The 109,582-nt window shown below is 39.0% G+C and overlaps 7 protein-coding genes across 9 annotated transcripts; 3 read left to right on the top strand and 4 right to left on the bottom strand.

Moving 5' to 3' along the window:
- Positions 1–2,303: 2,303 nt before the first annotated feature.
- Positions 2,304–27,589, bottom strand: si:ch211-278j3.3 (E3 ubiquitin-protein ligase RNF19A). Of its 2 annotated transcripts, none has more exons than XM_058379729.1 (10): positions 27,465–27,589; positions 21,402–21,792; positions 18,385–18,836; positions 17,126–17,331; positions 16,648–16,795; positions 7,756–7,918; positions 7,022–7,136; positions 4,532–4,663; positions 4,011–4,269; positions 2,304–3,852 (listed from the first exon to the last, which is right to left on the bottom strand). In XM_058379729.1, exons 2-10 carry the CDS (start codon positions 21,558–21,560, stop codon positions 3,663–3,665), a joined length of 1,824 nt encoding a protein of 607 aa, XP_058235712.1. In that variant the 5' UTR covers positions 21,561–21,792; positions 27,465–27,589; the 3' UTR covers positions 2,304–3,662. The 2 variants fall into 2 exon arrangements, with proteins under 2 accessions (XP_058235712.1, XP_058235714.1); XM_058379731.1 differs by having other exon boundaries at positions 4,011–4,248.
- A 682-nt stretch (positions 27,590–28,271) lies between these two features.
- On the top strand, positions 28,272–41,817 carry znf513a (zinc finger protein 513a). Of its 2 annotated transcripts, XM_058378602.1 has the most exons (5): positions 28,272–28,566; positions 29,028–29,131; positions 30,816–30,947; positions 38,329–39,066; positions 39,652–41,813. In XM_058378602.1, exons 2-5 carry the CDS (start codon positions 29,092–29,094, stop codon positions 40,422–40,424), a joined length of 1,683 nt encoding a protein of 560 aa, XP_058234585.1. In that variant the 5' UTR covers positions 28,272–28,566; positions 29,028–29,091; the 3' UTR covers positions 40,425–41,813. The 2 variants fall into 2 exon arrangements, with proteins under 2 accessions (XP_058234585.1, XP_058234586.1); XM_058378603.1 differs by lacking the exons at positions 28,272–28,566; positions 29,028–29,131; positions 30,816–30,947 and adding an exon at positions 32,929–38,221 and having other exon boundaries at positions 39,652–41,817.
- Positions 41,818–42,588: 771 nt separating this feature from the next.
- snx17 (sorting nexin 17) lies at positions 42,589–67,645 on the bottom strand. Its single transcript, XM_058378604.1, has 16 exons — positions 67,528–67,645; positions 66,889–67,075; positions 60,517–60,591; positions 59,055–59,172; positions 57,801–57,865; positions 56,727–56,837; positions 54,905–54,995; positions 52,501–52,588; positions 51,146–51,215; positions 50,359–50,451; positions 50,022–50,225; positions 48,712–48,840; positions 45,654–45,731; positions 45,165–45,239; positions 45,040–45,081; positions 42,589–44,934 (listed from the first exon to the last, which is right to left on the bottom strand). Exons 2-16 carry the CDS (start codon positions 66,946–66,948, stop codon positions 44,815–44,817), a joined length of 1,419 nt encoding a protein of 472 aa, XP_058234587.1. The 5' UTR covers positions 66,949–67,075; positions 67,528–67,645; the 3' UTR covers positions 42,589–44,814.
- Positions 67,646–68,292: 647 nt separating this feature from the next.
- On the top strand, positions 68,293–71,845 carry atraid (all-trans retinoic acid-induced differentiation factor). Its single transcript, XM_058379481.1, has 7 exons — positions 68,293–68,428; positions 68,535–68,653; positions 68,735–68,803; positions 70,303–70,374; positions 70,455–70,576; positions 70,658–70,758; positions 70,889–71,845. The coding sequence occupies exons 1-7, from the start codon at positions 68,324–68,326 to the stop codon at positions 70,991–70,993; spliced, it is 693 nt and encodes a 230-aa protein (XP_058235464.1). The 5' UTR covers positions 68,293–68,323; the 3' UTR covers positions 70,994–71,845.
- A 625-nt stretch (positions 71,846–72,470) lies between these two features.
- Positions 72,471–78,581, bottom strand: eif2b4 (eukaryotic translation initiation factor 2B, subunit 4 delta). The gene is made up of 13 exons (XM_058379480.1): positions 78,462–78,581; positions 77,937–77,974; positions 77,663–77,837; positions 76,270–76,473; positions 76,016–76,098; positions 75,351–75,442; positions 74,428–74,542; positions 74,176–74,252; positions 73,940–74,042; positions 73,400–73,527; positions 73,120–73,300; positions 72,865–73,045; positions 72,471–72,770 (listed from the first exon to the last, which is right to left on the bottom strand). Exons 1-13 carry the CDS (start codon positions 78,481–78,483, stop codon positions 72,571–72,573), a joined length of 1,599 nt encoding a protein of 532 aa, XP_058235463.1. The 5' UTR covers positions 78,484–78,581; the 3' UTR covers positions 72,471–72,570.
- Positions 78,582–91,313: 12,732 nt separating this feature from the next.
- nme6 (NME/NM23 nucleoside diphosphate kinase 6) lies at positions 91,314–98,853 on the top strand. Its single transcript, XM_058379751.1, has 5 exons — positions 91,314–91,630; positions 93,293–93,395; positions 93,759–93,798; positions 96,121–96,281; positions 98,384–98,853. Exons 1-5 carry the CDS (start codon positions 91,538–91,540, stop codon positions 98,533–98,535), a joined length of 549 nt encoding a protein of 182 aa, XP_058235734.1. The 5' UTR covers positions 91,314–91,537; the 3' UTR covers positions 98,536–98,853.
- A 215-nt stretch (positions 98,854–99,068) lies between these two features.
- baalcb (BAALC binder of MAP3K1 and KLF4 b) lies at positions 99,069–102,936 on the bottom strand. The gene is made up of 4 exons (XM_058379752.1): positions 102,724–102,936; positions 101,328–101,744; positions 100,547–100,740; positions 99,069–100,012 (listed from the first exon to the last, which is right to left on the bottom strand). Exons 2-4 carry the CDS (start codon positions 101,509–101,511, stop codon positions 99,845–99,847), a joined length of 546 nt encoding a protein of 181 aa, XP_058235735.1. The 5' UTR covers positions 101,512–101,744; positions 102,724–102,936; the 3' UTR covers positions 99,069–99,844.
- Positions 102,937–109,582: the final 6,646 nt, after the last annotated feature.

Genomic DNA, 109,582 nt, shown 5'->3' with positions numbered 1-109,582 from the left:
CTCTATGTATTTAAAATGTGTCCATTAATTACACACCAGGTGGAGTCATCCTTGGAAATTGTGCTATTTTCTAAAATAGCTATATACACTATTGCTAATAGTTTTGGGACACCCCTCCAAATCATTGAATTCAGGTGTTGTTTTTCAGGGGTTGGGCTCGGCCCCTTAGTTCCAGTGAAAGGAACTCTTAATGCTTCAGCATACCAAGACATTTTGGATAATTTCATTCTCCCAACTTTATGGGAACAGTTTGGGGATGACCCCTTCCTGTTCCAACATGACTGCACACCAGTGCACAAAGCCAGGTCCATAAAGACATGGATGAGTGAGTTCAGTGTGGAGGAACTTGACTGACCTGCACAGAATCCTGAACTCAACCTGATAAAACACCTTTGGGATGAATTAGAGCGGAGACTGTGAGCCAGACCTTCTCGTCCAACATCAGTGCTTGACCTCACAAATGCGCTTATAGAGGAATGATAAAAAAAATTCCCCTAAACACACTTTTAACCCTTGTGGAAAGCCTTCCCAGAAGAGTTGAAGCGGTTATAGCTACAAAGGGCGGACCAACTCTATATTACATTCATGTGCATGTAAGAGCAGATGTCCCAAAACGTTTGGCAATACAGTGTCGTTGTGTGTATTTTGGTCATTTTCACAGAGCAAATACACATAAGCAAAATAGACAGGTTTTAATTCCTTCATGGTCTTAACAAAGCAGAAACAGCAGAAAGACTTTAGTTGTTTGACAGTCCAACAGGCTGTATTATCTATTATTTTTGTTTAACCTCTGGATTTAAACCCAACTGGTAGCAGGCAATTTGCACAAGCACTATGTTCTACTAAAAGACAACCAGTCAGGCTTCATGATCTACACACACTCTTCTACCTCTCCTTCTGCTCCTCCACCCCCTTCCTTTTTACACCAATTAATTCTACATGTCATAAGCATCTCTTAAGTTGATGAAGTAAAAATGAAGTAATGGCCAAGAAAACCTCAAGATGCCAGAACAGTCATCTGTAAGATCACCTTGCTCTTCTCAAATATAAAAGCCATATAATTCACATGTAAATTTCAAACATTTTGTCCACTTTGTGTACCTTGGTAATGTATGTTTTATTTGTTGTGATTTTCTCACATGATTTAGGAGATCCTCTGTAGAAATGTTTGGCTTTAAAGAGTTTACTCACTATAACACTATATTGCTCAATAGTGCTAATCAACAAGTTGATTGCAGGAGCAGTACACATGAGGGTAGTGGTGCTTATGTGACACGATGTGGGGTCAGCAATGTGGGAACATTAATCTCAGCACAAGTATTGCAGTGAGTTGGGAAATGACCTAAACTGGCCTTCTCCATAGCAGAGCTTAAAGACACAAAATGAACAATTGTTCTTTACTTAAAGGTAAACACATATCTCAAAATCAGATCTCTTTCTAAGCCTCCTCTTTATTTTTCTTGTCCTTAACCTTTCCCAGTATCTAAGAGCTTCCCTTATAACTTTAAGTTGTTTCACCTTAATTCCAAGTTACCTTTTTTTCATTTCCTATTTTCTCCTGAATGCCTTTTCTCATCCCTTAATGTTTTTTCTTTACTCCTGCACTCATTTGCTTTTCCTCAACATTCTTCACTCCTGAACACATTTTCCTCCATGTGCTCTGTTTACTTCTGAACCTCATTTTCTTCTTCCTCAATATGTTTTTTTTTTTTTTTTATTCCTGAGCTCATTTTCTTTCCTTTACTCAACATATAGTTTTCATTTTCTTTTTATTACGCAGATAACTGGCCAAGCAAAGTAGCATAATGCTGACCTCCAAACGGACACAGCTCTCTCTGATGGCTTATAAAGAGGCGTGGCCAAGTGCAGTAGGCTAATACCTGCACAAAAGCATTGCCTAGTGACCGGTGCCTGGTCTGTGATAAAAGCCCATACAGGTGGCTGCAGATTTGCTTGAGTCCCCTTGTATAGATACTCTAATTAAAAAAAGTGCATTTATCCATCATTGCCTCTCTGCTCAAAATAAGATTCTTTCATAAATATTCTCAAAGTATCCTAGCGAACAGTAACTTTTTAAATGAATCTAATAATCGGTGCCAAATTAGGAGGGACAAGTAAAGAGAAGAGTTTAAACAAGCATCAATACATGGCATGTCCTTTAGCTCCCTCTAGGAGTGTTTTGCTGTTATTACATAAAGAATTTTAATACAAGAAAGTCTCAAGCTTGGCAGCTCAGTAAATAGCCATGTAGTGCTAATAATAATGAAATAACATATAATCACCATGAACACAATAATTTCTTTCTTAGAATTTGTTTATTCATACACCATTTCAGTTTTCCAAATCTACATTGCACATACATTTACTTTGGAGCTGTGGGTATATTCACCCCCACAATGAAATCATCAAACATTTCACCCATCTGCTGTTTTCTTGGGTAAGAAGAGCCCTCAGATGACATGCTGATATGAGATTTTGCGTCGGTGCGCTTACTGCTGAATTGCAGAGAGCAAGTCTACAAGGAGTGGTTTCCGCAAGGAGGGTCATCGTGACTTCATGCCTCTATATGCAGTGGTTTGAGAGGCTGCTTTAACTAAGACTCTTGTTGCACTCATGGAATTCGGTCCAGCCATATTACCGAAGCTCACTTTCTGTAAACATAAACTGGACACGCATAACACACCACATTCCCTACTATCTCTAGTAACTCTAGTCCATAAAAGTGCTCATCCAATTGCATCATCTAAGCTGAATGCAGTTTATTGGCTCAATCATCAAAGAAATACAGTAGGACACGGTGGCCTATTAGAGCTTCTAGAAAAGAACTCAAGTCTGAATGAAGTCAGTAAGCAATCTGTGCTCTTACACACTGGATGCAATACAGTTATGGAGAATCATTTTGGCTAAGACGCCTTCCTTTCAACTGCATTAACAAGGTTTATATTCAGTTAGTTATTACATACAGGGAATGCTAGAGATTAGTATTTAAATGAGTAGGCTTGTAGGCTAAATCTAAATCAAAGGCCCATTATTTTCCATTGCAACTTGAATAGGACAGTACCTGGTATTGTGTTAAAACCTGTATAATTTCAGTGAATGAACATCATATGGGAATGACATGATACCCTGCTGCAAGGTTGCCAGTAGTATTGTGTTCTCCAGGCAAGGAAGCAATCGATTCCATAATAGTGTGTAAAAGCTGTATGTCAAACTAGGAAATTCACTGCTTCAGAGAAAATCATGCTGTGGTTCTTGAATTTATTGTTATATTTTAAGGGAATCAAACAGCCACTTTATACAAAAAAGTGTATTGCAGCTAGAAGAAGGGCTAAACAAAAATGAAATAAAATACCATCTGGATAGCCAATTTTTTTCATTGTACCACAGTAAAAAAGAGGCTAACAACCACAAAACTGGCTTGCAAACATGCGTTCGGTCATTTTAGTTCATACTATCATTAGTCATCAGAGTGGTATATTGGCAGCTGCTCTAGATGTTTGTCCCCATGCCCTCTCTCGTGATACTGAATTCTCTCTCTCTTGTTCTCTCCACATCTCGTCCTCTCTCGCTCCATTGGTCTCCATTTCTCTGTCTCTGTGTAAACGGACAGAGGCTAGAAGCAGCTGGTTGGAGGTACAGTGGATGATGAAAGCGGCTGACGATCAGACGATCTGTGTAATTGGTTGGGGGTCTTCGTTCACTGGCCTTTGAGAGGCACTGAGAGGATCGTGTGATTGATGGAGGGATTCGGCTGACAGGCTCCGACTAGAGAGGACGCTGCTGAGACTGGGCTGACGTCCGCCACGTGGCTGTGCCTCGATCTCCACCCGTACCTCGATATTGGTCCCCTCCCTGCAGTCACATGGCAGTAATTCCAGCCTCACATTGGTTAACTCATAATCTGTTTACTATTTGTACTGGATGCCCCATCATTAAGAAAACATGGTCCACTGTATAAATAAATTAACATACAGCTCAATTTTGCTTGCATTACACAAATTTGGACCCACCTCAAAGCAATGGTCCGAGTGCTGCTAAAGACACACTCCTCGACAGCATCCACATCATCTGATTTGTTGTCTTGTCTGGCGCTTACCACCTGTACATCATCAGATGGATTGGAGGATCCCTCAGGCTGTGAGAGGACAGCACTGGTACCAGGTAATGCTACTGCTTCGTCCACACTCACTTCCTGGAGCCCGGTTTCGTTCAGCGCTGGATTGGTCTGCCCAGTCCAGTGATCAGTGACTACATGAGAAGACAAAAGATCTTCAAGAGAAGTTGAAACAGAAGGTTGAATTATCAATTAAACAATATAATGGAGCTAGTACCACAGGCATGATTAGTATATATTTCATTAACATAAAAGTGGAACATTTTTTAGTGCTATTACTATAAAGAATTGAGACTCTTATGTAAACAGGAAACTAGAATTCATGTCTGAATTCTAACCTAAATAAGGTTCTGCATATATCTAGTCCTAAAAAAGCTACTCAAATTGCATAATAGTGTCTTGTAATGGCAGACTTACAATTGGCCAGGTCCTCTAACTGGATCTTCCGTGTTTCAGGGGCTTCAGCTTGAGGCCTGCACCAGCCGTTACGACACAGAGACATGGGGACGACGCCATAAACGTATGTCAGCATCAGAGGCACTCCAACCGCTGGAAATACAGGAGAGATGTATTGTTTTCAGAGTTTTGAGAACTTTTCCCAACCAACAAAAACAAACTTGCTGATGAATCCCATTTGCTCAGAAATTTTATTGCCTATTCCTTTCCATCAAATAAAATAGAACCTGACTACTCCGAACTGCTCAAACTGATTGAACTTGTCTGAGCACAGGACAGCAGTTCATGAGAGCAAAGCAAATTTTTAATCTCTATCCAATCATTTCCATTAACAATTATCTGTTATATATTAAATATAATACATACATATACACACACACACACACACATATACACATATAGCAAGGCAAGGGTGCCACATCAGAGCAAATGGCACTGGGTCAAATGGCATGAGACGAAACATTAATAGTGTGAAAGGAGGAAAGGTCAGGGCTTCAAGAGAGTCAGTTCTCTCTTTTTACCAGAGACTAAAAAATGGAATTTCCTCCTGTTTTGCGATGCCCATGTTCAGCATTAAATGTCTGTCATGTCACTCTCCAAAGGTTAATGGCTCAAAGGAAACGGACATATGGAATTGCAGTTTTTCATAAGTATTTCTGTTCTTGCCTATCCTACTAGGGGCAATATATTCATAGAAAAGTTCCTAAAAAACCCTCAAAACACAAATGAACAATTGAAAAACAAACCCCACAACACAAATGTTTCTATCCTCAAAGTAAATGGTAATATCAAACACATTTCGGCTCTCTGAGATGCCCCAAATGCATACTTAAAAGCATCTACAATTCAAAGACATTATCTTCAATCACTAAAATTCTGTGTAAGGTTATCCCAAAAGAGGTAAAAACTTCACACTGAAAGCCAACAATGTCCTGATTCATTTTATCTCAGACTTGAGGCGATAAAATAATTTGTTTATACTGACTGAAAATGTCCCATAAGTTAATTTTGCAATGGAACATACTGGGGAAAAAGGTTTATAGCTACTGGAGAATACAAAACACCTGCACAATTTATATTATGAAAAATATATAGCTCTTCTGGTGAGTTTGGACTAAATTTCAAAGTTTGTAAAATGTGTAAGGTTGATATGGCAGATAAGGGTAGCAGGTATGATATAAATGCACATTGCTTTGCAAGATGACTAGAGGAGGGATCTACTGTCTCCAGATATGACCTCAATTCTCAAGAAAGTATAATATAAACTTTACTGTATATTAAAATCACAATGTCTTAAAATATGGAGCAATAATACAACCAGTGGCACTATAAACATACAGGGAAATAATACATGCTACAGAGACTCATGTCACGGCTCATTGAGCCAGGGGACAAAAGGTCATCATTCTTCATAGTGTGGAGCAGAACAGAGTAGCATTGTTTACACCATTGTGTAACTGTCTTGTGCTCAGGGGACAGGGTCCCTCTGTGCAACTGTTAAAACTGGAGCTGATAATGCTATTCACATGCAGAGAGAGAGAGAGACAGAGAACGAGAGAGTGAGTGATAAAGGGAAAAGACAGAGCGAGAAAGAGGCAGGCAGAGAGAAAGAGAGGGAGAGAGAGAGGCAGGTGAAGAAAGAGAGAAGCAGGCAGACAGAGAGAGAGAGAGAGAGATAGTGTGAGAGAGAGAGAGAGAGAGAAGGACAGAGAACGAGACAGGGTAAGTGATAAAGGGAAAAGACAGAGCGAGAAAGAGGCAGGCAGAGAGAAAGAGAAAGAGAGAGACAGACAGATGAGAGAGAGAGAGAGACAGAATGAGACAGGGTGAGTGACAAAGGGAAGAGAGAGAGGCAGGCAGAGAGAAAGAGAGAGAGAAGGCAGGCATACACAAAGTGAATGGTCATGCCATGCAGATCGATGTGACACTTCAGTAGCAACAAGCTGCTGTAATTTTGCCACTAAAGCCCTCGCTATGGCCCTAATGCCGAGGACCGTATGACTCATCAAGGGGCTAGAGGAGTGAACATATGTGTGAGAAAACAAGACTCGAAGGCATCGCTGTGCATGAAAAGACCCGGAGCTAATCTCCCAATTGTTTCCATGGTGCTAGCAGTATGACAACATGAAGAAGGACACGATTAGGTGCAAGCGCATGCGTGTATATCACCATCCGCATGCACAGTGTTTTACCCCCAAGGAGGAGTCTTGCAGCAGGAGCTTTGTTGTGGGAGTGAACTGGGACGCTAAGCGCTTAGTCAGCACTTTCTCCCTACATAAGCCACCTACATGAGTAACAGCCTACTAACGATGGGAGATGTTCTCTGCCTCGCATGAGATCTCGCATCTCTCTCTTACGGCTAGGTTTATAGTTTATACGTTTGTCAGCCAAGAATGATCCTATAAATTACATTAATACTGTGACTGATGCACTCATAAAAAATAATCTTACCCACAGTGACGGCTGCTAAGACCGGAGAGACGAACACTGATGTCATGACCCCGCTGGCTACTGTCAAGTAATGTTTACTTCCTGAGATATTGTTTTTCTTACAGCGACCATGGACCTGAAAGAAATGCAAACAAGAACCATGAGAGAAATACATTTTTAATCTCAGATGTATGCCTTGTTCATACTTGGTATCAACACACTGTCACATGACTAGATAAGTGGAAGTACAGATACAGTCACACTAGGTTTGTAAAAAAGTGTAAATGGAAATCTCCTCTACAACATTAAATGGCCGCTTAGTCCCCAATGCGGTTATCACATGGACTCGGGCTACCTTTAGACCATTTGAATACATGATATCTATTCACTTTCTTTATTGAAACATCTATACCAGCTCCACTATGCTAAACTGCCTGTATACGAGTATAAAGCTACATATCTGTGGCTTTATCTGTGGTCAAGTTCATTAAAAGTTGTGTTTGTTAATCCTCAAACTCTGACAACATTTCCTTTGAATATATTGTCAACTCTATATTTTATCAAAGCAAAATATATCTATACACTGAGTTTTTGTTCAGTATGGGCTAGTATTTATGCGACATTGAGTTGCTATTACAGATTTGCTGCACAAGCGGAGATATATTCGAGACACATGCAAATACCATGGGGGAATGTAAGTCTGAGCAGCTGATATTTGCTATTAGTAGTTCTTATCAGATAGACCATATACGTACCCTGCGGCCCATGTATATCGGGATGCCCACGATAATGACTGGTATGGCGATGCCTGCAATCAGTGAGATCACCACTGGAGCCCCAAGCAGCATTCCCACCTGCCATAGCACCTTACGCGTCTGTGACCACGGCTTCTTTCCCCAAAAAGTGCAGCCTGATGGGCTGCGAAAAATACACAGCAAGGATGAGGAAAAGAATAATACACATAAGACAAGTTTCCGGATGGTACTTGCGCCATGAACATGTCTAGCAATATACAGTATAGGTTTACTGTTCACCAAATCTCAGGTGCAGGAGTGTCAAGCTAAGCAATATTGCAGCGAGGTTGAATTCTTGAATCTAATTAGTCGGAATGTGTGCGTTAATTCTGTACAACAGAACGGCTTGGATAGAGTTAACTATAAAATAAATGACAGACTTATATTAATGTGTGTAAGGACGCGCTCGAGGCAGGCGTAGTAGAATCCATATGCAGATCTTTATTCACAAAACGGCAGGCAAGTATCGGAATCGATATGGCTAAGTGAAAGGGTCAAAAACCGGAAAATCAAGAACTAGCGAACAGAAACCAAAACCGCAAAACCGAGACTCATAGAAAACAGTAACAGGCAAAGATCATACACATAGCAGGCAATCAGGAACAATAAACAAGGCTTGGTACGTAATCCACTAGAGAGACCAATACTTCGCAGTGAACAATATTCGGGTGATGGCTCCCTCTGGTGCTCTGGTTCTGCAAGCATCGTTACAGAACCCCCCCCCTCTAGGAACACCTCCAGGTGTTCGTCGACGCGGGCGCCCCCATGGACGAGGAGCAGGTCGATTCGGGAGGCTCAGATGGAATTCCTCAGTGAGCGAGGGGTCGAGAATGTCCTGTGCATTAACCCAACAACGCTCCTCTGGGCCGTAACCCTCCCAATCCACCAGATACTGAAGGCGGCCACCTCGACGACGGGAATTCAGGATGGTGCGCACCTGGTAGGCAAGGGAGCCATCAATGTCCAGTGGTGGGGGAGGTTCAGTGATAGCGGGGCCGGTGGTTTGAGGCTCGTGGAAGGGCTTGAGTAAAGACACATGGAAGGTAGGCGAGATACGATACGATGCTGGAAGCTCAAGGTGGAAAGAAACTGGATTAACTTGGTGTAGAATTTTAAACGGGCTAACAAACTTGGGGCTTAACTTATGACAAGGAAGTTTTAGTTTTATATTCCTAGTAGAAAGCCACACCTTCTGACCCACTTGGTAACCTGGGTGGGGATGCCGACGCCGGTTAGCTTGGAGCTCTTGTCGTCGGATCGCTCTCTGGAGACGAACATGGGCCCTTTCCCAGACCTCCTGACTACGTCTTGCCCAAGCTTCAACTGTAGGCACATCCGAGGGTTCCCCGGACCAAGGAAAGAGCAGAGGTTGATAGCCCAATACACATTGGAAGGGAGTTAAGCCAGTCGAGGAGTGGCGCAACGAGTTTTGGGCATACTCAGCCCAGGGGAGAAACTCACTCCAACGGTGTTGCTCACGGCTGCAGTATGTTCTTAGGAACCTCCCAATTTCTTGAATAAGCCGCTCCGCTTGGCCATTGGACTGGGGGTGATACCCAGAGCTGAGGCTGACATTGATCCCGAGTTGTTTGCAAAACTCCGACCACACACGAGATGTGAACTGTGGGCCGCGATCAGAAACAATGTCCTTGGGTAAACCATAGTGACGGAAGATGTTTTGGAAAATGGCTGTGGCTGTTTCCATGGCAGTAGGCAGACCTTTCATGGGGATTAACTTGCAGGACTTGGAAAAGCAGTCGATTACAACCATGACTGTGGTGAAACCTTGAGAGACAGGGAGGTCTGTGAGAAAGTCTACTGAGATGTGAGACCAGGGTCGGCGTGGAACTGGCAGTGGTTGAAGTAGACCTTCTGGTAGCTGACGGCTCGTTCGGGACTGGACCGAGCAGGAACGGATAAACTCCTCGACATCGTGGTTGAGCGATGGCCACCAGAATCTTTGTCGTACCAGCTGAATGGTTCTACAGGTGCCGGGGTGTCCTGAACTCAGGCTCTCATGGGTCCATCGTAACACTTGTTGGCGGAAACCTGTGGGTACATAAGCTTTGGTCGGTGGACATGTTGGGGGGGGGGGGGGGGGGGCTCTGTCGATTGAGCCCGTTCAATTTCACTCAGGTCCCACTGCACAGATAGGCTCTGGGCTGGATGGTGGCTCCAGGGTTTCATGGATTCGCGACAGGGCATCTGCTTTCCCATTCTTAGACCCGGGTGGTAGGAGACTGAAAACTTGAATCGTGTAAAGAATAGCGCCCACCTAGCTTGCCATGGGTTGAGACGCTTGGCTTCCCGAAGATAGGCCAGATTTCTGTGATCGGTAAGGACCAGGAACGGGTGGCGGGCCCCTTCGAGCCAGTGCCTCCATTCTTCCAGGGCAGCCTTTATCGATAGTAGTTCCCGGTTCCCTACGTCATAGTTCATTTCGGCCGGTGTGAGCTTTCGGGAGAAAAAGGCACAAGGATGCAGTTTTCCGGACTCTGGTTGACGTTGAGAAAGCACAGCCCCTATCCCACAGCTCGAAGCGTCCACCTCCACTACAAACGGCAGCTCAGGGTTAGGATGACGGAGTATCAGAGCAGAAGAAAAACTTTTCTTAAAGTTTCTGAAAAGCAGCTCTGGCATGATCAGTCCACTTTAATTTCTTGGGCTTGTCTTTCAGCAGTGAAGTCATTGGGCTAGCAATGGTACTGTAGTTCCTGATGAATCTCCTGTAAAAGTCCAAATCCAAGGAAGCGTTGCAAACCCTTGATGGAGGTAGGTTCGGGCCAGGATGTAATGGCGGACACTTTCGATTGATCCATTTCTACTCCTTCATGCGAGATTACATATCCTAGAAATGTTACTGTGGAACGGTGAAACTCACATTTCTCCAGTTTCACATAGAGATTGTGGTTGGTGAGGCGTTGGAGGACAGCACGAACATGAGAAACGTGTTGATCTAGGCTGGTGGAATATGAGGATGTCATCTATGTAAGCAATGACGAATTTGTTTAGCATATCCCTGAACACTTCATTGATAAGTGACTGGAAGACGGCGGGGGCGTTCGTGAGTCCATATGGCATGACCAGATACTTGTAATGTCCATGTGTTGTGTGAAACGCTGTCTTCCATTCGTCGCCCTCCTTTATCCAGATGAGATTGTAGGCGCTGCGCAGGTAAAGCTTGGTGAAGATTTTGGCTCCTTGTAACTGTTCGAGGGCTTCGGGAACCAGGGGAAGAGGGTAAGGATACGGGACTGTGATTGCGTTCAGGCCTCGGAAGTCAATGCAGGGTCGAAGGCCGCTGTCCTTCTTTTCTACGAAGAAGAACCCTGCTGCCGCTGGTGAGGTAGACGGGCGGATGTATCCAGCTGCAAGTGCTTCCTCAATATATTCCTCCATAGCAAGCTTTTCAGGAAGTGACAGGGGGTAAATACGATTCTTAGGTGGCATGGTGTTCGGAAGAAGGTCAATGGCACAGTCCCAGGGTTGATGTGTGGGTAATCTGGGGGCCTTTTCTTTACTGAAGACCTCTTGGAAATCTTGGTATTCTTTAGGGAGTGTGACTTGGAACGATGATTCGGGGCTTTTGATAGACGTGGAAAGGCATGGACGGGTTATCGGGTTGCAAAAACAGTTCTCTAGGCAGAAGGTAGACCACCTTTTTAATTCCCCCTCCTTCCATGAAATGTCCGGGTCATGAAGTTGAAGCCAGGGAAGGCCTAGGACGACAGGGTGTGATGGTGAGGAAATAACGAAAAATCTCAGTCTTTCTCTGTGAAATAATCCGATCTGAACCTCCATGAGAGGTGTGTGGTGAGTAAGAAGGCCCTCCCCAATGGGCTGATCATTTATGGCAGTGACTTAACAGCGGAGTGCATGGGATAGTTGATAGGCCGAGCTCACGGACCAGGTTGCTGTCTATCAGGTTCACTGCTGATCCGGAGTCAACCAGCGCTGTGACGAAAAAACGAGTGTCATTGTGAAGGACGAAGGCAGGAAGAGAAACCTTAGAAACCAGCTTCACGACTTCTCTCTGGGATGTGGCAGGCTTCTCTGGGCATTGGAAGACTCTGTGACCTGTTGTCCACAGTAGAAGCACAGCTGCATCTGCACACGGCGTTCGCGCTCAACCTCAGAAACACGAGACCTCCCCAGTTGCATAGGCTCGGTGACTTCCTCCTTCTTGCTGTGGTATTCCATAGTGCCACGTGGTGAGGAACGAGGTGTGGGGGTGCGAGTACGATGCTGGCGCCGCAGGTTGTCAAGGCGAATAGCAGTGGATATGTACTGGGAGAGAGTAACATCAGTGTCTCTGCACGCCATTTCCGCCTTCAGCTCTATAGTAAGTCCTTCCCGAAACACCGCTATTAATGCCGCCTCATTCCAGCCTGACTGAGCAGCGAGCGTGCGGAACGTAATAGCAAAATCAGCAGCTGTATCAGTTCCTTGGCGTAATTCCAGTAATAGGACAGAAATGTCTTTACCTCCTGCCGGATACTCAAACACTTCCCTGATCAGATTCGCGAAGTAATCAGCTGAGGTCTTGACCTAAGGATCCGAATCCCACACAGCCGAAGCCCAATCCAGCGCCTTGCCCGTCAGCAGAGATAAAAGGAATGCGCATCTGACGCTATCGCTGCAGTATACCTCCGTCTGTTGAGCGAAAAAGTTGTCACACTGGCGCAGGAAACCCCGGCATCGATCCGCGGCACCATCAAACTTTTCTGGCAGCGCGAAGCGTGGAATTTCACTGCGCGGAGGCGGAACTGGAGCTGCGGCGGGAGATTGTCGTTGTCGTAGCAGCGCGTTGGTGGCTTTTAACGCCTCCACCTGGTCCTGGTAGAACCGGATCATATGTCCTTGGCGAACTAAGGTTGCACGAGGATCCGCTGGATTCTCTGAAGGCGAAGTATTCTGTAAGGACGCACTCGAGGCAGGCGTAGTAGAATCCATATGCAGATCTTTATTCACAAAACGGCAGGCAAGAATCGGAATCGATATGGCTAAGCGAAAGGGTCAAAAACCGGAAAATCAAGAACTAGCGAACAGAAACCAAAACCGCGACTCGTAGAAAACAGTAACAGGCAAAGATCATACACGTAGCAGGCAATCAGGAACAATAAACAAGGCTTGGTACGTAATCCACTAGAGAGAACAGGCAGCGTGCTGCTTAAATACCCGAGTAAGACAGGAAGTGAGTTTGCAAATGTCAATATTCGGGTGATGGCTCCCTCTGGTGCTCTGGTCCTGCAAGCATCGTTACAATGTGCTAGATCTAATAAATTATTGTTTCTATAGTACTAGCTCATTCACAAGGACTGGTACAGTGGACACATCTAATAATCTAATAAACAGATTAGAAAACATGTTGAATACAGAAAAAATGTCTAATCATCTAAGTGTTTTCTTAGCAGCCAATTACTTAAAATTTATGAAATGGGTGTCTGGTGTGCTTTAAAGGGAAAGTCTTATTGATGGAGAGAGAGAGAGAGAGAGAGAGACAGACAGACATTAATATTTATCACAACATGTCTCTCAGATGTTCCACAACATTAAATCTAACTATAAAACATTAAAATGTGTGACATTTCATTCATTAATAAATAAAACTCTTGCTCTGGTCAACACTTTTAATCAATTCAGCTCCACGGTTTGGATTATTTTTTTAATAACCGCGCAGTGTGTTGTGTGCTATTCCTTACACAATCCTAATTAAAGCCTGTTTAATGTGTAATAATAAACTTAATCACCTTTTCTTTCATTGAGGAACACGGAAAAAATATCTGCAGCCTGTGTCCACAAATGACTGAGTTCTGACAACAAAACGTGATTGTGCTATGAAGCAAAATGTTTAGATTGAAATGAACGATGATCTCTATTTACCACCAAACAATAGCCGCATTGTTCAGGTTAAGCTGAAGGGCTATTATGTGTGGGTTTCACTGTATGGACAAACAGCTCTGGGATCTTAGCCTTAATTAATATGTGCCATGCTTTTGTGAATTATGATTGCTATAAGTACAACTCAGACAGCCCAAGAGTTGTGATCGCTTTAGGGCACTGTGACCAAAGTCCGTGAACATAATGTTCAAGTGAACAGCTTAACAGGGTTAAGGAGAAATGTGTTGTCAAAATGTCCTAGCAGCTGAAAAGGAAAAGGGTCATAAGGAGAGTTTTGTCCTCAGTGATATGAAAGAAGGGGCGATCTCAGACTGTCAGACTGGGAGAGATATACACACGTCAGCAGAGAGAATAGAGCCAGACATTCACTATTATAGCACGTAGGTATAGCACACACACACACACACACACACACACATGCAATCCATTGCCAAACCATTAGAATAAGCTAACAGGTCTACATTTGCTAGATGTCCATCAAGAATATTCATCATGTCAATGTCAACAATACAGGATCTCTTATGAGATATTACAACTACACTGGTCTTCTCGGCTTAAACAGCTAAGGGAAATATCGCCTTGAGATGCCTCCTAGCTTTCTCCTGTATTTGTATAATAGGCTCGAAATGAAACACTCATGGCACAGAGACACATTTTAGACTCTTGTGCTGGAAGAAATGCATTTCATCATTATTCCACTGTTATTGAACAGAATGCTTAGACAATAATTGAAAATCATATTTCAGTGCAGTCTATCTTCTTTTATAAACAGCTTTGTGATTTTTTTTGTACATAGAGGAGGATAAACAGAAAGCAGAAAGAAAACTGAAAAATACTCATGAGTCAATGCAACTGTATAGACATAAAACAAGACATACACCGAACAGGCATAACAATATGACCACCTGCCTAATATTGTGTTTGTACCCATTTTGCGGCCTAAACAACCCTGACCCATCGAGGCATAGAATCCACTAGATCCCTGAAGGTGTCCTGTGGTATCTGGCACCAAGATGTTAGCAGTAGATCCTTTAAGTCTTGTAAGTTGCAAGGTGGGGCCTCAATGGGCTCCCACTTAAAGGATACTTACAGGACTTAAAAGACTTACAGAATACTGTTAATAGATACTGACCACTGCAGACCGGGAACACCCCACAAGAGCTGCGGTTTTGGAGATGCTCTGATCCAGTCGTCTAGCCATCACAGTTTGGCCCTTTTCAAACTTGCTCAAATCTTTACGCTTGCCCATTTTTCCTGCTTCTAACACATCAACTTTGAGAACAAAATGTTCACTTGCTCCCTAATCTATCTATCTCTCTATCTAATATATTCCACCCACTAACAGGTGCCATGATGAGGAGATAATCAGTGCTATTCACTTCACCTCTCATAATGTTATGCCTGATCGGTGTGAAGGCTATGAAGCACATTGTGACACTGAGGAGGAATTACGGTCTGTCTGCATCAGGGGAATTGGTACCCTATATAATAAAATAATAATAATAATAATAATAATAATAATAATAACAACAATAATAATAATAATCACAACAACAACAACAATAATAATAATAATAATAATAATAATAATAATAATAATAATAATAAAAATACAAATTCTCTCATCAGGTTCATCGATATTTCACTGTATTGTATAAAGGACCAGCCTCTTCTGAATGGAACCTTTATCATTATCAGTATGCAATACTAATATTTATGCCATCGATACTCAGCTTACTCATTAATCAGTCTAAACTGAGGGCTAGGTCTGTAATGTTAAGCTATCCTAGCCATTTAGCTCTTTTAATATTTATGACCGTGAAAGTGACCTATTGCATGTCAGCTGGCAGATGATATACTGCAAGTATCTAAGCATTGCTGATGTCCTGTTGAGGAGTCAGTAAAATGACAAGACTATGCTCAACTAAACATATGGAACAATTGAGATAAATAGATATAATCTTTGAATAATGTATAGACTCGAGTCGACCAAAAACAGAACTCAACTTTCACAAAAGGAGAATACTCTAAAATATTAAGCTTATTTTTGTTCAGCACTTAAAAGTGAAGCTCATTTGCTTCTCACCCATTCTAGTAATCAATGGGATCTGGGTTGCATAGACAAGGAAATATGTAGAGAAATGATTAATTGATTAACATTAGTGCTGGCCTGTGCCCAAGAGTGGATTTAATCAGATCTTCTGCTTAATAATCATTCAGCAACAAATAGGGATCCTGAGATAGCAGACTTCCTGACCACTTCTGCTCTGTCTGGACCTGCCTGATCCATTCTGATGTCCTACTTCTGGTTGGAGTCTCATCACATGGAGGCTGCTCACTGCTACTGAGGATGGCCCCATGTGGACAGCCTGGAGATTCATGGTATTGCTGTGGATTGCTTTACCACTTAGAGACCATGGAGGTGGCTTTGGACTGCTATTGCCATGATCAGTTCAGTGCTCAAATCTCCATCATTGAATCATCATTATTATTATATGATCAACAGAAAAGACTTCATATTAAAACTAGAATCAATGAAATCATGATGGTGCTCGTACTTATAAGCTGCTCAAAAGCTCCTGTTACACAATTGCATGTGACACGCACACACACACACACACACACACACACACACACAGCCAATGCAGTTATTACCTTCAAACTAGAACCTAATCTATGTAACTCTACAACCTTAAAGCAATAACCCAGAACATGTTCTTTAGATAAATGTTAATATTTTATGTAGTACCACACAAAGGCACATGCATTCTGTAAAACAGCATCATTAATCTTCCGACCAATCAGAATCCAGAATTCAACAATGCAGTAATATAAAACATGAAGCTGGAGGTTATGCTTTAGATTGAAGTGTTGAAGTCTAGTGACAGCATTAGTGATGAACTCAGTCTACTGTGTCTCTGTCAGTGCTGTATATTTGACAGGGTTACACACCTGAGGTAGTGCACGTCTGTGATCTCCTGCATACACAGCCAGCAGAACTGACAGGCACAAACTGTGCAGTTCATCCGGTTGCAGCTGCCATCATTAGTCTTCATGATGTAGGCACCGCAGCGTGGGCAAGCTTTAATCTCCTCAGCATCTAAAACACACACACCACAGGCCAGGATTACCCAAAAGGGGAAAAATGGTTAAAGGTTGTATCACTGGGCAGGGTTGAGTCAGTGGTTTAGGCTGTTTGTGAGTTTGAATCCTGGCTGCCTATTGGATCCCTGAACCCTCATCTGCTCAACTTGATTTAGAGTTAGAGGTTAGTTAATTGTTTATACTGAGACTGACTGAGATGCAGATACTTGTGTTACTGGTATATACTTAAAAATGATAAGAGATATTTCACAATTCCTAATCAGTGAAAAGAAGCAGTGATTTGGTCAGACTATTCATTATATAACCCAAACATTTTGGGCTTTACCTCCTCCAGGTTCCTCACTGAAGACATAGAGTGCTGAGGCGTCGGTGCTGCCCAATGTGTGGCGGGCTCGTTGTCGTCTGGCTTGATCGCACGTCTGATCTGGGTGCCACAACTGACGGCAGTGGTAGCAGAACTCCGTGTCGCAGCCCTCACGGCCACAGCTCAGCTTAGGACACTCGGCACAGCCATACGCTATCACTGCGTAACTGATCACACAGTAACATGACACACATCAACACACTTTATTAACATTATCTGCAGCTGATTTTATCTACAAGTAGCCTAATGGTATGTTATAATCTGCACAATTGGAATGAAAGCATTGATATAGACATCGAAATCTGAATGAAGGGGCAACCAAGTGATGTTTCATAGTAAAATGACGCAGGACATGAATTCTTCTTTCTGCCATCTGTTAAATCTGTAAGAAAAACTGACATTTAAGTTAAAGCTATGATAACATGCTGAGTTTAGCTGTTCATTAAACTCTGACAAGATGCAGGATCTTCAAATTTGGTCAAACTTTTCAGAGGAGTCTGACCTTCAGTAATTATCCGAAACATACTGAGAATTGTTAAACAATATCGCTGCTATATATTGCAATCTTTATCTCTTTATTGTTCTGTGTAGCTTGGCAGGAACAAGCTGCTGAGGGTTCAATTTGTAAAGAGTGCTTGGATCCCACAGACTGTCATGGCTATTCTAGTTTGAAAGAGTTAGTGGTGCAGGGTTGGCAAGATGGTTGGAAATCAGGCCTCTTTCAGTAAACGTAGATTCTTTCAGTAATAAAAAGAACCAAAGTCTCTCAGCTAAAATATTTCTATGTGACACAGCTTTGCAATAATTCAGTGTAAGAAATTATGATATTAGACTATTTAGGGTATAATGAGGGCAGGAGACGTACAACATATAAAAATTAGCAGTACAGAGTCTCAGCTTCCCTTTATTAGGCCTCCTTGGTTGCTGAGAGGAAATCCAACCTTGGCCTCTAGAGCTATGCATTATGCAAAAGTGAGGAACAAACTATTACTGTGGCACTGTGTCCACTACTGCAGCTTTTAAAAGCGGAAAAATGGCAAAATTTCATCAGAAAAATGATAAAGAGGAATACCAAAATATGCCAAAAGGTTTCATGAATGCTCCTGTGTATAATAGTATTTACTGACAATCAGTACTGTCATTGTACGCTGGTTTGCCTCTGATCTGCCTTATTATCTCTTAAAATGTAAAAACAGCTTGTAATAGTAATTAGTGCCAACCTGCAGTCTGGAGCTGGGCACCAGCGTGTGTCGGGGTCGGAAGCCAGGAAACGGCGGAGCTGATACTCCTCAAAGCGTTCAAGCAATGCACTGTCGTCTAGGATTGCACGGACATCCGGTGGCGCTAGAGCTTCAGGACACTGCGGGCAGGCGATACCCACACGGCTCTCTGAGATCTCGATGCGCAGATACTGACGCAAGCAGTCGGTGCACGCACGGTGTGGGCACGAGGACAGACGGGGGAAGTGGGCACGAGGCTGGCTCAGCAGGCACAACGGACACTCTACCAGGTGCTCGAGGAGCTGCTCTTGGCTCGAGGAAGAAAGCGACACGACGCCTGTGGAGCCGCTGCTAACACACTCCACAGCCTGCTCAACCTCGGCTCCATTGGCTTTAACTGAGCCTGTTTCAGAAACCTCTCCTCCTCCATCTCTCTCAGTGTGAGGTGGCTCCTAAGGGGGAAAAATCCAGCAAATTAAAATGTACTGTTTGGGGGGGGAAATTTGTCATCTTAAATTGCACCAAATAATAGTTCTGCATTTGTTAGCCCGTCCCTTTCATTGATTCCTATGTATTGTTCACTTAGCTGTCTATAAGTATGTATCGTCTATTTCTCTGGTCAGCATGTTCCCACAAGAGCTCAGGAATCTGGCAATGGGGCAGAAAGAATCAGTAAATGCAGATAAATCGACCTCTACCCACATTATTAACCTACTTATTATTAAGTAACTGGAGGCATCACGGTGCAGTTTGTTCAGCTCTGTTTTTGGCAATGAAAATACTGTTCGTATGTCATAAGATATTTTTATCACATGCGTACAGAATATGTATTGTTGTATGCCCCTATTCTAATCAATCAACCACCATGAATCAAAGCCTAGAAAACATCACATTCTGCGGGATCACCTAAAACTTGTTCCTGCTCGTGCCCTTGCTTTCACTTTTGACTTCAAAACTTCCCTCTGGCATTTCTGCAATGCAGCAGAAGCATAGAGAATATCATCGCCTGCTTCCTGAAGAGACTAAAAAAATCAGATCGGGTGACATCAGAGCGTCAAGACTTTGCCTTGCGAGTTAATCTGCTTCAAAGTCGACTTAGAAAGGACTAAATTACTTGCAACTCTAGCGCAATGTAAGACTGAACTCTCAACCCTTTATAGCACATCATCTCCCTACACACAACCTCCAGGGTATCTGTGTACATAGTGTATGTGTAGTCGTGTGTGTGTGTGAGTGTATTCATGCGGAGGGGGTAAACTTTGCAGCTAAACCACTGTTTCCTGGCAACAACAAGGCGACCCTTACAATAACACTAATTAAATATCAGCGAGTGGGGAGGAAGATCAGACAGGAGTGACAAAATTAGCCGAAAAAGTCATACATCAATGTTTTTCCATAACTCTCTCGGGTCTCCAGAGATCTCTTAGAATAGGAAGGATGGTAGTATATGACATTAGTAACGTCAAGAGAAACCGTAATAATGTAATAACAATGAAATAAAGCAAGAAAACCTAATACACTAATGCTCTCTTGGTATAAATTACATTTTCTCTTTGTTTTGACCTAAGGGTGTAGCTATAAATGTGACTTTGCAAAAAAAAAAAAATATTTTCATGTTAATGTTGAAGGAAGGTCATTGAGGCTTTTCCCACAGTACACTGGTGGTGATGGAATGAGAATCGTCTTATCGGACATTTCAGCATAAACAAATGAATTATTTTCTTGCTGCAAAGCTGTTATAAGATTAGTCCGGACACTGTTGGGTTTCTGTGTGTAGAGTAACTCTGTGTACAGCTGCTGGAGAACAGGACAATGGGAAATGGGATGGGCCAACATTTCACACCTCTCAACAATAACATTGGTGCAGAGATAAAACAGACACGATAATATTATAACATTAAAAATGACTAATCTAGGTTTACATTACTTTTAAGAAAGTAAAACTAGATTCTTAAAGCCTTGAGTGTCACAAATCACAAAAAATGTCAATGCTGAACTTACGTTATGCAAGACTCAAGTCATGTGGGTCAAGTCCTAGAGATTTGGCTGCTTTCTTGCATTTGTAATAACATGCACATGTCTTCTGATCATGTGCCATCATGTGTGTATATAATCAAATAAAGTTTGTGTAATCCAGTGAGATTTTCACTCCTGTTCTTCAGCAGCAACTTCATGAAGTGAGAACACTCACTGCTGCAGTTATAACTGACTCTTGAGCCACACCTTTCATGTGAAGTGTTTATTATTACCATTTTGGGTTGCTGTTTTATACAACAGCAGTATGTAGATATTTTTAGCAGCTAGTTATTTCTATTCAGGCTAGAAGAAGCATCGTAAAATTATCCCATCTTAGGAAGTTGGGGTCAGAGCACAGGGTCAGCCATGATACAGCAGCCCTGGAGCAGAGAGCCTTGCTCAAGGGCACAACAGTGGCAGTTTGAACCCCTGACTTTCCGATGAATATCCCAGAGCCTTAACCACTTGAGCCACCACTGCACCAAAAGCTAATATTTCTATATAAGCTAACAGTCAGCAAAGATTATGCCGCATAATGTCTTATCACACATAAACAACCTAGCTAGCTGGCCAAGATTCAAATACTCAAATACTACTACGCCTGGAGAAAGACCTCCACCAGCACCAGTAAAGAAATTAACAAGGTGAAAAACGTGACTGTGACTGGAATATATAAAGATCTTACATTGCACCTGGTCTAAATATTTTACTAAAGTAATAAATAATTTAACTAAAAGTAAGGCTTTGTCAGCATTCATTCTATCATCCCTACAGGAATATTTTAAAATTCGTCCCTATTTCTACTATAGAATTTTAAAAAAAATTATTAGTTTAATTATAGTTGAATTACACCAGTAGACAGTATTACTGCTGTGTGTACCAGTTGCCTTGAGGTGCTTCAAAAACCTGTATTTGATTATCAGGGAAAGTTTTAAATGGATGATTTAAGCTTGCAAAAGTGCTGATGTAGTTAATTCAAGTAAATGATGACTCTTTCTTACATTCTGTACGTGTTCCTGCTCGTTGGGTGTCAGCGTAATCACCACTTCATCTCGATTCAAGGCAGCTGCGGGTTTCTCACTCTTGGGGTCTGTCTTGGGCTTGCGGCTAAAGAAATTGAGGAAGCTAAAGGCCTGGGACTGCTGCTTTGGCCTTTTCATGGTAGAAAATGTGACAGTCCAACCAAACCAACATGGGCGAATCAGATCTTTTCAGTATGTGAGAGGGTGTGTACAGGACAGTTAGGACTGGAAGCTGAGATGCACTAGAGCACACATTGGGAGAGAGTGAGACTGACATCTATAAGAGTGAATCCTATTACAAGTCATTATCCTGTAGAGTATCCAGTAGTGTAATCATCCAACTTCAGCCACAACAATCGTTGTTTTCAACCTGAAATAAAATAAAAGTGAAAGGTTTATTCATGTTACTCATTAACATCTTTATGAAGTAATACATCTTTATGAAGTCCTTTACTAGCTTTTTGTGTTGTCCTTCATAATGTTTTCTGGAAAAAAAAAGTCATTTAATTTCACATCTTGTCCTGGTTCATGCTGTTTGCCACATTGAGCTTCTTATAATACTGTGTTCCCGGGAACACAACAACTAATCAAGACACGTGTTAATAAATAGATTCCTTTTTTCCTGTCTTTGCATGTGCTTATAGAGCCACAGTCTCTGTAACAACACTGCATATATATCATAATAAAAATATAACACTTTACAAATCATTTAAACGGGAATTAGTGTGAAATAGTGACACTCTCCACTGTTCATGCATTTGAACAGTATCTGGTCAGCACTCAGGCATGAACCTATAATTACACTCAGTTTTTGACTGACATTTGTATTATGTATTGCCGGACAAAAGATTACTACATATACCACAGCGGCATTATTGAATTCTTGAATCCTCACAGACATATAATCTAATATTCAAGGTGAAATGAACATTTCAGGAAGGAGTTAGTTCTAGACACTCCCTGCTAACATAATGTGACATTAACTGATAATCTCACCATGGCAACAGGGTTTAAGATGATGTCAAGCATTTTGTATAATAGATATCTTGACATCTTGCTGGCCATGTTTGATCAGAATCTGATGAACCCTGTAAGAGGAGTTTTAAAGGTTTAGATTATGAGCTTCACTTCCTGCTACCAGCTGATGATATGATGAAACAGAATTTCTATTGCTGTATTATATGTGTGTATGTGCATACCAGTGCCCCAGTGCTATACAGAAATCTTTAGATTTCGAATCTCTTCTGTTCAGAAACAGAAAACTTTAGGCCACATTGAATGATCAGTAGAAATATGACACACTTCCAAATTTGTGAGCTGTAGGCCTAATATGTTATATGTCGCCATGGCAACACTGATGCTATCAAAAAATTCCTTCACAATTAAGGATCAAGAATATGTTGTCATCATGATGAACAAATTTCGGTTGTATTTGATGAATCGATTAAGGAGTAGTATTTAAAAGTTTGATAAATGGACTCCCAGAAGGGTGGAGTTAATGGATGTGTCTTAAATCTAAAATTGAACCATTGATACAATCAGCTGTAAATATTCCTATCTGTAAGATTTTCTGGTATGAATACTGGAGAAACCTCCTCAGAAGTGGATGCAAAATTATGCTATGGTGGACATTTGAATGGGGAGAAGGAGAGGTATAGGAGAGGTAACTGGTAGATTGGTGGTGTGCACTAGGTAATGGTATACCAAATAGCTACTTGGATTAGCTACTACTAATAAGCAAATCCCTCAATCTAATGGAATAAATGGATTACTCAAGTGACTGAAATAAACTGAATCAACAAATGAGGATTCATGTTAGTTACTGTTACAAAGTAAGATCCAGCCATGCCCAGCATGATGCATTTCTGCTGTCTGTTTTGTGCTAAATACAGGCAATGGATTCATTTAGCATCTTCTTGAGTGAGAAACCTAGATCCTCCACATTCAAGCTTGTTTTACAGTCGACTGGTTTGAAGCGCTGGCTGCTCACTCATAAATATCAGTTTTTGGCAGTGTTGAGAGCGCTTCAGTGTTTGTAAACAAAAAGACATTTTTAATCTGTTCAGACGGAGATGTGATAACCATAGCAAATGAGCTATTAATCAGAGGAAACGGATTAATGATGGATAAAAGGATATTCGTGTATTATTATGGATTAGCACTAAATGACAGAGAGTGCTATTCAGCTACAAATGTGTTCAAATATAGTAAGTATATATCTAGAAGACTCTTATGGCTTGGTGTTCTGTCAGTAGCTATAACTCAGGGGTTTCCAATCTTGTAGACATATACTATATTGCCAAAAGTTTTGAGACACCGCTCCAAATCACTGAATGCTGGTGTTGTTTTTCAGGGGTTGGGCTTGGCCCATTAGTTCCAGTGAAAGGAACTCTTAAAGCTTCAGTATACCAAAACATTTTGGACAATTTCATGCTCCCAACTTTGTGGGAACCCAGGGATGACCCCTTCCTGTTCCAACATGACTGCACACCAGTGCACAAAGCAAGGTCCATAAAGACATGGATGAGTGAGTTTGGTGTGAAGGAACTTGACTGGCCTTCACGGAGTCCTGATCTCAAGCTGACAGAACATCTTTGGGATGAATTAGAGCGGAGACTGTGAGCCAGACCTTCACAACCAACAATTAGTGCCTGACCTCACAAATGCACTTCTAGAGGAATGGTCAAAAATTCCCATAAACACACTCCTAAACCTTGTGGAAAGCCTTCCCAGAAGAGTTGAAGCTGTTATAGCTGCAAAGGATGGGCCAACGCCATATTCATGTGCATGTAAAGGCAGATGTCCCAAATTTTTGGCAATATAGTGTATATACACATCTCAGTAACTCAAAGCCTTTATACTGGTAAGAAATGTTTATTAATGTGAATTTCATGTTTATCACATGTTTGTGGGCAGTTTACATTATGATTTAGGATTAAAATAGTGGAGACATATTTCAGTTAAGCTAAAGTCTGAACAAGCAATGGCATATAAAAGTCTTAGTCAGCATGCCGATGTTACTGACAGTTCTCTCCTTAGCTGAGATTAAATGGGTGCTGCTGAATGACGTACTGGTGCACTGCATTCTGGGTATTTTATCATTCTGGTTAAACAGAAGAACAATATATAATGAATTCTGATAAAATGTGTACAGTAAAAGACGCAGTCTTTTGCAACAGAATAGTACATACCAAGAAAAAGGGGAATTTCCTTTTAAGAAGACCCAACATGCCTACTAAATTTGATGAATGTTGATAAAACTGCTTGCTCATAGCCCCAGGGTCATGCTGTGGAAAATGGAAATAGAGCCAGATGTTCCACTGGCCAGCATGATTTTTTTAATTCAATATTATCATTAATGAAGATTCTGACAGGGGCTATATTAAGACGCTTCGGCTGAGATACCAGTTTCCTTTCATTTTGTTAATGTCCTTCTTGAAAGGAAAGACTCATGGATGTGGGCTAGAGAGAGGAGTGGAGGCAGAAGCTACAGGGAGACACTGCATCATTTAACAGCCTAATGGTAAGCCAGGGAAAGGCATTCTGGGGATTTGTGGGAAATCATCTGGGAGATGTTTAAGTGCACAAACGGCAGCGCCAATATTTTCCCAGACCTTTTATCTGAACATTTAAACTCTCCACTGTCATTAGAAAAAGAGTTATGTGTTCAGGTTAACACATAACAATAAACAGCTGAATATTACAAATCCCATCCAATTGTGATTTGATTCATGGTTGAGTTTTTTCTCTTTCACTTATGTTCATTTGACACAAACATGATGTAAAGACTTGTTGCTAATAAAGGTTACACAAGTATAAAGAGCACCTATAAAAAAAAAAACACCTGAAAACATCAGCTAAACTCTACAAACGTATAAAGCTTGCATGCTTCCAGCATCCAGCAATCAGAGAAAAGAGCATACGTGTTTTTGTTGTTTTGTTATAGTGGTGGCAAAGGTTATTCTGTTTATTAAGGAGTTCTTATAGCTGGTATTCTGCTTGGCTGGTCAATTAAATGAAATTGAAATTGAATGATTAAAAGTTTAATCCAAACCTAATCAGCTCAATCAAGTCAGACAACAACATCAAATAACGCCAACTTGCGCCTAATGTGTTCTGAAATTTCCGGAATAAAAATCTATATGGATCCAATAATAAACAAGAAAATTACAAATGAATAATGAGCCAAATGTTTGAATAAGATAGATTATGATCATAAACTACGATGGTTTGAAAAATTATTTTTATAGTTAAAGAAATTCTTCACTGCTTTATATATAATACAAAAGCTTTTCATGAAGTCGGTACCAGTTGGTATAAAATCAATCAAAAGTCATGTATTTTCATGAAAATGTACTTGTTCAGGGATACAAATGAAGATGAGACAAAAAAATAAATGGCAGAAATATTGCAAGGTAATATTAATATGTCCAATCTTTGGTCTTCTGTAATCAGAATGCTATTTTATTAACAAGTTGCTTGGTTAAGAGAACAACAATCCCCAATCCTTCGGGACTTTTCCCTCTTAGCAACACATATTCCTTATAGTGCAAAAGCAGCAACAGGATTAGTTTTGGGATACCTCTCACAACACATTCTTCTTTTAAGCTATTTCTGAACATCCTAGGCTCTCAGACATACACAGGCTGGCACAGTACTTCCACACAGACACATACACACACAAAAATCCACACTTTCATTTATGAGCAAATGTTTTATTTCACCAGAAGCAAATGTTAGAGAAAATCCAATTCTGCTGGATTTCCTACTAAACTATTATCATAAGCATTAAAGGCTATTCAGCATGAGAAAGTCATTATTAAATCTTTTATAGGGTAATTGTCAGAGATATCACCACTATCAATAGTCTTTGTCTTAGAATAAATACCAACATCAGCCCACTCAAGCAGCATTACATAATCAGGCTCAGACCTATCGAACTACTCTGATTCAGTCTCTACCAAAAGCTGATTAAAAATAAATAAATAAATAAATTCCCAGGCTATAAAATGAGGTTTGGAAGCAGCTCTCTGACCATTAACGGGACTTGATGTATTTACATTCCAAAGTCTCATAATAAAAAGTGAGGCACACCGAAAGCACTTATTAACCACAAAAGAAAAGAGAAATACTATTAAATACGGTTCATGGAAAATATTATCCAACACAAAAGTCTGTACTAAAAGCACTGGATCTTATATTTCTTTTCAGACTGCATGAATGTAGGCTACAAAAAATTGTCATACTGAAGATGATGATGGTGATTATTATTATTATTATTATTATTATTATTATTATTATATTAACTAAAGTGAAAGTGAGTAGACTGATGAAAACAGCTTGTTGTACAGAGGTACTGTGGATGAAAGTAAAGGTAAAGTCTGCTGATTCAGTTTAAACCACGATTTTATGGCATGACAACAATTTCGAGTCAAAATAAGAAGGAAAAAGCTCAAACTTTCCTCGCGCAAAATCACTGTTTTAAAGACCGCTGACAACATGCATGGGCTGTATTGCTGTAGGGATGTTAGTACCGGGACCGACATCCGAGACATCAGAGTCATAGAGACATTATCTCATCACTGCAGGTTACGCGATAGAGCTTTATCAGCACACACCTGGCTGTGTGCACGCGCTGCTCGGTAAGGCGCATCAGTAACCGGAGCTGCTCTCATCATACAGTAACACTGACTTTCTCTTCTGCCACGAAACACTGACACACTCTCTATAGGACAAGGCTACATCGATGGACGGACATGACGGTGCTAAAATAGATTTAACCGTATCACAACATCGAAATTGCTGTCTTTAGATGAGCACCGAAGCGCGCATATTTCATAATTAATCAGAGGGTCTGGACCAGGCATCACAGCACTGCAGGGAGTGGCAAGGTTATTACTCTACGTACTCTGCAGCCTGGCATGGTCAAATGTGACCGTTTCATTGCCTTAAAGATCGCCTGTTGATCACGATAAAAAAAAAAAATAACGACGAGAATTAAACAATGCCTAAAAATTATAATAACAAAATCCTCTCCCTTACCTCTCTTTTTTTTCGCCGCGTTATCGTGTTGCTGCTCTGAACCGTCGCTTAGCTCCGCCCACTGAAAAGCCGAGAACAGCTCCGCCCACTGCTGTAGAACTCGGCCGGCCAGCGGGAGCGCGCGACACCGCGGTCAGAGACACGCTGCGTGACGTGGAAGAGGAGATTCCCGTTAACCTCGGAGAGATTTCCCTTTCACTTACTAGCGCCCATAAAACTGCCTGACCTTCTATCCGCATTACCGCAAAGCGGATCCTCTGCTTTACACACGCATATTGATCATTTCTACAATAGAATTTTTCTATTTCTATCTATCTATCTATCTATCTATCTATCTATCTATCTATCTATCTATCATTTTAGACTTACTATTTCTGACTCAGATCAACGAAGATCAACATGTAGTATTAATAATAATAATAATAATAATAATAATAATAATAATAATAATATTTTTTATTAAATAAAAACTTCATGAACATACAAAAATAACCAATTATTATTATTATTATTATGAATAATAATAATAATAATAATAATAATAATAATAATAATAATAATATTTTTTATTAAATAACGTTTTTTATTTAAAAAAGTACAAAAAAATAACCAATTATTATTATTATTATTATTATTAGAAAAAGAAGAAGAAGGAGGAGGAGCTGCCAAGCTATCAGCGTTTCATATTTTTAAACGAATTTACAAAAACAGCAGCCTCACAATAAATCAACTACCCTTGTAATAGCAAAACAATTGTATTGTTTAAACACTTATTTGTTTGTTTGCTTGCTTGCTTACTTACTCGCTTTTCTTGTCTTTGCACCCTCTGAGGCGAATTTCTCCGACATGACTACAAATCCCAGTGTCAAAAGAACTACGTTCTTGCGTCACTTCCGGTAGCGGATATACGTAAAATTCCGGAAGAAAATGTATACAATGGCAATCTAGAAATCAATTAAGTTATGAAAAAAAGACCATTAATTGCCTTTCTTCGTGGCTGACGTGATGTGGCATGGCGGACAGCTCGTGTTAACGTCCTCTGACACAACGCCATTTTACCCTCATGCGAAGCGTTATTTGATGGCTTAAGGAAAAGCACAAGGTATAATATTGATGAAATCATGTTAGCATGCCATAGCTAGCTGAATCTTCATTTATATTTTTTAGCTAGGCTGAGGTGCAGAAATGTGTCAGCTTTTGGGGGTTGGGGATGTTTGTGCTTTTTACTTCGCGTCGTAATAAGATCTTAAGGATTTTTTTAATGTGCAGTTTGGGAAAAAATAGTCAAATAGATCATTTTTGAAGAGTTCAGAATGAAAGTGCTAAAGTGCACCATGTAGATGAGGTGGGTTTGGTTATGTCCTATGTTGTGACATTATTAGCTTAGGAAGCTAACTGTTAGGCAGCGAGTGCAGTGGAGATTGGCTTCAGTGTTTTAATTGTGCTTCTGACAGAACAGACAGCTGGTGTATAGGTGTGTGTGTGTGTGTGTGTGTGTGTGTGTGTGTAACAGTTTCACTGCAGTGCTTAATGAAAATGCTGCACTGTTTGTCTGTCTCTTAGGAAGAATGAGCTGATTTAATAGGCTTGTGGTAGAAGCTACAAATCAAGAAAGGCTGGCTGGAAGATGCCAAGAAGAAAACAACAGAATCCACAACCTGTAAAGTGTAAGTTTTTTTTTAGACCCATATAAAAATATAATCTGTATACCCATAATAACCCCCTTTGTAAATAATATTATAAAATGTTATAATTATAGCTGTTATTCTCATCTAACACCACAAAGCCTGTTATCAGTATATCTAGTAGTAACCTGGATTTATTAAAACTATCATTTTTGATGTACCATGAAACTTGTCTATTCACTAGTCGTGAATAATTCAATGACTGAAGTAATGAGTAATTAGTAATATTTTATAATAAAATTATTTGTTCACAATCAGTGCCTCCACAAATCACATACTGCCACTCAGTGATACCTTTAAGTAAATATCTATCTCTCTTTCTCTTTTATTTATATATATATATATATATATATATATATATATATATATATATATATATATATATATATGTGCGTGTGTGTGTATGTGTGTGTATATATATATATATATATATATATATATATATATATATATATATATATATATATATATATATATATATATATATATATATATATACACACATACACACACACACACACACACACACACATAGACACACTATATTGCCAAAGGTTTTGGGACATCTGCCTTTACATGCACATGAAATTAATATGGAGTTGGCCCGCCCTTTCAACTCTTCTGGGAAGTCTTTCCACAAGGTTTGGGAGTGCGTTTATGGGAATTTTGACCTCTAAAAGCGCATTTGTGAGGTCAGGCACTGACTCACAGTCTCCACTCTAATTCATCCCAAAGCTGTTCTAGATAGATAGATAGATAGATAGATAGATAGATAGATAGATAGATAGATACTTTATTCATCCCAAAGGGAAATTCACAATTCTATCGGGTTGAAGTCAGGACTCTGTGCAAGCCAGTCAAGTTCCTCCACACCAAACTCACTCATCCATGTCTTTATGGACCTTGCTTTGTGCACTGGTGTGCAGTCATGTTGGAACAGGAAGGGGTAGTCACCAAATTGTCCAAAATATCTTGGTATGCTGAAGCATTAAGAGTTCCTTTCACTGGAACTAAGGGGCCGAGCGCAAACCCTAAAAAACAACACCACCTGAATTCAGTAATTTGGAGGGGTGTCCCAAAACTTTTGGCAATATAGTGTAGCTTTAGCAATATATATGCTTACACATCTAATATAAAACAAATAATATATAAATAAATATCACAATATGGATGATGATGATAAAGTTTAAACGATCAAATCAAAGAGGTCTAAACAATTTTTCACATTTCCTATTGTATATTAGTTTTGATTTTGTCCAAACTCCTTGTATTATTTCACAATCCAAACTTGTATCTGATTTATCAGATGCATATGGCATGATTTTCTTTACACGGTGCTCTAACTCCTGAAACCATGTCCAGCAGATGGCAGCAAAATGTTAGTTCTATAAAAAAAAAAAGAAAAGAAAAGAAAAAAAGAAAAAGATCCCTTAATGAAACTGTTGACCTTCTGGAGCTTGATTTTGTAATTACTTACGCTGTGCAGTTAGATCTAAACAGTTCTTCTATTTAGTGTGCAGACTTTTCCTGGAAGTGTATAACACATTATCCTGGATAAACATGCTTATGGGTATAATATCCTGGCTTGTGACATGATGTTACTGTACAGAATGACATTGACATTAAACATGTATGAGTTGATAAATTCTCCTATGCTGCTTTTTAGTGGATTCTGAAGATGGCATAAACATTAATCCTGCAACAACCCTTACTTTTGAGAGTGACTTTCTTCTGGGCCAAGACCTTGACTTCTCAGATGCTGATAACGGCAAAATTTTAGGTCTGGACAAGTTTTCAGGTGAGTAATGGGCTCAGCTCCAGCATTGCAAAGTCAATATGCAGTTTTGCACATGCTGCTTTATTTATTTAAGCCTGTTGCTAAATTTCCATTTGTCCATTTATTAAATTGGACATGTCTTGTTCTTATCTCTCCAGTGTGACGATGCTTGGTGGAAATAATAATATGAGTAAAACTGTTATTTGGGTTATTAGTTGTTCCCAAAAACGGCTATCTACTTTGCAGTGCTACATTACACTACATCTCAAGTTTGATGACTGATAGGATTTTTTTATATATTGTATTGACTAATGTCAGTTTCACATTTGTGATGATTTTAATTTTCTTATAACTGATACTGAAATGATTAAAGTTCATTATGAGCATTTTTTTTGCAGGTAGTTAAGCAAAATGTAAAGTCGCATACTGTTTGAGATAAATGCCAATGCATTTTGCTACTTTTGACACACCCAGTACATGTGAGACCCAGTTCTGGTGAAACACCATCATTTGAGCAAATAGTAAATTTGGATGCTGCTACAGTTGTGTGTTTTTATTTGACACCCATAGTTTTGTCCAGTTAGTTTATTACAGGCATCATATTTATTGTCCTTTAAATTTAAGGAGACATTTTTATATTTAGATTATCAGTGTATATTTAAAAAAATGTTCATACCTCAGCATTTAGGAATGAGAAAAGGTTTTTGCACTATAGTGCCACCATATGGCTGAGTTCAGACTTTTCACAGGGAGGGAGGAAGAAAGGAAGGAAGGTTTTCATTTACTGTTGTATGTTAAAGTTGTATTGAAAATTTGTATTTGAATTCTTTAAATGATTAGATTTTGTGCTTACAAAAGCTGTACAGAGAATTAAGGAAAAGTGCCTTGGTGATGTCTCTGCTCTTGTATTTATTTACTGAACTAACAAGCCAGGTCTATCTATGATCTATCTTATATCTGTATATCCTACAGTACTCAGTGTAAATGACTACAAAAGTAAAATTTTAAACAATATTTCACTGAACACAAAAACAATCTCCAAAATGTTCACAAGACTAAGTTTAATATAACATCTGTTTAACTTATAACATGAAAGTAAGGTTAATAATATAACTTAGATTACACATATTTCAATTTTACTCAAATTAGGGTGATGCAAAAATGAGTACACCCCACAACAAAAACTACTCCATCTAGTATTTTGTATGGCCTCCATGATTTTTTTTTTAATGACAGCACCAGGTCTTCTAGGCATGGAATGAACAAGTTGGTGACATTTTGCAACATCTATCTTTTTCCATTCTTCAATAATTACCTCTTTTAGAGATGGATGGAGAGTGATGCTCAACTTGTCTCTTCAGAATTCCCCATAGATGGGGTTCAGATCAGGAGACATGGCCACTGAATCACTTTCACCCTGTTCTTCTTCAGAAATCCAGAAACAGTGGCCTTAGATGTGTGTTTAGGATCATTGTCATGTTGGAAAAGTGCACGACGACCAAGGGCATGGAGTGATGGTAGCATCTTCTCTTTCGTTATAGAGTAGTACATCTGTGAATTCATGATGCCATCAATGAAATGCAGCTCCCCAACACTAGCAGCACTCATGCAGCCCCACATAAGAACACTGCCACCACCATGTTTCGCTATAGGCTCTATGAATTTTTCTTTGTATTCCTCATCTTTGTGATGCCATCAGTTCCAGACATTTATCTTGGTCTCATCACTCCAGAGTATAGAGTCCCAGTAGTCTTCATCTTTGTCAGCATGGGCCCTGGCAAACACTAGGTGGGCTTTTTTGTGCCTGGGCTTTAGGAGAGGCTTCTTTCGTGGGCGGCACCCATGCATGCCATTCCTCTGCAGTGTACGCCATATTGTGAAACACTCACCCCAGTTTGGCTTTTTACTTCTTTAGATAACTGCAGTGAACTTGCATGCCGATTTTTCTTCAACCCTTCTCATCAGAAGACGCTCTTGTCGAGGTGTTAACCTCCGTGGACGACCTGGACGTCTCTGTGAGATGGTTGCAGTTCCATCTATTTAAAATTTTTGTACCCCTTTTGCTACAGTATTCTGACTGATAAGTAAAGCTTTGCTGATCTTCTTGTAGCCTTCACCTTTCTGGTGTAAAGAAATTTTCTTTCTCCAGAGACTTTCAGTGAGGTGTATTCATTTTTGCATCACCCTAATTTTGTTCTCTAAGTTATATTATTAACCTTACTTTCATGTTATAAGTTAAACAGATGTTATATAAAACTTAGTCTTGTCAACATTTTGGAGATTGTTTTTGTGTTCATTGAGATACTGCATAGAATGTTACTTTTCAATGGGGGGGGTGTACTCATTTACGCTGAGCACTGTATATGCTAATATTAAATGTCTGCTTGGCAGTGAATGAATTCTATATTTGAATAACCTTATTGTTATGTAGCTGTTTCTATTCACATGCTACGTGAATGTGATTTGAATAGTTTAAAGGTTTCAGTGTACAGGATTCAGCTAATATGGTGAATGTCATTAATCACTTAAGGACATGTAATGTTCATGTGATCTTGCATCCGGAAGCATCTCCTGGACTTCTAAGAAGAAGAAGCCGTTATTTGTCACACATACATTTCAACACAGTACATCACACAGGAATCTGGGGTCAGAGCACAGGGTCAGCATGGTGCACCCCTGGGGCAGAGAGGGTCAAGGGTCTTCTTCAAGAACCCAGCAGTGGCAGCTTGGAAGTGCAGGGTCTTGAACCTCTGACCTTCTGATTAGTAACTCAGAGCATTAAGCATTTGAGCCACCACTGCCCCAATCACATTCCTGAACTGGTATTCATTGCCATGAATGGAAACAATCTGCCTGAGTCTTCCAAATCTCACCATCCATTTGAGGCAGCAAATCTGTTCAACCAAGGTTTCCTAACAACCATATAAGTAAAAGCAGTAATCCAGGTCTTACTGGCCATCTTGGAATCACAGTTAGAACTCTGTGGCCTAGTTGGTTAATCCTGGACAGACTCAGAATTTACTCAGGGTTTATGGCTTCATAACACTCTGAGCTACCAATGAGCCAATCCTAAAGCTCCTTTTGCAGAGTCTAAGATGTGGCATTTGGAGTCCATTTGTAGGCTGATAAACCACATCCAGAAACAGAGATCATTGATGTTGCTGCCTTCATTAGTCCATCTTCAACAGACAGCTGATGGCGCATATCTGTTATGATCATGACCATAATTTCTGCCACACTTTGAGATCGTGGAATGACTACCATTCTTAGTGAATCTAGCCTCAGGTCCGTGAGCTGTATGACCTGCTTTGAAACTCTTTCCTCTGTGTTCTCTGTGAGTCTAAACACCACATTGTGAGAGAGGAGAGTGGATATTTTCCAGATGGCCTGCTCCTTGGTGTATGCACCAGGAGCCAAGTGTCCAAATATGGCTGTATCCTGATGGCAATGTCCAGCAGAGGAGACAAATCCATTTGTTTGTTGTAAACATGTACAGTGTTACGGAAAGGGGCCATAGAGCAGGCCTTTGAATGAAAGCAAACTTTATGAAACGTCTGCATTCTCAGGCAACAGAAGCATAAACCAGGCAGAATTTATGGCAGAAATAAAGCTGCCCAGGTTGCGTCGCCAGAAGTGATTTGTCAATCAGCTCATTTATATTTAACATCTGCACACTGGAGTGAAAAAAGGCTAAAGTGTGTGTACATTTTCACTAAAGCGTGCAGTAGTGATGTCAGCATCAATGACGGGCATATGGTCAAATCTGACTTGCTCATTATTCATCACAATGGCCAAAGCACATGCCAAGGTGCCCAGGCACGGATGGGTTGGAACCTACCCAAATCCCCCATGTTAATAAAGACTTTGGAGCAGCAAACCCAGCCATCACAGCTACCATCAGAAATGTTCAGCAGTCTATTCTATTCATTGCACCGTTCATCTGCTAAGGGATGAATAGAATGACTGACCCCAGAGCTGTGAGGAGGGCATTGTTGAGAAACCTAAAGTTACACAGCATCAGCTCCTGGGTCATTGAATTCCCAGCCATGATGAGAGTTGGTTCATTGAGGTGATTCCTGCAGAGAGAAACTCTACTGCTTTTTCTCAGTCACCACTGAACCTGGGCATTTGTGATAGAGTGAGGGGGATTTGGGTAGGATTTGACTCTGGAACAGGATTGAAATCTACCAGCTGAGAGATTCGGTCTGACTTAGAAGAAATCCAGGCAGTCAGGGACTAGCTCAATGCAGTGCAGTTATACAGGAAAACTAACTCGAGCCTAAAGAGTGCTCCAGAGCCTTCCATAAACAATGCTTATAATATAGAAGAAAAACACAGACTTTCACAGGTAAAAAAAAAAAAAAAAAAAAAAGGAATGAGCGATGGCTTTCCCCAGCTCTGGAACGTGATTACAGCCAGCTGCTAAATGGATAGCAGCGTAAATGTGTTTGAATGTGTGTAAGATGTAAAAAGGAAATACCTGAGGTATGGTAGCAGTAAATATATCGCTATATACAGCATCATAACTTAAAAATGTAGCCTTGGCATGTGAGCACAATTTGGTAGCTAAGTTTGACACAGCACCCTTGATTAGAAGTGGTGAAATAATAGTTTCATAGAAATGCATCAGGTAATTCCATACAGGAAGAAGGGGATCCTGACCAGGATAAAGCTGAAATAACAAAAACAGTAATAATACCAGGACTAAGCACTGTATAATAAATCTGATGTGGCTGTTCTACAGTTTAATACACTGTGCCCTAATTAGTGGCAAAAAAAGGTAGGTGTATTACAGTAATCCCCCATTTATCCGCGGGGGTTACGTTCCAAACCCACCTGCAATAAACGAAAATATACACCCCCAAATGCTTTTTATTTAAGCCGTAAATTAGCCTCCAACACTCTTTAACCACACACAGAAAACATTTGCAAGCATACAGCGAGATGAATTTTGGGTAAATTCGTAGAAATATCCCATTTATAGTGAGTACTGTATGTATGTATGCTTCTTGCCAGAAGCCTTAGAAGGTGCAGAGTGTTTGGGCGACATAATAGGGCTTGCATAAAAAACGTAAAAATACAGCGTTCATAGAATAACACGAAACACTCGGGACAGTGACACGCGAAAAACTGGGATGCTGGAGAATTCTGCTTCCCTTTTTCCAACTGCACGCATAGCCAGCAGCCAATCACAACCGTGATTAAATGAATGGGGCATTCCGATTGGCCGGACTGTATTTTGATTTTTCAGCATCCCCGCACCACGCTTTCCTAAACAACGCTACGCTGTACAGTATTTGATATATTATTAACATTTTACTTAATTTTAATTAATGTTTATATTTTGTAATTAATAATTATATTTTTTATTAATAAATTACCTTATTTCAACATAAAAACAATTCACTATAAGGTTTGCGGATACCGCGATATCCCGGGAAAATCCGCAAAAGAAATTAGTTCCAAAATATCTAAAAAATTCCAAATATGTTCCAAATAAAAAATCTGCGATATACCGGGACCACGATATATGAACCGCGATATAGAGGGGGATTACTGTATAAAATAAATGATGCATATAAATCAAAAAATAAAAATAATAGTTATTTTTTTTTAAAGAATTTTCATTAGCACTGCTTTTTTTAAATAATATTTTAGACATCCATAAGGAATATTTTGAATGCAGTAAAATTGTAGTGTTCCATGTCGTGTTGCCTTTTAACCCTTCCCCGTTGCTCATACATACATACGAGGATGCACACAAGACTTCTGTAGATTTCTTTGGTTCTCCATTGCCATTGGAAAAAATATGAGAATATGAAATTAATCTATCTTTCTGCACAAAAGAGTCTGATCGTTGCTGACCTACATAAATCAAGTAATGGGTTAATAAAACAAGATTACAAAAGCATGTAAAAATACCAGTGAGCGCAATTGTGATGTATACACAGTGTATGTGAGCATACAGTCTTCTTACGATTTAGCTGAGTGTCATGGTTAATAATCAAATCAACACCGCTTTTGTTAAATAAATAAATAAATAATTAATTAATTTTTTTTTTTTTAAAAATGATGGATGTCCTACTTGAGAGCATCCTAAAATGCAGTGCATGAATTTCACATAAAATGAAAAGCTTTAGGTTATTAATGTTCCAATGCTGCCATGTGGTAGTATAATTCAGCTCAAACCTGGTTGCCTCTGCCAAAAGGTTCAAACATAGCCACAGACTGAGCTTTCACCATGATGATGAGCCATATTAATGAGTATAAATTTAAAATGTATACAAATCAGTGACTATGAATCAGTCTTGGGATACTGTGGTCTGAACTAAAGAAGAAAATCCACGTATACCTAAGTATAAAATATTCTACATGGAGGAGTGGAATAAGATTTCTCTATAATTGTCTTTAGCTGTGTTAGTACAGGAAGAGACCCAGTGCTCTTATTCTCTCTGGAGCCCAGAAGGGACAAAATTAACTCCATATATATATATTTTTATTATTATTATAAGCAAGAGGGAGCGAGTGATGCTGTTAATAGCATGATGATGATGATGATGATGATGATGATGATGATGTGACTTCTAGGGTTTAGACCTACACTTCAACCCAGTGGTCGATCAAATAATCACGCAAACCAAAAGCAAGTTATAGTAAGTATGGTGTGATGATGGGAAGGTCTGAATAGCTGATGTTTTCTTTTTCAGTTTTTTTTTTTTTTTGTTTTGTGTTCCCAATGAAAATATCAGAATGTAATGTTGGGGTTTAGATGGCAGAATACATTAAGGGGGGGAGAGACTTATTTTCATGCACAGCTGAAAGAGTGCAGCATTCTGTCAGAGCGTGCAGTCTGAAAATGGCAAATCAGAAAAGAAGCAGTGTGCTGCCATTATAAGGGTCATCAAGACAGCCATCATCATCAAGGACACCATTACAGGAAGGCATTTATACATCATCATCATCATCATCATCATCATCATCTCCTCTCTCTGCCTTTATCATCATCATCATCATCATCATCATCATCATCATCATCAACCCCTCATCATGATCAGCACAGCCATTATAGTCATCATCATTATCATTAGGCTGGGTAATCATCCACCGAGGGTTTCTTGCAAGCCCAATATAAAGGCCGACTCAGGATCTCGCACTCATTTCCTCCGTGTGTGTGTGAGGAGAGAGCTTCATGAGGGAGAGAGAGAGAGAGGGCCGTGTTGCAGGCAGCCAGCGTGTTCTGTGCTTGCCGTATTGTGTATTTGTTTCTTATAAGGATACTGCAACATCTTTTAACTGTGAGTACTGTTAAGACGGTGGATTTTGTGCATTTTTATTTTAGTATAAGGGAATACTTTTACGCAGTATTATTTATCTCATCACGTTTTGCTCCGATTCCATACAGCCAACAGTTTCCACCTGGGTGACGAAGAGAGCTCCTCGTTCAGCCACCTCAGCATGGAGAGTGACACCCACGACCTCCGCGCCGCTGAGAACGAGCGCGAGGGTGCGAGACCCGAGCCTGCGTTCCCTCACTACATCTCCTGCAGAGGCTGCAATCAGCTCCTTGATGAGGATGAGCACGCATGCCTGCGCTGCTCTAAATGCGATGGAACCAGCATAGGGGACAGGAGTGTCCACATAGGAGCACAGTCTTTGCACAAAGGGGCAGATGGAGAGGGATCAGGACCCGAGAACGGCCAGCAGAAGCTAAACTCCTGTCCGCTCTGCGGCTTCTCGTCGCGTTACACCAACCATGTAAAGAGGCACATGAAGACGCACAACGGCGAGAAGCCATACCGCTGCTCACTGTGCTCCTACGCCTCGGCGCAGCTGGTCAACCTTCAGCGCCATTTACGCATCCACACAGGAGAAAAACCCTACAAGTGTGAGCACTGCACGTTCGCCTGCAGCTCCCTAGGCAACCTAAAGAGGCACCAGCGCATGCACACAGTTGCAAATCCTGCTCACATTACACAACAGCGAATGCACACTGCCATAAATCCAGCCCAAAATGCACACCAGAGTATGCACGCGGTCGCAAATCCTGCACAGAATTCGCAGCGGATGATGAGCCATAGCCTCCGAGGTCCTGTCGGATGCCAGAGCCTAAAAGAGGACGCTCCACGTGCCTCGAGGGAAGGTACGCTTTTATTTGTCTTCACTAAAAAAAAAATCCTTTGGTCTGTCTGAAATGAAATTCTTTTTAGTTGAGTTAATGCTTAGGACATTTTGAAAGCAAGTGAAGTAAGATATTGAAATGAATTAGTAAATGAGGTTATAGGTTGGATGAGGTCAATGGAGGATTTACACGTCAGATGACCCTCATTTCTTTATTTTTATACTTTTGAACTCATACCTGTGCACATGTACACCTCTAATCAAGTGTGTGTATCCTGAGATTAATCATGAATAATAATTTTAAAATACCAAATATAATTCTACTGCTAAAAGAATCCAGGTGATTAGGAATTAAAAGTTTCTTCAAATGCTTCTCTTGTGTAGCTCATGTGCAATTACAATGGGAAAGAATTTGAACAGCTTTCCTTGCACTAGGCAAAAGCCTGTTTACACCTTATATTGCATCTGTTTATAACCTTAATTACACTGGGAGCAGCTATTGAATTCTGTTAATAAATATTTGATATTCAGTAATTTCCAGCTACTAGATGCAGGGCTTATTTATTGTCTGCTGCAAGCTACTAATTTGTGTTGGTGGAATTTTCAGTGCTGCAGTCTTCAGAAATGAAAGGGAGCTTGAGCATCGGCAGTGACAGCGGATATCTCAAGGCCTTTGCGAGGCTGAAGTCAGAGCAGCAGCCGTGCACCCGAGCCCCGCCTGGCATCCTGCCTCCTCTGCTCTTCCCTTTCACGTGCAGGCTGTGTGGCCTGGTGCTGGATGGTGAGGATGGGTCGTCGGCGCAGATCTGTGCCAAGTGCACCCTGGAAATGCTGACTAAAGACGCAGCAGGCAGCGCCAGCGAGCGAGGGCACCGAGGGGACAGGGTGTACACGTGTGCCGCCTGCCCGTTCCTCACACACTACCCCAACCACCTGGCACGGCACATGAAGACGCACAGCGGCGAGAAGCCCTACAAGTGCCCACAGTGCCCTTACGCCTCAGCCCACTTTGACAACCTGAAGCGGCACCATCGCGTACACACGGGCGAAAAGCCCTACAAGTGCCACCTGTGTGACTACGCCTGCGGCAATCTGGCAAACCTGAAGCGGCACCAGAGGGTTCACTCGGGTGCCAAACCTTTCCAGTGCAGCGTGTGCAGCTACAGCTGCAACCAGAGCATGAACCTGAAGAGGCACATGCTGCGTCACACAGGCGAGAAGCCACACAAGTGCCACGTGTGCGCGTACACCACAGGCCACTGGGACAACTACAAGCGTCATCAGAAGAAACACGGGGCAGGATCAGACGAGTGGGATAAAGTGCCGATGCCTGCCAATGAGGAAGAGGCAGAGATTGATGATGAGGAGGAGGAGGTGTAACCTAGCAACAGGAGGAACAACTGTATTATGAGCAGATATTTAAAATTGAGATGAAGTGTTACAGTTACCAGCATAAGCTTAGTTCTTGTTTTGTTTTTCTCAGATAGTTTCAAGCTGCTAAACAGACTTGTGCACAAGATTGGAAATAAAAAAACTGTTTCCATTTCCTTTGTGTAGGGTTGAATGGATAATTCAAGACTCTGGATACACAGAGTGCCCTTGCTTCGTCAGTGCCATACAGACATTTTGTAATGCTACCTAGATGAAATCCAATTTCTCCTTCATTGTATATCTTGCACGAACGTTCATCGATCTGCAGCACCCCAGAGCTGTACGTACTTCCTAACTGAACCCTCTGAGGCCTTTGCTGCGCAAAAATGGATCGGTGTTAAACCTTCACTACATCCCTTTACAGTGCCAAAACTTCCCAATCCCAACCACTGCAGCTGTTGCAACTCTTCAAAATGTCATGGTGTTGCTCCTCGGTTGTATGTCTTAACTGTGAAATTATGTCTGTTGTTAAACTAGTGAGTAGTAAGTGTTAGGATGTCATGATTTATGTAAAGCACTTATTTTTGTATGTGTTTGTTAAACAAAAAAAAAAAAAAAAAAAAAGAAGAATGTTTGGCATGCATTTGCCATCAGTGGCATTAACTTATAGAAAAGGGACCATGAATACCATATGCAGTTTATAACCTTCAGGTTGCCAAGAAACGATCGAGTGCTCTCTTGTAATTATGCAGTCGTTTCATAATTGCCTTAAATATCCTGGAATAAAAGTACTCTGTGGTGAGACTCGTCTATGATGTAGAATGAAATAATTTAATAGCTGAGCAAAGACATGGAAACGCTGAACCTGCTGCTTCATGGCCTCTTTTTAAGCAGAACATGATCATGAAAAGTTACTAGTTTTCTTGTCTTTTTTTTTTTTTTTTTCTATAGGCGTATGGGGTCAAAGGGGGAGGGTGGAGGTGTTGAAATGGCTCCCAGATTGAGGTTTGGAGCACAGATTGTGGTAGTAAACTAACCTTTGTGTGATCATTCAACATCATTAAAGTGTCTGGGGTTTTTGAACCAGCCTGCATGAATAATATACACTGCGGTTCTCCGATTTTGTTTTTTTTTCCCCTTCCCAGGAGCGTTTTTCTACATGCAATAACGTGAAGCTGTCAAGGCTTCATTGATTTCTCAGGTGCAGCTCATTGCAGAATGTCATTCTTCAGGATTTCCCAGGAATTAATCACAGAATCCTTTCCCTGCTCTAATCATTCACTTCCACACAGGAAGCACTGCTGATTGGGTGAAGAGGGTGTGAGAGCAGGGAAATGGTGCAGGAACACAAATCACACCCCCACACCATTCAACACTATACAGTCCACCCAACCCCCCCCCCCACACACACACACCCCCTACACACAGTCAACATAACACAATACAACCCCCCCACACGCATCAGTCAACATAACACAATACAACCCCCCCACACGCATCAGTCAACATAACACAATACACACACCACAATCCATACAACCCCTACACACACACACACACAACCCCCCCACACACCACAACACAATCCATACAACCCCTACACACACACACACACACACACACACACACAACCCACACAACCCCCCCCCCACACACCACAACACAATCCATACAACCCCTACACACCCCTCTCAACACCATACAATCCACTCAAACCCCACACACAGTCACAAACCACTTAACACAACCCACACACATACACAAAACCCACCACTCAACCCCTACACACACACACACACCCACACCATTCAACACAATACAACCCATACATACACACACACACACACACACACGCACCACACGACCCCTACACACATACACAAACCCCACACACACCACTCAACACAGCACAATCCACTCAAACCCCACCCCAAAAAAACAAAAGCTACACAGATACCACTCAACCCACACACACAATCCCACACACAAGATCACAAAAATTTCAACACAACCCACACACATGCACAAAAAACACCATTCAACACAATTCAATCCACCCCCCCCCCCTCACAAGATCACAATCCACTCAACACAACACCCCCCCATACACAAACACACCATGAAATATTAAAGTGCACAGGGGAAAAAAATAAGACACAGCACCACATGGAAATGCAGAGATTTGGCACCTACATTTTATTGAAATCCATGACATTGCTTTTGAAATGCTAGGCTCTGAGACATTAACGATATACACCATTAACCCCTTGTAGATATGCTGGTGAACAGACCGCAGTGGACACTCGCATATTATCAGAAGTCAGAAAAAAACACATTCACTCATTACAGCTGATCAAGATGAGACCATTACAACAAACCTCAATCATCTTCAGCTTCAAACTCTGATCGTTCTCGATCTCACTGTGGAGATTAAACACGACTCGCGTGATGGGGCGTGTCTCTGGTACGGAGCATCTCCTTTTTTTTTTTTTTTTTCCTCAGATTAACAATTTTGCCATGCAGAGACTGAAAAACAGCAGCCTGAAATGTGAAATGCAGCTCCTTTCCCACCACCTGGTCCGCTGAGATGATTGCTACGATGGAGTTTAATAAAAGACACAGAACGCTCGATGGTCCTCAGAACGACGGAATATGGGACGAGTAAAAAGACATTGGAATTCAGATGTGGAATTTGTAAACACTTCTTTAAATTCTACTCGATCGAATTCTCTACAGTTCTGTAAACAGCGGTATATGTCCTTTTTTTCTTAATTACACAGCTTAGATAGAGTTGATCTACTGCATTCGATTATAATATACTAATGATAATACATATTAGTAAAATGAATACTTCAGAATACTTTTTATTTGCATGTACATTTATAAAAAGTGACTACTATGATTTTTTTTTGTCCTTTTTTTTTTTAAATGGTTCTTTTGTGCAAAATGCTTTTAAGTAAACTAGAATTTTGGCATTTATGAGAAACCTTTCACGAAATATCGGTTGGAAAGACGAGGAGAGAGAAAATCGCCGACACCATGCGCGCGTACGGTTCAGAACGTTTTCCCGGGAGGAATCGCGCACATCTGTCTGTAGAATATTGTGCAAAGTCATGGGTTCAGCATGTGCAAGCGGTTCTGCCGAAACATCAACAGAACTCTCGAGAAATTCTGCAAGATCTCTCACCGGAGCTTACGTGGACGAGGAAAAAGAAGAAAAAGAAAAAGAAAAACTGACAAGCTTGAAATGTAAGGCGGTTGAATTATTCTAAGGCAAAAAGTCATCTGGGGGAGATGGGAGGGGGAGAAAAAAAAAAACAAAAAAAAACACGCACACAAACAGCACAAAGGCAGCACTATGGCTCTTTGTGTGATGCATGATCTAATCCGGCTGAGGTTTCCGTTCAGAACCCGTATACAACAATCTATTCACTATGTACGAAGCTGTGAAGTTTGGAAAGCACTGAAAAAAAAAACCCTTGTTAGATAAATCAGACAAATAAAAGAAAAAAATTGGCAAGAATTGGCACTCTGCGCACGAAAGGCCGCAATTCCTCGTGAAGTCTGTAACCGATGAGACGCAGACCTGCGACTAAACCTAAAAGGAGTTTTAGGCAGCTGACTTCAAGGTTGTATTTGTTCGGATCAGTGCTCTCGGATCTGCTTTCGCTGTAGCCGTCAGCTCGAGACGCCGTCTAATGCTTAATCATTGGTTACAGCATAGAGGATGAGAAAGCACAGCTTTGAGTCTCTAAAAAGGAAGTACTATTCAGTAGAGGTTAACATCAGAAGCAGCTATTTTTTTTCCCTTTTCTATTTTTTTGAGCTAATGAAAAGTCTTGAGACGCTGCTTTCATGGATGCAGGAAATAAAGCCGAAACTATGCGTCCCTGTGTTTGCTTAAAGGGTGGCACAGTATGAAATACTGGATTGAAATGTTGGAATGAACTCGGATTGGATTCGACGATTTTTCAGTCTTGTAAATGTGCACGATTTGCAAATTGTGATGGAGATATGACACGGATCCTGGTAACAGAAGCTAGCCGAGTCGCCTGGTTACTAAGATGATGTCGGAGAGGGATGACTATATAGGATCTGCGGATTTCTTTCTTTTTTTTTTTTTTAAATACAGTTTGTCAGTGCATCAATATTTTTGTTCAATCTGGAATCTTATTAGGTTGGGATCTGCACACAATGTACTGTGCTTGTGCTACACCTACCCAAGCTGACACCTCATTACATGCAAGACCCTCACCGATAACAATTTGCAGCTTGTACGGATGGTTTAGACTATTAGAGAAATGCAGCGTGTTAGCATCTTGCAGAATCGGACGCGTCCCCTCCACTGGAACCTGCTCGGCTTGGCTCAGCTGTCCTGTGCTTCGGTACAAGAGGAGCATCACAGGTCGTCGTCCCCGATGCCCTCGAAAGCGTAGTTTCCGTGAAAATCGCTGCCGCTGAGATCGTTAGCGGAGTTCGAGGCGCTGATCCCCCGCAGGGAGACGGAACTCAGCTTTGTCTAAAGCACAAAAGATTAAAGGAACACAAAACAGAATGCACTTCATTATCATGCCGTAAAACAAACACGGTAATTGAGCCATAAAAAATGGCTTGCTGAACTCACCGAGAGCTTGACTACTTGTTCCCGATTCGAATCAGGAGAATCCTAGAAATACCAAATAAAGAGTTAAATACGGTCCGGGGTTTTTGATACAATCAAAAACATGCTGTAGTTAATAACTTCCTCACCAGTAATGGAGGAGATTTCACAGCTTGCTGGCTGTTGGATCGATGGATGGATCCGTTAAAACGTTTCTTCTGCATCTGATGAACACATGACACATTAGTGCAAGCGTCTTAGAGACCGAGCTCGCTTGGAGTCTAAACTCCTACTGACGAGACAGCACTAGAGCACTGAAGTCCTTTAATGCACACTGAGGCCAAAAAGTGTGTGAGAAATCCCTGCTGTACTGAACAGAGCAGTTCCTAGGAGACCTGGAATTTCTGTTACCTGACAACTGCCTACTGCACTAGAGTGTGTGTGTATGTGAAAAAAATAAACAACAATGAATTAGACATGAGAGGCTGACGAAGCTCTTGAGTCCAAATAATAGCGTTTGTGAGAGTACACTTTTACACACAAACACCACATGCACTAAAGACAAAACAGAAGAATGTCATGAGCGACTCTGGCAGACAGATGAACGGTTAAATAAGAACATAAACAGAGAAACTGACTTTCTTAATGCTTCCCCCAGACTTCTTCACCATCAGCTCATCCACCATGGATTGGAGACAGATGCTCATCATGATTGCCTAAAAAACATGAACCGTGTGAGATTCACTCAAACAAACAAACAAACAAACAAAAAACACACACACACACACCCCTTAACCTTAGTTACACTTTGTACAGCCTGGCATAATAAAAGTCCTTCTATTGAACGGCACGGCACGGCACGTCAACAAAACCATACCCATGTTTGTTTAATTGCCAGCATGTGCACCCATACATAAGCGTGCCAATAAGATAGCTTTATCACCACATGATCTTGTTTAGAGGAAACCGATAGATGCAATCAAAGAGTAAGAGTATAAATAAGATAAAGGATGCAGAAAGACGGGTAGAAAGGTGAAAGGGGCTAAAATAAAAACAGAGGGTTTCTACCATCAGAGTCAATAGTGATTCATAGGAGTTTCTGGATAAGATATTGAAATAAATAAATCTTATCTACACAGGTGTAAGATAAATGTAATATAAGGCGTGTGTATGTAAAAGTAACGTGAGAGTAGTGTAAAATACTGTAGTGTGTAAGTGTATAAGGTATTGCACAGAAAGGTCTGAATTGTACTCAAGTAGGTAATTGTGGATTGCATGCATGTCCAGATTATCTGTAGTAGATGAGGAGTACAGTGGTGCACTTTAGGAGTTGCTTACAAGCTCCTGCTTACCAACTTTCTAACTCCAACTGACTGTAAATGACTGTAGAAAGGATATTTTTTATAAAATCACACTTTCTGGTGTTTATAATGATTTATAAATCATACTCTCTGGTGTTCATAATGATTTATAATCACACTCTCCGTTGTCACCCAAATGATGACTGGTTCCTCTCAAGGTTTCTTCTTCTTACCATCTAAGGAAGCTTTTCCTTGCCACAGTCACCTCAGGCTTGCTCAATAGGGATAAAAACCATTTAGAGAAATTTAAATACAAGGCTAACATTAATCCTGAACCTTTTGTCTAATATTAATTTTAAACTTTTTGCCTAATATTAATCTTGAACTTTTTGTCCAATATTAATTTTTAAACTTTGTCTAATATTAATTTTAAACTTTTTGCCAATATCAATTTTTAAACTTTTTGTCTAATATTAATTTTTAAACTTTGTCTAATATTAATTTTAAACTTTTTGCCAATATCAATTTTTAAACTTTTTGTCTAATATTAATTTTTAAACTTTGTCTAATATTAATTTTAAACTTTTTGTCTAATATTAATCTTGAACTTTTTGCCTAATATTAATTTTTAAACTTTTTGTCTAATATTAATCTTGAACTTTTTGCCTAATATTAATTTTTAAACTTTTTGTCTAATATTAATCTTGAACTTTTGCCTAATATTAATTTTAAACTTTTTGCCAATATCAATTTTTAAACTTTTTGTCTAATATTAATTTTAAACTTTTTGCCAATATCAATTTTTAAACTTTTTGTCTAATATTAATTTTTAATCTTTTTGCCTAATATTAATTTTTAAACTTTGTCTAATATTAATTTTAAACTTTTTGTCTAATATTAATCTTGAACTTTTTGCCTAATATTAATCCTGAACATTTTGTACTATATTTCCTATGTTCTGTAAAGCTGCTTTGAGACGATGTCCATTATACAAATAAAACTGAATTGCACTACAGAGTGATGTCTGTGTTCTAGAAAGGCAGATTAGACACTGAGTGCTGAGTAATACAACTGCTCTGGAATGACCCGGTTCCTCAGACTGGTTGTACGGGTTTGCAGGGTCCTGTAATGTTTTCCTGAAGGCAGACGGCGGGAGAATGCTGTAGCCAGTATGAGTCAGGGTTTTGGAAATGTTAGTGGGTTGACAAGTGCAGCGAATTTTTGCAGATTTCTTCCAGTGATGAAAGCTGGAGCGCTTTTCTTTTTTCCCCTCTGATTTTCCACAGAATGCGATTATGGACTCAATGATGGACTGGTGGACTTTCAGGTAGAGCTGATTTCAGAGCTGTGCTTCATTTAGATTTATTAGGAAATGGATCATCTGTTGACCCTTTTATTTTAATCTCGCTGTTGTGCTGAGGGCCATTACTGATCTGGACAGCACACAGAGTGCTGACTACCTCACAACCTTTTCACCTGCTGCTGCTGATGGGATGGTGAATGTTGTGTTTTATCCTCAGGAGTTCTCTGGCTTTCTTGGAATTTAGATCCAGAATATTATAATGACTCCACATCACTAGGCGCTTGACTTCTCTCTGCAGGCTGACTTGTTATTGTAAGAGTTCAGTTCTATGACGGTGCAAACTTAATGATGTTGGACTTGCGGATAGGTTTTGCAGTGGTGTGTGAAGAGAGAGCACAACAGAAGGCTCAGCACGCAGCCATGAAGTTTCCAGTGTTTAGAGTAATGGGGTGCTTTCTAGCGCTTTCCCACACTGCTTGTGGTCTGCTGGTTAAAAGGTTTGTATGACCTCAGTGAAAAATCAGAGATGTTTGAGTGCACACTAAAAATACAACAAACTACAAGGAACTTCTGTGGCTGTATGTTAAGTGTTAAACCTTCTCCTGCTCTGCATCCAGTGACTCTGGCATACGCTCTGGATTCCACAGTAATCCTCGGCAGGGTAAAGCTTTTACTGAAGCCAAATGAATGAATGAACGAACAGGAAGATATCAGGCATTTAATTTCAAGGTGGCTTAGTGGATCATATTGAAGAAATATAACATGAAGCTGAATATCAATTTCATCAAAAGGGAATCTGAAACATTAAACCAGTGTTTCAAACTGATTCAGCTCATCATTCCTCCAGAATAAAAGGAGATTTAAAGAGCGTTAGAAACTTCTGGAAGATCTCTACCACAAGATTTTGGTGCCAGTAGAAAAGTAACTGCCTTCAGGGACATTAACTTGATATAAAAATGACTATTTGAACAAGCAGTGGTTTGCAATAGAAAAGCTCCTTTCGGTTGTAGCATGATGCACTAAGCTGGAAGGGACCTACAACAATTAAATCTAAATTAAATATACTTTAGCTGACTGAGATAGCAGTCTGACCTGCGGACTCGTGATGGTGACCCACTGCAGACGGTCTTTGCTCATCAGATACTCGAAAGCCAGCTCCAGTTTGACCTCACACTTGCCAGAGGTGCAGGGGTTAGCTGTGCCATTGGCCACTGGGACTTGCTACAGAGGGGAAAGCAGAACAATCATCATCATCATCACTCTGCTTATTACCATTTAGCATCACCAGCCATTAGCACAGTCCTTCACGTCTTAATTTGCATCAAATCCTAATTTGTTCCTGATTAGCTGCATTATTAATCATCCTGAATCATCATCATCATCTCCACTAGGGGCTGCATTTTTTTAAAAAAAGTATGAGATTTCAGACAAAACAAAACTCTTAACACCTCTCTCTCTCTATATAAATGTATATATGTGTAATATTTTATATTATTATATATATATATATATATATATATATATATATATATATATATATATATATATATATATATATATATATATATATATATATATATATATATAGGCTCCCAATAGATTTTCTTTTTTAATTCAGGGCTCTTTGATAAGCAGAGGCCGCTTCATCTTCGACTTCCCTTCGGCTAATAGAATGCCTGAGCAGAAAATAAAATATACAAAGTGTTTCCACATCCGTTTCTGAAATCCCCCGAGTAATAAGGAGAGACAGGCTATCTGTGTAGGAGGCCACTGTCTGAATATGCTTCCTACAATAGATAAAACAAATAATGCCATGATTTCTGTCTAAAAATAAGGAGTTTGCATAAATGCTATCGTTCCCAAACTAAACTGAAATGTGCGAGAAACAATCTCTAATTTGTTTAGGTGGGAAAAACAAGACGTGGAAGAGGTAATATAATCCACAGTGAAGTGCCAATAAGCTGAAAGTGTATTGGAAAGCAGAGGCGTTGTGTTGAAAATATAACACAGCAGTGAGGCAGATGGATGATTGCCTAAATGCCAGGACTAAGATGGATGGCAGGCAGGCTCGTGTGGGTGTTATTCCTTAATGAGAACGACTGCTTTTGCCAATTACTGTTAGCCAGCACCTATTTTTGATGCAGACTCTCCTCTCAGCTTGGCAGAACAGAAATATTTACACCGCTGCCGCCTGAAGGGAGTCACGCTCTCGTTATGACTGCAGGAAAACATGATGGAAACTGGCGACTTTGCGTGTCTCACGTCGCTGTTTTTCAAATTTCACCATTATCTTGGCTTTCAGAACGTGATTAACTCTCCATTAATCAACGATAAGCTGACATCCGTTACAGAGCTGCATGATTAAGTACTGCTTACATGCCGCTGATAAATTTGGCACTTACGGATGAAGTGACTCGCCAGCACCTCATGCGCGTGACTTTAAAACTTCCTTCCTTCATCTGGTTGTTGGGCAGTTTGACATGAAAGTTGAGCTCGTTGTTGCCGGCGCTGACGATGACGTGGCAGCCTTTTTCAGGAAAATCCGTGACGCAGGGATCAAACTTGATGTAGCCGAAGTACTTCAGGGTCTGAGCCAATCTGATGAACTATGAAAGCAACGTGGATTAAGGTGAATGAGGTAAATCAGAGATAGACATCTTAGACAAGGGAATTCTAGACAGAGCAAAAAGTAAATGCCGGGGATCAGGAGATCAGTTGTGTCTGTGCGCTCGCTCTCACCTCTTTCTTTGAGCCTTTCTCCTGCAAGGATTTCAGCTGTCTGTGCTGGTCTTTGTTGGCTAGAATCCAGCCTCGCTCGATGTCAGACACCGTCTGAAGAGAGAAGACGAGATTTACTTCACGGTGTCAGAATATTAATGCTCAAGATTTTTTATTTTTCACGTATACAATTATACACAGAGTATAACAATGTGCAGTGAAATGAAAACCAGGCAACAACAACACACACACGCTTAATATAAATCTAACAAAAACAAAAGAAAAAGAATGAACAGAAAGAAGAAGCGGTAATATACGATGTGATGTGTAATACGTTACAGTTGACATGAAGTAGCATGTTATGCAATTGTCTTAAATCTAGTAACAGTCCAGATTGTGCAAAATATTACTAAATGGACAGTGATGTATTTAATAAGCATGTGAGTTACATATAGAGTAAGAGTAAAGTTTGAGTAAACGAGTCTTTATGATATCCTAAGGGAGTTGAGCGTGAATGAAGTGTGTGTATAAAATGCTGTGCGCTTACACACCGAGGACTACACATCACAATACAGCACAGATACAGCTGTGCAGTCAGGCCGAAACGATAATTTCTCCAAGAGCAATCAATCATTGTCATTTTTAGAAAGAGGAAAGTTTCCTTCCCCCCCCACCCCATATAAAAGCGTATTTAATCTGTCTGTAGCCACACCACCAAGATTCCTCGTTTTTAAGAGCATGCATGTCTAGATGGATAGATGTCTTTACATCCACTTTCATTTCAAAAGTGAAAAAAACCATACCGTACCTGAGCATATAACAAGTTGAGACCGACACTATCCTCCATTACATCACTGTCATAGGCTGAATCCCAATAACTGTGGAAGAAAAAAAAAAAAAGAAACCACTTTTAGACTTAAATCAACAATACACCATTATGAGATTTAACATCTCGTCTAGAAACGGTGCTTCTGTTCATATTCAACCAAAAATATTTCAACATCACGTGGAAATTGTACAAGTAAGAATAAAAGTCATTTTAATAGCAGAGCATCAAGAAGAACAAAATATGAAGCAGTGAAAACATGCAAGTACTGGAGAGCCTGATTTCTAAAATCAAGCCTGATGTCCTAAATTATTGTTTGTTTATATTTTAACAACAAAAAATATGGCAAATCTAGAATCCAGTGACCCCACGACTGGTGGTTGTAACAAAAACCAATCAATATGTTTATTCAGGTCAAACACAGTCTAGGAAAAAGCTTAATCAGAACAGACTGCTAGCAAAATCACTATAATGAGACGAGAACAAAGCCAGGATCTTTGCATATATGAAGGCTTACAAGCGTAATTCTCTTGAAATGCCGGGCTGGAATTGTGAAGAATTCATAAAAATGATGAAATTATGAAATGATCAAAACTCGCAGGTGTTTTATTGTCTGAACTAAAAACAGGAAAACAAAATGTCGGTGCCTTTTAGGAGCACCGGGATTCTTTGGGGGAAGGGACGCCCATGGAGGATTAGACAGTATTGTGAAAGGGTGAGAGGAAATGAGTCAAACTATTTCACAACACGGCTCAAGTCTGCCAGAGTGCAAAGTGTCACAGTATCAAGAACTAAGCTAATATAAATATTTATCGACTAGGATGACTTAGCGGTAGAAGACGAAGCAAAAACATGTTGAATTGAGCACGTTCCCTTGTCCTGATGCAGTTTTAAGTTTCAGAAAGAATGCCTAAGTCATGCTGTCTCGAACTCAAAACCCTGTTGGATAAGTGCTTTGAGAAGCAAGCTGGGATAACGGAGTTGGAAAGAAAAGCTATATATACTAAAAGTTTAAGAAGCTACAGGAAAGGATTACAAGAAAACCAAAACAGCGAAAACTAGTCATTCTTCTGAAGAAATGTCTCCGGAGTGTCTCGCTCTGGTTCCATTGTTCTGTTCTTTCAATTTGTGGCCACAATCTTCAATATGGAAATGAAACATGAACAAAAATAGAGGGATTTTTTTTTTTAAACTTCCTGAACCACAACTAAACTGTGTTGAGTGATGATTCAGCATGACCGTAATATAGGAAAACATCACCCTGGAAAAATTATTTGCTAAAGTGTGTCTGCGAGTAAAATAAACATGCTCCGTGGCATACTGATGTCATGATGTACCTTTTGCGGAGGACGATGTGGTAATCGGGATTGCGCAGGCTGGTGACCGAGACGTAGGGCAGCTCGAACTCCTGCAGCTTTCTCACGACTGGGAGAGAGAGAGAGGGCACAGGAATGAGAGACACAGACAGGAGAAAGTGTATGAGTAGCCTCAAGGACATTCTGATGCTAAAAACAAACGAAGAGATGAAGAGAAATCCATCTGGGCAAATGACAGCTTTATTAGTTGGCAAGCTGAGAGAGAGAGAGAGAGAGAGAGAGCGCAGACAAAACAGGTGTTTAAGGTTTTCTTTTTTCTGGAGATCAGAAGAAGAAGAACGCAACTGGGGGATGGAAACAGTCAAGGTGAACTTCTGAAATACAGACACTAACGTGATAAACAGCGGACCAACGACAACGTGTGGAGGAGGAATGAAGCGTACAGTCTAAAACTCCTACTAACAGCTATTTCATTTCCTGCACCATTTCAGTGCTAGCTTGTTTACTGCTCAATATGTCAGCACTATGTTCCTTTTATCATCGGTACAACAAATATTTTGCCCTTCACTTTCTTCACTTCACCCCGTATGCTGATAACTCTGCAGCTGCTTTGGGCTCCTACAGAGCATGTGTTTTCTCATATCTGACAGAATCTTGACCCTGCTCCCACAGACATGTTTGGCAAACAGATGAGCAGGAGAAAGACAGAGATAGGGATAAAGAGATAGGGATAGGGAGAGAGAGAGAGAGCGAGAGAGAGAGCGAGAATAGAAGAAATGTGTTCAACCCAGCTGGATAGACACAGCTTGAAAAAGTTAATCTCAAACTTGAAGAATGGAAAGGACTTTGTTACTGATATATAGAGAGCAGAAAGAAAGAACAAGTAAAAACTAGAAGATGGTATAAATATAAAATGGAGTAATCTGCTAAAAAGTATATGTAAATAATATCAACTGGATTGTCTACGGACACAACACTATCTACTGTTGCCTCAGATTCCTGCTCTTTGTTGGCAGAAATGGAAGCAGATGTGGTCTTGCTGCTGTTTGAGACGCTTTTCTGTTCAGCATGGTTGTCAAGAGTGGTTATTTGACCTAGAATAAAGCCTGAGCGCAATCTTTTTCTAAATCTGGAGGAAGTTGTATGTAAGCGAAAGGCATCTCAGGCAAGAGACAATAGATCTAATCAGTCAATAGACTTTGCTTTGCATATTGCTGAGACTGCAGCTTCAGTGGCCAACATAGATTTTATGTATTGAATGTTTTAAGGTAAACAAGCACAACAACAAATAAAACAGTCCAGCAACAGAAAATTGTAAAGTCTATAACCCAAGATCTGATAAAGCCTTTCTCAATGTGATTCTCATTTTGTTACAGGGAGGAAATCACAATCCATCATTTTTAAAGTTTAACTATAAATTATATCAACTGGAATCTAATGACAATTTTATAATAAGAAAAAAGGGGTAGAACGTTCAGATATTAAAAATACCTCTTGTGCTCCAATAAACAGAAACAATTATAATACACATTTAAATAATATTCCTAATTTTTTAAAGAATTTTTAGAAAGAAAAAAAAAAAAAAAAAAAAAAAAAGCTACTGTGGTAATGATTTGGGGGGTTGAAGTTGTTTAAGGTTAAAGTGCTTGGTTATTAAGGGCAAGTCCAGTATCTTGTTAAACGGTCAGTAATTAGGTGATGAGCCAGCAGCGAGGTTGTTAATGGCACACCAACACAAGCTGACTAAAACTGGCCCTCTGAAACCCTGTCTGTTTTCATCTGGGAATAAACAGCTTGGTTCAGACACCAGCCTCCCAACTCCTTATAAACATGGCAGGAGTTCAAAACCCAAGCCTATTAAGTGAACAGAAAATAATCTTTAAATGTGTGGGAAATTAATCAGCAGCAGAATTAGAAGCAAACGTGAATTATTATGAAGAAGAATGTTTTAATGCTTTATTTGCCCAGAATGTATTTACTATGCGGACACTGGATGAGAACAGTATCCCAACTGCCAACCCCAACAGATTGGGTGAAGGATTGGATGGGACTGGATGTGGATGGAAGGTATTAGATTGGATAGATGGATGAAATTAAATTGGATGGATGGGATTAGATTGGATAGATGGATAACACTGCAGAGTTAAAGTACAAGTTGAGTATGTGTATTAAATTAAAAAAATAAATAAAATAAAACATGGCTAAATGTCAGATAGTACACATTAAATTATACCAAGTTGGAAAAACAATAGTAGATTTATTAGTCCGAAACATATCTAAGAGTATCTGTGTATATATAAACACTGCATACAGAAGATTATCCAGCTTTTAGAAAAGAAAAGATCTGGTGCAGATACTATTAAAAACTACTATTAGAACTTCTATAAAAACACACCAAACCAGAACATGGAGGTTGTGTACTCACATGTGCAGCCTCGATTTACCCCATCCTGAACTAGGAAGAGGCTGAAATAGCCCACCAAATCATCAGGCAGCTCCAGTTTCGATGCAACTGCCTAGTTTGGGGGGGGGCACAAAAGAGAATTCATTAAACAATCAATGCTATACTTTTATCGTATTTGGCAACACCGCCACAGAAACAGCTTATGGTGTTTAGATATATACCAAACAAACCTGAATCACCACCATGGCAACATGGCAGTTAAGAATGTTCTGGATTTCCCAGAAAGGACTTGCATGATCATGATGTTGAACATTCAAAACGAAGGAGAATATTAGGAGTTCATATTACACTGAAAAAGGTGCGAACATATTTCTGGCAGCTCGAATACGATTAAGGTCGAGACATGTTCCATTACATAAAAGGCTAGGCAAAAACTAAAATAAATCTCAATGTCGAACCTGACAAATTGCTTCACAAGTAGAAATTACTGTTAGATATCAAACACTACAAAGAGAAACTCTCATGATAAAAAACAATCGTCAATATGTTTAAGCAGACAGTCACTTGGCTGATTCAATAAGGCGCTAAAACTCAACTTCCTTAATATCCGGTCACTTTAGCTTAGAATGCAAGCTTGCTATGCTCATTTACAGGGTCAAACATGCTTTAATAGAGGACTGTGAGGGACTGACACTCAATAACACAAGGCCACGTGGGCCACAGCGGAGACATGATGAGGACGGTGCTGCATAATAAAATTCTCTAGCAAGAGTCCATGCGAAAAGGTCAGTTCAAAGATTTTTCACTGCAGAGCGTTTGCGAAAACATCGGTTCATAGAGGGGAAAGTTTAAATCAGTGTCACAGCAGCCGGAAATGTTTCATATGACCTACATCCATTTTGAAAGCACTGTCTTTGCTACAACTTCACAACTGCAGTGGGTTTGCTGACTCAGCTTGGCAGCTCCACCAACTCAGATCTTCCCAACTCAGCTGTATAAAAAAGGAATACTTTGTTGCTGAAAGTGCATCTCTACTAGGGCTACACGCCAAATCTGTATCATTCAATCTCTCAAAAACCATTAAACAAGCACAAAATTAACACACAAGACACACATGGACAAATGTCAAATATCTAAAGATTAATGAAAAATGGTCTCTAAAAGAAAAGTATACAGGAAAGAGGCTGGACTCTAATGTTCGGTGATGGAAAGAGACACATTTAGCACCTGCAATGCAACTGAAATGGTGTTCCAGCAAATGGAGAAGTGTATTGTGTTTCCTCCAGAGAGCATTCTGCTAAGCTCTGCGCCTCCCATTTGGACATAAACTGAAGCAAAAATGAACAAGCTGCAATCTGAAAACATGAAGCTTCCAGAAATTAATCTTGTTTTTTTTCTGGATTGTGGGTTTGGCAAGAATCTTAGGCTCTTAGCAATAAGCCCTTTTGTGTGAACAACTAATTTGGAGCACATTTTCCATCCAAAACACTTTTTTTGTTGTTTTCTCCAAAAGGCATGCGGCAATGAAGTGAAACTGATGTCTGGTCGAATATTCCCAGCAGACTTTCAACATGCTATCGTGGTTATTTAGGTTAGGTTGGCACCATTACTGACGAGATTGTACATGCGCTATAAAAAAAAAAAAAGGTTCATAAACACAAATCAGTTAAAAAATCCCAGATGGAATAACACAAACCTAGGAAGCTGCCAGGATGCCACCAGATAAAGCAACTCTAGCAAGTTTAGCTAAAATTCAATTAGTAAAAGTACTTAAAAGGCATAATAAAGCAAACTAGACAAAAAAAAAAAAAAAAAAAATGGTTCAGCTGTACAGCGTCTTTACCTCAAGGACATCTTCAGTCTGGTCTGACGTCAAGATGTTGACTTTGACCTTCTGGCTGTTGGATAAGTGCACCTCCAGCTGGACTTCTTCGGTGGGGATCTGTTGTGTCTCCTGTGGTAAAGAGAAAATAGCAGGTGTCCGAACAGCGTGGCTTTAGAAAGCTGCAGATAAGACATTTATCTGCATCAGGAGTTTAACATTTAGAGGACAAATCAGATGTCTGATATAAAAAATTTATTTATTTATTTTTATATATATATATATATATATATATATATATATATATATATATATATATATATATATATATATATATATATATATATATATATATATATATATATATATATAATTATATAATTATATAATTATATATCTCTTCAGTCTGGTCTGACGTCAAGATGTTGACTTTGACCTTCTGGCTGTTGGATAAGTGCACCTCCAGCACTAGTTGGATAAGTCCACCTCCTATATATAATATTTTTATACATATAATATATATGTATTATATATATCTATCTAGACTCTAAAGTCCTTCAAATGAGGATAACATCTGAGTAGATCAGGTGACCTGAAACTAACATTCAGAGACGACTTTTAATTTAAAAATAATGAAAAATATAAATAAAAGAATTACATAAAAGGACACACTCTCCATATATCTGTCAATTTAATTTATTTATTTATTTTTTTTCTTCACTTTCCATCCACAGATCTGTCCCTGTTTTTTTTTTTTTTCCCTTGCTGGATATGACAGCTTATTGAAAGCATAAACAGTCATTCTGTTAATGTGGGAGGGTGTTAAAATAGCCGCTGTTCTCGGAGGACCAGATGAAACGACAAAGCAGGGCCCGACTAAGCTCTCATTCTGTTTCTCAAACAGACCTGCTAACAAACACAGGAAAACTGGTCCAAAACAACATCTAATGGAGCTGAAAAACCTACCCCTGACCTCATACATACATAGAGGAACTGAAGTAAAAGGAGGAAACAGAACTGTTTCACAAAATGCCTCTCATTCTCTCTCCCTCTCTCTCACACACAGCATTAGACACATTACAACACAATGTGTACCTGTTGAGCTTTTCTTAAAAAGCTGTTGAACAGTTCGCTGGCTCCCAGCAGAGGATCCTGACGCACTGCAAGAAAAAAAATGTGTCAAGTTCTGACAGGAACACAGTCATTAAAACTGTGTGGAAGCATGAAGTTTTAAATATGATTTTATTCACAGGTTCAACTTGTAGCAAAACACCTTTAGAATAAGTTTCAGAAAAATTTAATAATGTCTGACGAAATGTGTCAAGTCTGATCAATTTAGTGACCATTTCTAGGATGACCACATTTGACCGTATTGTTGATAAATTGATAAATTCATGGGATATTATGATTCATGGATTTAAGCATTACTGACCGTGAGGTTATTCTCTACAATGAGATATTTACTGAATGGAACTTGTGATCATATAAATACAGCCTTGTTTATCTAAAACTATTGGTGTCTGCATATTTTGAAGCAAATTAAATCGTTTCTTTCTAAATTTCTAAAACAGTAGTGATTTACATGCATACAAATTGGGTTAAATATTATACATCACTGTTTCTCTAAATGGACCCTTGTTTTCATCAGAATAAGATTTTTTTGGGGTTGAGTAAGAGGGGTTGAATGAGGGTGGGATGGAACCGAGCAGTGTATGAACCTAAATACTTCCTCATTTATAGCACTTTGGCCATCAGTTACCCTCGAAGCCAGGCACGGTACTTGTGTAAACAAACAAACGTGTGTGCTCTGAAAAGACTGTGTGTGTGTGGTGGTTCATTTTCCATAACCGCTTTAAACCATGATGTAACAGTGCAAGTGGCCAGCCAAGAACAGCCTGTGTGCTCTCAGACTATGAGCAAATACGCTCAACAAGGCTTAGCTTGTTTGGCTGCATGTGCCAGGACTGAAATGGATTAGAACAAACGGCTCATGGTGCTCCCATGCTCCAGTGATTTGCCTTTACATGCAGAGGACATCATCCGTATCTGACCTGAACTGAGGAGTGTGTCCAACCCTCCTCAGCTGTTTGAAAATGATGTCAAAATACAAGTATTCCTGTACAACGTAAAACCTAATGACCCTCTGAACCATGAGGGAACAGCACCAAGGTTTATTTACTCATGTGGCAATAACAAGCTCAAACATCATCCTGCTAGTATTGGTTAAACCCCAATCCTATAAATATACTGGATATTACAGGTATCCATGGAGCACTTAAAAAAACTGGCTCACTTGCAGTTGGACTGCAAGGAAAGATTAAGAAAAGCTCTTCATTATGTCAAACTCACCAGCTTGCATGTACTTCTCCAGCTGCTCTCTACGCTGCTCCACCTCTGCAGGCGTGAGGGTGAAGATCTTCTTTGGGGGGAAGGCAGGTACCACGTTGTTTCCATACTCTTTCTTGATCTGTCCCAAAAGTAAATAGAGTAAACCATAAACATTCACGATTGTACTGACCACAGAGAAAATGCAGGCATAATGCAGCAGCAGCCCTTTTATGTGTCACATATACATTACAGCACAGTGAAATTCTTCTTTAGCATATAGCAACTTGTTAGAATATAGGGATCAGTCATGATCCCCCCCCCCCGTCCTTCTGATTAAAGCCTTAAACGCTGAGCCAACACGCCCTTGTGCTGAAGAAATAATAAATGCACTAAAGACGCCAACATCTGAATGACAAACCTCTCCAAATCCTCACCATTTATGTGGTCCGTGACCTTCAAAAAGTCACTTGGAAGACATGCATACAAGACTTTAATACAGCTGCAAATCTTACTACAGCTAGCCAGGCAGTTTTTACAGAGCCTGAAGCTGTATCTGTCCATTGGGATTAAGAAAATTTGAGCATTTTGATGCAGTAACTACCTTCGAACTGAGAAACAGAAGGTTGTGCATGCAGTGTTGTGTGTGATAAAGGCACAGGTTTTCAATCTGGCTTACTGCAGACATGTTACACTTCATAGATTATAAACTATAATAGGACACAAACAATGTGGAAAAATAAAAGAGTCATAAACAAGATCACAGCTCCTAGTTATCAGGAACGCAGATTTAGTCTGACCTTGTTGCCTTCCTCATTGATTCCCAATTTTCTAGACAACTATGAGGCATTACCAGCATGGACAAAAAGTTGCATTTGTACACACAACTGCTATGTATTTGCACTGTATGTAGTCCTGTGTGCCACTGTATCATGGGTTGTAGTGTGATCCTGCTCCTATGTATGTAAACTAGATAAATGACAACAATAAGTTGACTTGACATGACTTGAATATGTGCAAATACAAAATGACGATGATATATTATATATGTATAGACACCATATCATCACTAGGTATTAGCAATGAAATGCAAAGGGGGGGGGGGCACTAACATATCTTCACACCTTTTCCAATTACATGGAAGTAATTAGATTTGGGGCCAATCAGAGGAAGTTGACTGCAGCCTTCCACCATGGCAACCTCCGTAACCAGGGCGCATTATCTGACCGCACATGCCCTGTTACCTAGCAACAGCTGCCAAAGCACCGAGTGTAGCTTTGCTGGATTAACCACTAAAGTTCTCTCCGTTCATCAACAAATCATAGCACATCCCCATGATGTTCTTTGCAATGAGTTTAATGAAAGGGGTCAAAGAGAAGCTCAACTTTTTTCCCCCTCACTGACATGTTTAGAAATCATATAAAAAATACTTTAAGGAATCAGATGCTATTCTCTTCACTGAGGTCTCCTAAGAGTTTGTTGTTACCTGTTCGTGCAGGCCTAGGAGCTGGCTGTAGCGCACTCGGCAGTGCAGGACCCCGTTGACGTGGATGTTGTAGGCCTGAGGAGAAGGAGAGAAGAAAACCATCAGACTCTGGAGAAATACGAGCACACAGCATAGAGGTAGGTTTCAAGGAAAGACCGACATGTCTGATCAGACATTAAATGATGGACACCACAGGAAGCTCTGGTGCACAGCTCCAAGGGCATCCTCTCAGCCACAGCTTTGCCCTTTTACTCCACAATCCATTGAACACGCCATGCATTATTAAAAAGCGCAATCCCGCTTCTATAGTGCTCTAACCCATCACTGAAAAAGGATGGGGCATATCAGCAGATTTCAGGGCTGCACGCTTGTGACCGTTCTTCTCTAAAAGCAGGAGTCTGAGCTCTTCCTGCTAATAATCTGCAATGCTGTGGTAAACTGTGTTTCCAAAAAAAATAAAGATTTAACTGAAGTAGAGCAAAAAACCTCTCTGAAATCTGGAAAATGTTATTAAAAATAACAACCTTACCATCAAACCTTCTGTTGAAAAGAAACTTGAATAAATAACAAAACAAAGACTCTGGTCTGGCTTTAAAGTTAAGTGACAATCTAATAGATGTGCATTTGCAGGAAAAATAACTAAGTGAGGAGGTCAAAGCATGAAAACTGCTCAGGTTGTTTAAAAAGCCGCCGTTAGAAACTGAAGCAGAAGGATTCAGTTCCGCAGTACAGATGGGTCAATCTGGTGAGAGCACCAAGCCTGTGTGTCTGACCCTGCATCTGCAAATCCAATTGCATACTACGTCTTTAAAAGCATGAACTCAAAAACATTACTACAAAGCCTACAAGAACATCTAGAGGTAACGTCTAAGCGAGTCGGCAAATGTTTGTTCAAATCAAAAGCAATGGGTTGGGGAAACCCAGCCAAAGAACGTCAACGAGTAGTGATTTGAGACGGTTCCTTTTTTCCCCTCATCTCTTATCAACAGATAAGTGTGAAGTATCGCTCTTGTTAGCTCTTGTAAAGAAATAATACAGGACAGTCTGAGGGTGGATTATTTTTGCACAATCTGGAGTGTGTTATTCCATATATACCACAGCAATCTGCCACATTCAGTATACTGACTGTACATTCCAAGAGGACAGTCTACGAGATAAGCAAGTCCCAGTTATCGCTTACTTTAAAGCAATGATAAGAACTCATTCCTTCACCAGCATAAAAACGTCATTTGAGTCCTATATCCTGAAGACTTTTTCTGTTCTGTAAATCTTTGCAAAGCGATGTGACTGTTACAAAACGCCCTCCATAAATGTTGAATAGTCTCCTAACAACAACAACGAATTCACAGAGCCTTTTCAGTTTCAAATCCATTTTTTAAGGAGGAGCATCCGCAATACAAGTGTATGAGCCGTTACAATCGAAACAGCTGACCAACATGCTCTTCACAAACTTGTTACACTTCACATCCGCATATACCGTACTGTAAGAACAGTCCGTAACCATTTCGTCCCCATATATTACACACACTATTGCGGAACTACAATACACTAATATTACACCCATTATTGCGGCACTACTATACACGCTCACTTTGTATACATTTATAACCCGTCTCAATCTCAAATACATTCTGGATTTTTTTTCTGTATAGCATTGTTTGTAAGTTAAATGTATAGTGTAGTTTTATATCTGTGCTTTTAAGAGTCACCAACAGCTGGTACCAAATTCCCTGTGTGTAAAAGCATACTTGGCCAATAAACCCGACTGTGAATCTGAAAGGTAATGTCTTGGAAAAAGTGCATTAATACAAACCTCTAGTGCATGTTAGAGCTAGAACTACTGTCTTTGCTGTTACAGAAAAATAACGCACACCAAACAGACCTGAGAATTCAACCATGTTGTGGTGTGAAGAATCATAAGGTGTAAATTACGTTAAGAGAATGACACAGTTTTACTATGTGTTTTACTTCTGACAAAACATACAGAATAAAAAAACCTTTTTTGCCCCCTGTCAGTTTCCAAACAGAAGCTTTTCAAAGTCAGCTCGTATTTTTCTGTCTCTGTTTAGAGATTTATTTATTTTTTTTTTTACTGCAAAGTAACCTACCTTCATAAATATTTTAAAGCATGTCGTCTCATGCGTTCCCACTTCAGACGAGCTCTGAATCACTGTAGGCTGTAATTTACCTTTATACTCTTCTGTATCACTCAGATGTTGTAAATAGTGCAACAACCTCGGCTCAATCCAAACCGAATACACTGTGCCTCTTTACCAGTCAGGTTTATGTGTTTACTGACCTCTTATCTGAAGGACAGCTTGGGGAAAAATAAATAAATAAATAAATAAATAAATAAATAAATAATATCTTCAGGAGTTCTATTCTGGGTGCTTTCAGTAGCATAAACCAAACATAAAGGTAGGAATGTTAAGGCACTTTAATAAACCCAGAGCCTAGATCAAGTACTGGAACTATGAATAAAAGACAATGCAGGCTTACGAACTAGCTGCAGCTTCCACAAGGCTGTAAACAAAACAGATCCACAAATCGTGAAGAAAAAACGCTCCTGAACTCCCTCACCCCAGAAATCAAGAGATTTAGTCTCGGCGTTAACCGAGAGAATAGCTCCAGCTCCGTGCTGCTTCCACGGCACCCGTGCCAATATACACAACGGGTAGTGACCGGTAAATGCCCTTTCTTTGCCGCTGTAATAACAAGAGCAAGTGTATCAGACTGTTTGGGGGTTTGTTATTATTATTATTATTATTATTATTATTATTAATAATAATAATATTATTTTAGGCCATCAGGGTGATCTTGTATGCCGTCCAAAACCAACGATTATAAATAAGCATGTATAATTTACTACACTATATTCCCCAACTCATTTTAGAAATAACAAATGCAACATGATATCAGAAGCGGCAGCCAAAACTGATTAAAACAAAAAAAAAAAAAAACCTCCATTTCTTCCTACTGACTCTGCATAACTGCGACAATGAGGGAGAGGGGATGGAGATTTAGAAATTTCATACACATGTTGGTACAGTGGTGGATTAATGCATTTTAAAAAAACGTGTACGGGCGATCATGAATAATATATTCTGTATCTGGAATGTGGCAAAATTTATTAAGCATATAATCACTTTGCTAAACCTTCTCGGCCCTGGATCAACGTACAGTGAGGACCAAAATATCTTAGAACAGTAGATTAGTGAAAATGCTTTCATTTAATACAAAATGATTTATTACGGTATTACGTTATTCAATGCGTCTCCCTGTTGCTTTAATGCCGTTCGGACTCGAGCTGGCACGGACTCCGCAAGTTTGTGTAAAACCAGATGGTTCATGTTGATCAAACCCATGGGAGTGTCGTCTGAACATGTTCTTCAGTGGAACGGATAAACCTCAGGATAATATCTGACCTTTTTGTACAAAGGACACAGATAAGGATTTCACAAATCATGTAGAGTCTGAATATTGAATTTTCTTTCATTTTCTCTTTAAACCTTCATCTATTTCAGTTATTTGGAGAATAACTTTTGGACCCAGTTTACATTTGTCTTATTTTTCCCCATTGAAAAAACTAGGCTAATTCTGGGGCAAAAAATTAAAATAAAAACTGAATAAGAAAATAACTTAAATGATCTCTTATTTTTTAATCTCATTTCATATATTTTTAGTATCTAATTCCATGCTTATATGCCTAGTTAGGGTTTTCTTATTTTCATGTTTTCCCCTAGTGTTGATTTCTTAAAAACAAAACTGCTACAGCTGAAATATACTGGCGGATTTTACGGTGTACTGTTAATAAATAAATAAAAAGATATTTCAGCTTAAAAGTGCATGCATAAAAAGCAGCACACTGACAAGAAAAGTGCCAAGTCTCAACTTGTCAAACAGACGCCGGATCTTCACCCACTCCTTACTTTAGTTCACTCCACACACCAAAGGAAGGAAAGGCATGCCATGCCATTGATTATCCAGGAAGTGTGATGGGTCATCAAGAAAAGATTTCAGTTGCACAGGAAGTGTGGCATTTAGAGCGCACTGCCTTCCTTTTCCCCCCCTGGAGTCTTCAGTGCAGTGTGTGCACATTCTGAGAGCAAAGTACACCAGTGGCGATTCATCCACATCCAAACACAGCCAACGTAAGCCAAAGCATGCAAACATGCTGCTCAAATGAGCGCTCTCACTGAAGGGAAAGTCTAAAGAGAACTCAATGCAGAAATGAAAAATAACTGTAGGAGGAATCCTGAAAATTCACTTAGACAGCAGGAATTTTGGCCGTGTTTCTGCTACACATTCCACACATGCTGCACCTGGATGAAAAGTTTCTGCTGTAAATTACTTGTGGGGGGGGGGGACGGGGACGACAAACAACACTGGTGTCCACATTTGCCAAGCTGTGCATTTCAAGAGACAACAGAGAACCGCGAGAGCTGAAGAGCGACTGAATAGCCATTGTGGGTCGGCATCCAGCCATCTTTGCTTTCTCTAGTCGTCTTGAAAGACTTGTTTCCTTTACGATGTTCGCAAGCGGCCATCTGAAGAAAGAAATCGCTAAATACAGACCACTGTCTTGCATGAAAGAATGACTTCATAGACTAATGCTTATTTCACAGCCTTTAAGGTTTTGAGGTCTTTTTCTCAACAGCCATACACAGGGAGGTTAATAAGAGTAGCATATTGCGTAGTTGAGCTTTGCCGGGTAGCAAGCTTGCTCATATGACAAACGAGTCTCTGACTAATCATTCAAGGACATTTGCAATGGGATTTTTTTTTTCCCTGTTTGTTTGTTTTATGTCTTTATATTCCATTTGCACATCACCTCAAATTCACTGACCCTTCCCTTCCCACACTTTAATATCTCTTTGGACTTTTCACTTAATAATACCTGCTGTTTTGTATTTCTGGTTAGATTCTAACCGCATTTTGTTGGCTTTAAATTATAAACAATGACAAAGTCGAATCTAATCTAATAACTTGGCTACAAAGAGATATTCAGGCTACCAGCAGTATTAACAACTATAACATTAGAGTTTCTTGTGACGCACAGTCTTGGATGGCTGAACTCTAATCTCAGTTACACAGCAATAAAACGATTAGGCCTCGCTGCTGATTTGACCTAATAGGTATTACATGCCACATGTGAAAGCCATAACCTTTCGTTCACACTTTTAATTTTGGCTCTAAAGGTGTTTGGGGTAAATATTCCACCTCTTTCACAGTTATGTTATACCATCACTTCTATTTTGAATGCGCTTTCCCAGTCACTACTGGGGCTTAAGATGTCAGTGAAGTTGGTCTGAAAAACAAAAACAACATCAGATGGTGTTGGTGTGTAATCATCTGTCATTTCTGTAGCTGCATGAATCTACAGTCTGAGCTAGAAAGAAATCAGCCCCAGTCTCACTGTTACATATAACCCTGTCTCTTTCTCTCTCTCTATTTATTTTTTATCCGTTGGTGCTACAACAGGCCAAAATAATCCACCTTAAATCATTTCCTACAAGGAAATAAGTGGATGACAACAATTATTAAACCTTAGAAATAGTCTATGAAAGACTTCGCCCTGTTAGCTCATTTACTGTGCATCGAGCCTCAGCTTCTAGGTCCACATATTAAGCAGATAGATAGCATATATTTCAGCAGCTTAGTGCACTTTTTCTGAGGTTAAGCTTTGCTGTAAGATATAATGAGTGCCAGAGGCTCAAGACACAAAGCAGACTAAAAATGTGTAGCACCTATTTACCAAAATCTTATTTTGTCTGCATCATCACAGACACTATTAGGAAGCATGCAAAGTTTATTCCTAGGTTGTCATTATTCCTAGGTTGTGAAGGAAATCATAAAGGCTTTTGGTCACGCTTCCAAGTAGAAGAAACCTAGAAATATTAAAGCATGACAAGAGCCCTTGAGAAAGCCTCCTTCTTCTTCTGAGACGGAGGAGGAGGAGGAGGAGTGTGATGTTTGTTGGACTTCTCCACTGTCAGGAGGATGACAGCACACTTTCCATAAAGACTGAGGTTATTTACCTCTACAGCCATTTCATTACAGGCTAACAACCTTGAGAAAAAAAGGGATTGTTAAAATGCCCTAGTCATAATTATTTCATGTGACTGAAAAACGGCACGTCTATAAAACACACACACACACACATAGTGAAATAAGTAGAATGTTATAATTGCTGGCTTGTAAACAGGATGGAGTGAGCATCCTAAACAGGTTACATGAAGGAAAAACAAACCATCAGTATTTTGTAATTATTTTTTTTTAGCCTGGCGTTGAGATTTTGGCATCAGTGGCAAGACTCCTAGCAGAAAAGAAATCGGCACACTCCCCAAAGTTAGCGCCCAGAAAAACACTCACCACAAATGTAGATCCGTTTTCTCCGGACCGAACCTCCGTCTCAGGAATGGAAAAATGCATTTTTCTTCAATGGACAACTGAAGACACGAGATAAAGGTTCAGGCGCTGTAGGTAACAATCTCAAGTCCCGTAATCACAGATGGGAGTCTCTCCAAGTCGCCTCCGTTTTCTCTGCGTAGTTCTGGCTCTTGCAATCCAAAGCAAAGACAAACGTCTCAAATGAGTACTGACCTTTAGCGAAAAGATAAACGTACAACAAAAACTTATTCTTATTTGCGTCAGGGACTAAACTTCTCCCATAAACGCCTGGGCAGCAGCAGCCATGTTGCAATTGGAAGTAATTCCGCCTTCATTGTTGGCTCTTTTTCAGCCTGTTTGGCCAAATCTGTTTACTCAGTTCCAATGCAAATTGCAACACGATAGGGATTTAAGGGGAAAAAAACAAACAAACAAACAAACAAAAACCCTCCTGATCGACGCCAAAAGCAGATCAACTTCTAAATACTGCACTGCATAGAAATGTGCGGTCTGCAAAATCCCCGTTTCAGCCCCAGTACAAACGAGTCAAGGAAACGAAACCAATAATAATGTTTATCACTTGGCTATCGATATGTACTCTTTCAAAGGTATCATCTTTACCAAATATAAGAAGAAAGGATCTTGGCTAACATTATAACGCCTTCACTGCGATCCACTCTAGCAAAGGACGATAATATATTCAGTGTGTGTGTGTGTTCACTCGTTTTCTAGGCATTGCAACAGTCCTTTGGATTAAACCACTCGGAAAAAAAAGAGGGGGACTCGTATTTACTTCGAAACCTTTCTCGCCTACTATAATTCGTGAATTGATGCGAATTCAAAATCATGTACGCGACAAATTTACTTTGTGCTGCAAAATAATAATAACGATAATAATAACAACTTCAACGCACATTTCTCGCACCCTCGAAGAAGGTGATGGTATTTCCCGAGTCTGCAGGGTAAATTAACATGCATTTCATTAAAGATATAAATTGAATCCGAGGGGGGAAATCAGATCTAATTAGGTCTGACTACTATTTGGTGTATTGTTGTGAAGAGTAAAGTACAACAACTAAACACTCAAATATTTCAAGCAGCCTTTTTTTTTTTTTAATTGCATGATTTTCTAACTTTAAGATATAATATAAAGAGCTCTTCTCATTCAGTGCTGGTTGTGTATATGTGTATATAGTTTTGCGGTTCGTTCTATCATCATAGAGAGCATTGTAGAGCTCTCTCCGAGCTGAAGATGCTGTTGTTTATTGTGTAAGATCTCTATCATAAATCAGCGCATCGTTGTAACTTCTGTTTACCCGGAACAAAGTGGCGTCTGCGCAAACGCAGCGCCGAGTGGGTTGTCGTGAATGTAAACGCCACGTGACATGTGGTCATGTGAGCAGTGTTGGGGGGGAAAATGACAGCTGGGGTCAGCGTTTTTACGTTCTCTGTTGTTTATTTATTTTGCGTTTTATTTATTTTATCCAGTGTCTCCGTCGACGGCCAGCCCACTGATGCTCAGGTATGACTATAAAGATAAATCGCCGTGATTTGTGTATGTTTTCTGGTTGATTGTAAGAGAAAAAGCGATTAGGATCGACTTACCAGTTGGTGTCTGATTCCTGTAGTTATGCCACATGTGTGAAGGAGCTGTACAGAACCACAGTGCTGTGTGGAGGTTCTGCCTGTCTGAAGGCAGGATTGAGGGTCGGTGCTGTTTTCAGGATGAAGAGGAGAACATTCTGGGGTAGATAAACAGCTCGGCAACTTCTCTTTAATTATATGACTTGAGAATTTGCACCCCATTTAAGATGTATTATTCTTTCAGACTGGATTTATCTAACTGCTCTCTGAGTCACGTGGAGGATCTCCAGGAAGCTTCTGCAGCAGTTATCGTGTAAGTAAATAAAAGAAATAATGAAACATTTGAGTCTACATAAAAGTAATCGATCAGCCGTGCTTCATTCTGGTGAAGAACTAGCCTTTATTCGTCACATATACATTACAGCACAGTGAAATTCTTTCTTCACATATCCCATCCTTGGACGTTGGGGTCAGGGCGCAGGGTCAGCCATGATGCAGCACCCCTGGAGCAGAGAGGGTTAAGGGGCTTGCTCAAGGGCCCAACAGTGGCAACTTGGCGGTGCTGGGGCTTGAATCCCCAATCTGCCGGTTAACGACCCAGAGCCTTAACCACTTGAACCACCGTCGCCCTATTGTGCAGGGTACAAACTGTGTGTCTGCTACCTACACACTCAAGGATGGTGAATCACTCAAAGCATGGTCGTTACATATACGGCAGACATGGGAGTATGTGTGTTGATGAGCCCTGTTACTTATCACAGCACCGCTGTTGGCCAGATATTGTTGATTGGTGGACTTTTAACTCAGTAGCACCACTGCTCCAGCTGATATCAGGGAAACACAAACAAACACACACACACACACTTGTCAGTGTTACTGCTGTAATGAGAATATTATTCTAATATCTGCTCAGCAGGGAGCCCTTTCCGCTGATGTACAGAGTGAGAGAAGAAAACGTGTTTGATTGAGTAACAGACTACAGAAGGGAAACAATGTCACATGACAGAAGCAGAGGAATTATTCATGTCGGGGCATGAGAGTCTAATATTCAACATTCAGACAGAACAAATGCTGCAGTGTTGAGTATTAAGACTCCATCTACGCAGGACGTTCTCAGGATTCAGGAAAGCCTTGCAGAAATGATGGAAATCTGCAAATCCTCACAAATCCTGCTAAGTATTGTTTCTCAAAACAAACGAAAGAAAGAACAGGTCAGACTTACAAAAATAAATCAGAGTTATTAGTGACTCTGGGCCAAGCACAAATAAATGGAATAAATTTGCAGCTATGCAGCCCCAAATGCAACAAACTGTGATTTGCTGTGTATTCTGACACCTTTCTATCAGAACCAGCATTAACTTCTTCAGCAATTTGAGCAACAGTAGCTCGTCTATTGGATCGGATCACACGGGCCAGCCTTCGCGCCCCACGTGAATCAGTGAGCCTTGGCCATCCATGACCCTGTCACCGGTTCACCACTGTTCCTTCCTTAGACCACTTTTGATAGATACTGACCACTGCAGACCAGGAACACCCCACAAGAGCTGCAGTTTTGGAGATGCCCTGATCCAGTCGTCTAGCCATCACAATTTGGCCCTTGTCAAACTCGCTCAAATCCTTACGCTTGCCCATTTTTCCTGCTTCTAACACATCAACTGTGAGGATAAAATGTTCACTTGCTGCCTAATATATCCCACCCACTAACAGGTGCCACGATGAGGAGATCTGGCAATGCTCATAATGTTATGCCTGATCGGTTTGTGTACCATATAAGCCTTACATTCAATTAAATACCTTTTTTATTTTTCACAGAGACCTCTCGAGCAACCCTGTTTCCAATATGAGTGATTTTATATTCCAAGGTTTTAATCATCTCAGCTACCTGTAAGTAAAGGATTTGTATAACCACTTTCCATTTCAGACCACAACTAGATGCATTTAATCTAACATTGTCTTTCACTCAGCATACTACCCATAAAACTGGACTGTCCTGGTGGCAACACATCATGGGACAGAGTCGACATTAACCATGATACGCGGTTCTGTGAAGGACAGAGGAATGCCTGCAATCTAACGGGGCAGATTTGTAAGTCAAGGAACATTAATACCATTACTGCTGTTTAGTTTTGAGAGGGTTTTTTTCTCACAAATGCCATTTTAACCTTAGCCTTGGATTGTCCTGAGAACTCAGTCTGCATGCCATACGGACCGGGATTCTTTCAGTGCAGCTGTGCTCAGAACTTCCATGGATACAAGTGCCTAAGAGAGGTGAGTTTCAGCATAAAGGTAGTCTATATGTACCACAAACACCAAATCACTGATATATACATATACATATATAAGATTGAAGGAAAAATTAGGCAGACTGTGTTAATGATGTTTCTTCTCTGAACTGCAGGGCAATTTTCCAATGCTGGAAGTCATGGCAACATTAGGTGGGTCCACAGTTGTTGTTTCACTGTTACTATGGATCACTCAACGGCGAAAAATAAAAGGCACCTGAGTGGCCACTGGTAGAAAGCTGTAGGAAACACTGAACACATTGAAATGCACTGTGTTAGTGATAAAATGTCTGAAAAGAAAAGATTGATCTGTTTCAGGAAGAAGAAAAAAAACAAAACAGACTCTAAGTACATGAGGAAATTCAATTCTACATTTTTTTAGATGGTGCTCAGAGTTGCCAGTTCTAGACAAATAACAGACACTGTAATAACCTGCATGATTATACAGATACACTTAACACTGTGAGGTACTTCCTTTTTGAATAGCAGGTTTATGCTGTGCCATCTCGTAAATTGTGGTCAAATATTTTAAGCCAAAATAACTTTATCACTGCAAATGAACAGCTGTTGAGGACCAGTTGCTAGAATGGTATAATGTGCATGTGGCAAGTGGTGCGTCAAGATTAGAGATGGTCTCCTTCATAGGTCAATTCTGTATTTAAAAAAAAAAAAAAAAAAAAGGCGGCTACAGTCTAAACTTAATGCTACAAAACCTGCATGACTGACATTATTTGAGATTTGAGATGTCATTTGTTGTGGTTTTTGATTGTTGTGAACTACATACATGAATCCATTTTACTCTGTATATGTTATCGCAGCAAAATAATGACTATTTTGCTGTTGCCAAATATGTTCACATTGAACTTTACAATATGCATCACAAGCATCAAAAAGACAGACTAAAACTTAAAATGTACATTTATGAATAACAGGAATCACTTTTTTTTTTTTTTTTTAATCCAGTAAATTGTGTTGTATGCATCTGGCATTATACGTGTCCTCACAAGTAATATCTGTTATTATCAAGATATGAAATATACAAAGGGCAAATGCCATGATTAAAAAATAAATGCTGTAAGAAATGATAAAACTAACGTTCACGCCTACTTCGTCTTTACTCTTTCCCAGCCAGTATAAATAAGTGCAATTACATTCATAAGAAGCCCTGTATCACGTATGCAGCGTAATAATTGAAACGTTTAACTAACAGAATTGAATTCCATTCCAGGTAACACAATTAGAAAGACATATATATATACACACACTTCACGTAAGAAAGATTTGAAATAAGTTTACTTAAATCCAGAGCCTTGCAGGGCCTGAGCGATACACTACAGCTTCCAACTCTGGTCATTAACATAGAATACAGCATGATTTCATCCTTCACAAACCTTTCTATCACCTTAGGATGGAACTCACTTTTCAGGCTTAAAGTTGATCCATGATTCATTGTACTAATGAATTCAGTGGCCTGTTTCCACTAGTTTAATGAGTGGGAAAACAGAAAGCCCCAGGTTATTTAGATTCCACAAACTGCTTTACATAATTTTATTCTACGTTAATAGACTTATGAAATATGCTCCAACACACAAACTGAACCTCTGAATGAACTGCAGAAACTGTACAAGTACAGAAACTCCTAAGTGCTGCAAATGATGTCCTGTCAAAGATAATGGAAAAAAGACAGAACAGCGTTGATTAAAAATGAAATGGCATTTTAGATAAAGGTTTATTCTATGCCAGATGTGCAGTGTGTGCAGGCTTGTGAATACACAGATGCAAGAGGGAAGCCTGATCATCACTGATCCACACTCTTCACTCGTAGCACTACAGGCACGGAGGTACAGGGGATCATGCCTAGCTCGGTGATCACCAAGTCAACAAAGTCTGGCGGAGTAACATCATAAACCAAGTTCAGCAAGCCCAGCAATTTCACACTCTGCCAGTTCTCCAGCTGGGTCTTTCCCTTCCGTGTCACGATCAGGTCATCGGGGTCATCTAGGAAGGAAAAAAAAAAAAAGACTCAGTCAAACACACAACTTACCGGCTCAACTGATTATATGATGTTAACTGAAGAGTTGAATATAATTACCCAGCTCATTAGATACAAAGGAGTCAGTCTGCACTCGTTCACAGAACTTGTAGGTCTCACAGCAGACCAGCACAGGCACATTGTACGCCTTGGCTACAAGGGCTATTTGGGATGTTCCTACTCGTGACATGACGTATCCGTTAGCCAGAAGGGCATGGGCTCCAAGAAACACCTTGGAAACCTGTGGGTGAATGTAATTGTAAGCATGATCTTTGTGTACTAAGTGCAATAAAACACTGGAGTGATGTTACATGCCTCAGGCAGAATGTAGGAGAGGGCAGAAATGAGCACATAGGTACAGCGAATGCCTCTCTTCACCAAACGCCTCAGTGCTTCCCTGCCCTCCAGTCTGGGCCGACTGTCCACCACGATGACTCGAAACTTCCTCTGGAGTTTCTCAAATGCCTCACACAGGATATAATTAACAAGTGAGGAGCTGGGGGGGAAAAAAACCATGATGCACATTTTTTCCTCCACAATCAGCTAAGTCCATTTTAAAATAAAAACATAGGGAGGCAGATGTTGGTTCTCTTACCATCCATAAACTAGAATGACATCACCATCACTAATCTTTTCACTTGCGCATTTAGAGATGGCTTCAGCAGCCAGCTTGATCTTCTCATTTACATAGTTGTCAATACATGACAATAGTTTCTTCTTAGCCTATAGAGGGGGAAAAAAGTAAAAAGCACATGAATTTTGGCAAAAAAAAAGAAAAAAAAAAAGCACCTTTTTCTTTTACTTTTTAACCATGCATGTCAGCTTCTGCAAAGATACGGAAAGCTAATTGATGGGCCATCAAAAAAAACACAACTGTAAAAGAGTTAGTTATCCTAAAGATGTTTAATTGTTAGTTCACTGACCAAGTGGGATTTCTTCACACAGTGAGTGCAAGGCTGTTTGTTTCATCCCACAGTGAAACAGACATAATGGGAATACCATTCAGATAAGTGCTCAGACAGCCAAGCACTAGTAATGCCAGAGTAGATTAAACATCTAACCAAGCTACCAAAAAAAAAAATCTCTAATGCACAGTTTCAGAATAGCCAAGTCATCCTTTAATAATATTTCTCACCTCCTCCTCCTTGCACTGATTTGGAATATTGGAGATTTCTTTCTTGATGTATTTGATTGCATTACCCATGCTTGCAGAGAGGGGGCGACATTGATTGAGGAAACTGTAGGGAAAGACAAAAGCCTCCATCAAGATCAAGCAACCAACTTTGTGTTATTCTAAACATCTGGTTATGTTTGAATGAAGTATGAAACATACTGAGACACTTTACATCATCAATGCACTATTAATGTTACCTGATGTAGGGCTTCAGTTTATTTACTAGGTCCCTGGACAGCTCTTCATTGGGAGGAGTGCTGTAGTCTTGAATCACCTGTAACATTATCATTATACTATTATACCAGAATTGTCAAGTCTGTAAGCAAATTCCTATTGCCTAGATGTATTGCTGTAAAAGATTCAGTAATCATTATGACTGAAAAGCTTTACAGTGAGAAGTTTCTACAAGGTCACACCAGGACATGAAAAGGTTGAAGTGGACATCATACCTGTTTAAAGGCATGTAACAAAGCCACAGAGCGAGCATTCGAGCCGGCTATGATGCCCTGTGAGTACTGCAGGCCCAACCGGACTATGGAGGGGTGGATTACTGTGGCAGGGATGCTGAAATATAATAATATTAACCTATTATTAACACATGTTCCTCAGCAGAGGTCATACCACTGACATGAGATACAGATGCGAGATCAAAATCCAGGACTTTTCAAGCACCGCTTGGTTGATTAAAAACACAAAATAATAAAAAACATGGGTGCATCCTGTACCAAAACAGTAATTCAAAACATATGGCATGCACTGGAACTGAACTACAATACTGAAGAATTTTGCCCTGTTGATAACTTGTAGCAGCGTGAGCGAATGTTAAAATCCTACACTAAATACGTAAAGCTTGCCAGGTCTGTAAGGGGGATAGGAGTGCCTCATAATCAATACTACTACTACTACTACTACTACTACTAAGGGTTTCTTCATATACATGGTCTGGAGTAGTTCTAAAAAGAGACATACAAAAATCCCTTGACGAATCAGAGAGTGTGTGACATCCGAGTTAAAACATAATGTCACAAAAAGTGTCCAAGCAATTTGGCAAATTTCAGAAAAACTGGGGTGTGGGAGTTGATGTACTACTAGGTAGAAGGCTACAAGTACAAGTATCTGAAAGCTGTTCAGGGGATTGGAAATATAGAGGAGGAATTCTCTCATTAATATTTGTTCATTGTGAAAATTTACATAACCTGGTGCTATATTTAACTTGCATTCTTCTCATTATTCAGTACAAGCTTTGTTTAATCACACACCTTTTAGGATCAACAACAAGAAAAAAAAGCCAATTCCCCAGATTTTACTGACCTCAAAAGCTATTTTAAACTATTTACAGGACTATGTATTTATTGCGGGATTGGTGCAGTACCTGATTTGTTGTGTGAGAGGGGCTTTGCGGCTGTACTGGTGCAGATGGGAGAACAGGCTGACTTTGTAGCCGTACTCCGACCTCAGAGGAATCTGTAAGAATAAACAACAGATATGAACTCTTTCAGCCTGCAGCTCAGTGAAGACAACAGTCAGCTCTGTTACTGGGCAGAGGATATTCTTTTCTCTTTAGGATCAGTGCTGCTGTCTTCCAGCAATGAAACGGTAGGTTTAATAGGCAGAGCAAGCATGTACATAACCAAACAGATGAGACACTAAAGTCTACTACATTACAAAATGAAACCCAACTAGCCTACATAGCACCAAAACACACAATCAAACAGCCTACAAGTCACACAAGTGATGCTTTCACATGTCAGTGCCATCCTGTCTATCCTTTCCCATCTCTAGTCATGTGCACTGACAAAATAAACATTTAAGAAGCAAAAAACACAAACTAACTAACAAAAAAACCACTATTCCACTGCACACACAGTACGGGGCCAGACCTTGACTTGAGACATATTTATGCGGGTCCCCTGCCCTGACCTCTGTAAGAAATGGGAAGTAAAGCAGCTGAAGTAAGCGTGAGGTTGTATCTACATGATCAGTAGGGGAGGAAGAAGTCAACACCCAGAAATAGCACATTTATGAAAACCTCCTGACCTGTTGTCTCTCAAGCTTCTTGGCCAGCTTTCTCACCACTGCAGGATCATCTACTTGGATGTGTTCTGGTAATCGTTTCACCACTGAGCAGAAAAGGTAATTATATCTCAGACATAATAAAATGTTTTAAATTTGCTGCATCATAGAATGAAGGATCAATGCAGGAGCTCTATAAAAGGATCTCATTAGATTGTACAGTACAATTTAATCAACACACATGCATATTTAGGACCTGTTCACAGTGACCATGTTACCTGACTGAAGATCACTCTGTGGAGCTTTAGGCTTGCTTGTGGAGGTGGTACCCGGCTCTTTCTTAGCCTGTTTTGAAGTGCGATCTGCTTCCTGACGTGCCCTTCGCTCTGCCTTCAGCTCTGCTTTACTTTTAGCCGGCTTGTCTGCAGACGTAGAGCTCTCTGATGTAGGTACGCTGACAGGAGCAGCAACGGCTGATGGCACTACAAGACCAGAGACAGGCAGGAGCACATGAGTAAAACAGCATACACAATGCAAGTATATAAAGACTCTTCTGTTACTGTGCATAGATAACTTACTATGTTATATCTTAGATCTAGATAACTTACGTTTTACTGTTTCTGATCATTAAAAAAATGATACAGAAATCAGGTAAGCAAAAGCCTGGTACTGCAGCATTTGCATCAACAGCTGCATCACCATAAATCAAATAATCTCGAAGATTTTTCAGCAATATAACTTCCACTTATATAACTCTATAGGTGTATAAGTGGTGTGTTTTCGATTTAGCCTGTCTGTTAAAGTGAAATCATACATTACACTTAAGTTTTGCTGCACGCTGAGAACGACACTTGGTGTCTGAAATAGCATTTATGTTTACATAATATATTGTGCCACTTGCTTTATGGTTGAGTGGTGGCTCAAGTGGTTAAGGCTCTGGGTCGTTGACCGGAAGATCAGGGGTTCAAGCCCCAGCACCGCCAAGTTGCCACTGTTGGGCCCTTGAGCAAGGCCCTTAACCCTCTCTGCTCCAGGGGCGCCGTATCATGGCTGACCCTGCGCTCTGACCCCAACCTCCAAGGATGGGATATGCGAAGAAAGAATTTCACTGTGCTGTAATGTATATGTGACAAATAAAGGCTGTTTCGTTTCGTTTAAATTTATTTAATTTTTGAAGAGCAAATGAGCAGCATCCACATGTGTGTATTAACTAGCACAGTCACGTGCTCATATCATATTCTGTTGATTTGCTGGTTTGTGGTTTTAAAAAAGAAGTCTGTATGAACTACGCAATCAACTTGATTACTGCATGTCATTTCAACTCATTGCCATCTCAATGCACCGTTCTCTACTCTTAACAGCTAGAGATACCTCAAAGACTGGTCATTGCTCTGACTGGTCATTGTAAACTGCTGCTCGAAGAGGTCTGGCTCCATGTTGCATACAAGCAGTGGTAGCTCAACTGGTTAAGGCTCTGAGTCGTTGACCAGAGGATTGGGGTTCAAGCCCCAACACTGCCAAGCTGCCACCATTGGGCCCTTGAGCAAGGACCCGGCTCCAGGGGTGCCATATCATAGCTGACCCTGCGCTATGACCCCAACCATCCAAGGCGAAGAAAAAAAATTTCACTGTGCGGTAATGTATATGTGACAAATCAAGACAACTCGATACCTTTCTGTGCTGGACTCTGTGTAACTGGCTGCTGAGCAGCGGAAGGAGCTGCTTTTTTTTCTTTATCCATCCCTTTATCTGCTGGACCCTTGTCATCTTTTTTGCCTTTCTTCTGCTGTTTCTTCTCTTTACGCAAACGCTGCTTCTCTTCTTTAGTCAGTTCTCGACCTTCACTCTGGAGAGGACAGGCAAAAGGTCAAGACACAATAACAAGGTTTTAGGAGTGCATCTGTAATGTGACTTGCATCCTTCATGAACTAGAATGGAGACTCACCTTCGCTCGTGCAATCCCCTCTAACTTCCCATCTCCATCTGCAAAAAAAGAGAGACTTTATCATCAGACTATTTTAGCTTAATTTAAATAAATAAATAAATAAATAAATAAATAAATCGATGACGATTTAGATGATAAATAAGTCAACGATTATTAAAGCAGAAAGCATGACCCATAGCGCCAAGCTGTTACAAGACAAAAAAAAAACAGGAAATAACTTCCGACCTTTTCCCTGCCACAATAATAAAAGTATATTCAGTTATTCACTAAACGCGACCACAAATTTCAATACTAGTGAGAGAGGGAGATAACAGGCGAAACATGATGCAATTTTTCACTGCACTTAGCGTTAGCTGAGTCACACTTAACAAGCTAACTGAAGCAAAAGCCTGACTTTCAGTGTAAAGGAAAACAACACAGGTGAATTTTTAATGTCGGTTCAATTAAATGCATACGACATTAAGACGAGAGCTTTGTTCGTGTAACCTGCAGCATGGTTGCTGCTGTCACTCTGCTGGGTCTCACCTTTTCCCTCTGAGTCTGCCATGTTTCCAGTTTGCGAACATCAGGATGAAGAGCCGCTAAAAACCTTCCAAACTACCCCATACTGCCTCTAGCGACTGGAGGGCGGAGGTGAGACATGCGCCCTGACGAGCAGAGCGCGCGCGCGCACACACACACGCACAGCGCACGTACATGCGCACCCACAGGCACGCGCACAATGGCTACCACTCCACAAGCTCTGGAAAATAATAAGAGACCACTGCCCAATCTCCAGATTTGAAGCCTATTGAAAACCTCTGGAATGTCATCAAGAGGAAGATGGATGGTCACAAACCATCAAGTAAAGCTGAGCTGTTTGCTTTTTTGCAAAAAGAGTGGTATAAAGTTACCCAGCAGCAATGTGGAGAGCATGGAGCCAAAACGCATGCAAATGAGGGTTATTCCACCAAATACTGATTTCTTAATGTTATCTAGCCAAAGCATTAACACAAATTGTTTACAGATTATTTGCATTTTGTTTTATTTGAGTTATTAAAGCTCTGCAAATACTGCATGATCTTGGGTTATTTTGATGTGTTGTCATTTCCTTTAAATATACACTCTAAATAACAAGAGTTATATTTTGAACTTAGGAGAAATATTTTCAGCAGTTCACAAAAACTGAAACAAAACTGTTCATCTCACCAATACATGAACCTGTAAGAAAAACACATTAGAAACTGATTATTTTGCAGTGGTCTTTTATTTTTTCCAGAGCTGTATACTGTGTGTGTGTGTGTGTGTGTGTGTGATAATGAAATAGCTGATAGGGCTCATGGTATTTATCTTACAGTTACAGGGATGCCTTTAACCACTGTTTTAATATCTACCATTTCATATTCATAAGCTCATAGTGTTAGGGTTAACACTTCACTTCAGTAACATTTTGCATTTGGCAGACGCCGTTATCTAGAGTGACTAACAATTTATCTCATTTTATACAACTGAGCATTTAATGATTAAAGGCATTGATCAGGGGCCCAGTAGTGGCAGCTTAGTAGATCTGGGATTTAAACTCACAACCTTCCAATCAGAAGTCCAGCACCTTAACCACTAAGCTACTACATCCCCCTAGTTCTTAATTTGAGAAGGAGAAAAAAAGAAAGAAAAAAGTTTGATGGAACAAAAAATAAAAATACATTGCAACATGCTGATTGTCAGCCCCGATTTCTCTAACCCCACCCACCTACTCCATCTGCTCCAAGGAAACCACAGGGTCAGTCAGTCCAATGGGATGTGTCTGATACACCTCGTAACAGGAGTCAAACCAGTCAAACTGCATTAGATATCTTCTTTCAAGCCTATCACACAGAGTAAGCCTAGCAACCATGCAGAAGAATTATTTCCATCATATAGCCTTGTTCTTGTGGTCACTACCAATATGTATAATGACCATAAATAAAGAGAGGGACGATTACATCACCCAGCAGAATAGGACTGGGGAAGGAATAACAAGGAAAGAAACAATAATAATAATAAAAAATCTTTCCTCTCTTGTTCCTGCACTTAATAAACTCACAGATTTCTAGAAAAGCAAAAGCCATTTATTTGCAAGTTCAACACAAAACATTAAGCTTCAAATGGACTTCAGGAGGGGATGAGGTCAAAATAAAGAACATAAAGCTCTTCTGACTGTTAGGAGAATTCAGCTTAAGCTTACCAATGATAACATTTCTAAATAAACAACAAAACGTTTACCTAATTTCCTTTCTAAACAAAACAAAACAAAACAAAAACCCTGAAAAAATGACCATGAACAGTAATGGCATCCAGAAACATTTGACATCACTATATGGATAGTGAGTAACACAAGGAAAGGACACAGGCTTAGTTAATCTACTTTACTGAACAATTTGTACATTAACAGAAGACAAACATCAACACTAATAGGGTAACAATAGCACATTTGATAAGGTCTGGTGCAGGAGAAAAGCATCTCAGCAGCCTGGAGACATAAAGTTTCTCCAAACTGAGTATCCTCTACAGCTTTATCCACAGGCTCTCTCTTCAGTGGTTACTTAGAGCAGTCCACATTTTACATTGGAAAAACAGCACAGCAACACCAAAACAATACTACAATACCCGGCACATACAGTGACTCATTAGTCCATCACTGTAGATGTATAATAAGCCAAACGCGGAATTACCAGCTGGGATTTTATGATGTAAGAATATGTTTAACATTACAGTAATTATTAAATGTATTTGGGGAAACATGTTGGAATACAAATAGCCATGTGCTTGTTGTGACGTTACATTAAATATTCGTTGTTTTACTACGATAGACTCCTGACCCTTTTGCTTTAACAGGAACATGTTGAGTTAAAATTTTGCTCAGCATCAGAGTTAGCCCTAAAATTATATTTGTTCTTGCAATTCCTTTATTTAAAGTGAAATTTTAAAATGCAATGTAAAAAAATATAAAATGTTCAAATAATAATGGATGAATCACAAGATTCATTAACCATTCAGCAATTTATTCAGTTATAACTGTACATAATATAAACATACTGATATAAAAATATATAAAAAAACAATGCATATTATTTTATTAGAAAAAAATAGATAGCATTAAAAAAAATTTTAAGCATTCTTTATTATTTATGACTAATTTAAGAAATATTTTGTTTGGTTTAAATGGCCAGTTTTTTATTTGATAATAACCTGAATTGCTGGCTGAATTCACAGCGCAGTAGCTGGTTGAAGGGGACCAAACCTCACAGAAACACCTGACTTGGTTCCATTTGACCAGCCACAGCAAGGTGTGTTGATTCATAAGGGAATAACAAGAGAATAAAGCTGGTATTAGTACTAGAGTACTAGGGCACTGCATTTTCATCCTCTTTAATGACTCTTTACCTGTTGAGAGAGAAAAAATAAATAAAATTAGAATTTACACAAAGCCACTAGATACAATCTGAACATCTTACATTTTAAAATTCTTTGCGATCATGGTTAAAGTCACACATCAATGTTTCTATTGCAAGCCTTCCTTGAAGCTGTATTATTCCTAGTTGTGACCAGTATTTCACTATAGTGTCACTTCTCAGATGTATCTGTCCGTGTTTGTTTTGATATCTTTATGCTTCTTGTATTGTTGGTAACTCACTGTTTGTGCAGTTTAGTACATTACTTTGTGTGAAGGTGCACCAATTATAAAAAGGTAAATGGTAAATATAAGAAGAGAGCAGTATATGGATACTGGCTCCACATAGAGGAAAGGCCTTTTAAGGTTAGAGTGCTGGCAAGACAGAAAGATTAGAACAGCTGTTCGTTCTGTCTGCTCAGTGAGACAGCTAGAGCAGACAGTGATGAGCCCTCAGTGCGTGCCTTTGGCCAAGCAACCACATAAACAACAGTATTAGCGCCTCTCCTGCTGTCCACTGTATAGAGTTTGTCTATTAGCTCTGCAACTATATTTTTCACAACAGTGACACAGATGTAGTTTGAATCTTTTCAGATTCAAAAAATAATACAACAAATAATGCTTTAGTTTTTTTTTTCTTTTCCTGGTGATAAATTCCCTCTGAAACCACACACTTCCTTACATTCCATAATTGGATTATTCATATGGGGATATAAGGAAGCATGTCTTCACAGAGGGGCAACAACTGGATTTTCTTCTCTGCACAGACAACATATCCTGTCATATAGCACTGTGTAGCCCTTCAGTAACTTTATAACAGATCTGAGCACAGCAGTGGAGGTAATATACATGCAGAATGGCTCATAAAGTACAAAAAGCCTATTCAGGTCTATCTACCCATCTATATTGGTTAGGCATCCTAGCAGCCATTCATGAAGTAACCTTAAATGTCAGAGTAGAATAGTAAGTAAAATTGAAGATTACCTGTACTGGATGTCACTGGAGTCCTGCTTGTTGTATATTTGTCGGCGTTGTTAAGTAAAGTAAGGACTACAGAGGTTTGTAAGATATATTTAGCTTGATTAAGCACCATCCCCTATTCAGCACGAATGTTGTCAACCTACAGACCTAGAAATGACATCCGCCTCTGCCTTTTACTTTGCAGAGGTGTGGAAGAGTGCTGTTAGCCTACAGTAGATCAAAGGTAAGCAATGATAAGTGTGAGGCTGATGACACTCCTACATTTGCTTCCTCCCAGCACACCTTTTCACATGGATTACTTCAGTCGAACGTGTGAGATCCTGCATCTGTGGGTTTGATAAATAATGCAGGGATACTTTAAGTAATATCTAAACCATACTCCAGTCTTCGTTAGTAAAGAGTTCAATAAAGAAGGTGGTGCTGCTTGATCTTGTGAAGCAAAAACGACAAATAGACTTTCTTCTTTGTTGAATAACCAAACGTCTGGTGAGGCTCTAATCTAATATTGATGGCGTAGTAATATTTAATCTTTAAGAGCTAGACTGTTAATCACTCAATTAGCACTTAAATATAGAACAAAACAACAGCAACAAAACCTGGTAGCTTTTCTAAACATTTTAACACCTCTCTCTAAAAGTTTGTCCCATTAATTTTATGATCTTCACGACACCTCTGTCTCTCTCTCTCTCTCTCTCTCTCTCTGTCTCTCTTTCTATCTGTACCGCTTGGTCCCATCCTCCTCTTAGCCCAGCTTGTGGAATCTGCCCAGGCATGTCTTCCTGCTCCCGGCCTTTTCTATCCCTCCGTCTCCCGCACTCTCCCCCCCTTGCCATGGTGGCCTCCCACCTGTTGGTGTCCTTTAGAAGCCTGGGCCTCTCCTGCGCCTGCTGTCCAGCCCAATCAGGGCCATGACATGGGAGAGCAAGTCACACCTTTCAGCTGTTCACACTAGGCCCAAGACACCCTACACCCTTTGCTCCCCTTTTTTATGCTGAATTTCAATACTTCTAAAGGAAAGTGAGTCCTAATGCATGGTCCGAGAAAAAACAGTAGGAAGATTTTATTACTAGATAGCGGGTAGGTATGTGGCTAAAACCAGCCTGCTTTCTAGGTGTTGTTGCTACGTTCTAGGCTGTGATAAGCTTAGCTACTTTAATTAGTTACTTTCACTGTGTGTTTATTGCAGCTTGTTTACATACTTAATACTAAATACTTTAGTCTTCTGCACAGGATATTAGGATATTAGGAAAGCCTTGTTTTCTTAAATATATCAAGCAATTATTTGATTGTATTTTAATTTCCATTTAACCATTCATTTTAATGTTGTATAATATTACCTAATATTACCTAATGAAGCAGTAGGTAAAATTAAGTTTATTGAAATTCTTTTTATTGGGTTTCAGTGTCTTGCTTTTTGTCTAAATGTATTCTGATTTAATTGCACATCTGACTTGCTATTCACTTGATTTAGCTCTACAAGAGAAACAGGAGAGCGCTGGCTCTATTTTCCCCTGCAGCAAGCATGGCAGTATCCTGAAGTCAGCACCTGTGTTCTAAAACGAGCCCGAGCAACAGGAGCCCTGGACCCATTCACAGAAAGCCAGGGCTATAGACGAAGCTTACACTGAAACCTAATGCCCAGCAGGATTTTAACTGTGTAAAGCCTCTTCAAATAGTTACTATCAGCATCCTAGACTCATTTCTCCTCAACAGGGATGACATGTAATGCTTACAAAATAAAACCTTTCCATTTTCATGCTTCGGGGAAATCATCGCAGCGGTTTGCATATAAAACAGTTTTAAAACTGTTCAAAAGTAGAATTGTTTTTTTAGAAGTTTTTTTTTTTATCAGGATACTGAATACTCATATCAGTTCAATGCATAACACAAATTCACTAAAGTTCAAGCTATATATCAAAATGTGTGGTCTGGGAATTAAATAAATAGGTGACAGTAAAATAAATAAATAAATATAAATAAAGGATTCCCGGTGTTGATGTCAGTTCCAGACTGGGTTGATGGTGTTATTTTTAACTCAGGCACACACCGGCCTAGGTTCAGCTTGCTAATAACTTTGTTCCTCTCTGTCACATGAATTCGTCAGCCAGCATCCCTGTGTGTTTCAGAGGTCATTGCTCTTTTACTCAAAGCAGCAAACGTAACATGTGATGTCCCCGGAGATGGCACAGCATGAAAGCTGATCTGGGCTCAGATATGATTCGGAGCCATTTCAGAAACAGAAAACATCCACTGACCTCAGAGCAGATGATACAAATCAGCTGCTGTGACTTCCCATCTGAGCTGAATTGTATAGCTAAACTAATCCCCTAAGCCCTTCCTATTCTCAGTGTTGTCTAGGGTCCACACATTTAACAGCTGACCAGTGTTTTTAAAGCAGATGAATCGATCTTTATTCTGTCTAAGAGCATTTCCTCTAATTGCACCCTTTTTACACCAGATCCAGAGCGGTTTAGGTGATGGCATTTATGATACGTCATAGTAGTATATAAGATAACAGGATAAGATATAACTGGATGCAAACAGAATTTGCATCCACCCTGAGTTCTGAGGCGCAAGAAGGACAAGGTAGCACTATTTCATTAATAATAACCCACAGAATTTCAATTATTTTGAAAATGTATGTGTAGCAATCATACACATTTGACAAAATCAGGCTAATGTACTGTGAAAAAAGGTTTTGCCATGACACATGTCACCAAACCTGATTTGTAGATGATGATGGATGACAACTTGCATTTTAGAATTATTTGATTAACATACATACAAAACATTTGACCATTTTTTTGTAAAATGTTAAATGAAGTAAAAAAAACATTACATTTATTTATTTATTTATTTATTTATTTATTTATTTATTTAAATTATTTTACTATATGGGAATTACCCTAGAAATAGCCTAGAAAATTTGTACTCAACTGTAAATGACACATTTTCCCCTAAGTAAGGCAATGACAGCCAACATGGGTGAGACTTCTGCAAAATGTCACTTTGGAATAAATATTAACTCTTAACTTGATAAAGAGAAAATATGGTGCACTATGTGCACTAGGTCATGGACAAATACTTATGATAATGTCATACTTGTAACCCAAATAATACAAGAAATGATATCTTGATGGGGGAAATATAATCTTAAATAAACTGTAGGTGAATATATCTAATAAACATGATTATGAGGTTATGACACAAATAAAACAAATAAAAATATGAATCAAATTTTGGACTTTCATTTCACATTTATATATATATATATATATATATATATATATATATATATATATATATATATATATATATATATATATATATATATATATAAGGTTTAATAATCTTTACTGCTTTTAAAGTTATACAAATTGACAAAGTAGAAGGTTATCAATTTGACTATATTCCAATTATATCAGTTTTGCAGTGTAGCATTAAAACCTGTGGGATTAAAAGGACCTGTTGCTGGCAAAACAGAACGAGTTAAAGGTGAATTCCTTCCTTGGGGATGCCAGTTGTTCGAGCTGAGCTTGAAACAGTTGTCTCAGAGAGCCCTGGCCCACACCAAGAGGGATCAGAATAGAAAAGGTCAAAGGAGACCTGTATTTAGGCTTGTAAAAGTTAAAACAGGTGCCAGTCCGAGCCAGCAGATGACAGTTTTATCTCAGAAGAAAACATGGACATACATAGAGAGGAAAAAAGATGACAACTGAGCTTCATATGGAGGAAAAAAAACAACTTTTCATTCTTTCAGCTGAAAACATATTTAACATATTAAAATACAAACTGTTGTCCCTTTATTGAAAATATATATTCCCTGAATTAGAATCCAAAAATATTTTGGCCTGTAGCTTGCGTAATACAATAATAAGCATCTCAACTCAATGTCTCGTAAAAAGAAAAGAGCTATCAATGGTATAACACTAAATAGCAGGTGACCAAATGGGAATATGACAGGAAATGCCTTCCTGACCTGACCCACCCTGTCACCTCCTGTTTTACTGAGGCACATGAAACACACAGGGTGTCAAAACAGAGTTGTGTGTGACTTCAGTTGGTGTCAGCTACCCTGTTGTAAAAGGAGGACAGGCCTCCTGAATAAAGTGTGAGAAGTGATACCTGGGGCCATGGATCATTTAATAACAAGTAATATATTTTACTCTAATTTGTCTGCCCCCATTCTAATCTGTTAATTTGTTAGACTGATGGATTGGAAACTCACTATGTTTCTGTCTGTTTACTATACACTTACTTGCTTGATGATGAGGAAAATCACTGCACTGCAAATTGGTATTTTGATGAAATAATCAGGTATAGAAATTAGACCAACTGTTTTGTTTACTTCTAAACAAAGAGCCACAAGATTCTACATGTACTTTTACTGAAATTATCAGCATGAAATAAACAGCTTCCAAACTGTCATGCTTATGCAGCAATAAAACTATGCAAAAAATAAACAAATAAATGCATTTAATATAAACAGTACATATGAAATTTGTTCATAAAAACACACAAACGCAGCATTTCCTGACTCATGCTTGCATTTCATTTCCTTTTTTCCTTCAATCACAATATGGTTTTATAGGTTTACAGGATTTATAAAGGTTAATAATTAGGTGTAAAGATATTTTTAATTCCGGAACAGGATGTCGTGTTACAGCGTATTTACTCAATAATAAAAGTACATCATATTAACATGCATGACATGCCTGTATGTTGATATGAAACTTTTCATTTTGGAAAAATATATTTCAGTAAACAACATCAACAACAGCAGCAATAATGCTAATGCTAATAATTAATAATAATAATAATAATAATAATAATACATTTACAGCGTTTGGTAGACGCCCTTATACAGAGGGACTTACAATTTATCTAATTTTTAACTGAACAATTGAGGGTTAAGGACCTTGTTCAAGGGCACATCAGTGGCAGCTTGGTGGACCTGGGACTCAAAATCACAACCTTCTGATCAGTAGTCCAACACAATAACCACAAAGTTTCAACATCCCCCCATAACAATCAATAATAATAATAATAATAATAATAATAATAATAATAATAATAATAATAATAATAACAAAAACAACAACAACAACAATAAGAAGAAGAAGAAGAAGAAGAAGAAGAAGAAGAAGAAGAAGAAGAATTATATATAATTATATATAAGAAGAATTTTAATAATCATACAAGGAAAGAATAACAAGCAGGGAGAAATAGAAGAAGATGCTGAAATTTACAATTTTACATAAAAAAAGAAAACATCTAACCTAACAATAATAATAATAATAATAATAATAATAATAATAATAATAATAATAATAATAATAATAATAATATTTTTCTATTTAGGGAAATAATTACTGTATTTAGCAATCAATCAGTTTAATGATAAAATGCAAAAGGGACAGAAATTTAGATAAATCTGATTTTGATTTTACATTTAGTGAAAAAAATCTGACATTTAGTCATTTAAACTTAAATGAGTGTTTTATTCGTTATAACTTCATCCAAAACTTATACAGCCTTAGTACTGCAAATAATAAGTGTATTTGCCTCCGACATGCTATTTAATCCATTTAATACTGTGCCGTTTTTGCGGATACTAACAATACTAATATACTGACACATCTCATATTAGCGTACTAAAGAGTATGGCAGAATAACAGGACAGAACATTGTTTTGACATATGAGTATGACAGTATGTATGTATGTATGTACAGTTGTGCTCAGAATTATTCATACCCTTGTTATTTTTTATAGTGTTTTTTGGTTGTCTTCTGTGATGAATGAGTTTTATAATATCAACAACAACAACATGTGATATTTCAAGAAATATGACATTTCATGGGTTTTTATTGACAAATATTTAAAAATATGTTGGTCTGCTGATGAATGTTTCCCCACTCTTCCTTCACAAAAGCCTCCAGTTGTTGGAGATTGGAAGGCTTCCTAGCCCTGACCCGGATCTTCAACTCTCTCCACAAACTCTCAGTTGGGTTCAGGACAGGGCTCTGACTTGGCCACTCCAGAACATTTATGTTGTTTTCCCTGAACCATTGCTTGACCACTCGCACTGTATGCTTCGGTTCATTATCCTGCTAGTATGTCCAGTTCTCTGACAGGTTGAGCTTGTGTACTGATGCCACCAGGTTTTCATCAAGAATCTTGACATAGTCCTCTGTTTTAATGATAGCATCTATCTTAACAAGGTTACCTGTACCATTCTTAGAATTGAAGGCTTCTCCTTTCTTACACAAAACATATGCAACATCCATATGTCCAACAAGCTCCAGTTTAGTCTCATCTGACCAGAGGATGGATGACCAGAAGTTCAGATCTCTATCTAGGTGACCCCTCGCAAAGGCCAGGTGCATCCCGGTGTCTCTGGGTAAGGAGTGGTGCCTTTCTGGGGCCAAGAAGACCACCTCGATGCAGAATTTGCTTGATACCGTCTCCCCTGTTTGGTTGAGGGTGTCTATTAGAACTTTGGTGGTGATATGGGGGTTGTTGTTTGCATTGCAGCAGATCTTTCTAGCACCTCTAGAGGATACTTTCCTCTTCCTGCCACACCCGAGTTGTTTGTTTTTTTGTTTTTAAAGCAAATAGCAAAATCACAATAAACAAAACAGATAAAAGCAGAAGAGGAAGAAAGAGGGGGCATATAGACATTACAAAAGCATAGAAAAGCACATCTTAGTAACAAAAAAACATCCAAGGTATTGAATAACGGAGTCAAGAATAGTATAAGTTTTGGAGGCCTTTGAGTTGAAAGGTTCTGACATGTATTTAAAGGAAGAAAAGAGGGACTTAATATCAGAACAAAATAATCTAAAGTTGGGTTTACTAATAGCTCTGGCTTTGTGAATATAAAAATTTACCCAGGAGACAGAGTAACAAAACAGTATACTCAAAATTAACATCTTTAGAGCGCACATCTGAAAGAAAAATAATAGTTTCAGTAAATTGTACAATTTTCTTACAACAAAGGAATAGAAACACGGTAACTTCTGACCAAAAAGACTTAGTGAATGGACAGTGGCAAAACAAATGTAGAATAGATTCTTCTACAGCATTGCAAAACAAACATGATGAAGATACATTTTGACAGAATCTAGGTTACAGGGGTAATATCTATGACTAATTTTTAAGTTCTTTAATTTTATTTGGAATAAAAAATATGAGGGAAGGTCCATAAATTATTTGGATCAACATTTGGGTAACAGATACTCCATTTATAATGTGCTTTGGGGAGGGTCCATGGAGTTGCTTTAGTATGATTTTTATGCCAGCATTGCTCTCATCACCTCATTCCACTTCGTGACCACCCCGTACTGCTGCTGTCTGCACCTTGGACACCTTGGACACTATTGCACACTACACACTTCACTTTATATAATTTTGCAAAAATTTGTAATGCTGCTGTCTGCACCTTGGACGCTATTGCGCTACACACTATTCACTTTATATAATTTTATAATTTTATATAATTTTGCATCACAGTTGTTGTATTCTACACTTCCTGTATGTACATTTTACACTTCCTATATACATATTCTATCTTATTTTATATAAAGCTTCTATATACATATATACAAACCTTACTTATTTATATTTATTATATTTTATTCTATTTTTATTCTATTATATATTTTTTTTTTGCTTACTGTGAACTTGTTTTTATATTTTGTATTTCTTATTTTAGTATAATTCGTATTCTTATTTTTTACATTTCGTATTTTTATATTTTATCCTTGTCTTTCGTTCTGTCCTTATTCCTTTTCCTAGGGTCATAACAGTCGTGTAAGCATTTCACTGCATATAATACTGTGTACGATTATATATGTGACTAATAAAATCTGAATTTACTTTATTGAAATCTGTCATTGAAACTGAGGCCCCTCTCAAAGAAAGTCAGAAAATGAAAGAAGAAATAATATTTTGAGCCATCCACTGCTTGAGAAAAAGAGATTTGTTACCATCACATATTACCTTTTATAACACTGATCTTAAAATATATCCCTAAATAAGAAACTTATGAAAACAATAAAAATTCTAAAGCTTTTCAAATTTATATAAATTTTATATATATATATATATATATAGAGAGAGAGAGAGAGAGAGAGAGAGAGAGAGAGAGAGGGAGAGAGAGAGAGAGCTCTTTTTTGCCTTGGTATTTATTCATTCATTTATTTATTTATTTTAATTTATTTTGTTTCATATTTATGCTTATGTTCATTTTATGTTTTGCTGTCTCACTTTAAACTCTATGACATTGTTTTATATCTGCCCTATACTTCTTGTTTGTATTTATTTGATAAATTTTAAAAAAGGCCAAATCTATTGGTATACAAATGAAGTTTAACTAACACATATATGTGGGGTAACGGCATGGTGGCTTAGTGATTAGTACGTTTGCCTCACACCTCCAGTGTCATGGGTTCAAGTCTTGCTCCCACGCACTGTGTGTGTTCTCCCTGTGCTTGGTGGGTTTGCTCTGGTTTCCTCTGACAGTCCAAAGACATGCTTCTAGGCTGATTGGAGTCTCTAAATTGCCTGTAGTGAGTGAATAAGAGTGTGTGTGCCTTGATGCCCAATGACGCCTGAGATAGGCACAGGCTCCCTGTGACCTGAGGATAGATTGGATAAGTGGTACACACAATGAAATGAAAAAAAATATATATGCGGGGTTGTGCATAGCAACTAATATATATTGAATACAGTGGAAGTTTCGTCAGAGTAGTTTTTATAAATTAAAAAAAATTAAAAAGGTTTGTCTAAGGGTGTACCCCTGCTTTTCGCCCTATATGTGCTGGAAAAGGCTCCAGCAGATCCCAGTGACTCTAATTAGGAATAAATCAGGTATAGAAAATAGATGATGGATGATTTGTGCAAGGGGTATGAATAATTTTGAGCACGACAGTATGTGTAGCTGACTTCCGGGTGAACTGAGAGGAGGAATTGGATTGGTCCGCTCTTCTTGTTTTGCGAAACAGCAAAATGGCGGCGCCCGTGAAGGCTGTGAGACTCGTGCAGAAGTAGAAAACATGGAAAGAAACGAAACCGCTAGTCAGTGTTCAAGTTAGTTATTAAATCTGTTTACCAGGTTTACATTCCAACGTTATCAAGGTCGAACATTTACAACCAGTGGATTAAGGTGACAAGTAAAGACGAAGGAGCTTTTTATTCCAAACACAGGTTATGATTTTGACACGTCTGCGATGCGCGAGGGCGCTGCAGTTGACCCTTGCAGTAATAAAACCGGACGCCGTCGCTCATCCTCTAATACTGGAGGTGAGAGGAATATTGTTGTCCTCTGTGTGCAAGTATGTCTAGGACACGGGTTCATAACCCTGGTCCTGAAATACCACCTGACCTGCACTTTTAATAATAATGATAATAATAATAATAATAATAATAATAATAATAATAATAATAGCAGCATTCAGTATCACAATACATTCTTTGCAATATTAAAACATTTGAGTCTTTTAAAGGCTGCTATCACTGTTGAGTGATATTTACTCATATATAAAAGCTCTTTGGGTCAAAGACACTGTTTTGTGATTGAACAGTCATCCCAGTTCACTTCGAGGTTTGTTGAGCCAATTCTGGTATTACAATGCAATATTTTAATTACATTTCTAATCGTCAGGTCAGTTCCAGCCCAATAAAGGTTTCCAGAGCTTCATGTAGAGGTTGTTCATGTGGACCATAATTCTGGAAAGCTTAGGAAGGAACCTTAGGGTACGCAGCTGAACTACGCAAACAATCTAGATCTTCAAAGATGTTGGCACACTAGATAGCAATGCCATCTACGGGGTCCCTGATTCAGTAATGAGTTTGGATGGGTTTTCTCTGGTTTGGTTTTGTCTCACTTCCCAAAAACATGCAAATGGGGCAGCTGGTTAGGTTAAATTGCCCTAGATGTAAACATGAGCACATGGTGCCCCATTCAGGGTGTGTGCCCAGATATGCATGTAATGCTCAGGGGCCCAGCAGTGGCAGCTTGGTGGACCTGAGATTTGAACTCTCAACTTTCTGATCAGTAGCCCAACACCTTAACCACTATGCTACCATGTCCAGGATAGAGTCGTGATCCACAACAACCCTGTTCTGGATAAAGCACTGAAGATGAACGATAAATGATGCAGCTTCAAAGAGATACAATTATCTTTAGTTCTTTTAGCAGCCAGGCTGTGGTGCTTTAATCTGCACATGTGGATGCAAATGAAACTGATTAACTGAAACAATGGGGGATGTCTAACATTTTTCTTTTTTGTACAAAATGTTCAGCTTTCAACTTGGTACTAATTTGAAATGCCGATGTGTAGAGACGCCTTCAACATTTGGAGTTATTGACTGTGGATTTTGAACAGTTCATAGATGAACAATGTTCTCTCTGCCTTAATATACTTATTTAATAGACAAATGGATCAGTCTGCTTTCTTTTATTTTTAGATATCTATAGACAGACATACGTTATATTAATCCTATAAAGGAAATAGGAGAATCTATCAAACAGCTAGTCCTAATGATAGTTCTTAGAAATAATATATTGCTATGGTACAAAATTTGCATACATTTACAGTAAAATAAAGGCAAAATAAATTTGATTTACAGCATTTAATGTGCTAGCTTCAGTCTAATGTCTTCATTATCACCAGTAATCAGTTCCTCCAGGATATTGTGATACAGTTCTCAGAGGAGTTTACTGCAGATTTTCCACAGATTTAGGCCAAGATGTGTCAAAGCATGACGTCATTATAGCACGCCAAAGCTGAACATGAGTACAGCTGTCATAGAAAGTTATTACGTATGTGACTTCACTGCTAGGAGTTTTTTAAAGCAGAATCCTGTGCTTGCAGTTCAGGTGTTTCTCTGCAATTGTTGTCTTTTTTTCTTCATGTCCCAATTCACTAAAATAATTTTAATTGTTGCATTTATATGTTTAAGGCTCTTCATCAGAAAATTCTAGAGAACAACTTCATTATTGTTAGGAAGAAAGATCTCATCTGGAGAAGAAGTGATTCAGAGAGGTTTTATGCGGAGCATAAAGGTAAGAAAAAAGATTTTTTAAAATCATACAGATATGGGCAACATGTATTTTAGATTTAATGTTGAAAATGTTATCATATTCTGATTTTCTTGAACAATAACATACTGCATGAGTGTCACTAAAAGGACCATTTGATAATTGTTGGTGTCATATGTATTATTTCTCTCACAAACAGCAAAATATTATTCTCTTTTACCAGCTTGCATATGCCATTCATAATCCATCCATGAGTCATGCTGGGGCTGAATCACCAGCCTTAGAAAAGCCTGCTGCTGTACAACATCCCATCTGACAGCATGCTAACAGAGTAAAAGCCCAGAGTACTTTTTACTGAAATTGTTTATATTTGTGTGTGCATTGTAGAACGTTTCTTCTACCAGCGACTAGTCGAATTCATGTCAAGGTAGGAGTGAGTCTTTATACAGTTATCATCTTCCTTACTGTCTCTTCTTTATCATTTTGCATAAAGAAAAATTTTTTGAAGGAGGTTTTCAAACTTCTTAATGGTGTGGCTGTAACTGTAAGTGCACATTTTTGCCTTTGTAAATGATTTTTTAAAATTCACATGTTAATTGGATCACGTATTATAACATTAGACAGACAGACAGACAGACAGACAGATAGATAGATACTTTATTGATCCTGAAGGAAATTCCATTAATTCTCTCTCACTGAAATTCACTGATAATCTGTCACTGCAGTATTCTATAAGTTCAAGATCAAAAAGCAAATATGATCATCATGTAGTCTTAATATCCTCAAAATATCTTTCTCTGCTGAGGTTATTACCATTTATTACCAAAATGGCTCTTCACCCAGATAAAACCTTATAATAACTGAAAAGCGGGCGAAGTTATTTAAGCTTGAGAACATTAGGAACAGCTATTACTGGTAGTACTGTTAGGATTCTTAAAGGATGGTTGAGTCATGATGTATCTGGTCAGTTGTTACCATGGCAGCCAGTCATCAGGCAGCATTACTGTCTGTGAAAACAAAGATGAAACGTGAGCGCGCCACTTGAAGTGAACTCAATTTGCTGGCTCTGCTTTTTGGATTCCCACGAAAGAAGCCGCTCATTATTTCGATGTTCCTGCTGTTTATTTCAGACATGTGCATGAACAACGTCCCAGTTTTTGAAAAATGAATACACAGAAAAACAAGGCAGTGTTTTTATATATACACCGTGATCTAGTTCTTTAGGGATGATGTTGATGTCATGTCTATATCTTATTTTATGTGAAAGGGGTGTGACGATAAACACGACGCATGCAACAACCTCTTATACCACAGCAACTCAATATTATTCAAAATAGATTTTTCTCTCTGTTATTTCCTCCCCAACCTGATCACTTCATTATCCCCTCCCCAGCTCTCTCTTATCGCAGGGCATTTACTGTCTGAGGTGGGAAAAAGCTATCACATGCATGTTTTTATTTTCCAGAGGCCAAAAAATGGAATTTGTGCCTGTTTTATGTCCACGTTCAGCATTAAATATCTCTGGCATGTCTCACACCACAGTGATGTTTAATAACTCAAATGAAAGTAGATACATTGAGCTTATTTCTCTTTTTAACCTAGCGTACTAGTGGCAAAACTTTCATAACAAAGTTATGAAAGCTATTCCCAAAAAGCATATTCAAGTTATATATTGAAGGTAAATGATGATATTCATTTCTGCTCTCTGAGATGCTCCAAGTGCTTGTTCATAAGCAGGCAGAATTTGATGATGTCATCTTCAACCAATAAAATTCTGTGTAAGGTTATCCCAACAGGGGTTAGGGTTAGCGTTGGTCAGGACAGTCTGCTGTTTAATTTTATATTGGAGTGATCATTTTTATAACTTTAGGTGATAATTAATTTCTTTATACTGAATGTAAATGTCTGAGGTTATTTTGGAACAGCAGTATATTATTATTATATATAATTAGGGTATTTATTAATGAATGACATGTCGTGCTTTTTAACCATTTATCATTACCTTTTATGTCACCTACTAGACAAGGTTCTGACAGTTATCATTTAGATTATGGCAGATATGTCGTTCCCTTACCAGCTTCTCTTTCTTCTAATCCTGACAATGCCATAGGCCTCCAAGGGAGCAAAATCGGGTGTCCTCTGGGTGGGAGGGGTGGCTTACTCTCTCTCTCTCACCTGTCAATCAACAACACTAGCCAATCGTGGGCATCTGTAAGCTTGTGTATGTAGAATAGAGAGCGTGTGTTCAGCAGTTTTAAAAGATGTTGCTGATTGGATACACATGTCTCAGAGGAATCATGTGTTTCATAAAGGCTTCAGCATGTGTTGAAGCATGAGGACTTCACCCTCCCTGGTTAATAAGTGTTGTTTAATAGGGGAGAGCTGACTGATCAAATTAGGGGGAAAATGGGTGAAAGAAAATTCCCCCCAAAATAAACATCTCCATAATGAGCATTACCATATCAACTGCTACCTAAATATTAGCTATGCATATGTCTATGTTTTAGATTAGGTAATATATTAGAACTAATATAGTATTATAGTGGACTTGCATCTGGAACTGTTTTCAGAGCCAGTGTTAGTCTGATCAACAGTCTCTGAGCGATCAGATTTGAGAATTCTGGGCTGTGGTGTAAACTAAAATAGTTATACTGCTGGCTTTCTACAACAGCAGTATGAACAAAGTTATTTCTAGGTTTGTGGTACTGCTTGAAGGTTAAGATCGGATGTTTGTTGTTTCCTATTTCAGCGGTCCAATGAGAGCTTACATCCTAGCAAGAGAGGATGCTATTAGCTACTGGCGGGAGTTGATGGGTCCCACTAAAGTGTATCGAGCACGGTACACATCACCAAGGACCATGCGAGCGCTATACGGGCTCACTGACACCAGGAACACAACTCACGGCTCAGGTACGTGCTGAATGTGATGTGAAATAAATTCAGGATTAAGAAATTTTGAAAGAAATTAAAAAAGCTCTTGGAAATTTACCATCTTTCGGCTTCTTTTTAGTCAGAGCTGGACAGCATTATCATTTCTCATTACATCTTTTTATTCAGAGTGTTGTAACTAAGGAGGAAGCAGACAAATCTACAGAAACACTGTCTGTGTTTACAGGCCCCTTTATAGATAAATACTGTGTTACTTTTGAAAGAAAGAATATGATCATTTGTCAGTTGCTGATATTCATAAAGCATCATTTAATACAATATGCATAAATTTGCATACTTAATAAAACAAATCAGATAATATCAAATTTTAGGATGACGTTAGAAACATTAAAATGCTTATTTCATTGTCAACAGAAAAGCTTTTTATTGTTTATTTAACATGATACCTTTTGAGTTTTATACTGTTTTGCAGTATAACAAAATCAACAAAAAAGATTCTGAGAAAAGCAATTTTTCACAATGTGATTTAATATTTCCACATTAGTAAGTGTGGCCCATGAGGTTTATAAAGAAAGTTGACATACAGAGTCATATGTCATAATGGCACATAAGCTGATACATACATGTGTGTAACAGGACGCAAGCGACTGATGTAATAGTAGGTGGAGCTCAGCCTCCTTCACAGTTGCTAACTTTCAGATAATGCACTTACAGGTGAATGGTTGTGAGTGAAGAAAAATACAGAAACAGCCATATTTCTGTTGCATATCAATATTTACAACCACTGTCCACTTTAATAGGAACAGCTGTACGCCTGCCCATTCATGTAGTAATTCAGTCATGTGGCAGATTTTTGCACAATGCATCAATACAGGTCAAGAGATTGAGTTAATACTCCCTGGTTTGAGTATTTCACAAGCTGAAGATCTGCTGGGATTTAGAGCGATTATTTGAGTTACTCTAGACTGGTCATTCTCCTCTGATCTCTTTCCTCAACAAGGTGTTTCAGCCTGCAGACTCTTCACTCACAGGATGCTTTTTTTTTTTTGCACCATTCTGTATATACTTGTTTCTGAAACAAACAAAAAACGTCCATCTGGCACCAACAACCATGTCACTTTTAAAGGCACAGAGATCACATTCTGATTACCTAAAGCTCTTGACCATCTGAATAATGACTGACCTGTACATACTTTCTTTATTATTAACTATATCTATAGCTAACTACACTACCAGTCAAAAGTTTGGACACACCTTCTAATTCCATGGTCTTTCCTGATGTTTATTTCTTTCTACATTGTAAAACAATGCTGAAGGCGGCCAAAATACACAATAATCTCATTTGAACAGTTGATATTGAGATATGTCTGCTACTGATGCTCTGTAAAGCCTTCATAACGCCTCTAATCTGAGGTGCTGTTTTTGGTGAATTCTGAGGCTGGTAACTCTAAATGAACTTCTCTGCAGCAGAGGTAAGTTTTGCTCTTGCTTTACTGGGATGGTCTTCATGTGAGCCAGTTTCATCATGGTGCTTGATGGGTTTTGCAAATGCACTTGACAATACTGTTCTTGCAAGAACTATTCCAGAACACCTGACCTTCGTGTCTTAAAATAACAACTGACTGTTGTTTTTTGTCATTACATAAAGTCCATGTGTGTTATTTCATAGTTTTGAAATCTCCAGTATTGTTCTAGAATGTAGAAAATAAATCCCTAAACAAAAAACATTGAATTAAAAGGTGTGTCCAGACTTTTGACTGGTAGTGTATATAAGGGCATTTCTGCTTCAACTGATTGGTGATTGTTTAGGAACAGCTTATTGTTGGATTAATCTATTCTGCTCTTCCTAACCAAACAACAATTCAGTTTCTTCACTGAATCTTTTTTTTATCTGTTCATTGACCAATTTCTTCCAAATGTGCACCTCTGGCAGACTGAGTGAAGTCTATATATATACACAGTCAGCACACCTTCAATTGTAAACAAACTGCCTTATGTTCATGGAATTGGATTATTTGTTGGATATTTACCAGTGAAAATGTAATTACTGTGCTGCCCGCGAACACAGTGCTCGTCTTTGTGCTTTTACTTAAGCTAATTAAACTTTTCTCGTGCTCCCACAGATTCGTCAGAGTCAGCCGAAAGAGAGATCGCGTTCTTCTTTCCGGAGTTTAGTGCTCAGTACTGGCTAGAGACGGAGGAGCCATGTTTTAGAGCAGGGCATGTTGAATATGATGAGGAGAGACAAATCCATACTGCACTAAAACATATCTAACCATTCTACTGCCTTCACCAGGAACTGCTCTAATATATATGAACCTGAAAGCACTGTTCATGATGGATATTGTGCCGTTTTCTTGTATTTCACCATCAGTTGCTGACTTGTAAATGATTGTGTTGCAGCTTTTGCGCTTTGTCTTGGTATGTTTTTTTACTGAATATCTTCTACTGTCTATGTTATCATTTATTTCTACACCAGTCAAAGCACTCATAAAAGCACTTGAATAATCCTATTAATGTGTCTTAGAAAATACTGCTAATGTATTAAACACAGCTTTGGATTTTGCTCACACACTTATTATATACATTTTAATAGATTTTTTTTCATGTTATAAATTTATCTTTGTATTTATGGTAAACAAATAACAAAGCCTTAATAAATGAAGCCGTAGTTAAGAACATTAGCATGGCATTTTGTTATCATGGTGTTGTAGCTTAGACTGTCCCAACATCACGTCAAACCAACGGCAATATACTTCTTATTTTCATTCAGTCAGCCAGTCAGTTCCACTTTATCCTTGTCAGGGTCTATGTGGATCCAGAACTAATCACTTGGGTGCAAAGCAGGAGAATTTACCCTGGGTGGGACACCATTCATGCACCTATTCACACCTTGGGGCAATTTAGCATAGCCAGTCTGCATACTTCCACGTTTTGGGGCAGGAAACCCAAGTGAACACGTGGAAATGATGTGAATCTTTGCATACAGAAACCCGAGTTCAGGACTGAACCATGGATCTGTGAGGCAGCACTGATTACACACCACTCCACGGTGCTGCCCAGTTATTATATTAATTTGCTAAGTACTCCCCGATGAAATCCCATTTGTCTCAATAGCAAAAGTAAATTAGCCGTCAAACCTTTAGAAGGCACTCTTGATTAGCAGGATAATTAAGTACAGTTGGTGTCTGGCCCACATAAAACACATGTAGCCATGTGTTTTTGATGATACTTTTATATTAAATAGCTTAAGAGGTCTTCTGGTGTTTGCTTTGATTGTCATAAAATCTACCCTGTTTTTCCAGAGTACCATTTCAAATAACTCCATTGCCCCTTTTCTAATAAAGACATGGCACTGGAGAGTGATAAATAAAAAGCAAGTATCTGGTATAAATGAACTAAATGTGGCTTTCACACAAAACTACATAGTCTAATAAACCCTCTATGATTGATCCCACATTTACAGACCTGTGCTTCTGCCAGAAATCAGACCTCTGGTTCCATACTGCTTTCTCTTCATCGTTTTTAACAAGACTGAAGATCCATAAGTCTCTTTATGTCAGTCGCTAAGCTGAGTTCTTGTCTCACTTCAGAACAGAGTCTGCTTCTGCTTCCTTCAAACAATCCCGAGGTTTCATGACCTCATAAGTAGTGTGAGATTTTTCTTTGATCTTTCCACTCTTGTCCACTTGACGAATGCTCTGAGTTACAGTGATGGTCACCTGCTTAGTGGACATCCTGCTGTCTTGCCACTTGGTTTATGGGGATCCAAAAAAAACAAAAGCAATGGAAGAATGGTAATTCCAGATTGCAAAATAATTGCACAATACATTTTATGTCAAATTATGTCATTTGCACATCTAGCCATTATGTTCAATTCTACTCCACAGTTGTTGCAGATGTGAATAAAGGATAACACAAGGTAGTATTAGAATTGGTCTTCAGGGGGTTCCCTGATTATATTAATATTATGGCAAGTATAAGAACATCTACAGTGTATATTTTTGTTATATACATAAATAGTGCCTTGCTGTTTATTTACAGAAGATCTGAGAACATCTGATGTCCATCTCGATCTTTGTCTAATAAATAAAGGAGCTCTTCTTGCTCTTTCTTCCTGAATGAAGAGTAAGTTGAATCAAGTATGGAATTTAATTTTAATAACTCTACTGAAATATGTATATAACAGTTTAATGACACAATATATTTATAATAAAGCAATTCTGAAGAAAACCCTTAAGTGCCTTTCATCTAATGGATCTATTGAATGGAGAGTTTGAACTTACAATCTCTTCAGTGCGAACAACACTTCTCCTCTGCACAGTGGTGCCTGGTGTTGAAGGCAGCCCTTCCTGTTCCTGAGAGGCCAGTATAGCATGAGGACCACCACCTTTCACATCAGTAAGTCTAGCTTCAGACATGGCAGAACACACCTTCAGGTACGCCTGAGCAGGAGCTGGCAGGCCATCGTCGAATATATCTGTCATTGCATATAGAGAGGAATCAAATATAGCCAACAGAGAGACTCATACCTTTGGCAATCGTTAGAGCCAGCATCTAGCCAAAGCATATGGGTGGGTCCAGTATTTAGCTTTATGTATTATTAAGGTGGAAAATAGATGATTCTTATACTTGATTCTAAAAAATAAATCACCAATATACAACTACTAAGTGTTGGAAGGAAATCTGAAACAGCTGCATGGCAATTACTGAAAATAAATCACACAAATCACACAAAGATTCATATGGAAAAAAAAAAAACAAATATTAAGAGTAAATATTGTTATTTGTTTTGCATCGCTGAGATTCAAAAGTGCCTTTGTTATCATTCAAATATATTTTTTCTTTACCACTACTGTAATATTTTAAGGCGCTCTTATTGTATAAAGCAAAGCCCATCCCCATCTTCTGAACTGCAGAAGGAATGGAACCATCTCCATGACAACTGAAGCTGAATGTACTGGTGTCTTGACAGTATTCTCCCATAGGGCAATGCACTCTCTTGGTGAAACAGTTCAGTTGATTATTTCTAAAAAAGCTACATAATTATTTCCCATGTTTCCTTACCAGAGTTGGCAGTTTTCTCTGATGCAAACACAACCTCAGACGAAGTCTCTGAGGGGATGCTGTGGATTGAAGACAGTGGAATGTCTGTATCTGTGCTGGTCAGCCAAGTAGATTCTGTCTCTTTGGTCCAGCTTTCCAGGTAGCGTGGTTCCAAAGCATCTGTCCTAGAGCCTCCACAGCCCATAATTCTTCCAGGGATGAGGGATATACCAGAAGCACTCACCAGTAAACACTAGCTCTTCATTATTTCATCTTAAAAAAAGTACTGCTGACCTTCTTTATATGGATATATCAGTTCAGCTTGTAAGATCTTAGGACACAATGGTGAAAGACTCTGGGATGTGAAGTCCTGGGTGTTTTCCATTGATCACAACTTACAACTTGATCACAACTTACACACTGACCCACATACTATTTCTGTTGGAGACACAAAACGATATTAAGATCTCACGTGGTGATGTTAAGTAGCCTGTTATTAAAGTAATTCATATAATATTTTTGTACTAAAATATACAATTCTATTTAAGCCTATCTCGTTCATATTTGTAGAAATATCTAAGACTATCCATCAAACGATTGGTGATCCAAAAGAGGTTATACCAAGGGTAAAAATAAATACCAGACAATCTGAATGAAATTTCGTAAAAGTATATGGCTAGATTTTTGTAACTGAATATGTTAAATGATATTACCCCTGTTGTGGTTTAAACCCACTGTGTTTCCATGTCTTCGTACACACCAAGATGCTGATCCACTCACAAACAACAATTCCCATGAAACATTTTAACTCACTGCTTAATTTGTTTTCAAGAGTCCACTTATTTGTGATTCCATTACTGATACAGCTTGTATTTAGTGTAATTGATTGAATTATTGAATTTTAATGGAATGCTTGTACAAGCTATATAACCAATGAAAGCTCTGTAAGTGGTTTGTTTAGTGCCTGAAGTGGAAGATCACTACACCATCACATGGCTGACATTTACATCCCATTTAAATACCGTTATCAACTCATAAACAAATGAATATATAAAACCACCTGGCATCAAATGATGATATATTCCCCTCTATACTTTTTCCCCCCCTGAACCCGGATAACATTAGCAGTATGTAGGAGGACTGAGAAATTAGCTCGAGCATACTTCACAGACTGATATTCAGCTGTCGCTGTTATTGAAAATAACAGCAACTCAGTGCGCATGCTCACACCGCAATTATCTTACGATAGAACGGCACGCTTAGATAAGTAACAGTCTTCTGCAGTCAATAATTCAATATTTATTTGACCAGAGTGTCATATTTTCAATGTAGAAACCTACGGCTCAGGGAACGTATCATTTATTTGCATATCTTGGAAAAAACCTACATTTTTCATCGATCGTAAACAATCACTCACCTCGGTTTTCGGACCCTTTTTTTCGCTATATTCTCGGCAGATGTGCAATACAGCGGTGATTTTTTTTTTCTCAACAGTAAAATGTGACGCCCCCCTTTTCGGCAGCGTGCGTGTGTGCATGTGCGCGCGCGCGCGTTTGTGTGTGCTGTGTGAGTGTGTGTGTGTGTGTGTTCATATGGAGCGGTTCATCTCGAGGCTGTGAGTGTGTGTGTGTGTGTGTGTGTGGTGCGCTAAAAATCCAAGGGAGTGTGTGTGGGTGTGTGATCTTTTCCAAAACGTGTTATATTATGCAAAGACCTGCAATCGTTGCGTACATATGGCACAGCTATAAGTGATGACAGATTAAGCTGACACAGTCCAGTAAGTCACATCATGGCTATGGCATCATATGTTATTAAAAAAAATATCTAAAATATCTTTTCTCTGATGGCTGTGCTTTCATGGCCATCTAATAAATAAAAAAAATTAACTTCGATTAGATATAACATAATAGAACCATAACCAGGGATAAATGTTGTGGACAGTGATGCTACAGAGCTTAAAATAAGCATTCCTTTCTGATTTATCAACTATTATCTAAAATGTATACATTTAACCATAATGTTAACCATTACAAAGCCTTAAACCTTGCCTCACGTGGAAAAGTTGTTGGAAAAGCCAAACTGCCACCCGTTGGGGTCTTGAGCAAGGCCCCCAACTCCCCCTGTTCATGGTTGACCCTGCGCTATGACCCCAACCCTCCAAGGATGAGATATGTGAAGGAAGAATTTCACTGTGCACTAATGTAAATGTGACAAATAAAGGCTACTTAACCTAATTACTTACTGTACAGCATACAGTCAACTGTATAATGTCTTTTGAATGCAAGTTCCATCCACATACATCTTAGAGCACTACCACTGCACTAGTGTAACAATTTGATCAAAATCTTTCGGTCAAAAAAGAATTCATTAACATTCACAAATGAAGAAGACATGATAGAAGACAAAATATCATCTCTTTTCAATGCTATATGAAATGACAGATTGTGATATTCGCAATCATCCTCTAATTTAGCCCACTATATGTATATGTATATATATATATATATATATATATATATATATATATATTGTCCCTGATTAATTATTCCCTTTGGCAGCAGCACTAAAAATTTAATTAAACATCCAAATTTCTGGCATTGGTTACTGAAATTTACTGCTTGCGAAGTAATAAAATGTTACCCACTTTCACATCTTAAATCACCAGTTTCCACTCTGACTTAGTGTGTTAAGGGACATACAGAATAAATAGCACTTACACCATGTAAATAAAATGGTGGTAGCATGCAGGGTGTCTGTGGAGGAGCAGGTTGTTGTTAGGTGAATTAATAGAAACTCTCAGATCTAATAAATAATGCAGTGGAGAATAAATGCTTTAGCACTGTTGAGAGAGAGAGAGAGAGAGAGAGAGAAGGAGAGAGGAGAGTCTAGATAATATTTTGGCATGTTTCACTGTGTAGATATAAGACAATAATAATAATTTCATACATGTGTTGTAGATGAGTATTTTCTTAATGCAATTTGGAGTTTGTATCTCACTCGCATGGCACCCTAAATGCACTGACACAAGCCATTTCTCCAGAGGAGGGCAGTACAGATTAATCTTTCACTTCCTGCACACTCTACATGTTCAGTTGGTTGGTGCTGTCAGAATGCTGAGATCATATCAAGTACCCAAATCCTTTTATGTTATTAAAAAATCTTTACTTGAACTCTTACCTTTATCATACAGTAACTTTAACAGTAAACAGTACAATACCCAGTGTCTAATTCAAACAGTATATTAACAGTACATTAATCATATACCTGACCCCATATTCAGATAGTACTCCTTTATATATTTGCTTTAAACCACCTGATGACTTGTCACCTGATCTGACCTCTAGACACTTTCACAGACTTTATGGAAACAATATTTCCATGAAATGATGAAATCACATGTTACAACTGATATGAATCAAACCATACTTGGTAAAAAAGGACATGTTGCTTCCTATTTCAAATGAACATGAAATGAATTGTTATGAAATGCTTGTGTTATGAAGGTGACAGCAACTTACTCTGGACTTCAATTGCTGTGGAATATACAGTATGCTATGCAAAAAAAAAATCTAGGTGTTGTGTTGAGTCCAGGTTATATCCACGTCAATACACAGAACCTGGACTATTCTGGTCTTGCCTATTCTACACACACTACCTCAATCAGATTTTTTTTTATCTCACACATCGCCACATCTGCACTTTATTCACAGTCATGCTGTTCAACCGCTGGTCTGCACTCATATATGTTTTTATATTTTTTTTCATATACTTTCTTCCCTTTCCTACATGTATAGTGGATAATTTTATTTCAGTTGTAATTGTATTGAAATTCTATTCTTAGAATATTTTTTATTTGAATTTTTTTTTAAAATTGTGATTCTGTTGTTATGGTGCGGTCAATCCTTAAAGCTGTGTATGTGACGAATAAAATTTATATTTGAATTTGGACACACTGGTCCACTCAACATGGTGCTGCAGTAATTTACTACCGATGTTTATTCTGGTCATCAAGTTAAAAAAAAAAAAAAAAACACCATGTTTTTCTGTACAAACAGCCTGAGATGGAGCAGATAAGAGGCCCAGGTAAACTCACACAAGCAGTATGGCCTGAAACACTGATTTCAAATCCTTTCTAGATTATTTGTACTAATAAGAAATACAAAAATTAAATATTATACCTTTAATTGCATTGAAAGTTTAATGTTGAAAACAGTATTACTCTCAGGATGTATTCAGTATTCAGCTTTTGTGATCTAAGAATAGAATATTTGAGTAAAACCTGCTAAACGCTGGCAAGCACATAAAATCTTGGACATAGACCACATACACACATATTTCTGGCATTTGGCAGACGTCCTTATCTAGAGCGACTTATAATTTTATCTCACTTGTTTTTTCACAGCTGAGCAACTGAGGGTTAAGGGCCTTGCTCAGGGGCCCAGCAGTGGCAGTTTGGTGGACCTGGGAATTGAACTCACAACCAGTCAGAGGTCTAATGATGTAACCACTAAGTACACACACACACACACACACACACAAATTCTTGAGATTCTGTCAAGTTATTTAACTTTTACCACAGAAGACATTAAGAATGAATAATTAGCCTTTAGTAGAAATGAATGTGTCAGGATTTCTTTGTGCACCTATTAAATTTTCTCATTGCACTTCAATGCGATGTGAACTCATGTCCCGCTTAGTAAGGAGTCTTTAATTGGGAATAGAGAATCAATAAAATCCATTATAATTTTGAAGGATTTTATGTGGAACCTCTTGGATTTATTGTACTAAATGAAATGGACGGAAGCATTGGTCACAAACGCTGACTCTTGTGCTGACTAAAAGAATAAAAGCGTGACAATGCAATCAATATTTTGCCCAAATAGCTTTTTTATGTCAGCAAAGTAACAGTTTGTGTAGTTTTTAACATTTGTGATGGATTTCATCAGCTTGAACTAGGCCTTTAATATTGTGTTTTTATCCACTTGAGAAGGATGTGCACAAAATGTTTGGTTTTTCGCTGCTTTGTCCTGAAAAACTCAGTAGTACACAGTAATCCTCTCAGAGCCAGGAACTGTTCCAGAATGGGAATTAGCTTAGTGAGCTTAGTGAACAAGTGTGCAAGTGAAGCTTGTGTATTAGCACTTATCCAAAGACTCAAGACAATTTTAGAAGGTAAATGTTTTCCTTTCAAAGAAAAAAGCTCACTGGTTTCTAATGAACGTGATTTTAACATAAAATACTGAGCCACAAACGCAGACTGTGACACTTCAGTACACAATTTCAGTTCATTCTGAATGTCCATAGAGTTATTGACTTAAAAATATTAACATTTCCAAATAGAGAGTGTTTACTATAAAATTTCATATCAGAATGTTATGGCCTGTTTGTATGCCTCAGGAAACATGAAGTGTCCAGTAGCTTGCAGACTATGAACAGTAAAGGCACCTGGAAAGGTAGCACTGTACAAACGTACATAATTTCTATTTTACCTGTAATGAACATACCATATTCTCTTACCTTACCTGTAGTCTCTTTTAGACTCTTGACCTGCCGAGACATGTTTAATGTAGGGAAATTTCCTTATTATTTTCAGCAGAATTACAGTACAAAGCTGATGTAGCTAACAGCTTTTAATAGTCTACATTCACACCATTTGGCAGATGCTATATCCAGAGCAACTTACAAAAGTGCTTTGAAGACCCTATGAATGAACGCATCGACACCGGTTCACTCGGTCATGGACTAAGAGTACCATCAGTCAACACAATTGTAATTTAATAGAAATTAATAATGGTTACAGGTTGAAATGGTCCTGTTTCTTGTCGCATGGAACATTATTGCAGCAGCTATTTTGGACAACTGGAATCAATATTTAGTGCAATTTGATACAATTCTGTGCACAGTAAAAAGAGGGGATCATCAACAATGATTTTTAAAGGGCTGATGTTGTACTGTGAGATATTTCAAGATGGTTAAACTGCCTTAAAAACATGATTATGGTGTTTTTTATTATTTCTGAAAACTTTGAGTTTCATCTCCAAAACTTGTCATGACTAAGAAACACTTTTAGCAGACTCTGCAAAAGAACTCTAGCAGATTAACTGTTGAGCTACTGATACAAGATACAGTATATATATTACATTTTAGCCTTGAATGTAATATCAGGACTAGGTGTCACAGATTATAACCCATAGGACATAATTCTACTAGCATGTCATGCTTTGCTCTATGGTGTAGGTGTTGTCATCTCACATGTTACACAAAGGTTTTTGCCCCAGTGAGGCCTTGGTCATTTTTCTGGTGTGAAAATATATCACCACTTTCTATATAGACAGCAGCTTGCACTCCTTACTGACCATTGTCCTCTGCTGCTCTGTCCTTCAATCTCAGCAACACGTGTCCATATTCTGTAAATATTCTATATATTCCCTCTTGCTTGCGCAAATAATTCTATTTTTTATTTTTTATATTTTATTGTTTATCGATTATTTAATTTTTAATGTAACAAATGTAATCTATTTTTATACTGTTTTTTATTGTATTTTTTTATGTCATGGAGAGTCAAAAAGCAGTTCACTTCATGATGTACTGTGTATGTTTTTGTATGTGAAATGAATTTGGGAATAAATTTGTGAAAAAAAATTCTAGTTTTGTATTCTAGTTTTACTTTTTTTTTTAAAATTTAAATTGTATTTCTTATATTTTGTATTCTAGTTTTACATTTTAATTTCCATCATAGAACATTCATAAAAAAACATTTCTCTACATGTCTATATACATGTGTATATGTGACAAATAAAATTTGAATTTGTTTTTAATATTACATTTATTTTAATGTGTCCTACTTAAAGCAAAAGGAAATGCTCTCCATCAACTCTGAAGTGCAATAAGAGACAATGAATGATTAACATCACAGAAATGTAAATCACAACACAAAAAAAGGCACACAGTTTGGGGAACAATCACACTAAAGTCCAAAAACATTTCATTTCGTTGAAAATATATTGCAATACGTGAGAAGAACCAATCTTTCCAATGTCTGTCTACATAACTGTATCAGTATCAGTGCCATGTTCGTGGATTTGTTGCTTGACTGTACCTGAATAAATAAATTTGTTTTTCAGCAAAACAATGTTGAGGGCAAGAAAGAATAACAGAGCTCAGGAAAATATATTTAATTCTTATATGCTTTAGTGTTTTATAGAGTTCCTGGCAATATGTTCTCCATGTTTTTGCTGATACTGTCAAACTGAAACAAATCTTTACGCTAGAAAGATCATTTTCGTCTGCATTGCAGCTGCTAAGCAGATATCACATTATATGTGTAACGTATACAATGTTTAGCAAACCTGTGCAGAAAGCAGGAAATAATACTGTACATATTGTACTAAATTTCGATGTGTTATTCTTGCTGTTAACGCTTTATTCTATCTTTAGTTGGTGGTTTGTTCTGTGTGTAGGATTATCATGCACCCTTTCTGTAGTCACTGTGGCGTAACTGTCAAACGTGTGTTGTTCTAGTGTCTATGTGGGTTGCTGGTTTTCTTCAAAAAAATGGCAGTAAGAGGTTCCTTTCTAGTTTTTCACATCATGGTGAGAAACTTTTCCTCTTACCTACTCACAACAGACACATAGATGGACTATGCACCTATACTGAAATCTGGCTGAGATTCTGAAAGATATTGAACATGGCAGTTAGCTTATACAGGCTAATCAAATATTCAACTCTAGCAGATTCATTTTTCATCTATTGATACATATTAGATTTTCACCTCGCGTATAGCAGTAGTATCAGGACTCTAGCTGTCACTGATAATGACAAATTGACCATAATTCGACTAGCATGTCATGCTTCACCCTGCAGTGTATTTGCTGTCATCTCACATGTTACGCAATGGCTTTTGCCCCACAGCCACTCAAATCGAACATGAGCCCTTGGCAACTATGTGTAGACAATCTTCTGCCAGTGCCTATGTGGGTACCCTCTGGGTTCTCTCCAAAAATGACAGCAGGTTGATCGTCTAGGCAAAATTAGATGTGAATGAGAGTGTGAATGTGTGTGTGTGTCATACCTATGATGGTGTACTTGTGCCTCCCACCCAGTATTTTTTGTGATAGATTGTGGTTCAACCATGGCTCAAAACTTTTTAAAATGCAAGATAATGGGACTTGGAAAGTGTGTGTGTGTGTGTGTGACAATAAGAGAGAAAGAGAGAGAGAGAGAGAGAGAGAGAGAGAGCGAGAGAGAGAGAGAGAGAGAGAGAGAGAGAGAAAGC

Source organism: Hemibagrus wyckioides, linkage group LG25, assembly GCF_019097595.1.
Source record: "Hemibagrus wyckioides isolate EC202008001 linkage group LG25, SWU_Hwy_1.0, whole genome shotgun sequence".
In the NCBI taxonomy this organism is placed as follows: Eukaryota; Metazoa; Chordata; class Actinopteri; order Siluriformes; family Bagridae; genus Hemibagrus; species Hemibagrus wyckioides.
Note: the sequence above shows the minus strand (reverse complement) of the source record. Positions and strands in the feature narration are given on the sequence as shown.

Excerpts from the sequence above, each read along its gene's own strand:
- si:ch211-278j3.3 (XM_058379729.1), bottom strand. The coding sequence starts at position 21,560 with ATGAAAAGGCCAAAGCAGCAGTCCCAGGCCTTTAGCTTCCTCAATTTC. Across the intron at positions 17,332-18,384 it reads TGCCCAGCTCCAGACTGCAG|TTACGCAGTGATAGCGTATG; the intron begins GTTGGCACTAAT and ends CTGTGTGATCAG. Across the intron at positions 4,664-7,021 it reads CTTAGCAGCCGTCACTGTGG|CGGTTGGAGTGCCTCTGATG; the intron begins GTAAGATTATTT and ends CTGTATTTCCAG.
- znf513a (XM_058378602.1), top strand. The coding sequence starts at position 29,092 with ATGCCAAGAAGAAAACAACAGAATCCACAACCTGTAAAGT. Across the intron at positions 30,948-38,328 it reads AGGTCTGGACAAGTTTTCAG|CCAACAGTTTCCACCTGGGT; the intron begins GTGAGTAATGGG and ends GATTCCATACAG. Across the intron at positions 39,067-39,651 it reads TCCACGTGCCTCGAGGGAAG|TGCTGCAGTCTTCAGAAATG; the intron begins GTACGCTTTTAT and ends TGGAATTTTCAG.
- snx17 (XM_058378604.1), bottom strand. The coding sequence starts at position 66,948 with ATGCATTTTTCCATTCCTGAGACGGAGGTTCGGTCCGGAGAAAACGGA. Across the intron at positions 54,996-56,726 it reads AGACTGAAGATGTCCTTGAG|GCAGTTGCATCGAAACTGGA; the intron begins GTAAAGACGCTG and ends CCCCCAAACTAG. Across the intron at positions 48,841-50,021 it reads GCTGGCGAGTCACTTCATCC|CAAGTCCCAGTGGCCAATGG; the intron begins GTAAGTGCCAAA and ends TCCCCTCTGTAG.
- atraid (XM_058379481.1), top strand. The coding sequence starts at position 68,324 with ATGACAGCTGGGGTCAGCGTTTTTACGTTCTCTGTTGTTTATTTATTT. Across the intron at positions 68,429-68,534 it reads GCCAGCCCACTGATGCTCAG|TTATGCCACATGTGTGAAGG; the intron begins GTATGACTATAA and ends TGATTCCTGTAG. Across the intron at positions 70,577-70,657 it reads CAATCTAACGGGGCAGATTT|CCTTGGATTGTCCTGAGAAC; the intron begins GTAAGTCAAGGA and ends TTTTAACCTTAG.
- eif2b4 (XM_058379480.1), bottom strand. The coding sequence starts at position 78,483 with ATGGCAGACTCAGAGGGAAAAG. Across the intron at positions 76,474-77,662 it reads ACAGAGTCCAGCACAGAAAG|TGCCATCAGCCGTTGCTGCT; the intron begins GTATCGAGTTGT and ends CTGGTCTTGTAG. Across the intron at positions 73,528-73,939 it reads ATCAGTGCAAGGAGGAGGAG|GCTAAGAAGAAACTATTGTC; the intron begins GTGAGAAATATT and ends CCCCCTCTATAG.
- nme6 (XM_058379751.1), top strand. The coding sequence starts at position 91,538 with ATGATTTTGACACGTCTGCGATGCGCGAGGGCGCTGCAGTTGACCCTT. Across the intron at positions 93,799-96,120 it reads CTAGTCGAATTCATGTCAAG|CGGTCCAATGAGAGCTTACA; the intron begins GTAGGAGTGAGT and ends TTCCTATTTCAG. Across the intron at positions 96,282-98,383 it reads GAACACAACTCACGGCTCAG|ATTCGTCAGAGTCAGCCGAA; the intron begins GTACGTGCTGAA and ends GTGCTCCCACAG.
- baalcb (XM_058379752.1), bottom strand. The coding sequence starts at position 101,511 with ATGGGCTGTGGAGGCTCTAGGACAGATGCTTTGGAACCACGCTACCTG. Across the intron at positions 100,741-101,327 it reads AGAGAAAACTGCCAACTCTG|ATATATTCGACGATGGCCTG; the intron begins GTAAGGAAACAT and ends ATGCAATGACAG. Across the intron at positions 100,013-100,546 it reads TTGTTCGCACTGAAGAGATT|TGGCAAGACAGCAGGATGTC; the intron begins GTAAGTTCAAAC and ends CCATAAACCAAG.